We start from the raw sequence: 124,622 nt of genomic DNA, 5'->3' as shown, positions 1-124,622 counted from the left end.
AGTTTAGAGGTCCCGGGCCCTAAGGAAGTCAGACTATCCTCCACCAGGGCCAGGGCCTTCTCAGTGATGGCTCCGACCTGGTGGAATGCTCTGTCTCAGGCAGTGGCGTAGCGTGGGTTGTCAGCACCCGGGGCAAGGCAAGTAATTTGCGCCCCCTAACCCGTGGATTTGCGCCCCCTAACCCATGGATTTGCGCCCCCTAACCCCCAGATGTTGCGCCTGGTGCGGCCGGCCCCCCCTGCACCCCCCATGCTACGCCACTGGTCTCAGGAGACCAGGGCCCTGCAGGATTTAACCTCCTTCTGTCAGGCCTGTAAGACAGAGCTATTCTGTCTGGCCTTTAATTTGAATTCAGCCTGAACTTTTATTTCCCTTCTCTTCCCTCCCCCTCCCCTTTTATGAAAATTACCCGCTCTGGGACCACACAGCTAATTCTGCCCTGGTTTCCTCGCTGGCCCAAGTAGGACCAATTCAGCTAGCTAGCCCTGGGGATTATCTAATGCTTATTCTCCCTAAATTGATTTTTGAATTTTATTGTTATTCATGTTTTTATACTGTATTTTATGCTGCTTTTATAATTAATAATTAGTAATAATAATAATTTATTATTTATACCCCGCCCATCTGGCTGGGCCTCCCCAGCCACTCTGGGCGGCTTCCAAAAGAATATTAAAATACTATGATACATCAAACATTAAAAGCATCCCTAAACAGGGCTGCCTTCAGATGTCTTCTAAAAGTCTGGTAGTTGTACATCTCTTTGACATCTGGTGGGAGGGCGTTCCACAGGGAGGGCGCCACTACCGAGAAGGCCCTCTGCCTGGTTCCCTGTAATTTGGCTTCTCGCAGTGAGGGAACCGCCAGAAGGCCCTCAGAGCTGGACCTCAGTGTCCGGGTAGAACGATGGGGGTGGAGACGCTCCTTCAGATATACTGGACCAAGGCCGTTTAGGGCTTTAAAGGTCAGCACCAACACTTTGAATTGTGCTTGGAAACGTACTGGGAGCCAATGTAGGTCTTTCAAGATCGGTGTTATATGGTCTTGGCGGCCACTCCCAGTCACCAGTCTGGCTGCTGCGTTCTGGATTAGTTGTAGTTTCTGGGTCACCTTCAAAGGGACACTCATTCATGAGGGGCTATTTTAAAATGGGGAGCAGCTGTGCATTTGCCGGGTTTGTGCAACTTCCCAGCAGATTTCCCCATGTCTACAGCGAACGTATCCCCCTCACAGAGGAGCCAAGCTAAGAAGAGGACAGTCCCTTCAGCCATCTCCGGGGGGTGGGTGGGGGTGGGTGGATGTCCCAGTGCTTCACTTCCCCTCTGCAAACCGTCAGATGGGACTGGAGGCTGCTTGCTGGGAAATCGAAGCCCCTGGAGATCAGCCAGCATTTTGAATTTGAAATGTGCTGTCGCGCTTCCTTCATCCTCTGCTGTGCCTCAGTCTCTCTTTTGGTCCAGCAAAGGCTCCGGGGAGGAGGGTGGGGCAGCGCAGAGGAATGTTGGCCTCCTCTTCTGCCGCCCCCGAAACAGCTCACAGCTGTAGCAGTCGGAGCCCTTCCTTCCCCGTTTCCCTGCCTGCTCATTTCTGGGGCTTTCCAGAGGATGAGACTAAGCCTGAGATTTCCATCTCTGCAAATAGCTCTCCCTGACCCAGCCCAATGGCAGCGCTGGCTTGGGATCTGTTTTTGAGTCCCAAGATCCACCCACAGGAGCCTGGAGGATCTGGAGCCCAGTCACGCATTGTGAGGAGCAGGAACCACAGGCCTTCCAGAACACAAAAATTCACTCTGGGCTTTATCCTTTTCAGCAGTGAAATTGAGGGAGGTGGGCAACAGGGGAGGGAGGGGGGAGACTGTCATGTTATTTGAGCTTTCATCAGATGCTTCTTACGGATGTACTGCAAGCCCTCAAGTCTTGTGCTCACCCCTCCTCCGTCCCAGGATCCCCAAATCCAGCTGGGGCTCCCCTGCTTTTTTTTGGCTAATAATAATAATAATTTTTTATTCATACCCCACCCTTCCCAGTTCAAAAACCGGGCTAAGGGAGGCTAACAACAAATTTAAAACACTTAAAACCAAAGAAGTGCCATGGTCAGATCACTTCCTGGTGCAACTGGACTTCTCCGCGACCCTTCCCCTCTGCAGGGAGGTGGGACCGATTCAGATGGTCCGCCCCCGCCACTTAATGGATCCAAATGGTTTCCAGAGAGTGGTAGGGGATGCTTTATCCCACATTGATGGCCTTTCAGCTGATTCCCTGGTGGCCCGCTAGAATGCGGAGTTAACCAGGGCTATCGACTGTCTGGCTCCGAAGCGCCCTCTCCGATTGCATGGAGCCCGGACAGCCCCGTGGTTTTCCACGGATCTGAGGGCAATGAAACAATCATTGAGACGGCTAGAGTGCCGGTGGCGGATGACCCATTCTGAAGCTGACCGGACACAGGTTAGAGCTCAATGTCGAACCTACCAAGTGGTGATAGCAATGGCGAAGAAGACTTTCTTCACCGCCTCTATTGCATCTGCAGAAAACAGCAGCAGGAGACTTTTTCAGGTGGTCCGCAATTTAGCGGAACCACCTGCAACATCGGGGCCCAGTACGGGCCACATGTTCTCCTGCAATGATTTTGCAAAGTTTTTTGCGGATAAAGTCACTCAGATTCAGGAAGAGGTAGATGCCACCGTGGGAGCAGGGCCGGGGCGGGAGAGTGCTAGAGTCCTGTCTAGTCAAATTGCGTGGGATCAATTCCAATCTGTTACCTCCGAGGATGTGGACAGGCTGCTGGGACGAGTGAAACCAACCACCTGTCTCCTTGATCCTTGCCCATCCTGGCTTATAAAAGCTAGCCGGGAAGGACTGGGCGATGGGCTTCGTGGGGTGGTGAATGCTTCCCTCCGTGAGGGAGCCTTCCCAGACCTGCTGAAAGAGACGGTTATTAAACTGCTTCTTAAAAAACCATCTTTAGATGCGGCCACGATGGCCAACTATCGCCCAGTCTCAAATCTTCCATTCTTGGGCAAGGTGATTGAGAGAGTGGGTGCTGAACAACTCCAGGCACGCCTGGAAGAAGCGGACCATTTGGATCCCTTCCAGTCGGGATTCAGGCCTCATCATGGGACTGAAACTGCCTTGGTCGCACTGGTTGATGATCTCCGGCGGGCTAGGGACAAAGGTGAGAGCTGTTTCCTAGTTCTGCTGGATCTCTCAGCGGCGTTTGATACCATCGACCATAACATCCTTCTGGACCATCTTGAGGGGCTGGGAGCTGGGGGCACTGTTATACAGTGGTTCCGCTCCTTCCTCCTGGGCCGTGTTCAGAAAGTGGTGGTGGGGGATGAGTGTTCAGACCCCTGGGCTCTCACTTGTGGGGTGCCTCAGGGTTCTGTCCTCTCCCCCATGCTTTTCAACATCTACATGCAGACGCTGGGAGAGATCATCAGGGGGTTTGGGCTGGGTGTTCATCAGTATGCGGATGATACCCAGCTCTACCTCTCTTTCAAATCAGAACCAGTGAAGGCGGTGAAGGTCCTGTGTGAGTGTCTGGAGGCGGTTGGAGGATGGATGGCGGCTAACAGATTGAGATTGAATCCTGACAAGACAGAAGTACTGTTCTTGGGGGACAGGGGGTAGGCAGGTGTGGGGGACTCCCTGGTCCTGAATGGGGTAACTGTGCCCCTGAAGGACCAGGTGCGCAGCCTGGGAGTCATTTTGGACTCACAGCTGTCCATGGAGGCGCAGGTTAAATCTGTGTCCAGGGCAGCTGTTTACCAGCTCCATCTGGTAAGCAGGATGAGACCTTCCCTGCCCGCAGACTGTCTAGCCAGAGTGGTGCATGCTCTGGTTATCTCCTACATGGACTACTGCCATGTGCTCTATGTGGGGCTACCTTTGAAGGTGACCTGGAAACTACAACTAATCCAGAACGCAGCAGCTAGACTGGTGACTGGGAGTGGCCACCGAGACCATATAACACCGATCTTGAAAGACCTACATTGGCTCCCAGTACATTTCCGAGCACAATTCAAAGTGTTGGTGCTGACCTTGAAAGCCCTAAACAGCCTCAAATGCCCAGTATACCTGAAGGAGCGACTCCACCCCCATCCTCCAGTCTGGACGCTGAGGTCCAGCGCTGAGAGCCTTCTGGCGGTTCCCTCCCTGCAAGAAGCCAAGTTACAGGGAACCAGGCAGAGGGCCTTCTTGGTGGTGGTGCCCGCCCTGTGGAATGCCCTCTTGTCAGATGTCAAGGAAATAAACAACTACCTGACTTAGAAGACATCTGAAGGCAGCCCTGTTTAGGGAAGCTTTTAATGCCTGAAGTTTTATTCTGTTTTTAGTCCTCTGTTGGGAGCTGCCCAGAGTGGCTGGGGAAACCTAGCCAGGTGGGCGGGGTATAAATAATAAAAAAGGAATGATGATGATGATGATGATGATGAACATGGGTCTGCCCCAAAGGGAAGTGCCTTACCCACCGGGCGACCCTCCTCTTGCCAACTGCCCTGGTCAACCCAGGAAGGAGCGGGCAAGGACTGCCTCGAAGCACCTGGGTCATTCCCCTGAAGGCAGAGCTGGGAGCTGCTCCACTGAATGCTCCTGGGGTCTTTGGCTGCCCCCCCCCCACTGTTGCAAAGGGCCTGCAAGGAGGAGCGGCCCTGATCCGGATGCTCAGAGAGCAGGTGCCTCTGCTGGGAGACCCTTGAGCCACGCTCCGGCTGGTGCTCCCTTGTCACCAAGGTGGGCTACAGCTCAAAATGGGGAAAGCAAATTGCAGCCACACGTTGCGCCCTGAGAACACACCTCTGAGGTGCCAAAGGCCAAGGTAAGAAGGTGGGTCTTCAGCCTGCGTTGGGGGCCAGATTCACCTCTGTGAGGAGGGAAAGCCGCATTTAGGGGGCTGACCCAGAGAAGGCCACCTGAAAGGGTCTGTAGCATGGGTAAGCAAACTAAGGCCCGGGGGCTGGATCCGGCCCAATCGCCGCCTTCTTCTTAGGCATAGGAATCCGTTCATTTCCCCCAAAAAAAATATAGTCCGGCCCCCCACAAGATCTGAGGGAAAGTGGAGCGGCCCCCTGCTGAAAAAGTTTGCTGACCCCTGGTAGGGACCCAAGCAGTCTAAGTTGCTTGTGGGCACTTCAGATTGTCTTGACAGTGGGATCTGACCCCGATTGCTGTGGGGAATTCTGTGACCTACTTAATACACCTTTGGTTTCCCTCCTTGTTCCGGCATCCATGATGATCCACTTGGACCTACTTCTTACCTGGCCCGCCTCCAACTGCACTTCTGGCCTCTTGACCCCAGCAGATTCCCGGGGAGCAAGGGAATTGCCTGCCCTTGCTCTGGCATGGCACTGCAGCCCAGAAGCTGCTCACATGCAGGATGGCACCTTTGCCCAGGACAGAACCGCTGCCCTGATCCCGATGCCCCTTGCTGGGTGGCAAGGCAGCCTGGCTCTCCTGCGAAACAGGTGCAGCTGCAGCCCTGGTGCCTTAGGAAGGAGGGAGGGAAGGAGGGTGGGTGGGTCTCACCCTGCTGCCTCGCTGGGAAAGTCCTTTGCTGAAAGGACAGCTGACGCCACTCTCAATGGGGACATTCTTGCGCTTCCCGCGGGGCCTCTGCCAGGGCCAGCCTTGGTCACAAAGGGACATTCACTCTCCTTTCCTTCCTCACCATTCATGGTCAGAGGAGACCAGCCTCGGGCAAAGGCCCACCCTCTCCGGCCCCCTCCCCGGTGGCTTCGGCAGCAGCCGCTTCCAGCTTCCTGTGGACAAAGCGGCCCAAGGCCTTGGCCTGTCCCTGGGGAGAGGTGGGGGGGTCCAGGGTGCTGCCGCCCTCTTGGCCTGCTCAGGAACAGGGAGAGCAAGCTATGCGGGAGGGAGGAGGCTGCGGGGACCACTGTGGCTGGAGTAGGGGGGCAGCCCAGGGAGGCTGACATGGAGGGAGAAAACAGCTGGGGCGGGCGGGCTACTAATCATCAATAGGAACTTGTCTAATCCTCTTGAAAGCCATCCGAGTTTGTGGTTATCAGGCGCAAGTTCCATATTTTGACTATGCTAGGGTTGCCAGACTTCTGGAATTTCCCGGAAACAGCCAGGAAATGCTTGTCGGAAATAGCTTCAATGTCCAGAAAAATCTGGACGTCTGGCAACCCACGTCGGAACTGTGGATTTTGGCGATTTCCTTAAAAATACCCTCAAAAACTTCACTTTTTTCTGGGATTTTGCAAAGAGAAGCTCAGCAGCTTTGGGCAAAGCAACAACTTTTTGTGTTTGGGTTTCAACTTTTTGAAATATGGCGAGCCTGGAGTCTGCGTGGTGTGAAGCACCAGCTTCCTTTTCTCTGTCCTGATCTTCCAACGCTCAGCGTCACTGATGCCCCCAAGTTCTAGCCATGAGCAAGAGAGAAGACCTTTTCCCCATCTGCCCTTCCCAGGCCAGGCCGAGTTTCGCACAGCTCCGCCACATTTCCTCTTTCTCGCCTTTTCTCTCCGCTAACAATCCCCCAATGCTGCAACATTTCTTTGTTGCTCCTTCCCTGGACCACTTTGGCCGCCCTTTTCTGACCCCTTTCCAGCTCTGCAATAATATATCCTGTTGGAGGTGAGGCAGCCAGAGCAGAGCATGGCCAAGGGGGGTGAATGCCTTTTCCATTCCATTCCTAATGATCTGCTGCAGACAAGGTTGATGTTTTCCCCAGGCTCTCTGCCAGGACCCCGAGGTCTCTCTGCCGGTCCGTCTCCTCCAGCTCCTCCATGAGCGTGGACGTGAAATTGTTTCCCAGCTCCAACATGCATCACTTTAGAGTTGCCTACATGAGCTGCAATACCTCAAGAACCACCTCTTTCCATATGAACCTATCCGGACCCTGGGATCATGTTTGCCCCCCCTGTTTGCCACCACCTCGAGACGTCCAGAGGGGGGCAACACGAGAACAGGGCCTTCTCTGCAATGGCTCCCCATCTGTGGAATGCTCTCTTCAGGGAAGTTTGCCTGGCGCCTTCATTATACACCTTTAGGCGGAAGGCAAAAATGTTCCTTTTTAACCAGGCCTTTGGTTGATCTGATTTACATCCTATGCCCTTAAAAAAAAAATATTTGTGGGTGGGGGCTACTGGGTTGTTGTTTTAATTTTTATTAGGTGTTTTGTGGTTTTATATATTGATTTTATTCTGTGAACTGCCCTGAGACCCCCAGGTATAGGGCAATATATAGATTTAATAATAATAATAATAATAATAATAATAATAATAATAATAATAATAATAATAATAATAATAATTTTGCTGCCCATTCACCCAGTTTGAAGGGGACCTTTTGGAGCTCTTTGCAATCTCTTTTTGTTTTAACAACCCTGAACGATTTAGCATCGTCAGCAAACTTGGCCCCCTCCCTGCTCATGTCTAACTCTGGGTCTTTTGTGAGCAAGTTAAAAGTAGAGGCTTTAATACTGATCCCTGGGAGACTCCTCTTCCGATTTTCCTCCACTGGGAGGACAGTCCACTTCTTCCTCCTTTCTGTTTCCTGTTTCTTAACCAGATCTCTCCTCTTACTCCATGACTGCAAAGCTTAGTCAGGAATCTTTGGTGACATACATTGCGGAAAGCTTTTTGAAAGTGCCCCATGCCAGCCAGATCACATTGGCATGCTTCTTGAAGCTCTCAAAGAACTCTGAGGGGGGGGGCAAGCAGAGGGTCTGAATTGGCCTCCAAGGCGGTTCCTCCCAAGCCATGCTCACCAGCCCCCCAGTTTCATTACAGTGCGATCCCAGGAGGCCACGGCTGTCAGGTGGGCATCCTAGCCACCTATGAGCTCGCCCACAGCTCTGGTGGAGATGGGGCTCTTGGCCTGCTGGACCCCACACGTCCCCGTCCCCCCATCAGTGAGGCAGGATTATTTTGTCAATAAGGCCTAGAATGTTGTCTCTGGCCACCAGTTCCCTCCGTTCCTCAGACTCCATTCCTGCAGAACTTATTTTGGGCCCAGGGGTCCATCTTCCATCTTCTGCTGCAAATGCAGATGTGAAGAATTAATCCGGTTTTTCCGCAATCTCCTTCTCTTTTTGCACACCTTTGACCCCTTCGCCATCCAAGGGCCCAACTGCCCCTGGACACTCTCCTGCTACTCATGCAGTTAATATTTTTTGTTTCCCCCATTTTTTGCACCCCTCAATGTGCTTGCATTTCTTTCCCCAAAGTGTGCATGCCCTTTTTCCATTTTCCACACTTGCATTGTTTGAAGGAAGGCTTCCTGGCCTCTCCCGCGTCTTTGACTCCGCTGGTTAACCACGCTGGCATCCTCGGGGCCCTCCCGGTTCCTCTCTGGACGCGTCTCTGCATTTTATCTGCGCTTCTCACGGGGTGGTTTTGAGCGCCTCCCAAGCATTGCGGAGAGACTGGATCCCCTCGACTCTGCCTCTCGGATCCCTTTCTGAACCCAAACCCTCGTGGGGGTTCAGCTTCCTCTTCTGAAGTCCGACGTGACTGTGCTGGGGGCTCTACCCCACCTTCACGTGTATGGAAGGTGAGAGCCGGAGGCTCCCTGTTCCCACGGCTTCAGCGACAGTCTGGGGTTCCCGTTCCGACCCAACCCTGCCCGTTCGACGGCCAACCGTCCCGGGGTCCCGTCGGTTAGGGCCGATCATGGTCAGGTTCCCTCCGGGGGGCGACTGGAGCGCAGCGGCTCCCGGGCGGCCAGGTGAGCGTACGGACAGCCTCCCCGGGTCCCTCGAGGCGCAGGCGCCGCTTCCGCGGCGGGGATCCCCGTCCCGCCCCGGCGCCGGAGCAGCCCGTCGGGGGGCCGCCGCCCCGGCGCGTCCTGGCGGCTCCGGCTCCCCGTCCCTGCCGGCCTGCCTGCCTTCCAAGGCGCGGAGGCTCCCCGCTCGGCGGAGGCGGCCTCCTGGCTCGGCGCGGCCGTCCCGGCGAGGGCTCCGTCCTCCGCCTCCGCGGCGCTGGCCGGCCAGGGCGCATTCCTGAGGCCTGAGTCACGCCCGGCCCGCCTCCGTCGCCGTCGCCCGGCGGGCGGGCCGCCCTTCGCGCTCCAGGCCGGGCCGCGCCGACGCCGGCCCCCTCGCTGCATGGCCGCCCGGCCAGCGCCACTCGCTCCCCGGAGCCACGGTGAGCGGGCGCCGCGGGGATCGGGAGGGCGGGGGCTCGCCGCGGGATCGCCCTGCGCGGGCGGGCGAGCGGGCGGCTCCGGCTTGGCCCGGGGGTCCCTCGGCCCGGAGCCCCCGAAGGAGGCGGCGTCGAGAGGGAGGCCTCCCGCGGGCAGCCGGCTGGCGCGCCCCCCGAGGCCGATGCCCCCCCCCCGGACGCCCAGCCGGCTGCCCGCGGGCCAGAGCCCCTCTTGGGCTCGATCCCAAGCGGGCCAGGGTCTCCTTTAGCAAGGGGGGGCAAGCCAGCTTGTCGGGAACACCCCCCTCCGTCTAGCCAGGGGGACCTTGGCTATCCCGTTTGTTTGGGCACGTCCTGAACCCCCGAGCTGAAAGCGGGGGGCCGGGCGGGGTCTTCCCTCCCCAGCCTGCAGCTTCTGCATCCGCCGGGAGAGTTGGGAGACTTTTCCTGTAATGCGCCCCCCCCCCCGCCCCGCTCCATGGCTGGTCTGTATCCTGAGCGTTTTTGCGCGGAGTTTCTCTCCCTCGCCCGCGTGTGGTGTTTGCAGCTGTGCAGTGCCGGCGTGACTCTCGCCTGTTCCCTCCGGAGTGAGTCCATCTGGGTTTGGCTGGGCTTTTTGCTCCCCAGTTTTGGGGTGGGGGTGGGTGGGGTGGGGGCTCTTGCTGAACCCTTTCCGCCCCTGCTGCGGCTTCCTAGCTCCATCCCACCACCTCCTTGCGCGCTCGCTCCTAACATTTCCCACTTGGGTGTCTCCGGGGATGTGATTTTCCCCAGTGAAGATCTGCGCTTTGGCAGGTTGGCCTTAAAAGTCTGATTTTGTCCTCAGCGGGATGTGCAGCCCCTCCTGCTTGGGGGGGGGGTCCCCTTCAGATTCCGCTGTCCTCCAGGGCCTCATCCATGCCACCCGTGTTCCTGGATTCCTGGACTGGAGGATCACTTGGGGAATTCCTCCTCCCAGCCTGACCCTGAGCCCTTCCTCAGCCTTTCGGAGGTGTGGTTTTTCCAGACTGTCATGGGACCTGGCATCAAATGCCACATGCAAATCATGAGCTGCCCGGTCTGAAACCCCAGAAGAAGCTCCTTCCTCCTCTGAACTCTGGGGCAGGTGCAGCTGGGTGGGCATTTCTGGGCAGCCTGGTCCTGGGAGTCAGGAGCGTTCCTCCCTTGTCCCCCTTCCACGCTTTCCTGCTTCCTTCTCCTCTGGGCCTTTGGCAAACGCAGGCCGTCTTCCTGCAGGCGCTGGGGGTGCGGGGCACCCAGGCACTGGGCTCTCAGGGGTGCCAGGCTGAGAATCCGGGGCTGGAGAGTTGAGTCCGGGGAAGAGCTCACCCCTTGATCAGAGCGCTGTGGCGGGCTCTTCTGCTGTGGGTGGCTCTGTGCTGCGAGTTTGGGGGCGACCGAGCCAGCAAAGAGCTGAGGCGGCCGGCTGACTCTACCCTCCTGCGCGCCTGGGACTGGGCAACTGGGGGGGGCACGGGGCAGATCTTTGCACCCTGGTGCCGCATATGCTTAAGACAGCCCTGGGCGAAGGACAGAGTCCCCTGGTGCCTCTCCTCCAATGTTCCAGGTCTGGAGGGGCAGAAGGGACTCTGAGCGGCGTGGATTGGCACCATGTGGCAAAGCCTGCCCTGGAGCAACCTGGCTGCCAGTTTGCGTCCTCAGCAGGGCCAAAGCAAGGCAAGCGAGTCAGGCCTCTTCTGCGCAGCCCTGACCCAGGGCAGGATTTGGGCCAGGGCAGCCCAGCCGGTGGGGCAGAATTCTGCAAGGGATGACCAGTGTAAAGAGAAGAGAAAGAGGCTTTTTTGCAGGATGGGAAGAAGGAATTCTAAAGATGCGGCAGTTCTTTTTAACATATAATATAAAAGAGTACAAAATCCAAATATTGAGATTACTCTGAATCTCTTGACTCCCCCCCATCCCTTCCATGGGTCCTTTTAATTCTATTTTCAACTGCATATCAGTACGTCTTCCAAGTTTTCATCTTCCTAAATTTTCTATATGTTCTGCTACTTTACAAGTGTATTTAAAATCCTGCTAATGTTCTGACCTGTTTGCAATGATTTTGTATATACATTGTAACCATTTCCCATTCTTTTTTAAATTCCTTGTCTTCTTGATTCCTGAGCTTCCCAGTTAATTTTGCCATTTTGGCATAGGGCATCAACTTGATTTGCCATTCAAGATGTGGCAGTTCTCTCCCTGTCCCTGTTCAGACAGTCTGCATCTTCATGCCAGCGGAAGGGGGCATTGCGCTCATGCCCCTCCTTCCCATGGGCACCCGGTTGGGCACTGTGGGAAGCAGGATACTACTGGGTGAGGTGGACCCCCCCCCTTGCTCCCAGCCAGAAATCAGGCTCCCCTTCTGCCTTGCTCTTCCTTCCAGACCCAACTTTTGCCTCCTTTCCGATGTGCCGCAAAAGAAAACTGGCCGCAGCCGTTCAGATTCTGGAATTGCGTGGCCGTTTTAGGTTCTGTCGACGCACCTTTTGATGGTTTCTGCCACCAGTGGAGCCTGGCCCCCAAGTAGATCTCTTCCAGGCCAGAGCCCTTGGGTGCTCGAGAGGCGGGAGAGAGTCTGGGCGCTTGGAAGTGAGGAAGGGGCCGGGACGCTTTTGCTCACAGCCGCCCCTTCCCCCCTTCTGGAATGGCTTCCGTGGGGCTGCCAGCTTTGGTGCTGTGATGACTGGGCCAGGCCTGGAGGTGGGCACCCCAGGTGGGCTGCATGCACCAGCAGAGCTGGGGGGGGGGTCCCCTTCGCCTCGCCCTTTGTGGCTGCAGCAGAACCAGCGGGGGATGCCTCCCTCCCGAGTCGGATGGCGTGGCAAGCAGGAAGCCTGCTCCTTCCTTCCTTCCTGTTGTTGTCCTTGTATGTGTGGTCTTCCTCTGGCAGGAAAGAGTCCAGATTCTCCAGCAGGGATGCAAAATGTCCCAGGCCAGCAGTCGGAGGCTGAAACACAGCGGGTATTTTTCTTGGGTGGGTTGCGCTTGAGGTTGCGGCGTGGGGTGAGTCCTGCCCTATCTCCTGGCGTGGTGGGTGAGCTGTGGCCTGGTGGCCCTGGTGCCCCCTGCTGCCCCCTGCTGCCCCCTGGGCTGCGTGGCGAGGTGGGGAGGACGACCTTTCCCTGCCCCCCCAACTGTGACCTCAGCTGACTCTGCCTCAGTTCCCTTTCTGCAGCGGTTCTGGCATCGGGGGGGGGGGCTCTGTGGGCCTGGGGCCTGCTGGGGTCACCTGCATCCCAAGGGGTCTTACAGCGCCTTCTGAGGGGAGGCAGTGGGATGGGGGCCAGGATGAGGCCTGGCTTGACCCCCCCCCACCGGCACCTGCTAGAAATGTTACTTTGTGTGTGTATTCTTGGTGGTGGAGGCAAGTTTGGGGACTGGGGGGTGTGGTGGTCTCGGCTGTGTTTTGCCTTCCCTCTGCATCTGCACCAGAGGCCCTGCTGGACTTGGGGGGGGGGCAGGCTGGTTGTGCCATCTCCCTGCGTGGGAGGCGGGGGCAGCCGCCTCCCTCTTCCCTGCTCATGAGAATGGCCCCTTTGTGAGCAGAGAGATGCCCACTGGAAAATCTGCGTCGCCCTTTGTCTCAGGGCTTTGTGGTCATGGCGGAGCTGCCGCCTAGGGAGGAGGGGAGAGGGGGCTGGCAGGGGGGCAGGCGGTGAAGGGGGCTGGGCTGCCCCTGGCCACCTGCATCTCTGTGTGTTGGTCAACTGGAGGGGGGAGTAGAATTTGCAGCCTCTCAGGCCAGGAAGGGGAAAAGATTTGGGGTCTGGTGAATGTCTGGTGCCGTTCTTGTGACGCTCTGGCCATCCTGGAGTGTCCCCAGAGAAGAAGTCAGAAAGGCCTGTGGGAAAGATCTGAGCCCTAAACTGGCTTTTCTGGTTCCTGGAGGGAGGCGAGAGCTGAGCTGCCGGTTCTTAGGAATGTCCTCCTCTCTCTCTCTCTCTCTCTCTCTCTCTCTCTCTGGCTCTTCCCGCCCAGGGCTTGTGGGCATCTGCTCTGAGAGGAAGATGGAGGTGACTTCCCTTAAAGGTCATGGAATCATAGAGGTGGAAGGGACCCAAAGGTCATCCAGTTCAGGACTCGCAGCTAAAGCATCCCTGGCAGATGCCCCCCCCCGACCTCTCCCTAAATGCCCCTTCCCCTCTCAAGCTGCTCTCACCCCCAGAAAGGCCTTCCTAATGTTTTGTGGGAATCTCCTTTCTTGTTTCCTCATATTTCATTGAGAGTATTACAAGGAGTTAAATTGGCGGGGGGGGGAGGGGGAATAAAAAGGTTACACGCATTAAAAATAAACAGAAGCAGAGGAAAAGAGCACTAACAAAATAGCAATGGAATATAATTAAGCCTACAGAGCGATATATGCAAATGGATCTACTTATTCTTTCCCTTGAAGATACATTGATTCGTTTGTTACTGTGGTTTCGATCAATACTTTCCAAAGATCTTTACATTTGTCCATGCATGATCTTTGCCTGAAAGCTCATGGGTTGCAGGAGTTGTCATAGGAGGTTATATTTTTGTCCTTCCAACTGTTATGGAAATTACGGGGGGGGGGGGCACATCTTCAAAGTTGTTAAATGTTGCAAATGTTAAACATGAATGTATCCTTTCAACTTGACAGCTCAGGGAAGTTACCTAGCTTTAAAAATAATATAAAATCCTGTAACACAATGTATCAGCCTTAATCATTTTGCAGATGTTAAGGGGGGGGATCAGAGCCTGCAGCCACCACCCCTTTCCGGTGGGGAGGGGGCAGAGGAACAACAGGAAGCTTTCCCCCGCAGAGTTAGACCCCTTGGCTGCCATTCCTGTGTTGCAGGGGTTGGGCTGTGTGGCCCTCGGGTCCCTTTCTCATTCTGGGCGGCCCCTGGGCGTTTTGCTGGTGGGGGGCTGCGTGGGGGCCTGGGCGATGTCCGAAGAGGAAGCTTGCAGGCCTGTCTGTCTGTTGGGGGCAGCAGGAAGAGGCGGGGGGCAGGATGTGCAGTCCCTGCCTGGCTTTCCTGTGGGACCAAGGAAGCAGCTGGGGGGGGGGGACTTGGCCGCTGGCCTTTGTTGCAGAGGCGGCAGTGTGGGAACGCCAGTCCCAAGGGCAGCCTCTGGGGTCGGGGTGCCGCTGCCTGCCTCCTGCCATGGACTTGGCGGGGGGGGGTAGCAGCTGTGCTATTGGGCTGGCAGAGGCTAATGGGGGGCTGCCTCTCCCAGCCAAAGCTGACCCACAAAATTGCAACCCAGTGTGTGTGTGTGTTTGTGTGGGGAACCTCGCAAGTCGAAAGGTAGGGGCTCAGCACTAGCCTGCGCAGGATAAGCCCCGATGGGGCTCCTGGGCTCCTTCTGTTGTATGAAAATTGGAGGTTGGCTTTTACAGCTCAGCTCCCCAAGGGGCTCAAAGCCTCCCAAGTCCATTATCAGTCTGAGACGAATGAGCGGAAGCTGGAAGAAAGGGGGAATCTTCCCACTGCCATTTGCAAGGAGGCGAGGACCCCAAACAAAGGTGTGTAGCAGCTTTGAAAGACTTTTCCGACTCAACATCAGGAAGAGCTTTCTGACAATAAGAGCTGTTCAGACAGTCTCCCTTGGGAGACTGTGGTCTCTCCTTCCTGGGAGAGGCGGGGGGAGGGCCACCTGTCAGGGATGCTTGAGCTGAGATTCCTGCCTTGCAGGGGGCTGGACTAGATGACCGTAGGGTCCCTTCCGTCTCTTATGATTCTATGATTAGCCGCAGGCCTCCTGAAAGCGTAATACAAGCATCTCAGGAAGAGGCGTCTACAACAGAAATCCAAGAGTGTGGCTTCTCTCCTGTCTGTCAAGGGACCTGAAGATGCTGATTGCCTTACTTGGCCACTTCCTTAGGACTGGTACATACAGTCATACCTCGGGTTACAGATGCTTCAGGTTAAGGATGCACTGAAACCCAGAAGTACCCGAATGGGTTACTTCCAGGTTTCGGCACTTGTGCATGCGCAGAAGCGCTAAAGCGCAACCTGTGTATGCGCAGACGCAACACTGCGGGTTGTGAACACTGCGGGTTGTGAATGTCCCTCCTGCACAGATCACGTTCACAACCCGAGCGTCCACTGTCCCTTGGTTCTCAAACAGAATGCATTCCCAGAGCCCATTTGACTCCCGGAACCATTTGAAAACCAGAGTGCGGCTTCTGCCAGAGGAGCTCCCTGCAGCCAATCGGAAGCCGCACTGGATGTTTGCCCTCCGAAAATCATTTGAAAACCAGAACACTCCCTTCCGGGTTTCGATTGCTCAGAAGCCGATTTGTTCGGGAGCCAAGCTGCTCAGCTTCCCAGGTACAACCGCACCTGAGTCCTTGACTCCGTTCCCCAGACTTACACCTATTCATGCTCTTTTGACAGGCCTGCTTTGCTTTTGACAAATACTTGCCCGGCTAGTTTTGCAGAGGGGTCGCCTGTTCCTGCCAGGAAGTTCCTCTATTCACAGGGATTGGAGGATTTGCAAGTGAAAAGAAGTATTGGGAAACCCAGATGGCTTTGGGATGGTTGCTTGGCCTCAAATGAAGTGTATTATCCTCAGGGAATATTTCCTAATTTCTGAAGGGGGATGGATTGGTTTTTCTGTGTGACTGCTATCTGTGTGCGCCATAAAAAAAATAAATTTACGCTTATTTCTGCCTGGAGGGGCTTGGATGGTGGGCACCGCCAAAGGGGCTGCCAGGATGTGGCCAGTGTGTGTGTGTGGGGGGGTGTCTTCCTTGCCTTGCTGGGCTCCAGGGCCGTCTTTAGAAGATGTGGCACTGGGGTGCAAATATCTGCCCAGCACCCCCAAATTACCACAGATAGTGTTGGGGTGGCCATAGCTGCGCACTGCCAGCCATCGGGGGGGGGACTCCCCCCATGCTGCTGTGGGAGAGCGATCCCCACAGATGCCTGGGAGTGAAGTTGCCCCCCTCCCAAACCTCCTGGTGAGTAGAGCGGTCCCTGCAGAGGCTTGGGAGGGAAGCTGTGCGTCTGCCAGTCTTATGGTTGGTGGGGCACAGCTGGCGGGCATGCAGGGAAAGGGGAGGCCGCCGGCAAAGCCGCGCAGCTCCCCCCACTTGCTGGGGTGCCCCTGAGAGGCCGGCTCCCTGGCGCGACGCACCACTAAGCCCTGTGGGAAAGACGGCTCTGCTGGGCTCCCTCTGTGGAAGGGCAGCCTGGTAAGGTGGGGTTGCTCCAGATTACAGGCCGGCCTTCACCATCCTGCTTCCCTCCAGGCACAGCCAGCAGGACCAATGGGTAGGGCTGAGGTGGACCCAGCAAACGCTTGAGGACGCCTCTCCACCTGGGGGAGGAGGCTGTCAGAGATCCAGGCCTGTTGCCCTCGCTGCCTCTTCAGCGTCAGATTCCTGAATTGCAGGGGGTTGGAATGGATGATCCTAGGAGGCAAGGGCAATACAGACTTTTTGTTTTAATTCATTTTTATTAAATTTTCCACTTTGAAAATCCACTCAAAAGGACAATTGAGACTTTAAAAAAGACTGGGAACCGTTTATGGTGCATTTACCGAAACATTGTAAAGAAGTGGACTCACTAGCAGAGTTTGAGTAAACACTTACAGTCTACAAAACAAACACAGAAATGAAGATAACTGGAAAGAAACAAGTGTAAGATACAATTTGCAGAGAATGATGGTACAAAAATGACGAGTGTAACAATATTTAATTTAAAGATTGCAGTATTCAGATAGAACAGATATGCAGGAGAAGCAAATAGAGAACCAAAAGAGGAAGTTGAGGGAAGTCACGGGGGGGAGAGTGGGAATTAAAGTTTTTTCTTTTTATGTGATAATGGTGATTGTGATGAATATAAAACTGTCAAATTTAATAAAACCTTTTTTTTTTAATAAGACCCTCGGGCTCTCTTCCAAGGCTGCAATGCTGGGATTCTAGATCATGTTTGGGGGGCCGTGTGAAGCCCCCTTGGCCGGCCCTCTGGCTGCTGCCAGCCAGGCCTTTGGAGACCCCCTGCTGACCCCTCCTCTGCCCTCCCCCAGGCTTGACAGGACCATGTCGGAGGTGCGCCGGGCCAGCACCAGCAGTCTGCAGCGCAAGAAGCCCCCGGGGCTGACGCTGGACATTCCCGCCCCAGCGGTGTTGGCTGAGGAACCAGCCATGGCACAGGTAGCCATTTTTATCATCTCTTACATTTTTAAAATTTAAATTTTTATTTTTCAGATATATACATTTCACCAATTTTACGATCACTTTGACATTTTAAAACTTGACTTCCTTCCCCCTCTCTCTGCGGTTCCTTAAATTTACTTTCAATATCTTCTGCACAGCCAAATTAACTTAACTCACTCATTTACGGTATCTTCTTTGAATATATACTCTCATGTAACTGCAGGTTATTACAGTAATCCTGCCAGTGTTGTTATCTGCTTACAATTTATCTCTAAATATCCAATAAACCGTTTCCATTCTTTTATAAGAAGTTTGTTATCTTGATTTCTTCTTATTCCAGTAAGTTTTGCCATTTCTTACCTATTCCGTAAGTTTTTGTATCCATTCTTCCTTTGCTGGGACTTCTGCTTCTTTCCTTTTTGGGCCAAGAAATGTTCTTGCCGCTGTAGTCGCACACATGAATAAGTTTCTTTACAATTTATGTAGTTCTGTCCCTATAATTCTCGAGAGAAAAGCTTCTGGGCTTTTTTTACAAACATTATTTTAAACATCCTTTTCATTTCATTGTATATCATTTCCCAGCAAGCCTTAACCTTACCACAAGACCACCACATATGATAAAAAGAACCTATTTTATTACATTTTAACCTGTATTTTAAATTGGCTCCCCCCCCCCCCCAATTATGTTTTTTACTGTGATTTTATTGGTGTTAGCTACCCTGAGCCTGCCTCTGGTCAGGGAGGGCGGGGTATAAATAACATTTATTATTATTATTATTATTATTATTATTATTATTATTATTATTATTATTATTATTATTTACATACCACTATTTCCTCCCGGGAGCTCAGGGAGCGGTCCCTGCCCCCCCATTTTATCCTCACAACAACCCTGAGAGGTAGGTTAGGCTGAGAGACAGTCGCACCCTGTGAGCTTCGTGGCCGAGTGGGGGACCCCTGTGCCCCGTCTCTCTGCTCTAACCACTAGACCACGCTCCCCTGTGAGGCCGGAAGGGAGAGGGCCAGAGGATTGGGCGCCCCACCAGTGAGGGGTTGGGGGATTCCCATGCCTGCAGTCTTGCAGCCAGTGCCTCGCCCCCCCCCCCAGTTTTGCTCCAACCCCTTTTGTTTTCCCTCGGCAGCCCCCCAAGCACCGGGCCTTCCTCCGCAGCGTCAGCATGCCCACCGAACACACCCGCTTCCCCTCCCCCTTCGGCGACCTGCGGCGCCCCGTCCTCCAGCGACACACCTCCATCACCCAGACCATCCGGAGGTAAGATCGCAGAATCAGAGCGTGATGGGGGGCACCCTGAGGGTCATCCAGACCAACCCCCTGAAATGCAGGAACCCCAATGATGGCATCCATGGCAGATGGCCGCCCAACCTCTGCTCAAAACCCTCCAAGGAAGGAGAGGGAAGAAGTCTCTTCCCCTGTCGGCAGAAAGTTCTTCCTGATGTTGAGTCTCCTTTCTTGTAACTTGAAGCCATGGGTTCGAATCCTGGCCCTCCAGAGGAGGAGAAAACAATCCGCTCCATCTTCCCTGTGACGGCCCTTCAGGGACCCAAAGATGCTCTCGGGCCTCCTCTCCTCCAGCCTAAACTCTTCTGGGTTACATCCTCCTCACCAGCTCCTTCTCCTCCTCATCTGGGTCTTTTGCCTTTGCCAACTTGGTGCCCTGCAGATGTTTGGGATGCCAACTCCCATCAGCCCCCTGGGCCAGCGCATCTGTGGGGCACTGGGCTAATGGGGTCAGAGCTCTCCCTCCAAACCCCAGGAGGGCAGCAGGTTGGCAAAGGCTCTTGGAAGGAGCCAAGGTCCTTCTCTCCTGCCCCACCCCTCCAGCCTTGGAAGGGTCTTGGGTAGGAAGCCCCTGCCAGGGTCCCTGGGCACCACTAGGCCGCCTCCTCTGCCCCCCACCACCGGCGCCCCCTCAGCTCTCTCTCTTTGCAACAGGCAGGTCCGCTTTGAGATGACTCAGACTTTGCCTGTTCAGGGGCGCCAGGTGGGCAGGAGGCCCCCCAGGAGACACCAGTCTCTGCCCAAAACGGTCTTCAGGTACCTGCAGTGCTGGTGTGACCCCCCCACCCACCCCCCGCCCCAGTGCATGTGTGTGACGTGCATGTGGGTCCCCAGGAGCAATGCCTGCTCCTCCTGCCCATCCCTCTCCCCATCTCACAGCCAACAGGTGACCATTTGCTATCCCTCCCCCCACATGCACGCACCTGCCCACCCCAAACCTGGCATGGCCCCACTGCTTGCCACCCACTTGCCTTGGCGCAACTGGGCTGGCCTGGTTTCCAACTGGGTCTTGGATTGTCCGGCTTGGACCGAGTGCGAGTCCACTAACAGGCTTGGTTCTCTGACCTGCAGAGTGGTCTCTGGCCCTGTGGTGGGACCCTTGTGGCTCTCCCTTTCTCTCTGTGCCCCCCAACCCTGCAAGGATGGGCACCGGGAGAGGGAAGGCTGCCCGGGCGCAGCTCCCACAGCACTGCATTGAGCTCAGAAGTGCAGCGCTGTGGCAGCCGCCTGCAGCCAAAACTCTGCCCCTGCCTGCCGGTTGTGAATAACCTCTACTAATGTGGGGTTCCCCCCCCCAGGCCACCCTGTGACAGACACACTAATAGCAGCAGCAAAATGGCTAACCTTGGCAGCCAGCTTGCCAGCGGTTCCCCCCGGGGGGCGACTCTGCTGCTGGTCCAGCCTGAGGGAGCGCGAGGGTTCGGTCGGATCTTGCTGCAGTTGTGGGGGGACTGGCGAAAGCGTCGCAGGGGCCCGGGAGGGGCCCTTCTGTTTGGGCCCCCTGAGTTTGGCTGCTTCCTCCTCTGCTCCTTCCCCTCTCAGGGGCACGGCCGACTGGTTTGGCGTCAGCAAGGAGAGCGACGCCACGCAGAAGTGGCAGCGGAAGAGCCTTCGCCACTGCAGCCTGCGCTACGGGAAGCTGAAGCCCCAGGTCATTCGAGAGATGGACCTCCCCAGCCAGGACAACATCTCCCTGGCCAGCGCCGAGACGCCGCCTCCGCTCTATGTGCCACCCTGCCAGCTGGGCATGCAGAGGGTGAGCCGGTCCGGGGCCCTGTTGTGGGGCGAGGGGGCTGCTGGGCGTGGGGCAGGAGATGCCCTGCACCCACGGGACTCCTGGGCGCTGGGAAAAGGGTGTATTGCGCCGGGGGCATGGGGAGGGGGCAAACGAGGGAGGGGGGCTTGCCCAACCCATTTTCAGGAAACTGGGAGGCCACACCTGCACACACCTGGCCCGTTGTCCCAGGCCAGGTCAGCAAGAGGTCTCCTTTCGACTGACATAATTTCACCCCTGATGTTGCCATAAATAATGCTGTGACCTCATTTCTCTGGGGGCTTGGGGGCCACTAGCAATGCTAGTGAATTTTAATTCATTGATGTCTGTTTTTATGCATATTGTTTTTATGATGTTAGCCACCCTGAGCCCGGCCTCAGCCGGGGAGGGCAGGATACAAATAAATTATTATTATTGTTGTTATTATTATTATTATTACCTGGGACGGACTCCCTCCTTTGGGTGCCCTCTTGCATAGCAGCCGCCCGCGGTCTCCATAGCTGCAGGGCGGCCTGAGGCGAGGGCCCTCCCTAGCTAACGGGCCCCTCCCACCTTGACACCGCCAGATCATCGACCCCCTGGCGCGGGGAAGGGCCTTCCGGATGGCCGAGGACAGCGAGGGCTGCAGCATGCCCCACACGCCGGCCACGCCAGGGGCCATGTCTCTCTGCTCCTTCACCAGCTCCCGGTCAGGCTTCAACCGGTGGCCGCGGCGGAGGAAGAGGGAGTCGGTGGCCAAGATGAGCTTCCGAGCCGCAGCAGCCCTGGTGAAGGTAAGGCAGGGGGGTTGGCGGAAGGGGGGCATTCACTGAGCGAGGAAATCCTGCTCGCCTTGGTTGGTTGGGGGCCTGGCGGAACGTCCAGGGGGGCATCAAGCACCAGGCAGAGGGAGGGAGGAAGAGGGACATTTGGAGTACTGTGAGCAGTCATTTCTTTAAAAAAACTATTTTTTTGAAATCATTTTTATTTGATTTTACAAATATAATTTTGTAACAATCCAAATACATATCCCCATCTATCTATATCTATATCTATATCTATATCTATATCTATATCTATATCTATATCTATATCTATATCTATATATCTATCTGAATCTTCAAACTCCCCCCCCCATCGCCTTCATGGGTCCTATTGTTAACATTTAAAACTGCATATTATTCTGTAATCTATATTTTATATCAATCCATATTATCCATAGTGTTTGTTACATTACAAGTGAGATTAAAATCCTGCTAATGTTTTCATTTGTTTGCAGTGGTCTCCTAAATAAATTATATTTTTCCCCATTCTTTTAAAAAGTTTTAGTCCTCTTGGTTCCTGAGCTCAGGAAGCTGAAAAAATATTTTTTTATTAACCTTCAAAAAAAGATCATAAGAGATTTTTCAGAATACAGCGTTGTCAGACAGAGTCTGGTGACAATATGCCTAGTCGCTAGTTGCAGGCTTGGCCAAACTTGGCCCTCCAGATGTTTTGGGACTACAATTCCTATCATCCCTGACCACTGGTCCAGCTAGCTATGGATGATGGGAGTTGTAGTCCCAAATCATCTGGAGGGCCGAGTTTGGCCATGCCTGCAACCCCACCAGAGGTCGAACTAGGATGTCATTTCTGAACATCCCTTCCAGCATTTTGTTGATGCTGATGAATTTATGTACAAGAGTCTTCTAGGAGTCCTGGACCACTTAGGAATCAACTTTATTGACCATTGTTTATTTTTAGCAGATATATTATGAAAAGGAATTTCTGCCCCCCATTGCTATCCAAGTGTCTTCAGTTCTGTCAGGTTCTAAATCTGTTCCAGGACATCCTTGAACCTGTTTGGTGTCCGGGTTCATGTTTGAGTTAAATTTTTATAGATATTTGAAATCATGCCTTTTGAATAGCATGGAGAAATAAGAATTACATTTTCAAAATTGGAAAGCTCACATATGGCAGAGGTTTGAACAATTTCATTGTGTAGGAAAGCACTAACTTGTCGCCATGTCAACCGAGGGAAGTGGACATTTCCCAATTTCTCTTTCGATTCCATTTCTTTGATCGATTTCCTCTCTCTATAGAAATCTCCTGCTTTGTGAATTGACCTAATCCTCTTTTAAAGCCACCCAAGTTGGTGGCCATCCCTGTGGCAGGGAGTTCCACAGTTTAATTCTGTGCTGTGTGAAGGACTTTATTTTATCTGTCCCAAATCCTCCAACGCTCAGCTCTGTTGAATGCCCACGAGTTTGGATGCTGAGAGGGAGAAAAGCTTTGCGCTGTCCACTTTCTCCATGCCAGGCATAATTTTATAAGCTTCTGCCACGTCTGCTCTTTCTCTCCTTTTCTCTAAACTACAAAGTCCCAAACGCTGCCAGCTTTTCTACTGGGGGACCCCCTTCCACCCCCTTGATCATTCCAGTCACCCTTTTCCGAACCTTTTCCAACTCTGCAATGTCCTTTGTGTGGGATGTAATCCACTGGGAGCAGTCAAGTACAACATTCCTTGTTTTCCTAGAGTGGACATGCAAGGGGATGTTGGTCCAGCCAGTCAAAACTTCCTGTTTCCTCCTGGAGCATCCTTCCTTGCATGTGACTAGAGGTGGGCGTGACCTTACCTGTCCAGGTAACAAAAGGATGAGTCACGCAGCACCCTTTCCTTCTTCGTTCGACCAGATTTTTAGCTAGGAATGCTCTACTAGGTCTCAGCTAGCAGAAGCACTGGGATTATTCCACCATATGGGGTAGATCTACAAATTTGTAACTAAGTCTGCCTTCAGGAATCAAACTGTGAACTGATGTGAGTAAACTTCTTTTATTGACTTTAAATAAGATTGTTGTGTCTTCATTCTTTTAAGAGGGATTCAAGGGAATTTACCAGGAGTGTACAATTCAATCTTAGACAGACTCAATTGTATAATAGTGAGAGGCTCACACGAGCCTGCAACCAGCTATCTGCTGTGCATGTAAAAAGGGGGAATGTAAACTCTGCTACATAGCGCAAGTTAGGAAGGATATTAAAAAACAATATATCCTCTCCTGCCTCCCTGAACATTCCCACACTTTCTGAGCTGAGGTGACCAGAACTGGGCACGGTATACATTCCTAATGCTGTTTCAGCCTGGATTTGCACAACGGCTTCTGCCATCTCTCCTCCCTGGCAGGGCCGGTCCGTGCGGGACAGCAACTTGCATCAGGCTCAGCAACGCAGCTTCACGCCGGCCAGCTTCCTGGAGGAAGACACGGGGGATTTCCCAGAGGAGCTGGACACCTCCTTCTTTGCTCGGGTAAGGAAGGGCCGGCGCTGGCACTGGGGGTGGCAGAGGAGGCAGGGCCTGGCTTCTGCAGCTGAGCGCCCCCTCTCCTCCCCAGGAAGGAGTCCTGCACGAAGAGCTCTCCACGTACCCCGACGATGTCTTTGAGTCGCCCTCGGAAAGCGCCATCAAGGACACCGAAGCGAAGCTGCCGCAGCTGCAACCGCAGCCACAACCGGAACCCGGCCTCACTGGGGGGGCGCTGGACAGAACTGAGCTGGAGAGGAGTCACCTGATGCTGTGAGTCCTCTGCTTGCTGGCCACATGTCCCAGCTGCACGCTACCCAATGCTTTGTCGCTCTCTCCAGCTGGCAAGGCTGACAAGCCTCTCTGGGCCAGTGGGCGCCACAAGGCGAGGCTTCTGGCGCCTGCAGCTTTGCCCGCCTTTTGCAACACCCCGTGTGGGGCTGCCCCACAGCGAGCTTCCCTGCCTGCTGCCTCCCCTTGCTTGCACTTGAAGGGGGCTCCCTGGGACGGCTGCAGGGGACAAGCTCAGGTGCTTCGCCTCTCAAGGCAGTGGGTCTGCCTGCGAATCGGCCCCAGCAAAGGCATTTGTTTAGCTGGGCCAGGGACACGGTCTGCTGGGCTTCCAGTTGCAAAAAGGGGCTCCTCCGCTCGTTCAATCAGCCACGAAATCCTTTAAGGGTTTAATCTCTAGAATTACGTAAGAGAAGAAGAGGAACGTACGTTTAGAGAAGATTGGAAAACATTTATTGAATATATGTGGGGAAATGGTGTACACCTGAAAACGCTGGAAGCATTAAGATAAATTCAACAGTGTAAATAAGTTTAGATGGATGTAATACAGTCATACCTCATGTTACGTCCGCTTCATGTTACGTTCTTTCAGGTTATGTCCCGCGGCGACCCGGAAGTACCGGAAAGGGTTACTTCCGGGTTTCGCCGCTTGCACATGCGCATAAGCGCAAAATGACGCCACACACATGCACAGAAGTGGCGAATCGCAACCACGTGTGCGCAGATGCGCCGCTGCGGGTTGCACTCTTTTCATGTTGCGAACGGGCCTCTGGAATGGATCCGGTTCGCAACCAGAGATACCACTGTAATGGAATACTGAATGGTTTAGTTTTTGTAAAATATGCTGGGATTTATGATATGTCAAATGAAGCACAGAAAGAGAAGAAGGGAAGTCATTGCTATCTTAAGGATGTTAAAATAAGTATTTTAAATTGCTAATCAGAAAATTTAATAAAAACTTTATAAAATCATCATCTCTAGAAATAGGCCTCTTGGATGATTGCAAAGGTCACCCCCAAAGCCAAGGGCTGTCTTTTCAAAAGAGTGCCGAGCATCACCGGCTGAGCAGGAAGCCAGCTCTGCGGCAGCTTCAGTTGCCCTGCAGGGGCTGGAGGGGTTTGGGCCCTGCAAGCAGAAGACCCCTCCCTGCCCCACAGGCGATGGGGGGCGCATTCCGTGGCCGTTCCTGAGTGCCCCCCTCTCTCTCCTCCTGCAGCCCCCTGGAGCGCGGCTGGCGGAAGCAGAAGGAGGGGGCGCAGGTGGGGCAGCCCAAGGTCCGCCTGCGGCAGGAGGTGGTGAGCCTGGGCCTCCAGCGGCGGGGGCAGCGCATCCGGGTCCCCGTCCGGAAGCTCTTTGCCAAGGAGAAGCGCCCCTACGGGCTGGGCATGGTGGGCCGGCTGACCAACCGGACGTATCGCAGGCGGATTGATAGCTTCGTCAAGCAGCAGATTGAGGACATGGATGACCACCGGTAGGTGACCAAGCGGGTGGGGGCTTGGTTCTGCAGGTGGGCTGCAGCGGCTGAAGGGGCCAGAGCTCCTAGGGACTGCCCTGCTCCTCATAGAATTGTAGAGTGGGCAGGGACCCCCAGAGGCCATCTAGCCCAACCCCGGGCAATGCAATGTCCTACCTCCAAGGAGATTCCTTCCCGCAGAGGGAGCTTGTTCTGCCGTTGAGCAGCTCTTGCTCTCTGGAAGTTCTTCCTGATCTCGAGTCAGGGCCTCCCCCTGCCAACCTGACCCCTCTCCCCACTGCAGGCCGTTCTTCACCTACTGGCTCACCTTTGTCCACTCGCTCATCACCATCCTGGCCGTCTCCATCTACGGAATCGCCCCCGTGGGGTTTTCACAGCACGAGACGGTGGATTCGGTGAGTGGCAGAAAACATGGCCATTGCGGAGCCGGTGGCAGCTGCAGCCCACCCCCCATTGCCTCTGTGGCCCCTTCCCCTTCCTTGACCACAGACCCAGGAATATTCCCCCCCCCCGCAAAGAGGCACCTGCCTCCCAGGCTTCTGCTCCTTTGCCTGGTGGGGTGAAGGGGGGGTGAGCATCTGCAGGGCCCTTTTGCCCCCCCAACTCTCCCTTGCAAGGAGCCATGGCTTCCTTTTCGGCAGGTCTTGAGAAACCGCGGGGTCTACGAGAACGTGAAGTATGTGCAGCAGGAGAACTTCTGGATCGGCCCCAGTTCGGTGAGTGGCCCAGGCTGGTGTGGCTCTGAGGCCGGTGGCCTTCTCAGGGGGGGCTCCCTGGCTTGTGGGGTGCTCTCCCCAGGGGGGCTCACCTGGTGCCTTCCTTGCACCCCATCAAGTGCCAGGCAGAAGCGTTCCACCTCTCCCAGGCCTTTGCCTCTTGTTTTTAATATTTTTTTAAAATTTGATTTTACAAATATCATTTTAAAACAAAACCAATTGCATATCCATAATAATATTTTCTGCTCCTTTGGAATCTTGGTGCCTATAATTCCTAATAGAAAAGCTTCTGTGTTTTTTAACAAAGGTTATTTTAAAGTTTTTTTCATTTCGTGAGATACCCTCTCCCTGTCAATCCATCACGGCCTTTTAAAGCAGGTTGTGTGTTATTGTCTTTTCCTCCCTTTTACTCTTACTTACAGAATTTCATGGAATTGTAGAGTCAGGCGGGACCCTGAGGGTCCCCGAGTCCAGCCCTCTGCAAGGCAGAGACCTTTTGCTCAGCCGGGGGCTCAAACCCACAACGCTGAGATTCTCCCAGCCAAGTTCTATGCTGTCAGCTGCCCTGGGGTCTCTTGATGAAGGGCGGCCTGTAAGCTTGATAAGCAACGATCTGTAGTAACGATGCCGCTGCCCCCCCCCAGGAAGCCCTCATCCACCTGGGCGCAAAGTTTGCCCCTTGCATGCGTCAGGACCAGCAGGTGCACAGCTTCATCCGCGCTGCCCGCCAGAAGGAGAAGCACTCCGCCTGCTGCGTGCGCAACGACAAGTCCGGCTGCGTGCAGACGCCTGCGGAGGAGTGCTCGGTGAGACACTGCTGGCCTGGGCACCCACACTGGGTGGGGGGGCCCCCTCTCTCTGACCCACCACCCACAGCCTGGCACCTGCTCCTGGGTGCCAGGGCTCCTCCACTCCCTGCAAAGGGAGACCCTCCTCCTCCTCCTCTCACCCCCTCGCTCTCCCTTGCAGTCCACCCTGGCCGTGTGGGTGAAATGGCCGCGGCACCCCAGCGCCCCCCTGCTGGCAGGAGACAAGCGGCAGTTTGGCTCGGTCTGTCACCAAGACCCTAGGTAGGTCGGTCGATGGGTGCTGGAGGCCTAGTCTGCTGCGCTGACGGCCTGAACCTCCCCAGGAACAGCAGAGAGGAGGTGAGGGAATCGGGGTTCACCTCCTGCTCCCCCCCAGCAATGCTGATCTCTTTCCTGCGCAGGGTCTGTGAACAGCCAGCCTCCATGGACCCCCACGAGTGGCCGGATGACATCACCAAGTGGCCGGTAAGCCTGCTGACGATTTGGGGGCTACTGGGGGGGGAGGAGGGAGGGAATTGCACCTGCGACAGAGTGGGGGAGGCCAAAGCAGCGCCCTTTGTGGAGCAACTGCAGCACAACAGCCCTGTGGAACTAGCCATGGGTCTTGCTCTCTGTAAGATTGCTGGGCCCCCCTTACTTCTGCAACCCCAGAACAATTTCTTTTTTAAACTTCCTCAGCTAGGGCCCTCCTCAGCTCCACCTACAGCCTTGTGGTTTCCTTGGAGTGCAGAGGCAGCCCACTATAACAACAACAATAGTAGAAGTAGTAGTAGTAGTAATAATAATAATAATAATAATAATAATAATAATAATTTATTATTTGTACCCCGCCCATCTGGCTGGGTTTCCCCAGCTACTCTGGGTGGCTTTCAACAGAACATTCAAAATGGAATAAAACACCAAACATTCAAAACTTCCCTAAACAGGGCTGCCTTCAGATGTCTTCTAAACGTCAGGTAGTTGTTTATTTCCTTGCCATCTGGTGGGAGGGCGTTCCACAGGGCGGGCGCCACTACCGAGAAGGCCCTCTGCCTGGTTCCCTGTAACCTCGCTTCTCGCAGGGAGGGAACCGCCAGAAGGCCCTCGGAGCTGGACCTCAGTGTCTGGGCTGAGTGATGGGGGTGGAGACGCTCCTTCAGGTATACACTCTGTCTCCGAGTCTATCCTGGATGTTGGAAAAATGCACTGGTCCCCAGCAACTTTGATCCTAAACCCCCAGGAGCCTGAAGGCCCAACCTCTGGGGATCCTAAAGCCCTGGAGTTGGAAACCGCAAACATGACAGCAGCCAAACGAAGGAATTTCATTAGGAAGAAAAGGCAGGGGGAAATCAGGCAGAAGGTCAGAGCAGAATGCAAAGGAAACCCCAGCCCCGGGGCTCCACAGCGGAACGAAACCTAGCCAGGTTTTCTCACAAGGAATCTGGAAGGCTGCTCAGCTTCATCCAAGATCCCGTCTTGGATCCCTGGTGCTGGAAAGGGGATCCCCTGGTGCTGGGAGAGGAAGAAGCTGCAGGTAGCAGCTCAGCTTTTAGATCTTGTTGTCTCCCTTTAAAAACTTTTTCACGGGGACCTCCTGGCCCTTCCTGCCCTGGTCCTCAGCTGGGCATTTCAAGCGCTCATTCCAAGGACTGGAATTCCAATGACAGGTTGCCTTAGGCAGGTTAAAGCAACCAAATTTTTAAGATAATAATAATAATTCGACGACTGGGGAATGGTGGGCAGCTCTGGCCTTCCTTGGCTCTTGCTGGAAGCCCCTTAGGAGAGGGACAGACTTTCTTGCCCCTCCAACTGTGGACTCTGGCAGAGGGGGGGGGGTGTGCCTTTCCCTTCACCCATGGGACCTGCAGAGATGGGGGGCGGCAGGAGGCCCCTCCAGCCGGGACGTGCTCCGAGGAGGGAGGCCCCCACCCACTGCCCCCCTCTCCTTCCAGATCTGCACCAAGAACAGCGCTGGCAACTACACCAACCACCCGCACATGGACTGCGCCATCACGGGCCGCCCCTGCTGCATTGGCACCAAGGGAAGGTAGGGGGAGGCCTGGGGGAGGCGGGGCAGCGCTAGGTGGCAGGCTGCCCATTGGCCACTCCGGGGAGGAGGGGGGGGGAGATTGACAGCCACCCCCCAAGGGATCAGCTTGGACTGTGTGCGTTCCCCATCCCTGCCCTTCTGCTGCCCCCCTTAACTTCCCAGCTCTCTGCCCTCTTTCCTCCCAGGTGTGAGATCACATCTCGAGAATACTGCACCTTCATGCACGGCTACTTCCACGAAGAGGCCACCCTCTGCTCCCAGGTAACGCCCTCTCCCCGACTGCCAAATCTTGTGCGTTGCTTTCAGAGCAGGGTGAGGCCCTGGCAGTGCTAAGCCCAGGTGTGCTCCCTCCCCCAGGTGCACTGCATGGATGATGTCTGTGGGCTCCTGCCCTTCCTCAACCCAGAGGTCCCAGACCAGGTGTACCGCCTGTGGCTGTCGCTGTTCCTCCATGCAGGGTAAGGCTGGCACCCTGGGCCCCCACCAGGACACACCAGCAAGGTGTGTGGGGAGGGGAGGGAGGGTTGTTTTCTCTCTCCCCCCCCCCCCGGTCCAACTGGCCTCCCTCTCCCCTGCCCAGCAGGATCCTGCACTGCTTGGTGTCAGTGTGCTTCCAGATGACCATCCTGCGAGACCTGGAGAAGCTGGCTGGCTGGCACCGCATCTCCATCATCTACCTTCTGAGCGGCATCACGGGCAACCTGGCCAGTGCCATCTTCCTGCCCTACAGAGCTGAGGTGGGTGAGGGGCTGCCAGGGGCAACGGAGCCCTTTCCTTTGGGCACCTCCTGGGCAGGGACATGGCCCCAGGCAAGGCCTCTCCGGCAACAGCTTGGGGGAGCCTTCCTGCCAGAGCAGAGCAACTGCTGCTGCTCGTCTGTGCAAGCAGAACTGAGTCTGAGGGGCCCATGGCCTGACTCTGGCCAAGGCAGCTCTCCGGTCCACCCACAACCCCAGGCCGCTCCTTCTTCTTCCGGCTCCCTTTGCTGGGCGTTTGCCTCCTGGCTCCCCCCTTTTCTGGCCTGGAGGGGGGGCCCCTCCTTGCCCTACTTGTAGGGAAGCAGCTTGTCAACTGCCTCCCCTCCACGCCCCCCCCAAGGGGGGAAGGTGTTTCGCGAAAGGCAGGCCTAACGGGGACTCTGCCTGCCTGCCTCCCTCTCCTCTCAGGTGGGCCCTGCGGGCTCCCAGTTTGGCATCCTGGCCTGCCTCTTTGTGGAGCTCTTCCAGAGCTGGCAGATCCTGGCGCGTCCCTGGAGGGCCTTCTTCAAGCTGCTGGCCGTGGTCCTCTTCCTCTTCGCCTTCGGCCTCCTGCCCTGGATCGACAACTTCGCCCACGTGGGCGGCTTCGTCAGCGGCCTCTTCCTCTCCTTCGCCTTCCTGCCCTACATCAGCTTCGGCAAGTTTGACCTGTACCGCAAGCGCTGCCAGATCATCGTCTTCCAGCTGGTCTTTGCGGGGCTGCTGTCGGGCCTGGTGGTCCTCTTCTACTTCTACCCCATCCGCTGCGAGTGGTGCGAGTTCCTCACCTGCATCCCTTTCACGGACAAGTTCTGTGAGAAGTACGACCTGGACGCGCAGCTCCACTGAGCGGGGGGGGGGACCCCTCCCCAGCTCCCCAGCGCACTTAATTTAAACGCTTGCTTCTTCTTGCACCCGAGCTGCCTTAGCCCAGAGGATCGGAGACTCGTTTGCTGCAACCGGAACCTCTTGCCGTGCCTTGTTTTACGGAACTCTTTCCCCCCGCTGCCCTGTTTTTATGACGCACCCTTTCAAAATGGCCTTTTTAACGGGATTTGTTACTTGTTGCCCAGGTGGTGATTAAAACACACAGGTAGCGTTTTAGCTACATTTCCAAAAGGGCCTTGGGCATTTCGTTGGCGCTCGATGGCGGAAGGTGGGGCTGCGGGGGAGTGTGTCCTTCGTGCAGTGCCAGAAACCCAGATTCTAACACCAGAAAGGCAAGAAGCTACCCCTGGATAGGGAAGGCAAGACCCTCAAAATGAAGGAGCCCCCTGATGCTGAGAGAGGCCCTAGATGCCCTCTGCTGGGGTGAATCATTCTGTGATGGGAGGAAGAACGGGGGTTCAAGTTGGGGGCTTGGGGTCCCTTCAAACCCTACACTTCTATGATTCCATGCCCCCAAGTCACCTGGGCTGCGCTTTCTGCAAGCTCCTCCTGGGTTTGGGGACGTTACCCCATTCTGCAAGAGCCGCTTCTCCAAATCACAACACGGCCGCCTCCCATTGCTCATGCACTTTATTGAAAGTCCAGCTAAGGCCGACGCCTCCAGCGGGCGAGTGTCTTTGGCTGGGCACTGGGCACCCGCTGCTGAGGTGCTGCTGTGTGGCTGTTGCTCCCAAATCCGCCCAGTTCACAGGCAGTCCACTCTCTTCAAACCTGGACTCACAGCTGCCTTTGCCACCCTCAGAGGAAACACCTTTGCCCTCCTGGGTCCAAAACGACGCCCCCCCCCCTTCCGGCAGCAGCGGTCCCTCGGGTGACTCAGTTGTTGACCAGTCAGAAGCAGAGCAAGTCTGAAGTGCTCCTGGGTCACAGCTGTGGCGTTCAAAGAGTGGCCTCTCCCCATTTCAGAAACGCCAAGCGGAGCTCACAGAGCCTCCCCAAAGGGCACCTGTAGGGGAAGACAAGGGCCAAAGGCTCCTTTAGGCCTGAGAAGCAGCTGCTGGGCTCTCCAAATATTTGAATGCAGCTGAATGTAGCTCAGAGCTTCTGCCCTTGAGCACTGCAAAACCTCACTGCATTCAGGTCCAGAGCGAGAAAACCTACACGCCCCCCTCCTGGTGAGGGTCAGGTTGGTTATGGGGGCCAAGTATGAGCCTTGTGGCTTCAGCATCTGCTCACAGCCAAGGCTGATGGACCTAACAAAACTCCCGCCCCCACCTGACAAAGCCACTAGCACCTTTCTCCAAAAGGCAGGCACAGCTGGTGGAGGGGGCACTTTCTGCCTGCCAGCTGCGGAATAAAACGATTTCCCAAACTGACCCCCAGATGCTCAGCTTAAAAGCACAACAATTTCCCCCCAAGAGCTTTTCACCATGCTGTAAACCAGGGGTCAGCAAACTTTTCCAGCAGGGGGCCGGTCCACTGTCCCTCAGACCTTGTGGGGGGCCAGACTATATTTTTTTGGGGGGCGGGAATGAACGAGTTCCTATGCCCCACAAATAACCCAGAGATTCATTTTAAATAAAAGCACACATTCTACTCATGTGAATACACGCTGATTCCCAGACCCTCCGTGGACAGGATTTAGAAGGCGATTGGGCCGCATCCGGCCCCCGGGCCTTAGGTTGCCTACCCATGTTGTAAACGGTCACTTCTGATACTGCCTTAAGCACATTACTGAACCTAGTTCAGTTCAGCAGTGCTGGTTTCCTTCTCAGCAAAGGGAATCTGTTCCTTGCCTGTCCAGGACATTCAATGGAACCAAAGAGGGAAGACTACCTCCCCCCCCCCCCAGCTTTCTCCTGCCGACAGCAGAGCTGCTGAGAGGCAGCCAAGCACGAGACGTGGGGCAGCAGTGGGGAACAGAAGACCCAGCAAAGAGGTCAGGGGTATTTTGGGACTTGCCTGGCAGCTCATTTCCGGAGCTTTTTCACGAAGCTGACTTCATCTCGGTTTCGGATGCCGTACCTAAAAATAGCGTCGCTCACGTTACACGTCTGCCAAAACACACACATTGCCGTCGTGACAGACCCACCCACCCTTCTCCCCAAGGGCCGAGGAACATCAGGGGAGCAGCTGGACCAAGCCACCGTCCCGTCTAGTCTAGCATCCTGCTCCCCACAGGAGCTCAGCACCCACCTACACACACACACACCCGCTTCCCACTGCTCACCCCAGGGACCACAGCCTTTGTCCACAGGGCCAACAGTCTTTCTTTATTTATTTATTTCAACCCCCCCCCAAAAAAATTTACAAACATCAAATTCAAAATCCATATTCATTTTCTAACATAAGCCTATTACCTAGATTACCTAAATTAAAATATATCTAATTGCTCTAGGCTTCCCTTTGCTATATGTAAATACAACACAATTAACAAATTACCGGTATATTATAAATGATATTATAGGTTCCCATATACCCCCCACTCCCCTTCACCCATGTGTAATCTCAATATTTTACTTCCATCTTGTGTTGTTATAATTTAATAATTATTCAATTGATTCTATTATTATTTTCTTGCTTACCCCTGCACGTTTTACACATTCTCTATTAACATTTCAATTCCGCAACCATATTCTTTCATGTATTGCTTCACTCCATCCCACCCTATAATTATTCTCCGATTTGAGTGGCCTCTAATAATTGCCAACAATTTTGCTATTTCTACAAACTCACAGAGTTTGTTTTGCCATTGTAACAGTGATGGGATTTTCTCCCCCGTCCACTAGTCTTATCTGCCAAGAACTTGCCCCCTCTCCTCTTGAAGACACCCGAGTGGGTGGCCAGCCCTGTGTTGCTGAATTCAACAACTGAGTTCTGCGCTGAATATTGAATATTGCTGCACCCCCAGCCTGCTCCTTTCTCCACCCTGAGCCTGTCCAGAGTCACAGCTTTTCAAACGCAATGTTTTATTTCTGGAGAAGAGAACAGCAGCCACACCCCCTTTTTTTGGGCTCTCCCAAGTCCCAGGGCAGCTGGTTTCCTGCCCTCGCCTGACTGCTGGGGCTCCTCTCCTTTCCCCGCACAAATCTGTAATGAACTCCAGCTGTGTTCCCCCCACCTTCCCTGGGACTCGGCCCCCAAATGAGGCAAGCTGGATGAGCCCCACCAAGGCCGGCCGGAGCCTCCCGTGACTCACTCTCTCAGCTTCTTCCTGTCGTCTGTCAGCTTCTCTGCGCCAAACGTTAAGCAGTATGTTCGCCACACGTACTTCCTGCAAGGGGAGGTTTGCTTATTTATAAAAATACTTTCTATGCCGCTTTCTCATAGTAATACAGCACAGCGGCTCACAGCAATATAAAACCACGCAGTAAAATTGTTAGGGAAAAATCTAGGTGTGAGGCTGCTCAGTCCCCCAGCTGGTCGGGCAGAGCCCGCGGGTCCCTGCGGAATAAAGGAAGGAGTCCAGCCAACCGGAGCAAATAGCTGTAGACCAAAGTTTATTGCGCAACAGGTTCAAAGAGGAATTTTGAACCCTGAGGATGGGGTGACAAGGACTTTTAAAACTTTCCCACCATATCCCAGAATACAGTGCATACAGCATCATTGCTACATCAGAAAAGGGGAGGGTTATACATGATTAACATAGGAGGAATGTGTTGGGGCAACAGGCGGATACAGGATATGTATTGGGAAGAACATTCTAAGAACCTACTATAAAGGGACAATAGAACTTGGGTTTGCATAGTCTGCCACCTGGGCAAGTCCGGAGGAGAGCTTTTGCCCAGCGATTGACAGCTATGAGTACAGCTATGAGTACAGCTATGAGTACGTCTATAGCAGGGACCAAGTGGCTTCCAAGTCCTTGGCCAATGAAGCAAATTGGCGGTGGAATGAAGGAAACTGGCAAAGGAGTTGATTTTATATGATTTTTAAAGCTAGGCAACCTGAGCCGTCAATTCGGAAGGATACCTTTATGCATAATATTTGTAACATTTAACAACTTTAAAGATGTGCCCCCCGCCGTAATTTCCGTAACAGAAATCATTTAACTTTTTAATGATTTTACTGTATGGTTTTATATTGCTGCACACTGTGGTGATTTACTTTTGTGATCCGGCGGTATATAAATATATTTAACAAGCAAGTTAAAAGGAAAAGAATTAAAAACAGGCGCCAGCAGACCATTGTGGTGGGGTGTACTTGTAGCCGCCTGCAGAGGCCTGGCGGAACAAAGCTTTTCGGCAGGCGTTTAAAGGTTGGCACAGAAGGTGCCTGTTAGCAGTGTGAGGGCGGAGGGCCAGTAGGTGGGAGCAGCCGATCCCAGGAGACTAAAGGCTAGCCCACCCGCCTGGGAGGGTCACACAGGAGGACCCCCCACCCGTCCTGGGCAGGAGGAAGGGCTCAACTCACCAGCTGATGTGCTGGACGCCCCCTGCCCGCTCCTGCTTCAGCTGCACAAACCGCTGGATGGCTTTCTTCAGGTCCAGGACGCTGGCATTCTGCACCACCACCACGGCTGCGGAGAAGAAGAAAGCGTCTCCGTCATCACCCCCCCAGGCTGCATCTTGCGCATCCCGCCAGGACCCAGGAGGTGCTCAGGACACTCTCTCTTCCAACCCCCCCCCCCGGGAACACCTTCAGCACCACCTGAGGGAGGGGCTTTGCAGGGCAAGGAAAGAGGCCTGGGGCGGTGAAGGGGGGGTGTCTCTCCCGAAGTGGGCTCTGTGGGGGGAAAAGGGCTGGAAGGGCAACCAGGGCCTTGCTGGCTTGCATTCTTGTATTTTAATATTTTGCTGGAAGCCACCCAGAGGGGCTGGGGAAACCCAGCCAGATGGGCGGGGTAACAACAACAACAATAATATTTTTTTAATATAATAATATTTATTAAAGTTTAATAAACAAATTTTAAACATAAAAAGGTAAAGGTAAAGGTACCCTGCCCATATGGGCCAGTCTTGCCAGACTCTAGGGTTGTGCGCTCATCTCACTCTAGAGGCCGGGAGCCAGCGCTGTCTGCAGACACTTCCGGGTCACGTGGCCAGCGTGACAAGCTGCATCTGGCGAGCCAGCGCAGCACACGGAAACGCTGTTTACCTTCCCGCTGGTAAGCGGTCCCTATTTATCTACTTGCACCCGGGGGTGCTTTCGAACTGCCAGGTTGGCAGGCGCTGGGACCGAACGACAGGAGCGCACCCCGCCGCAGGGATTCGAACCGCCGACCTTTCGATCGGCAAGCCCTAGGCGCTGAGGCTTTTACCCACAGTGCCACCCGCGTCCCTAATTTTAAACATAGAATACATAATACAAGAAAAGTTACAAAAATAAAAAAAATACACAACAAAACACATATTCAATAAAAACAGTTAACAAAATAGTTAATTAAATAATTAAATAAATAATAATATTTATACCTCACCAGCCACTCTGGGCAGCTTCCAACCAAATATCAAAAACAATACGGCGTCAGACATCAAAAACTTCCCTAAACTGGGCCCTAAACAGGTATAAAAAATAAAATAAATAAATAAATAAACAAATAAATAAAGCCACGGGGAGGGGAGGCTGGGGGCTCAGCCTAGAGTGGGAAGGGCCCTCGGGGGTCATCCATCCCACCCCCCGCGAGGCCGGACTGTGGGCGGGGCCAGGTCCGAGGGGCGGGGCGACGCCGACTCACGCATGGGGGCCTCGGGGGCGTCGGCTCTGCGCACGCGCACCGTCATGGCCTGGCCGTACTCGAGCGCCACCTGCGAGCCGATCTCCTCGGGGGTCACCTGACAAGGGAGAGGGGGCGGAGTCAGCGCCGCGGAGCGACGGGCGAGGCCGGCCCCGCCCCCTCCGGGCGGCCTACCTGCGCGGGGAGGTCGCAGAGCAGCGGGTCCCTGACGAGGCGCGCCAGGCCGGCCTGCCACAGCTGCAGCACCTCGGCGTGGGCCGCGTCCACCGCGCCCTCCTCGCCCGCCGCCTCCTCCTCCTTCGCCGCCTCAGGCGCCGCCATCTTGGGAGGGGCGTGGCCTCCGGGACCGGGCGGAAGCGGAAGTGCCTGGGCGTGGCTTCTGGGCGCGGGCGCCATGCTGCTCTTCTGCCCGGCCTGCGGGAACGTCCTGGTGGCCGAGGAGGGCGCGCGCTGCCACCGCTTCGCCTGCACCACCTGCCCCTACGTGCGCAACGTCACGCGCAAGGTAGGGAGGGGGTTCCCCCGAGGGAGGGGGGAAGGATGGGGGGTCTCCCCGCTCCCCCCCCCGCCCACGACCCCCCTTCTCTTTTTTCTTAACGGAGAAATCTGAGGGCTCCCTTGGACAAAAAGACAAGAGCGCCAGCCAGGAATCCCAGAGCAAAAGAGCAGCCAGGAGGCTTGGTCTGGATTGAAGACTGTGGCGACAGGACTCCCACCTGCCACCAGGTCGAACAAGATGGAAGAGAACCCAAACTTTTATTAGCTGCTCATCCCCATGTTACACCCCCCCAAAAAACTACATCACTCATACATCACGGTTACATCATGATTGGGGAGGTCTGGTGGCAGTGATGTGAGCATCCTGGACCCTGCCCCATGGTTCCCCTTGCCCTCCACCAAACACCCATCAAGTGGAACAAAAGAGATATTTACATTTCCCTGTTTCCCAGCCAAGTTCATCACACCCTTTTGTCTTCATCTGGGTTTGTGATTTCTGGAATGGCTACCGGTCTGGCACTCAGGTCTCAGGATGCCAGGAATTATCACTCAGGCAGAGGGGCTGCGGAGGAGCTGAGCTCACATGTCTATAGGAATTTCTGAAGTTTTCCCAGTGAGCCAGTACAGAGATACATTGATCAGTGAATTGTTACGTTTCGTATTCTGCAGCAGAGGCCCCCTGAATAGATAGGAAGAAACTGATGAAGTGTTTTGTGGGGAAAAGTTACAAAAGCGATTGTGCTGATTTTGGTAGTGGGCTGCATGTGCATGATACCTGGTGGGGGGGCAACCCCCCCAACCTATACATAAATTCCTGCAACACTTTCAGGTGACCAGCCGGCGCTACCCGAAGCTCAAGGAGGTGGACGACGTGCTCGGTGGGGCCGCAGCCTGGGAGAACGTGGACTCCACCGCAGGTGTGTGGGAAAGGGGGCCAGGGTCTCCCGGAGGGGAGTCGGGAGGGAACCCCAGGGGTCATCCAGGCCAACCCCCTCGCAGGCAGCGCAGGGATCGAGCTCTCCTCCTGGGTTTGACCTACTCTCCCCCCGCCTTACCTGGAGATGCTGCCGGCGGGGATGGAACCTGGGAGCCCCCTTTGGAAGGTGAAACCCATAATAATAATAATTTATTATTTATACCCCACCCATCTGGCTGGGTTTCCCCAGCCACTCTGGGCAGCTCCCAAAAGAATATTAAAAACATCAAACATTGATAACCTTCAGATGTTTTCTAAAAGTCAGAGAGTTGTTTATTTCCTTGCCATCTGATGGGAGGGCATTTCACAGGGCGGGTGCCACCACCGAGAAGGCCCTCTGCCTGGTTCCCTGTAGCTTTGCTTCTCGCACTGAGAAGGTTCTGGCTCTTGTGACTCTAATTTAAGAGGGAGCTCAGGAAGCTGCCTTCCGCCGAGTCAGACCCACCTGGCTCAGCGTGGTCAGCACTGGCTGGCAGCCACAGATCTGGAGGGTTCCAGGCAGGGGATCTTTCTCCCAGGCCCTCAGGGAGATGCAAAACAAGCGCCCCACTTGTCAGGTTGAGGGTCCTCATCATCTCCGGCCTTGGCCAGCCTGGGTGCTTGAGGCTGCAGGAGCTGCCCTCTGGCCCGGAGGGGGAGATGCTCCACCACCCACCAGGTCCTGACACCCTCTTCTTTGTCTCTCCACCCCCCCCCCAGAGCCGTGCCCCAAGTGTGAGCACCCACGGGCCTACTTCATGCAGCTGCAGACGCGCTCGGCCGACGAGCCCATGACCACCTTCTACAAGTGCTGCAGCGCCCAGTGCGGACACCGCTGGAGGGACTGAGGCCGCAGTGGAGCTGACTGGGCAACTGGGGTGCGGGCGTCTGCTACTTTGTACATAATAAACAGTATATATGAGAAAGAGCTGCAAACATGTTCTCTCATTCTCTATGCGCAAGGAGGGCAGTGAGGGTTGCATCCTACATATTTCGGAGCCAAAATGCACATCTGCTCAAAGGGACAAGAGGAATGGTTGGAGAGCTTGGTGTTTAGGGGAGCACCCTAATTTTTTGCAGTCATTTCTGCTACATTTTAGCAGGCTTGACCTGAGGTTCCACAGATGAAAGTAGCTTCTCCCACCTGAGAGGAGCCACTGCCTTGCCCACAGTAGGAGCCGTTCAGGTGTTTCACCTGCCTTCCCTGTGCTGCCACAGCACCAGTCTCTGCCACCGTCATCAGTATCCTCCCAGTTGTGTGTTATAGGGTCAAGCAAGAAGCTGAGAGTCAGGAGGAGGTACAGAAACGATCTCTTTATTAACAAAAGCACGCAACGACATTCACTGTCCTACTGTACAAAAGAGGCCTCATCACAAGGGAGCCATCTGCACCCACTTGTTCCAGTTCAGTTCATAGGGAAAGACTCTGCCCATTTTCAGGGTGCAATCAACAGTGGGCTCATAGAAGACGGCTGGCGTGCTGCTCAGTTTAGGGCTGCTGACCACCTCCTCAAGGGTCGGCTTCGAGAAGAGCGAGGCTGGTCTCTGCTGCTTCAAGTGGAATTTCCTGATGCAGCCAAGAGATTCAAGGCCCTGTAAAGCAAAGAGGGAAAATTAACACACACACAGAGTTACTGAACGCTAACCTTTTTTTAAAGTGTTGGGCGTAGGCTGTATTGAAAGCAGTGGTTTCATTGCGGGGGGCAAGTTGGACCCTCCAGATGTTGCTGGAATCCCAATTGGCCGTGCTGCCTGAAGCTATTGAGAGATGTACAAGCAGTTACGTCCGCCACTGGCCATTTAGCATTTTCAACATTTTAAGAAAATAGCGGCTGCTGATGGGCACATGTTAAGGTGGAGTGTGCCTCCTAAATGCCTTCCATATGCAGGAAGAGAACCGTGGCCTTTCCTGAGGTGGCTCCTTCCTTGCCCTGTGCCACCACAGCCAGGCTCTGCTCCCTAACAATGGTAGGAGTTTGGGTGGGCAGGTCCTGCTCTGCATCCATCAAGGGTGCAGAAAACCAGCGCTATTGTGCAGCTCCGTCTCCAAATCTCCTGAACAGGAGTTGCCAGAAAATGCCTAAGTGCTTTACTCTGGGCCTTGGAAGTAGGGTGGGAAACAAATGTGGCTAAATATATAAACTTCTATTTTAAGACAGAGGCTGGGACTAGCTGACTTCCAGCCTCTGCCCTGGGCCTGCGCAGATATGGCCATTCCCTTCTTTGCCACCAACTGTCACTGTTCTTGCATGCTGAGCCCTGGGAAAGGACACAGGCAGCAACATGCAGGTAAGCTGGAAACACCTGGGCAGAAGGGATCCGCTTTGACCCCAGGAGACCAAACATACCTGCAGAATTTCCAGAAGAGCCACCGGCTGCAGGACGCCCAAATAGTGGTGGCACAGAGCTGCTTCCGTTATGCCAGGCTTGGTCATGATGTGGCAGAGAACCCCCTCCATGATGCCCTTGCAGACTGGCTTGTTCAGGCTGCCGTCCACGATGCGCCACGGACGGCCGACAAAGCTGATGTTCCCACCAGCGCTGTTTTGAGAGCAGAGGTGCAAGGAGAGAGAGTGAGAGGAGCAGAACCACTGCTGGTATTGGCAAAGGGGACAGCCTCTCCCCCCATGAAGCAACCTGGCTCCTGCGACCATCATCTTATTTGTGTGCCTCTTGTGTGGGAAATTCAAAAGGCAGTAACATGAGAATGGGCCTTTTTGGGGTGGCTTCCTGCTTGACTGGCACATTCCTGATCTTTAGGCACCAGTCAAAAACTTCCCTCTATAATCAGGCCTTTGATTATCTGTGGCCTTTTAGAAGTGGGTGGGATGTTTCTAATTTATTTCTCTTCTTGGTTCTAATTATATGGGCTTTTGGGTTGGCTGGTTGGTTGTAAGTTGCTTTGGGCAAGGTAAAACGACAAACAAATAATAATGCACAGGCAAGGGCCAGGCCCCGCTGAAGGCTGCAGCACAGTGAGTGAGCAGATCCCAGCAGCTTTGGGTGGTCTGTCCCAGCCAGGCCTACTCGCGTCTCAACTTAAGAGCCAGAGGCATCTGTAAGACTGGTGCCAACCTCCTGGAGAACAACCCCCAGGGGGCAGGCTGGGTCTCCAAAGCAGAATACAGCTGACTAGAGGTCCCAGAAGTACTGGAATCAGCAGGAAGTCCCTCTCTGAAAACCCCTCACATCCACCGGCACAAGTCCTGCCCTGGCCACAAACGGAGCCTCGTTCCCTTTTGAGATCCTGCCACAGCAGCAGGAACATCTCAAGGGGTTTGTTGGGGAAAACCTGAATACCTGTTGTTTGCTTCTGAATACCAGTTTCCGCTTCTTGCTGGAAACGGCGGGGGGAGGGGGGGTAGTGCCCTTGGGCTCCAATCCTGCTTGCAGGTTTTCACAGGATCACAGAGCTGTAGAGTTGGGAGGGAACACGCAGCTGTCCCATACAGGGACGGAGGCTGCAACCTTGGTGTGGTCAGCATCAGGCTCTGATATTCCATTACAGTATCTGGTGAGAACAGGATGCTGCAGAAGGGCCATAGGCCGGATCCAGCAAGATTTTCTTAAACTAACCAATGGGGGAGTTGGGAGTCCCTAAAACTTTCTGAGGTGGGTGCACGTCCTGGGAATCAAGTGAATGTGGCCGCTAATGTCTTAACTGCCTCTGACTACAAAGTGGGTGTGTTGAAGCAACACCGAAGCCGCTCTAATCTAAGTTATGTTGTGACTCTTTGGACGCAGCTCTTCTCTGGCAAAGAGAATTCTCTCGTTTCATCTGATCTGCACACTCACCTTTCGTATTCTGCCTGCCACACTTTCCCCGCAGAACATCCTAGGGAAAAGAGCAGAAAGCACAACTGGCATCAGGAGCACAACAAGAGGGGTCCAGCCCACCTCCTCAAATTGCTGGGCTGCGGGACAACTGCATGGATAGTTTGGATGAGCAGCACAACCAGGAACAGGAAGCCCCCATGCAGGTGGAAGGGGCTTGGGGAACAAAAAGCAGCCACCAGGAAGGAGCAAATATTTTTAACCAATTTTTTTTTAAATGGAACCCCTAATATGGGATTTTGTATATAAATTTTCCCTCGGCTCTTTATGCTGGCCCATGTAGAACCAGCATGGATAGTTGGCCCCGGGGCATATTTGATGTTTTCTCCCCTTAAGGCCTTGATCTATAGGCTACCACTAAAACGAGGCTGTGTTTTAAACTGTATTCTAACCTATATTTTAATCAACTGTTGTTTTTAAAAATGTTTTTACTGTATTTTATGCTTGGTGTTAGCCGCCCTGAGACCGGTCTTGGCTGGGGAGGGCAGGGTATAAATAAAATATTATTATTATTATCGTAGAGAGAGCAACAGAGAGAGAGAAAATACTGACAAGGTAACAAGAAGATGGCAGGCCCTGTGGACTGGCTGGTGGTCTTGCCCCTCCATGGCTCTGCAGGAGCCCCATGACGTCAGGCACGCCAAAGGCACTGCATGGACGGGGACAGCCCTGCCTTGCAGGCCTTTCCCCACCTGGTCTGGGAGGGGGAGGCCCTGACTGACATGACTGACGGACTACAAAAGCTGTGGGGGTTTTGGGGTGCGGGGGAAGATGTCTTGTTGGTGTTGGTGCTGTTAAGTCTTTGTACCTTTATTTTGGATCTCATGGATCACGTGGAAATTGTGCAATTCGGTTGTGTACTTTTTAATGTCCAATGTATTTTTATGACTACTTTTCTAATGTTTGCAATTATTCAATTATTTAAATGCTGCAAGCCCTTCCTTCCCTCCCCCTCCCCTTTTTATGAAGATTACCCACTCTGGGATCCCACAGCTAATTCTCCCCTGGTCTCCTTGCTGGCCCAAATAGGACTAATTTAGCCAGCTAGCCCTGGTGATCCTCCAATGTTTATTGGATGGATTTCCTCCCTAAATTGATTTTTGGATTCTGAATTTATTGTTATTCACGTTTTATACTGTATTTTATGCTGTTTTTTGTTGCATCAATTAAGTGTTTTAAATTTGTTGTTAGCCGCCCTGAGCCCGGTTTTCTGAACCGGGAAGGACGGGGCATAAATACAATTTTTTTATTTATTATTATTAGAGCCTGGTTAAAACTGTGGAAAGGTGGAACGAGTGATTGATACAAATAAAATGGCTGATGGATTGCCTCTGCACAAAGGGCCTCCCTATTACTCCAACCCCAGTTGCTGGAGGGATGGGGGGGTCGTGCTTGGGGGCTTCACCGTGCGTTGCCTGGCTGGCCGCTAGGAGAAGAGGATGTGGGCCTGGATGGGGCTCCCTTTGGCCTGATCCTGCTGCAGGCTCCCACCAACCCATTCCTGGAGTTTCTCCTGCCTGCCAAGTGTGGAGAAGGAGCTCAGTGGGGCTCCTCACACGTACCGCTGGAGTCGCCAGGGGCTGCTTCCGGCTGCGAGACGGGATCCTTGCGTGGCTCCCTGCTGGTGTGACCACCACAGTCTTTGGCTTCCTGGCTGCTCAGGCCAGAGGCCTCTTTCCCACTGCCCTTCCCCACAGCGTCCATCCTGCAGCCTCGTATGGAGCCTGGCTCTGGTGCGGCAGTCCCTTCTTGCATCTCTGGAGTCCTTGCGCCACCAGGGCTGGCATTCAGGGCCGCAGGGCTGCTGGCTCCTTCTCCCGGCATGCTCTGGGTGCCTTGGGCAGCAGCTTCTCCATCCAGACTCTCCTCCTCCGTCTTCTGCCTTTTCCTCGCTGGTTCTTCCTCTGACAGAGCAGAAGGAGAAGCCCTGCTGAGCTCCGTCTCCCCTGACTCAGCCGGGTCCTTCGGGAGAGCAGAGTCTTTGCCTTGCAGGACTTCGGGGCCATCCTCCTTGAGGCGTACAGAGTGCAGGAGCCAGGGGTCGGCGAATCTCCTTGCCGCCAGCCGGGTGGTGTGGCCGCCGACTTCTAAGACATGCTCCAGGTCAATGAGGTCCTAAGGGGGAGAAGGAGACCAGGGCCACCCTCAAAGAGAATCAGAGCAAAAGCCTACAGAACTAGATCTCTTAAGGTCCATGAATAACCATAGTTTAGAGGTCCCGGGCCCTAAGGAAGTCAGATTATCCTCCCCCAGGGCCAGGGCCTTCTCAGTGATGGCTCCGACCTGGTGCAATGCTCTGTCCCATGAGACTAGGGCCCTGCAGAATTTAACCTCCTTCCGCAGGGCCTGTAAGACAGAGCTATTCCGCCTGGCCTTTAATTTGAATCCAACCTGATCTTTTATTTCCCTTCCCTCCCCCCCCCTTTTATGAAGATCACCCGCTCTGAGACCCCACAGCTAATTCTCCCCTGGCCTCCTCGCTGGACCAGTAGGACCAGTTCAGCCAGCTAGCCCTGGGGATTATCTAATGCTTATTAGATGGATTTCCCCTAAATTGATTTCTGAACTTTGAATTTTATTTTTATTCATCTTTTTACACTGTATTTTATGCTGCTTTTACAATTAAGTGTTTTAAATTTGTTGCTAGCCGCCCTGAGCCCAGTTTTTGAACCGGAAAGGGTGGGGTATTATTATTATTATTATTATTATTATTATTATTATTATTATTATTATTAATCTCTCTCCCCCATCACGTGGGGATCTCTGCAGTCCAAATGACAATTTGTGCTTGCCACATATGAAGGGGTTAAGACCCACAAAGTTGCAGAATTCCCAGACAGGACAATCTTTGAGGTCATATCCCCTACATACTGTGGTGGGGAAAGGAGTCAAAAGATCTTAATATTGCCTCCTTCCTGCTTGGCTCAGTCTCTTTCTTCTTGCCAAACCTTTGATGGAGCAGGATGTCTGTCCATTCTCCTCTGAGAGAAGATTCCATCTGGATTTTTAGAATGCAACTTAAAAAGTAGATTTGCCTGCCTTGTATTTGTTGCTGTTACTGCTGAAATCAAGGACAAGGCTATCTAAAGCACGTAAACATTGTTTTTACAGTTACCATAGTTTATTGCCTGATTCTTTATTGAGAAGGAAGGAAAATTCCAGCCTGCTTTCACAGTCTGGACAAAACAAAATTAAACTAATTTAACCTTAGTCTCTAGTTTCTGTTTTAAATGTCGCAAAGGGATAGTGACTTTTTAACTCTGCTAACCCAGCGTTTTAAATCCTACGTGCACGCAAGACAGGAAGGAGAACTGTCGTTAATAAGCCTTTCCTACCTGACGAAATCCACCCGACACATCGCACCCACCTGGAGGTACTGGGGCAAGAGCCGCTTGCGCTCCCCGCCGGCCACTTCGTAGTGCTGGAACTGCCTGGCAAGGTCCACCGTGGCCACCCCAAAGTGGGAAGCCTCACCAATGGCTCTGTAGACTTCCAGGGCGGCGGCAGCATCTGCAGGGCTGTAAGAGAGGTGCTCCAGGGACTGAAGAAGGTGGCCTGCCTGGCAGTCTTCTTCCTGGACACCAAGGAGTCTGGTGAAGGCGATGGGGAGGCAGGAGGCTCCGACGGGGAGGTTCTCCAGATCTGGTGGACCTACAAGCACAAAATGGGGCGGGTCAGGACAGAGGGAGCCCGGCAGGCCACCCTAGCTAGCCGCTCTGCCACATATGTGGGGGTCTGGTGGGATTGCTATGAGGAATGATGAAAAATGCAGCACACCACTGTGTCAGCGATGAAAGCCTTGCTTTGACTTGCGTCATTTGGCATGATTTCTGATTGAATCCCACAAGCCTCTGCACCTCTGCCCAATTTTCTTTCTCTACACCTGACAGGCACATATAAGCATTCTAAAACAGACTGGTTGCTTCACCAGGCATCCTCAGTACATAAAGATAGAAGGTCGCTTTGATGTAGCTTTTCTTAGTTTTGTTAATCTTTAGATACATCTTAAGGGCCAGGAACAGAGTTCACAAAGAGATGGTAAATACTCTTTCCTTGCCTGTCCTTCCTTTCCTGCCTGTTTATGACCTCCGGGGTTTGCTAAATGCATTCCTCCTTGATTCCTGTTTCATTTCCAGTGGTGCCTCGCAAGACGAAATTAATCCGTTCCGCGAGTCTCTTCGTCTTGCGGTTTTTTCGTTTTGCGAAGCACGGCTATTAGCGGCTATTAACGGCTTAAAGAAAAAGGAAACAAACTCGCAAGAACTCGCAAGACGTTTCGTCTTGCGAAGCAAGCCCATAGGGAAATTCGTCTTGCGGAGCGACTCAAAAAACGGAAAACTCTTTCGTCTTGCGCGTTTTTTGTCTTGCGAGGCATTCGTCTTGCGAGGTACCACTGTACTCTGAAACATGTATGCATGCTCCAAGTAGTCTTTGTAGTTAAAAGGATTTCTCTGATCTAACTTTGTCCCACATGGGGATGTTTTTGAAATGCTCAGAGGAAATCTGATTGGTTCTTACAAGCGCTGTGTTAAGAGTTTTTTTTGTTAATAAAAGGGACCTGGGCCAGGGTGTGGCGGATTATTATTGGCACTTCCTCCCAGAGTCTTGCTGTATTTTATTAATCAGGGTCCAAATCCTTCCTTGCTTTCAGAACGCAACACACACACAGGCAGCCCACGTCCTTCGCTGGCAGACGAAGCCGTCGCCTTGCCAGGGGGAAGGTGAGGAAGAGCTCCTCTGCCTACAGACTGACCTTGAGCCCAGAGGCTGTCCTGGGCAGGGGTCTTCCTCATCTTCACCTTCACTTGGCAGGAATTGACGACGATGTTGTCGGTGGGGCTCAGGTTGCGAGTGCTGACGATGCCGGGGGCATAGTAGCCTCTCATGAGGAGGTAGTTTGTGTGCGATGCCTGGTGGGCCTTCACCTCAATCTGCCGCTTGCTGGTCGCGTTCTCCTCCAAGTCCTCATCGTCGTCGTCCTCCTCCTCGTCCTCCTCCAGCCCCTCTTTCCCCAGGCTGCAAGGAGCAGACAGGATCCCCCCCACCCATTTCAAGGTCTGCTACATCAAAGGAGCAGCTGCTGCCACCGCCAGTCCAACCAACCCCCCTCGCCAGCAGCGTTTCCTGCGGGCTGCCCTCCTGTGTGGCCACGGGCCAGACACTATCTCTCAGCCTAACCTGCCCAGGTAGTTGTGCAACTCATATGGGAGGAAAGAAGAGCCACGTATTCCTCCTGGACTGATGTGTAAGATCTATTCATCCCCACCAATCTAAAGCCAAAAGCGGCTCTGGCACATTTGATTCGGGGTGGTATTCAATTTGCCATTTGTAGGTGTTCTTCGGGTGGCTGATTCTGCTGTGGAATCTACAGCTGCTCTGCCAAGGTCCCCTGCTGCCAGTTCCCCCAGCGGAGCCTCTGGCCAGCAAGCCGCCTGCAGCAGAGGTCGGCTCTCCACCCGGAGGACATTGTTTAAACAGTCCTGTGAACATCTTTCTGTGGGGTGGGTAGGACTTGTCTAAAACGTTCACCCAATGACATAATGGCCTTTTGCAATAAACACTGTTATACATTTTCTGTTTCGGTTGTTTCCATCTGTTCTAGTTTATCTACTTAATAATAATAATTTATTTATTTATTTATTTATTTATTTATTTATTTATACATTCATTCATTCATTCATTCATACCCCGCCCATCTGGCTGGGTTTCCCCAGCTACTCTGGGCGGCTCCCAATAGATTATTACTATTATTACTATTATTATTATTATTGTTATTATTATTATTATTGTTATTATTATTAATTATTATTATTATTATTATTATTAAAAAGAGATAAAACCTCAAACATTAAAAACTTCCCTAAACAAAGATGTCTTGAGATGTCTTCTAAAAGTCAGATAGTTGTTTATTTCCTTGCCATCTGATGGGAGGGTGTTCCAAAAGGCAGGCACCACTACTGAGAAGGCCCTCTGCCTGGTTCCCTGTAACCTCACTTCTTGCAGAGAGGGAACCGCCAGAAGGCCCTCGGAGCTGGACCTTGGTGTCTGGGCTGAACAATGGGGGTGGAGACGCTCCTTCAGGTGCACTGGGCCAAGGCCAAGGCCAATGAGTTGTTTTTGATCTTTTTGCAAACTGCAACCAACAAACATCACAACAACAACACGAGACAAAGGCAGCTCACTGATCTCGCTGCTGCTGCCTGAAGTGTGGAAGAGCAGCTATGAGCCTCTCCTTGCTCTTCTCTCTCCACATGTTCCCCATGTGTACCAAACCCCAGTCAATGGCCTCAGCAGGATTTCAAAGCCACCAGAAAAACCTCTGCCCCCTAGCTTAGCAGCTCATGCAGAGGCGTCAGGGAAAGGGGTTGAGGAAGAGCCCCAGGGCTGCCGCTGCTGTGCACCCCAAATGGGTAGGCGGGCTTCAGTCAACCTCCCCCCACTGCCACCCCCTTCCAAACCAAGTGCCAAGGCAGCCCCACCTTTTAATGACTTCGTTCTCCACCAGGGTGCTGTCCACCACCACAATCTGCTCTGGGATCATCACGTCCACAGACGCCAAGCCCAGGGAGAAGAGGGCCAGGATGGCGGCACAGTAGCCCCCAGGGCCGTCCAGAGGAAAGGTGACCATCTCCTCGGAGGCAAAGGAGTCGTCTTGGTCCTTGAAAGAGAAGCGAGTGGCTTGGTCCTGAGCTCCGGCCTCCTGGAGCTTCGAGAGGAACTGGTACGACTCGCTGCAGAGCATGGTGGGAAACCGCCACGTGAACACCCTGGAGAGAGAATCCGAGAACTCTTGAGTTGGAGGGGGACCCCAGGGGTCCTGCAATGCTGGAATCGCAGATAAATAATCTCCAGCAGAGGTTTCCAGCTGACGTCACGATTTATGGCGGTCAATCTCCACTGCCCTCCAGGGAATTTAACAATTATGCCCTCCCCCCTCGACTGAAGTTAAATGAACTTCATTTAAAATTATCTCTGGACTGGACCAGGAGTGGAAGGGAGCAATTCCGAATGAGAAGAGGAACAGCTACTAATTAAATCTGTCAAGAGGCTGCATTTGTGAAAAAGGATCTGTTTTTAGTTGTGTGCCGAGAAAGAACCCCAGAGTGGAATTTTAATGGCGGAGAGTGGACACATTATCTGGGAGTTATTTATAGCCGCCGCCTTTATGCAAGTTGAAGGACGGAGGAAGGAATGGAATGTACAAAGAAAGATAGACTCTCCCAGCAGACGAGGTCTGAGAACAATGCTTATGAAGGACTATACACATGAAATGGACCCTGGATTTATGAGAAACAAGAAAGGTGCTGTATGTAAGGAAGCAATAAAGGTCAGCTGTGAGAATGGACTAACACATGGGTAGGCAAACTAAGGCCCGGGGGCCGGATCTGCCCCAATCGCCTTCTCACTCCGGCCCGCGGACGGTCCGGGAATCAGCATGTTTTTACATGAGTAGAATGTGTCCTTTTATTTAAAATGCATCTCTGGGTTATTTGTGGGGCATAGGAATTTGCTCATTTCCCCCCCCAAAATATAGTCCAGCCCCCCCCCCAAGGTCTGAGGGACAGTGGACCGGCCCCCTGCTGGAAAAGTTTGCTGGCCCCTGGACTAACATCAAGAGAAGAATTAAAGAGGAAATGAAAGAAGGATGAAGTGGCTACATGAGGAAGTAATGGACGTATGTTTGCAATAGGAGGGAGAACTTACTGTACTATATCAAAGTAATTTGAACTAATTTGTAATAATCTGGAAAACCAAGAAAAAGAGGAAGAGGAAGAAGAATCATCATCATCCCTGGCAGATGGCTGTCCAAAGAATTTCCAAGGAAGGAGAGTCCACAAGGTCTCTTGGGAGTCCGTTCCTCTGTCGAACAGCTCTTACCGTCAGAAAGTTCTTCCTACTGTTCAGTTGGAATGCCCTTTCTTGCCACTGGTCTCCCTTGGGTGGGGTCCTGCCCTCTGAAGCAGCAGGAAGCACGAGCTTCCTCCATGTGACGGCCCTTTCTAGATACCTGAAGACGTCTCTCATAAAGGGCAGTCGCATGGAAGATGGCACAAGAGCTAAGCTACCTTGTGTTCCCCTGGCTGGACAAAGGGGTGGGCTCCCCTGTGCTCCACATGCCAGGCAGAAAGGGCCCAGGGAAGCCCCCAGGAAGGGCCGTCTGGGCTCCCCTTGGAGGGTGTGTCCCCCCCAACACAGCCTTGGTTCTCCTGGCTGCCCCCCCATCCCCCAGCCTCTGCTTTGCACTGGCCGCCTCAGGCAGGGCACTGACCTGTAGTAGCTCTGAGAGAGCTGGTAAGACATGGGCACAAAGGGCAGTGCCCGGCTCTTCTTGGGGCCCAGGCTGTGGTTGCCCCTCCGGCGGTTCACGAGGCTCCTCTTCTGGCAGTCCAAGAAAGCCTTGACCAGGAGGTCGTCCCCGTACTCCCGGTAGAGGCGGAAGGTCTGCGGACACCAACACACGCAGGGCAGCGAAGAGCTGGGAACGTCAGCTCTCCATTATAACATCTCTCAATGTCTGGTTGCTTTGGGGGAGGGTAGCATTTCCGTGGTATTTTCAAGCATCTTTTCCGGCCACGTTTGCCATTTCCAACATGCACAAATCATTTCGCCAGCATTTTGAAGTGCCTCCTAGACCTTTTCCTCGCCACGCTTACAACCTCCCTCCCTTTCCTGTTTACTGCCAGTTTATGACCTCGGGGGTTTGCTAAATGCATCCCTCTTTGATTCCTGTTTTATTTAGCCTAAAACATGTATGCATGCTCAAAGTAGTTCTTTGCAGTTAAACGGATTCCTCTGATCTGACTTTGACTTGTCCCACGTGGGGATTTTTTGAAACGCTCAGAGGAAATCTGATTAGTTCTTACAAACGCTGTGTAAGAGTTCTTTTGTTAATAAAAGGGACCTGGGCCAGGGTGGTGGCAGATTATTATCTGCACTTCCTCCCAGAGTCTTGCTGGCCAAGCCTTGTGTGTATTTTATTAATCAGGGTCCTGTCCTTCCTTTACCTTCAGAATGCAGCAGACTAGAGGGGCCACTGGCCTCATCCAGAAGTCTCTTTACAAGTTCTCAGGCGCCTAGACCAGCTGTCTTCCCACCTACTCCCCCAAGCATCAGTGTCCTCAGCAGATGCTCAAGCCCCAGTATGTTTCCTTGAGCCCCCAAGATAGGAGAGGGGACGCCCACACCTCCGCAGACCAAGGTTCTCTCTACCTGAAATGACTGGCAGGACTTCATCTGGTTGTCGGAGAGGGCCAGCGTGCTCTGGATCAAGTTCTGCAGCACCAGAAAGTGGATGTCGGCGATGCTGGAAGGAAAGAGCCTGTGTCAATCTGAAATCGGCCTTCGCGGCACAGATCCTTCTTTCTTAAAGATAAAGCCCGACTTCGGGGATGAATAAACCGCTCCACATCTTAGCAATGTGGTCCCAGCTTGGGAAGCTGGAATGGGGGGTGGGGTGGGGGGTGTCTTGGCACTTGGGGATACTGGATGCTTCTCCCCAGCCCACTTTGCCTCACCTGCTGAGCACATCCTCTTTCTTGCTTTGGGTCGCTTCATCTCCGATGGCCAGAACTCGGAACCTGGAAAAGGGCAAGGAAGGAGCCGCAGGGAGATCTCACCAAGGTGCATCTCCCTTTATCCCAGGGGTAGCGGACACCCACCCCAGGACGCAGGTGGCCCAAAAGGACCCCTGGGCCCCAACCCCAGAAAGCCCCTGCCAGGCTGAGTTAGCTGAAGGCAGTTTCCTACAGACCCGCCAGGGACTGGGGCAGATTCTGATGGGCAAGAGCCAGGTCTGCAATTCCCCCGGGCACACAGCAGGCTGGTTTCTCGGCAGACGGGCAGCTCAGCTCCCGCAGGGCCACCCTCTCAGACATCCAGCGGGGTTTGGCCAAGGAGATACCTGCGGAAAAGCTCCTCCAGGGTGTCTGGAATGGCAGGTCTGGGATTCCCCAGCGTGGAGCTGAACTTCTCCTTCAGCCTCTCCACAAATTCCTTGAACTCTTCTGCGCAAACCTTTGAGAAGAGGAGGGAGGGAGGTCAGTCAGATCTGAACAAAGCCTGGCCCTGGGAAACAGCAAGGCGGGGACCACACCCGGTTCCGTCTCTCAGGGTCGCCTGCATGAATGGCACCTGCACACTCGTCTGTTTCAAGGGTTCCTGTGGCAGGGCAGGGGCGGAAGGAGGGGCTGGGAGGAGGCTTGAGGTCTCCTGCCCCCCCCCAAAGGCCAAGAGGGGAAGGCGGCAGAAGAAGAACCAGTGGCTCTGGCATCAGCCCACTCCTTGCTGAGGGGCTGGCAAGGGTTGCCCATTTGCTACGGGGCCATGTTCAGGGTGTCACTGTTTGTATATGAAGCCCTTAACTACTTTGGACCAGATTCCCCATGAGATCGCCTTTCCCCATTCCACCGCGTCCCTCAGTGGAACTGGCCCTGTTACAGGTGACACAGAATTCCCATTCCACACCTGTAATAACTGGATCGTTCAGTGTGGCATCTACACTTTGGAACTCCCTGCCTACTGATATCACTGTACTCATTCTGGCATCTGCTCAAAGCATTCTTGGTTAGGCATGCCTACCCAGAGGCTTAGAAGCTGAGATATTCTTACTCTATTTTAACTTTTGCACGTTTTAAAGCAGGGTTGTGGTTTTTTCTTGAGTTTATTGTTTTATCTTCTTGTAAATCTGACTCGCCTGCTGCCTTCATTGCATATCCTTAGATGTCAGGCAAAAAAGTTCCTCTACTCCCAGGCCTTTTAAACTGGGTGTGTGTCTTGTTTTTGTTTGTTATTATGGTATGTCTTGTTGTGTTTTATATTGTAAACTGCCCTGTGATCTTTGGAAGAAGGGTGGTATAGAAATTAATGATGATGATGATAAACTGCTTTGAAGTTTTTTACAATCGAGTGTTATATGCAACTAAAGAAAACAATTCAAGGTTGAAGGGGAATGGAGAAACCCTCCCTGGAGCTGTGCTCAGCATCTCTGCCCATGCAGGGCAGGGCCACTTCAGGCCCATCCTGGGGTGTATGGACCCAGAGCCCCACACCTGCCCCTGCTCACCTTGGGGTCCTGGTAGTTGCTCTTCCTGTTCATGAAGTCGTCAATCAGAGTCCGGTCTTGGTAGACTTCAGCCAGGCAAACCCTGAGGAAGACACCCCCCAGTTTAGCCCTGAAGCTGAGCCTCCCTCCGAGAAGGCTGGCTTCTGTAGAGCCACAGAGGCAACCAAAAGGGGGCATCCCCTGGCACCAGCCTCTGCTCCCCAAGGAGGGATGGCTGGCTCTGTTCGATGGTGATAGGGAAAATGTTGGTTCTCAGAACATCGCCTCACGGGAAGAGCCCTTGGCCACAGCATCCCTGTGTTCTTAGCACATTCACATTCCCCGCTCATAGCTGGGGAAGAGGAACCCCAGGAGGGAGGGAGCCCTGAAGGACGCCCTGAGAGCAGGGGAGGCAGCGAAGGACAGAACACGCCCCGCCCCCCGACACTGGGACACGGAGAGGGCCTTCTTGGTGGTGGCTGCTCCCAGGCAACTTGGGAACTCCCTGCCCTGAGAGGCCAGACTGGCTCCCTCCTTGCTCTCCATCCGTTGGCAGGTGAATCCCTTTTTGTTCCCACAGACATTCGGAAACTGACCAAGGGGCTGGTGCTGTGATCTTTTCATTGCAAAGATCTGTACATTTTAATAAGCCAGTACATATCTATATGTATCCTGCATAGATGTTTTGATGTTTTATTGTTTTCTTATATCTGTTGGAAGCTGCCCAGAGTAGCTGGGGCAACCAAGTCAGAGGGAAAGGGTACAAATATTAAAATTACTATTATTATTAGGTTTTTATTATTATTAGGTTATTATTATTATTAGTAGTAGTAGTAGTAGTAATAGTAATAGTTTTTAAATGATTGCTTCCCCACCCCCTGGTGATTTTAGCTGTTTCTATTTTAGCTACGAGTTACCTTGAGTCCCTTTATCAAGGAAAAAGGTGGGATAGATATAGATAGATAGATATAGATATATAATAATAATTTCAAAGCCGCAGCAGCCTCAAAAGCTCAGAAAGAGCACTTATTAAACGCTTACCTCACCACCAGAGGGTGATAAGAGGATTAACAATGAAAGGTGGGTGTGACTCCATTTGGTCTCGGTCTATATCGTTTATTAACAATAAATGGCACAGACATCTGCCCTCTGTCTCAGCTGCAGCAGCCACCGTGGAGAAATCCCCTTACTGCTTTAGACTGAAGTACACCCCGAGGACAGCTGCTGAATTTGTAATGTAAAAAGGTTTTCCAAGTTTGTGGACGACTGCATGCAAGACTTAATTTCTGCACGTTATTTGTCTTGGGAGACAACGCTCTGCATTTGGTAACTGCTTTCAAAATTTCCAATAGAGCTTATGAAATGAGGAAAGCGCCTCACTTGTAGTTGAGGTAAGTCTGGGGGTTCTTGACGATGTAGCGTGCCCTCCGCCCCACCGAGTGGCACGTCTTGTCCAGCGACTCCTCGAAGTTGCTGTGCATGATGTCTCGCACCACCTGCCAGGGGACAAAGGGCCCCTTCACCTGCATAGGAGAAGAGAAAGGAGCCCCCGCTCAGTCAAGGCCAGGATCCCTGGACCCTTTGCACACAAGCCCAAAGCCCAAAGCCGCCCCCCCCCCCGTTCTCCCCACTTGCTGGCTGCCAAGTCGCCCCCTCCCAGCCTCGCTGCTGAGATCAGCTTCCCCGCCCACCTTGGCATTGAGGACGTTGCTGGCGATCCGGCACAGCATGAGCAGGCTGTCCTCCTGCACGGTCCACGTCACGCGCAGGCGGGTCATCCTCTGCAAGGCGCTCTGGTCCGCTTCGTCGTGGTAGCGCGGCTTTTTTCTCTTCACGCCGGTGCCCCCCTCTTAGAAAGGAAGGAGGTAACTTGTGGTGAGCGAGCAGCTCGTGGCTCTGCCTCTCCCATGTGTGTGCGTGGGGGGGCAGGTGGGCATCCCAGGCCCACTGCTGTGGAAGACCAGGGCACAGCCACTCTGGCCCCCCTGTGCCCAGCAGACCCCAAAGGCAGACAGGAGGATTTGCCCCAAGTCATTAGGAGGACACTGAGCTCTCAAAGGAAGAGGAAAATCCAGCCTACAACTCCCATGATCCCTAGCTAGCAGGACCAGTGGTCAGGGATGATGGGAACTGTAGTCTCAAAAATATCTGGAGGGCCGAGGTTGGGGAAGCCTGATCCAGATCAAAATGGCGCTCAGAGCCCTAAGTGGTTTTCGGCCAGCGAGTGCCATGCCCAGCCTGCTCCCCCAGCCCCCCAGTGAGGTAGGCCACCTCTTTTCTTCCTCCTTTTCCTTGTCTTCTTCACCGGCTCCTTCTTAAGCCGCTTCCTCTTCTGGCTCTTTCCGCCCCTCACTCTCTGGCTTCTGTTCAGCGTGGTTTCACTTTCGACCTCCAGGTCCTCCTTCTGGACCGCAGGATCCGCACCCAGCAGCCCATCTCCCCAAAGAGAGCTGCCACCGCCGCCACCTGGAAACCAACAAGGAAATCCTGCACCAGCAAGGAATGCACAGCAAACACACACGCAGGCACCGCCTGTCTGGCCAGCAGCAAATTGGGGAGCAGCAGGGAGAGAGGGAGGGGCTTTTGCGGGCCCCAAAAGCATGGAAGAGGGAGGCAGCAATTGGAAATGTCAACTGCCGGTCTAAAGAGACTCTCCCAGGCGCATGCACGAGAATTGTGACCCTGTCTTGCACGCACGCACACACACACACAGCTGTTAAAAAGTCTTAGCTTTTGAGCTGTTGCGCTATTTGAGCTACTACTATTTACTTATTTATGTATTACCTGCCCTTCACTCGAAGGTCCCAGGGCAGGTTACAACATTAAAACAAGTGTTAAAAACACTTTACAACAACTTGCGATCACCAAAGTAAGGTGGGTGCCAAAAATATGCGCCTCAGGTGTAAAAAGCCAGGGTAAAGAGATGCGTCCTCAATATCCCCCGGAAGCTGTACAGTGAAGGTGCCAGGCGCACCTCCGTGGGGAGGGAGTTTGCCATCTCAGGGGCCACCACAGAGAAGGCCCTGGGCCACCACCCGCTGAGTCCCTGAGGAACTACCGAGAGCCCTCTCTGCCAATCTCAGCACCCGGGGAGGTCTGTAGGGAAGGAAGTGGCCTACGGGTATTTGGGGCCTGAGTTGTTTAGGGCTTAATTTGATCTGGCTTCTCCTGAGAGGGGCAGTGGCAAACCACAGAAATTGCTGAGTGGCTCAGAATCACCCACTGGAGATCTTCAAAAGGAGCACCAGGTGCCGCCAAAATGTCTCGGTGCAATTTAGGAAGAAGGTCAACCTGCATCTAAGTCTCCACTTCCCAGCTCCGCAAAGTGTTTTTCCGCAGGAAGGGCTGCCCAGGACAACCACCTCTTTGGACCTGTACCAGCTTCACAGCTCCCACAATGGCCACACGAAAGCTGGGTCGTCCCCCCGATTCCCCTGGAGGAGTAGGATCAATGCACAACCATCTCTGTGCCCCCCACCCCGGACACACACAGGGGAGCTCCCAGTCCCATTACCTCTTGTGCTCAGCGGCAGAGAGCGTTTGGTCAGGAAGGTCTGCAGTCTGACCGTGTGCCCAGCTTCAGCAGCAGCAGCAGCAGCGTTCTCCTAGCGGCAAAGTACACAGGTTACCAGCTATGCAAAGGCCGCAGGTGGTTCAAGCTCATACTAGAGAGAGGATTTTGCTTCCTAGCCAAGCTCGGCTGCATCTGGCAGTCACCTGCAAAGCCTGAGCGCCACACCTGCGTCCAACGGACCAAAAAGGAGCCATTCCTGACAACCGCGGAAAAGCCCTGGGAGCAGGGTTGATTAAAATAAATGGTTTTTAAAAATCGGATTTTTAAAATTTTAAATTGTATTTTTAAAATAGAATGGTTTTGAAGGAAAAATCTTTCTAAAGATAGTTTTCTGTTTAAGCTACCTTATAGTCCAAAGGCTATTCATCAGGAAATAAGGATTTGTTTTCCATTTTCATGTGTGCTAAAACTCAGTCTAAGTTTTTTTAAAACAAATAAACCTGTTTAACCACATCAGTTAACAAACATGGATACATATGCTATAATGTTACTGCTTTAGTTAAATAAATTGTTTAAATTGTTATTATGGAAATGATTATTTTTCTCCTTCTAATAAAGTACAGCAGAAATGTTGTCTAAATATAAACAATAATTTCATAATTATCTGTCTATGTATTTCTAATAGTATAACCGTATCAGTAAGTTTTGATATAACTGTAAAAACTACTCTGAAAATTTATTATTCCAAAAATGAAACCTTCATCAGGTTGTAAATATTAAGATTACACCAGCAAGAATGAGTCTTTCTGTAAAAAAAAAAAAGATTTAAATCAAGTCTTACTGACTAGTGACTTGACTTAAATTGTGATTTAAATCGATTTGATTTAAATCAAATCCACCTGGGAGTGAACAGGAGGGACGAATCCAGGTGGCAGCACCGGAGGAAATGTGTGGATTTGGCGTTGCATGTGGCTGCAGAGTGAACTGAGGGCTTCCTACACAAAGCAGGTTCTTAAGACAAGCTTTTGCCCATCAAGGACACAACAGTCTCCATGCTGGGAAAGCGCATGGCTGCTCTTGCCTCTGTGCTCATGCTACTGCGGAGTCACGAGAGGGGGGTAACGCTGTGCCCACCTGTCCAAAACAGGCTGGGGGATGCAGAATGTCCTTTCGACTTCGCAGGGGTGGCAGGTAGTTTAGTCTTCGAAAGCCACACATAACATTCAGAATCCTTTTATTTCAGTGCTTAGCGGACAACGGCACCATTCAGAAATAAATTTCAGTTATAGCCACTGAAAATACAGGCAGCTGAAAAGGTGATTTCTGGGAGCAGTCTCTCTCTCCCTCTCAAAAATAAAATGCACGTCAAAGCAAAATTTAGCACAGAGCGGCTTGTGCTAAAAAATCCAGTTTATTTCTTCAACCGTCTGCATTGTTTAAAAAGATATCTATTTTGGGGTGGGGTGAGGGGGAGGAGGCAGTTTTTAAAAAGAATTGTTTGGGAAGGAAAACTCACCCTCCTGGTCTTGTTCATAATGTAGCTGGTCCAAATCCAATTGCGCTTCAAATGGCCGTAAAAGCTGGAATCCAAGCCCCCAGCACCGAGCCCGTCACCAGGAATGGTGCCGTTATCCTCCACCTCTCGGCGTCCTCTGAAAGGGGGGGGGGGGAAGGCACGGTGAAGGGAACAGCTTAGCCCAGGAATCCTCAAAGGCCAGCTCTGCTCTGCTTAGGACCAGGGTGTGTGGGGGGGGGGAGGCTTGGTCCTGCCATGCAACTATTCCAATGACTTCTGACTAAACCTTATGAAGATCTTTCTCAGAAGGTGTTCAACTCTCCTTCCTTGGAGGTTTTTAAGCAGAGGTTGGATGGCCACCTGCCATGGCTGCTTTAGCTGAGAGTCCTGCATTGCAGGGTTGGGCCAAATGTCCCTTGGCGGTCCCTTCCAACTCCACAGTTCTATGACTCCAAGTGACTTCCTACTCCTCTCACTTCCTGATGCTGCTAACCCAACTTCAGGAAAGGGTGCCTGATTCTTCCAGACAGCAGTAGCTGTAGTACAGCTTAGCTTTTGTGCTGGGCCTTTTCTGTATTAACATTGAAAAGGCAAATAAAGAAATGCCTTTAAAAGGAGAGGGGTAGGAAACCCCAAGGGGCCTTCCAGACTCTTTTACATCGTTTTTGATCCTATCTGCTGCACTCCTATTACAGTCATACCTCGGATTACGAACTCTGTGGGTTGCATGTTTTCGGGTTGCGGACCGCGCCGAACCCTGAAGTACCGGAACGGGTTACTTCTGTGTTTCGGTGCTCACACATGTACAGAAGCACAAAATGACATCACGCGCATGCACAGAAGCGCCGATTCACATCACACACATGCGCAGATGCAGCGCCTCAGAACGCTGCAGGTCGCGAACATGCCTCCCGCACGGATCACGTTAGCAACCCGAGATATGACTGTACAAGGAGCGTGAATCCGCACAGAAAGGGCTCAATGGCGCTTCTCTTCTAGAACACACAGACGTCCATTTCAGCGCAACCAAGGAGCATTTAAGCCCCTGCATCTCAGATCTGATCATCTAAGACCTGGAGAAAGACTAGGGGGCTCCTCTTTTCCTCCCTGCTGGAGCCCTTTACCAGCCCTGCCTCCGCTGGCGGATGGGAGTCACCCTCCACCCCTGGGTGCGTTCTGCCCTGCCAAAGCAACACCCCAACTCTGCAACACGCCCCGTTCCACAGAGGAAAAGAGACGTACGTGGTGTATTCCAGCATGGCGCACTTGCGCTCAAGGTTGTGCCTGTGGGCTGCTGACTCTTGCTCCAGCGCCACGTCCAGGGTAGTGCCAGCCTCGCTGGCTTGCGCTCCACCCCTCCTGGCACGGGGGTGGCGGACAATTCCTGAAAGGAGGAAGAGGAGGAGCTGGTCAGCAACAGCAGCAGCAGCAACTCTGCCATGGGCCAGAGAATGCAGAGGCAGGTGGCCAGAGGCTAGGAGCTGAGAGCTGCAGGATATGGCAAGAGAGGGTGGAATGAGAGGAGGCAGGAAGGGGCCATAAGCGCAGGAAGGCAGCGGCTAGTGAGTCTGGCTCTGTACCTAGTGGCGTATTGAGGCAGACGCACTGCAGATCAAACCAGAAGTTCTCCACGTCTTGCAAAGTGTTCAGAACATACAAGCGCCTGTCAAAGGGGCGGCTGCTCTGAGCCAGGTTGTAGTGGGGCTCGCAGACGGTGGTGTCCACAATCACAGCGTTCTTCTTCAGGTAGACAAAGACCTGCAAGACAACCACAAAAGCTCAGGGGCAAAGCAACCGAGCAAGGGCGGACTCGAGGGATTTAGGGAGTTAAGTCAAAACTAGGGTACCCCTTCCTTGCGTGCTTGGATAGCAGCCAAGTGCTCTCCTTTGACACACGCACAAAAACACTGCTGAAGAAGCAGGGGCATCTTCACAAGCCTCGTGAAGCCATCCTGCGAAGAGAGTTGCTGGGGTGGGCCACCCTGGGCCAGGCTCAGTTGTTCGGCCAGCAACATAATGCAGCCACTCAAGGCCATTCCAGCTGCAACCCAGTGTTTTGGGAAAGAGCAATCCCAGCTCCGGAGACAGAAGGGCCTGCCCAGCAACTGCCTGGACCCATAGAGGGGCAGCTTGGCTCAAGATGGGCATCACAGCTTTGCAACCACTTCCCTTTTCTAAAAGTGGCAAATCGATTGTCGCAAAGTCTGCACTAGAGGAGCAAACTGGGATATTCACATGCCGCGATTACTTTTATAGGCTGTTCTGCCTCCTTGAGGTGTTAACTGCTTAGCAATGTCAGGGCACTTTGGCTGCCGTCAAATGTTGCTGTTGCAAATAGGCACTCTGCTTCTTTTGCAAACCTCTAAGCGGCCACAGACGGCATTCCTTGCAATTCATTCCTATCTGGCCTCAAGGGTTGGCATTTTTCTCCCTCTCCACCCAGGGCAAAGCAGACTCCAGTCCACAAATCTTTCTGCAACAATAGGTCGCTCTTTAGAGTGCTTCCTTCTTTTGCTGCCGCAGACTAAAACACTTTTCTTCTGGAAAGGGTTTCTCTTGTTAATCAACAAGGACAAATGTTTAACAGAAGACTAGATGAGAAACACAGGGAGGCAGGCACAGCTCCTGTGAACTGGCCAATGCAGGGAAGGGATGGGGCTGGAACCTCTTCTACCTGCCCAGGTGCACCTGGTGACCCTGCAAGTCTGGAGGGACAGGAGGCAGGCAGAACACACACCTGGGGGTCTCCTTCCCCACTGGGGACAGGGGATGTTTCCCTCATTACTCCTGTAGGCATTGTGTGTGTTTTAAAAGTAAGCTGCTTTGACCATCAAGCGGCAGAGGTGTAGATACGCAGCAGTAACCTTACCTGATCTTTTTCTTGAAATTTTTCTGTGGGTCCAAACTGAACCAGCCCCATGTAACACAGCCGCTGAAGGCTTTCCACTACTGAGAAGATGTATCTCCTGTAGCAAAGAGATTAAGGACTTGAGACTCATCAACTTATTTCTGTCAGTTAGCTTCCAAGCACTCCACCAGTCACCTCCCCTCTCCTCCCACAAAAAAAAGAAGAGAAAGACCGGGCAGGTTTTCCAATATGCATAATTCTCTGACATATCCCATATTCAAACAGTTTGAACCATCCTGTGGAATATTTATAGCCCTCCCTGGGTCCCAATTCAAGACATTCTGACCTAGGCCCAAGGAGGGGGGTGGGGAGTGTCTACAGGCCACCAGTTTTAGTTCAGAGCTGATTCAAACAGACCACCAAGGCAACCTCTGAAAGTCAGCGACATCCCCCTGCCCACAAGATGATGTTCTAGGTCAATAGGGGCTAAAGCAGTGAATCCCTTCCCTCTCCTTTCTCTAAGGAAGGCTTTGGCGCACCGGTGGATGGCTGTTTAGTGAACAGACTATATTGCAAGCTGAGGTTTTTTATGCTACTGACTTGAACTCTGTGATCACGAAGCCCTATGTAATGGAGGGGGGGGGGTGGCAGAAGAGGAGAAGAGAAAGAGGCAGGACCAACATAACCTGCTGAATGTTTTACACGAGACACAAAGTGAGATGTTCTTTCACAATGCCTGACATTTGTGCCTTTAACTCCCTGATCCTTTCTGAACCCTTCATCTTACTGCACCTCTTTCTTAGTAGTTTTCTCTCTGCTCTCAGTTGCATTCATAAATTTTACCTTATGCAGAGGATGAGAGTGGTGTTGGTTTGACATGGACAGCTCTTATAAACTTACACGGCCGTTCTACCTTTTTAGAGAATGATTCGCACTGCTCTAATATTGCCCAGGTTTGGATTCCGAGCTCGTGGAGCCGGACCTTTGAGAAGTCTGGTATTCTCCGCAACTCTGAAATCGCACCCTTTGCCCAAATCTACACCTGCTGAAGATGCTTACCTCTTGTAAAGGAGCTTCTGCCGGATCGACCTTGGAAGGTATCGGATCAACGTGTGTTTCTTCAGGGGATCGTTTAAATAATCTTCCAGGTTATCTACCTAAAAATTATGAATTAAATTTCAATGTAACTTAAGTCTGGCTAACTTTCTGCTTTTCCTAAGCGAAGCCCAGGGATATTTTCTTAAAAAACAGAACGACTGCAAGGAAGGCTGTGGCAGCAGCTTTTCCTAAGCGAAGCCCAGGGATATTTTCTTAAAAAACAGAACGACTGCAAGGAAGGCTGTGGCAGCAGCAGGGAAGCTGAAAAGGCCCCCACAGGAGGCTGGCCAGGACCTCCGCCCGTGGCCTTGGCTAGCGGTGCCCCTGGGTGTGGCAAGCAGCTTTTGCCCCACCACCAAAGGATTTAGCTGCCACCCCTCCAAAGGATCGGGCGGCAACTTGTAGCCACAGCAGAACTGACGGGAAATTGGGAGCAGAAGCCCCGAGGGGCGGCTGCCTTTCGGCCGAGAGAAATCCCTGAAGTGAAGCCCAGCACCTTGTAGCTGACTTGCACTATCTGGGTAAAGATGGACAGTGGCAGGCAGAGGAGGATGTCGCTGACGAGAGCCCACCCATGGCCAAACTCCCGGTGGAGCGGGAGAGGAGGGACGTGCCGCTTCCACGAGGCGTCGTCCACGTACACTGCAAGGGAAAGAGAGAAAACGGTTCTCACGGCTGCAACAGACCCATCTCCTTTCACGGCGGGGTCAAGGGAGATTCACACCAACACATGGATCTCTGGTGTGGAATACTGTGGGGAGCTCTGGGTGCCTCACCTGCAGGAGGATACTGCAGAGCTGGGGAGAAATTGGAAAAGAGCCACCAAAAGGATGAAAGGGGTGGAGTGACTCCCCCAGGAGGAAAGATGAGGAAGAAGGAACAATAAAGATGTACTGTACTTTTCCGTGTATGAGGTTTCTTTACTCTAAAATAATTTTTTTAAACAGGGGTCGTCTTATACATGAATAGTGCACGGGGGGGGGGAGGTAACTGGGTGGGTGGGTGATTGGTTGCTGTGGCAAGGTCTCCTGTTGACTGGCTGCCGCTGGAGCAATTAGACGTGTGATTGCTGGTGAGCGGGCAGATGCCCATCAGCTTCTGCAATGTGAGCATTAGTCATCCGGGTTAGTGATTTTCAGCACACACACCCCAAAGCTCAAAACCTTGGGCAATCCTCCCCCCAAAAATGCTCAACAACTTTGGGCCACCTCCCCCCATTTTCTAAAAATTGTCCCCAAAAATAGGGGGCGTCTTATACATAGGGGCGTGTTATACATGGAAAAATACGGTATAAAGTTATGCGAAGTGTGAAGAAAGTGGACAGAGAAAAGTTTTTCTCCCTCTAACTTTACAACGTGGCCACTGTGCAAACAGGATGGGGAAAGAAATGGACCACCGGGTTGTTCTTATGTTCGTGAACAACTTGTGCTCACCACCATTCATGCTGAAATGCATATAACTCAGGTCAGGTCTCCTTTATTTTGCACAGTGTGCTACCGTGACACAGGAATGTCAGGATTTACTCCAGCTCCTAGGTGACTCTAACTGAGAAGGGCCCTTGTTTAGTTAAGGTGTGTGGGGGGGGGTTTGAACCCTCCGACTTGTGGCTGGTGCTAGAGAGAGGAGGCGGGAAAAGAAGACAGCAAGCTCCACGAGGGCTTCCTGAATCCTTCCCCCGCCCCTCAAGATCTCACAACCCAGCCTGGCTCCACAGCTGGGCAGAGGTCACAGGTGGCTCCCCGAGGCTGATCCCAACCGAGGCACTGGGGCTGCCCAGAGTCCACAGTGGTGTTGTTGCTGCTGCTGCTGCTGCATCACTTGGAGGCCTCCCTGACTGAACCAAGCCCAGCCGTCAGGAACTCAGAGGATGCTTCCCAGGAGCATGCCCACAACACTCAGCCCCTCATGCGTGCATCTTCCCATGGAAGCACATAGCAGTGGCAAGCACTGTGAAAGCCCTATGCTGCTCCTGCAGAGCCCTTAGATGCCCTGGGACTGTTTTCCTGGTGGTCCTGCACCCTCCTGGGCACCGCAGGGCAGTGACCTCAAAACGGGCCCTCCCCGCCATTACCCCTGTGCTGTGGAAATGATGCCCATTCCGTTGCCCTATCAGCTATTTCAGGCATCCTTTAAACAGGAACCTTTTTGCCCAGGCGTCCCCCGACTGATTGCTGAGCTCCTGTTTGTAGCATGCTGTTATTAGTATTTACACCAGAGGTCGTCAAACTAAGGCCCGCGGGCTCTTTAATTCGGCCCGCGCAGAGGCCTTGCCAGGCGGAGACTGACTTCCGCGATGCAGCACACCTTCTGATTGGCTGCAGGATCAACAGCCGCGGATGCCTCCGAGTGCCGCCCCTTCCTTCCCGCTGAGGCGGCCGAGCAGGAATGAAGCGGGAGCAGCGCGGAGGCCGTCTCCACCGCCCAGGCCAGCGGCATGGGCTCTGTGCCCTGCCGAGAGAGAGGACGCCGACGCTCCAGAAGACGAGGCAGTGTCAGCGGCTGCAGCACGAGTGGCATAGGCGGGGGGGGGGGGCTTCAGGAGGGGGGGTGCTTTCAGGAGGTGGTGGGTCCGGCCCCCCACAAGGTCTGAGGGACAGTGGACCGGCCCCCTCCTGAAAAAGCTTGCTGATCCCTGATTTGCACTCTCTTTTTATTATACAGTTTCATTGCTTTTATTCAAAATACTTTCAAATATGAACCAATGGAGAAATGCTTTCAGACCAAGCATCGAGCCGTCCTCTGGACTCCCTGCTTGCTCCCGATTTCTCACCTGCCTGGTCCTCAAGCGCCTCGCAGCCTTCCTGGCTCCCGGCTGCTGCTCTCGGGTCCTTCTCTTCTGTCCTGCCAGGCAGGCTGGAGTCAAGGCCTTGCAGGCCGTCCGCTGCCTCCTGGCTGCAGCTCCATCTCCTCTGCTGGGCGCTGAGAGGATGCCCATAAACCAAGTACCAGAGGAAGAGGTGGGCCACCTTTAAGCGAGGCATTTTGGGGAGGAAGCCCAGGGAGCGCCCAAGGCCTGGCACTGAAGAGAAGAAGAGGGTTTGCGTTGGAGAGACACAGGCAAGAGCTACTGCTCACCACTCCTTACACAGAACCACCCCCACCCCCCAATTCAGGAAGCCAGAAACAGCAGAAGCAGGAAAGGCCTCTACCTGTGACTGGGTGGTAGCTTAACTTGGCAGCGCGCGCCTTTCTGCCAGCCGCCTCCGCTTTGCAAGGAGAGAAGCAGCCCTCCATCTCCCTCAGGGCAGCCCCAAGTCCAGACTCCTGGCTTCCTTCGTCCAGACTCTCCTGAGACATTGGCGTCTGTGGGACTTTAATCCTGCAGTTATGAAGGGAAAGTGAAGCTAGGCACCAGTGTTAGGAAACTGCAAAGAAGGCTCCAATGCTCAGTACCCAGAAACACCACAATATTCACTGAACAACTAGCTAGGAACATGGCTCTTCTGCAGCCATCTGCCTACTGCCGTTTCCTCGAGCCACAAGCAGGACAACGGGTGTCTGTAGAAGACTGGAAAGCGTTTCAGAAACCCCACGAGTGTGGGGCTCCCCCCACCAGGAAGTAGGCAGGAGGAAAGCACCTCCTCTAGATATGTGTCATGGGAATGGATGCCAGAGGGAAGAGAAACCAAGCCTTTCGTGTCATTGGCCCAGTCCTGTGGAACACCCTGCCACTAGATTCAGTGGGCACCTTCTGTTCTACTTTTCTGTTCCGCCAGGCCTAGGCAGGCCATTCAGAGCACACACACACACACACCCCAATGGTCTACTGCTGTTTGTTTTTCATTCTTTTGATTTCAACTTCTTATGATTTTACTACATGGTTTTATGATTTTATATTATTGTGAACCACTGTGATGTACTTCTATGACACAGCAGTACATACATGACATATAAAATAAATAAGAGATCTCAGTCCACCAGCCCAAATCACCAGGGGGTGGAGGAGGGAGAGAGGGAGCTGCCCAGTTCTGAACGCCCTCCTGTTGCTTGGAAATCTTGCCAGTCAGAGCCTGCCCAGCTCATGCTGGCAGCCCCTGCCACCCTCTTTCCCTCCCGCCACCTACCTGTTCACGGTGCTTGAGTTGGAGATTCGGAAGCGAACTTGCTCAATCGCGCTCTTCACCAGTGGGTCGCTGGGATTCACCGAGGGGTCGACTACAAACTCCACCTGCCAAGCAGAGGCAGAGAGAGAGACAGAAGCAGGCTTGGTGAGGAGAGACTGAGCAAAGGAGGCACGGTACTGAGGGCAGCCCTTTCCCCTTCCTGTCTGTGAAGCTCCTTGGGAGACACCTTGCTTCTGCCCAAGGCCCCAGGCAGCCTTCTGAGCAGGGGACAAGCTCCAGCCCAAGGCCACTTAGGAGGAACAGCCACTCTGGGTGGGAGGCGCTGGCTGGTGGCAATGCCAGGACTGAGAGCAGAGAGGGAGGAGTCGTGGGCCGAGTCTTCAGAGAGGAGGCTGTCAGGAGTTCAGCCTACACTCGAGCAAGACCCTGGCAAAGACACATGCCCGACTGGCATGTTCCCTCCCTCCTGGTCGGTCGTTCAGGAGCTTCATAAGCTTTCTTCAGCCCCAACATCACAGCGACCGATGCCAACAGACACCGGCACACTTAGGGATCCGCAGAGTTTGCACATCATGCACGTGACAAGACCTCAGCAACTCAGCATTTTGGCTAATCTACTTTATCTACATCTAAACACACAGGGAGCACTGCAACATGGCTCCCTCTCTCTCCAGCATCAGACAGCAAAGAGAAAAAGAACAAAGGACAATAGTTCCACTTCACGGAACACAGGAACACAAGCATCCTGTCTCCGTCACTTCCCACTCGGTGGAGTCAAAACATATACTGTCATGTGAAAGAGAACACTCCTATGACTGCAATCATAGAGCAGGAATTCTAACAGGCGGGTGGCAATGCCAGTACTGAGAGCAGAGAGGGAGCAGAGAGGAGGCTGAATCAAACCATTGGAGGACAAGATGCCAAGGACTTTCCCCAGGTGAGGATGAGGACACACACATGGCCCACAGTCAAGCCAGAGGTGTAGCTGGGGGGGGGCACTGAGCACACCGCGGGGGGCGGCACTTACCATGCCCAAGCCACATGCCTCTCCTGGGAGTAACGCGGTGACTTGGGCACCTGCAGGCTCTGCGCTGCCCAAAAAAAGCGACATGGACCTGCATGACTTCGGAGCAGAACGGGGCACCACAGGCACCTTGCCCCCCCCCCCCCGGGCACCCAAGCAGCTAGCTAAGCCGCTGAGACAAGCAGAGCAGACTGGCCCCTCAGAGAAGGTAAGATTCCTTGTCCATCTAGGATTGCCCGTTGGGTTCAAGTTACAAGAAAGGGGACCCCGACTTAACATCAGGAAGAACTTTCTGGCCATGGAAGTGTTCAACAGCGGAACAGGCTCCCACAGAAGGTGGTGGACTCCCATTCACCGGAAGTTTTTAAACAAGAGGTTAGAAGTGTGGGAGATTAGCAGTCAAACCTAGCGTGCATATTCTGACCAGTTAGAATAAGAAGGGGCTAAATTTCACACAGCTGTATTGCCAATAGACGGATACTCAGACCATAGACATACAGTTGGCAGAGCAGGCTCTGTGTGATGTCATTTCCCCTCCTCTCCTGGAGAGAAAGGAGCACCTAGTACTTCCTGTTCCTCTTCCTTTGACCAGCGTCGGGTGCTCCAACTTTAGGCACGTGCCTGACGCTGGTTATACAGTACATAAAAGTATTTTGCCTGCGTTGGTTTCACTGCTGCTATTATTGTGAACCAATGCACGATTATAAAGTAAGGAAATCTTTTGTTTAAACTTACAAGTTGTTGAATGGGCAAGAAAGGGAGAGCCACCTTACTTTGTAGCTGGACTTGCCCAGAATAAGGTTTTACAGCCCAATTCCTATGCTTTTAATTTTTCTGCCAAGAATGGGAGTTTAGAACTCTGCTCAACCCACACGTGTGGGAGCTGGGAGGGAGAAACTGCAAGTAAACCCATCCCACAGGATGGCCATCCATCAGGGATGCTTTAGCTGCGATTCCTGCATTGCAGGGGGTTGGACTAGATGGCCCTCGGGGTCCCTTGTGACTCCACAATTTCATGATTCTATGAGCGGAAGTGGCTCCCTGGCAGAGGACTCAGGCTGCTCTCTCTTTCTTATCGCTGGGTACCTTGAGACCCTTTAGGACAGCGGTTCTCAACTTATAGGTCCCCAGATGTTGTTGGACTACAACTCCCATCATCCCTGAGCTCTGGCTTTGCTAAATAGGGGTGATGGGAGTTGTAGTTCAACAACATCTGGAGACCCACAGGTTGAGAACCACTGCTTTAGGAGGACTGAACTTCAACCCATCTCCCTCACCCTTCCCCAAATTCACTAGCTGGAAAAGATTTGCACCTCCAAGATCACCCGAATGGGTAACGCTAACATGCCAGGGGGAGCCCTGGCAGGCAGTGTACCTTTCTGCTGATGCCATCCTGGATGACCGTGGTGCGGAAGAGGCGCAGGAGGCCTTCCTGGGAGAGCTTCTGCACTAGGCGGACAATGGACTTCTTGCAGCACCTGGTGGAAACCCCTTCCTGCTTCTCCTGGTCCATTATCATCTTCTGAAGGCTGCAACAAGACATACACACACTTATTTATGATTGCATCCAATCCCACATTTTCCTCCAAGGAGCCCGACTCACTCCCTGTGGCATGTGCCCTGGTGGAGCAGGGAGTAGGCTGCCCGGCAGGCAAGGGGGAAAAGCTGGCGCTTGCTTCTGAACCCCCGACTTACGCAAACAAGCTTTCGATCAAGCGGAGGTTGCGCACGGCCTCGATGATGAGGTTGCGGCGCTTCAGCAGGCGGTAGGTCTCGTGGGACCGCTCCACGCCCGAGGCTCGCCAGCCCTTCTCTTTCTTCTTGACATCACAGCTTTTCTGGCACAGGGGCAGAAAACCACAGTTTATAGAGGCCAGGTGAAATCCTGCCGCCCAAACGATCATTATGCCACACTCGGGACAAGGAAACCAAGAGAAGCCCCCGGCAGTGAGAGAGAAAGGGGGAGTTGGACAAACTGGCCGCCACCCCACCCTCCTCTGCGCACCCACTTCCTTTCCACACACAGCAACCTACACCAAGGTTCTCGTCCAGGTACCTGCACAAAGCTGCAATCGCAGAAGTAAACCACGCATAAGTTGTGGGTCCCCTGTAACTGAAGCTGGGTGGAACTTGTAGAGGCTGAAGGAAGAGCTGCCAAGTTTGATTGTTACAGCTGGGGCTCAGCAGCTGCTTGGCCGATTGGCAGCCCCGGCAGCCCTAAAAGCAGACTTGCTAGTGGGCTAAGTCTGTGGCATCAACCCCAAAGGGAATCCACCATTTGGGACTGTGGCTTTGGGGCTGGACTGAAATTTGTGAGTTTGGGAAGAAGTGCACAGGGTCTTGACCATGCACGAGACTTTCAGTGCACCCAGACTGAGAGAGCGTTGGGGCCCTAGGAGTTAGCGCCCCCTGCGTATGAGACAGGTGAGACGTGGTGTGCAAGGCCTGCGATGCACTCCTGGCTCTTTGTGGTTGGAACCTTTGGTGTGTGAAACAAGTGCCCTGCTGCTGAAGCAGAGGTTCAGGACAGAATGATACACTTCCTGGACCAGCGCAGAAGCACTGCCACCTTCTTTTTTTGTCTTTTGTCTTTTATTTATTTTGACAAAGTAATAATTATAAAGAAATAAGAATAAAAATGTGCACCCCACCCCCGAGACCATTCCATTGTAACTATCCAACTTCCCAACATTTCAACACCTCTTGCAGTGTTTAGACCCCTTTCCATTTCAACAGTACAAATTCTACAAACACCCTCCATAACTTCTCAAATTAATATTTGAGGATATATTCCCCATCTTACCTTAATGGCACATGTTAATTTATCTTTAATAGCTACATCCCAAACCTCTTTATACCATTCTTCCATTTTAGAATCTGCTTGCCCCTTCCACTTCCTAGCTATCAGAATTCGTGCAGCCGTCAATAAATTTGTGTGCAAGTCCTTCATCCGCCCCTGTTGTCTCCTTTCCCCACACCTCTTTTAATTATCTTTTTGATCCTCCATTTCTACTTTTATAAATTTCGCCGGCTTCCCCTTTTATAAATGTATTGCTGTGCCACCTTCTGATGCCCACTGGGTTGTGGAAATGCCAGCTCAAACCCCCCCAGGAACATCCCCTCTCACTCCCTGAGGCTGAGTTGCCTGACATTGGCTCCTCCATCAGCCAACCCACAGCAAAAAGGCCCTCCGAGGCATATCCAAGCTGCCCATAGCAGGCTTGGCAAGGGAGGTGACCCCCCCTCCAGTGACTCTGGTTCCCCCCGTCCCAGCTCACACCTTGTGAAAGACTCTCCACCCCAAGTGTGCCAAAACATGCACACTAACAGCAAATGTTCAGGCTTTAAGGCCTCTTACTTTGGGAGTCTCCAGCTTGACTTCTTCAACCACAGCCATATCACCAGCATGATCTATAAAATGGGCACAATTTGAGAGGCCACTTTCCTGCTTTAGTGTGTCCAAAGTGGAATCATCATTGGCCATGTGTTCAGGAAGCTCTTCTGGGTATTCAGAAGGGCGCAACGGAGACAGCTTCCTCCCCAGGGTCCTTGGAGCTAGCAATTTCTTGGCTAGTTTTAAGAAAAGACAGAGAGGGAGAGGAAACACATAGCTGGTCAGCAACACAACCAAGCAACTGTTGCAAGCTTTGCTGCACCACAGGCAATGGGTCAGATGCTGACAGAGATCATGGATTTCTGGCGATCTTGAGCAATCCTAACCCCCCCAATTAAGCACAACCGGTTGTGAGGGGAGCCCACCCACCTGCCCCCTTTATACAGATAAAGATCTCAGCACTGAGACCTTATTAAAAACTTTGTTCCAGAGTCATGCAATTTCTGCAACATCACAAACCACTTTGCTGTTCTTAAGGCTGCAAGCAGACAGACAGACACAGAGGAAGGAAGTGGGCCTCTTGGCCAAAGCTCACCCCTTGTACCTTTCACTGGCGTCGACTGGCACGGGCTGCCTCCTCCTCGGAAACTGGGCCTGAGCAGTGACGCTGAGCTGGCGTTCCTCGGCTTCCCGCCTTCTCTCGCCTCCTCCTCGTTCTCCGATTCAGAGAGCAGAGGCATCTCCTCCTCCTCCTCGGCTGCAGAGAGCTGCTCCTCCCCAGGCAAGGAGTCGTCGGGGGCCACCACCACGCTGGCCATGGCCAGCTGCTCACTCCGGGCCTTCTCCCGCTCAAACTGCCGGCTGAGGTCGCTCTCTTCCGCAAACGTGCAGGTGATGTATTTGGTCGTCCGCTGCCTGCCTTCGTCTTCCATGAATCCCTAAGCAAGGATCAAGACCGTTCTCAGCCTTTACCTGGCATTTCCTGCATGTTGGGGAAGGGGGCCGTGCGCAAGGCCAGCAGGGGAGGCCGGGACAAGCGTTACCTTGATCACTTTGTATCTCTCCAAGAGGCGGCAGAGCATCCTGGCTTCCAGCTTCCCCACATTCATGGCGGCTCGGAGTTCAGCTTGAGAAATGCCTTTGGTCCCCCAGCTTTCAACTGCAGAGGGGGGGGGGGGAGAGGGGAAAGCGTAACACTAGGTCCATATAGTTCAAGCTATGGTTTTCCCAGTAGTGATGTATGGAAGTGAGAGCTGGACCATAAGGAAGGCTGATCGCCAAAGAATGGATGCTTTTGAATTCTGGTGCTGGAGGAGACTCTTGAGAGTCCCATGGACTGCAAGAAGATCAAACCTATCCATTCTTAAGGAAATCAGCCCTGAGTGCTCACTAGAAGGACAGATCCTGAAGCTGAGGCTCCAAGACTTTGGCCACCTCATGAGAAGAGAAGACTCCCTGGAAAAGACCCTGATGTTGGGAAAGATGGAGGGCACAAGGAGAAGGGGACGACAGAGGACGAGATGGTGGGACAGTGTTCTTGAAGCGACCAGCATGAGTTTCACCAAACTGCGGGAGGCAGTGGAAGACAGGAGGGCCTGGCGTGCTCTGGTCCAGGGGGTCACGAAGAGTCGGACATGACTAAACGACTAAACAACAACAGGTCCCCCCAAAGATGCTGAATGGTAGGAGAGTTCAGATGGGCAGAAGGGTAAGGCAGATCCTAAAAATATACACCTTAAGTGTCAAAGGCCAGGGTAAAGAGGTGTGCCTTCAGCATTCGCTGAAAGCTGTCTAATGAAGGTGGCAGGCACACCTCTGTGGGGAGTTCCACAGATCAGGGGCCACCACAGGTAGGGCTCTCTCTCGGGCCACCGCCCCCAAACTTCTGAGGGTGAAGGAACTGCCAAGATTCCCCCCTACTGATCCCAGCCCCTGAGATGTTTGGGGCCTGAGCCATTTACCTACTTAGCTCATACGCTTGAGTCAGCATATCCTTCTCGTAGACAATGTCCACAGGCTGCACGGCTTTGGTGATCATTTCTTCGTCGTCGTCGTCATGGTAATCATCCACCTTCTTCCGAAACTCCTTCACTAGCTTCAGACAGCGAACCATTACGTCAGTTCCTGGGAGCGAATGAACAAGCATACCCCCCCAGTATGTCAAAACACAAAAGGAGACTTAGTAAGGCAGAAAACTGGCAGCTCCAGGCAAGCACAAACAAATCAAACACAACTAGCATGAAATGCAGATGCAGCTGTCAGGATACACAACTGTTTTCAAGTATTTTATTTTATTTTTAATTGTATCCCTTTGCTAATCTTACTTTCTTTTACTGATTACCTTTCTTTCCCCCCAATTTTTTCTCCTTTGGGAGGAAAAATGAGATAGAAATTAAGCAAATAAATAAAATTAACAAATAAACAGTAAATAGAAGAATCTCAAGAAATTGTGCATCTGGGGGTGATATGCCTAAAAAAGGCCCCCCATTCCACCCCCGGTTTTAACACGGAGTGTTCAGCCCCCTGCATACAGAGCAGGGACAGAAAACATCTGTTCTTGGACTACAACTCCCATATCCATTGGCCCTGCTGGCTGGGGCTGATGGGAGATGGAGTCCAGCAATATCTGGAGGGTTGAAAGTTCCCCATCCCTGATCTAGAGAGAAGTATTGTGGGGGCAAGAGCTTCCACAGGGCCCTCCCCCTTCACTTGGAAGTAGGAGAACAACAACAGCAGCAATAAATAAATAAAAAATGTTAATTGCTTTATCCTGCCCAAGGCAACCCAAAGCGACTTACAAGGCTACTCTTCTGCGCAAGGATGGCAGTGCCAAGGAAGCCTGACCCCCTTCCAGAAGCTGTGAAGTGCCCTCTTACCCTTCTTGGTCTTGAAGGGACCTCCATCAGGGTGAACGTCTTGCAACGGCACGGTCACAATCTTTCCAAAGCCAGCATTCAGCATATACTGATAGAGACGCTTAAATGTTTTCTCACAGAGACCCTGTCGTTGTGCAATGAGAGAGAATCAGTTTCAGGGCTGACCACAACTGACTTCAGGACAGAATGGCAGGCAAGCTTGTTTCCCCCGTAAGCCTCATGCCAAGCCCCAAACTCTCCTCGGAGGCTCAAGAAGCGAGAGAAAACAAGGGCTGCTCCAAAGACCCACAGAGAGAATAGACACGTTTCTGCTTGGGTCTCGCTGGAGGAGAAACACAGCAGGGCGGATGGGGCCTTCATGGGTCGGCACTCCCAAATGCCCCTGTGGCCCTGGGGAAGAAACACCACCTGGGAAGATCCTCTCCGTCAGAACAAGCACCACCTGCTCGGATGCACACAGACGGGTTTCAAGCGCATGGAAGAACAGCCAGGTGCTCACCAATTCCTCCCTTATGCTCGCCAGCGTCTCCATATGACCAGGTCGCTTGCTCAGCATAGCGGACAGCTTCTCCATGAGGATATCGTATTTGCTCCTCCTAAAACCCCAAGAGAGGCAACCGTAAGCAGACAGCACCAATGCCTCCTCACACATAGGCTCACACCTGTAGCCAGAGGACGCCCGCCCCTTGGGTGGGGCGCCAGCTGTGAGCGGCACAAGGAAAGCTCTGGCCACCCCTAGGAAGAAGCAGACCAGGGTGGGTAAAAATCAATGGTTAAAAAAAATATATATTGGATTTTTGGATGGGTAAGTGGTGCTCTGATGGGACCTGGGCAAGACTAGGGGGCAGGCAGGAGGAAGGGCAGGTTGGGGGCAGAAATCTTGCTTGACATATGGAAGAGCATAGAGCAGGGTGGGTTTTTTTTAATTTAAATCGTATTTTTAAAATAAAATGCTTTTGGAGGAAAATCTTTCTAAAGATAGTTTTCTGTTTAAGTTACATTATAGACCAAAGGCTATTCATCAGGAAATAAGGATTTGTTTTCCGTTTTTCATTTGTGCTAAAACTCAGTCTAAGTTTTTTTAAAAAACAAACAAACCCATTTAACCAGTTAACAAACATGGATACATATGCTATAATGTTATTGTTTTAGTTAAATTAATTGTTTACATTATTATTAAGGAAATGATTATTTTTCTCCTTCCAATAAAGTACAGCAGAAAAGTTGTCCAAATATAAACAGTTAACTTATAAAACCTCACAATAATTTCATATTTATCTGTCTGTGTTTCTAATAGTATAACCAAATCAGTAATTTTTGATATAAATGTAAAAACTACTCTGAAAATTTATTATTCCAAAAATGAAACCTTTATTTGGTTGTAACTATTAAGATTATACCAGCAAGAATGAGTCTTTCTATAAAAAAAAGATTTAAATCAAGTCTTACTGACGTGATTTAAATAGATTTGCTTTAAACCAAATCCACCCTGAAGAAGACAGAGTCACCATTGCTGCCGCCCTGACAGGATGAAAGAGGCTTCATCCTGTGGGCTCAGCTAGATTGGATACCAAGGCGAGACTCTCTCCTTCCTCTGGCCTACAACAAAACTGCCCCAGTCAGAGAGGAGACAAGCTCCAGTACTCGCTGGAAGATGTTTATTTTGCTCTATGCATTTCAGAGTCAAATCTCTTTGACAGGAACTGTGAACACTTGCAATTTTGGGGGGAAATGCAAAACGGCTTCAGAGAAAGTATCACGTTTTTCTTTCTGTGCCTCCGCAATGAATAATATTCTCCAGGTGATACCAAAAACAAGCAAAGTGGCCTATGACTGGGGTGCCTGAGGGTGTCTTGGTGCCACACCGGGGACTGTCAGATATAGGTTATCACATGCTGTTATTTAAATCTAGATGGGATATTCTGCTGGTATCCTGGCTAGAATGTTATTGGGGTGGATTTTAATTGGTTAACTGGTTTTGCTGTTGGATTTTATGGGTTTATATTTGCACATGGCTATAAATGGCTTTAGGAGGCCACTCTGTCCCAAAAATAGTCTAAAAACTTTTAAAATAAAGAATAATTTGATCAGGAGAGCAGCAATGAAGGGTGTTCAGTCATTTCCTCCCACGCTATTTCCCCCACCTAAGTCACTCCCCCAAGTTGTGATTAGCCAGGATGGTGGTGGGGACTCAGGTACTGATTTGTCTTTCCTGTGAAGGTGAAGGGGTGCATATAGATCAGGGGAAGAGCGCAGGAGGAAGCAATTAAAATACCCCCCGCCCAGCACTACTTCCTTGACCTCCCTGCAACACACACACACCTGTCAACATGAAAGTGGGTCAGGAGCAGGAGAATGGAGTGCTGCTGGGCCCCCGTTGGCAGCCGGATCACGTGGGACTGCATGGTGATGAGCCCATTTCTGTCCAGGACTCGTCGGTGGTAATGAAGCTTCCCAGAATCCACCCTAGGATGAGGACAGATTTTATGAAAATTAAGCACGCCACAGAAGTTGAAAGGAGACAAACTCTAACCCTGTAGACCAGGCAAAGGCAAACTCCGGCCCTCCAGTTGTAGTTTGGGACTACAATTCCCATCATCCCTGACCACTGGTCCTGTTAGCTAGGGATGATGGGAATTGTAGTCCCAAACTTCTGGCGGGCTGGAGTTTGCTGTAGAATGTAGACCAACAATAACAGGGCCAGAACCTGCATCTTCCAGGGAACCATGCAAGTGCCTTACACTACGTTAAGCCTGCTTAAAATTTAAGTTGGGATAAGATGGGCTAAAGACTGCCTCCCCCAAGCAATCAGCTAGCATTTGCCAGGCCTGTGATGCTTTGAAAGGGCGGGCTCTGGATACAGCTCAGGGCTGTGGCGTGTCCACAGTGATTTGGGGGTGAGGCTTGTCTATCATCATAGCAGCTCCACAAGAGACAGGCTCTAGCCTAACTTAGACATTCCAGAATACCGCTGCAAAACAAACCAAGGCAATCCTATCCTCTTACGCCAGCCCATGGGACAAGGGATCTTCTCCAAATCAGAGGCGGATGGCTGCCCACATGCTATCACTTCTGCCAGTGCAGCACCACAGCTGGAGCCAGAACGAGACCACAACCCGCGCACTTACTTAAAAGCTGCACTGAGGTCTCTTTGCAGCTCTCCCTGCCATCGGGCACGCCCCAAGCGCTCCAAAATGCAGTAGGAGAAGTCAGGAAGTTTTAAGTCTGGATCCCCTTCCCATCCTATTAGCGTTCTGTGGCGCAGCATCTGAGAGGCAACGATCACCAGCTTCTCTCCCCACCTGCAAAGCAGTAAGACGTGGCAAGGAAGGTAATTTCCCCCATTCCCCAATGAATCACCCACTTTCAGTGCCACAGCAGCATTGCCACCTGCTATGCAGGATTTCCGCTCTTGGGATCATTTTGTGTCTAGTAGAGGCTGCTCAGACTGCATACGTAGGGCTGGAATACGCAAAGCAACATGGGCACATTTCAACTCATGACCCCACCCAGACAATAGGCTTTCTTGTCCAGGTCCTCCCTATTTCCGAAAAGACACTGCAAAGCTGACCAAAGCTCCCATGAATCTGGAGTGCAGGTTAAAGAGCCACTTTAAGCAAGCACCACGCAGCAAACCCAATCACCTCTCAGAAGCAAGAGGCTGAAGGAACTCCCACTTACACCTTCACTAATTACTTCCAAGCAAGCAGAGGAAAAGCTGACAATTACTAGATTCCCACATTTCCTTCCTCCCAAGATGCGTATCACAGTTAGTAACAGAACCACAGAAGTGACAGGCGGGCAAAGGTGTTTCTTCTCTTGCAGCCTTTTTTTAACAGGATAAACTTGGAAGGAGCAGGCTTGTTGGTTATTAGCCCAAAGCACAGACGGCTAACCTGTGCCCCTGCTGCGATGTTGCTGGACTGGAATGACGATTCCTGACCATGATGACTGGGGCTGACAGACGTTGGAGACCAACAGCATCTGGAAGGCCACAGGTTAACCACCTCATTTGGTGGCCCTTGTTTTAGCACATTCCCACAAAGGCTCCCTTCGTCCCATCTCCACTTAGCTATCCTGTGTAAATTTAGGTGCAGACATGTGGCACTCCACCCTTCTTTTGTCCTCCAGGAATAAGCTTTCACACTGATGTGTCAATTGAGAATGACACCTGCCCACCCACATCCACCAAGTCTTAATGACAGTGACATTGTCACACTCCTTCATCTTGTTCCAGGTGTGCTTTTCACTGGCATTCAAAGTTTTACTGAAAAATACACTTTTCTTTCTACCTTATGACAAAGCTATACAATTCTCCTTTTGACTCTGTGGACAGTTCTGCAACGGAATAAATTCAACAGTCCTGCTCCACTTGCCCACTCTGCAGACATCTTCCCCACCAATAGAGAGCCTGGCGCAAAAGCAACTAGCAAACGCTTACTCACTTCTCATAAGCTTCTGTATATGTGCAAAGGGGCCGTAGGTCTTTTGTTCTGACCAGGTCAGTAATATCCAGCCTCTCTTTAAAATACTGGCACGAACCCTGAATGCCTTCAGGGTGATCCAAAATCATGTGCACAGGATAAATGTCATCTAAAGGAACAGGATCTCTCTTTGTCTCCAGTATTCCTGTTTCAAGATCAATTTCTTCATACCTAAAATGAGAAGAAGAGAATTAGTTCTTCTCAACCCCAGCCTGCCTGCCTGCCCAAGATTTGCAGCGGGTTAGTTTTTTGGTTTTTTTTAAAGAAGCTCCCCTCATTTCCTCTAAACAAACCTTTCCTCATAGGGGAGCCGCTCCATCATGTCCTTGTCTCATTTTCATTACCCTTTTCTGAAGTTCCTATAATATCCTTTTCGAGGAGAGGCAACCAGAACTGTACACAGCACATCCCAAAACATGATGACAGGGCTGGATTTAGGTTTGATGTGGCCCGAAGCTCCTGAAGGTAATGGGGCCCTTGATTATGTCCAGCTGTACTTTGTCAACAACAAATGGTCACTGTTTTTTGTGTTGAAGATATGCTATATAGTAATTGATGGACCTAATATCTAAAGCCATTTGCACACGCAGAATGTAGGCACCCTATATATAGAAATTAGCAAACCAGTGATCTTTTAGGGAGCAGGCTAGCAGGTGGGGCCCATGACTTATATCATAGGAACCTACACAACACAAAACACTGTTGCCGTAGGTAGGTTTTATTTTACTGTTTTTTAATTTATATTTTGGAAATGTACATCCAGTTTTTTTCTTTACATTTTTTTTGGGGGGGGGCCAAGAGTGGGGCCCTAAGCTATAGCTTGTTTAGCTTATATGTAAATCTGGCACTGCATGATGGCAACACAGATCTGTAGAGTGGAACTCTGTGGCTTCTTTCCTGGGGGTACTCAAAGGTATACAGTCCTAACACCTTTTTTTCCTTAGAGAACTGGAGCATTGGGGGCACTAGGATACCGCCAATCTTATCCCAAACTCCTTTTTCCGCACCTTGGCGGAACCAGGCCAGGGCCTCCCCAGGACTAGAAAGGTGAATGACACCCGAGCCCTTGGGAAGAGCTTCCTGACCGGGGGGGGGGGGAGAGATATCCGCTCGGCTTTCCTTCCCGAGAGGCTCGGGGGTCGCCCCCCCCCGCTCCTGCAAGGGGGCTGGCCTAGATGACCCCTCCCGGCTCACCGGTCGTAGAGGTGCAGCGGCGGCCTGGGCTGAGGGAGCAGGTAGAAGCGGAGCTGCGCGTGCGCGGCGAGCGAGGCCCAGAGGAGCTGCCGGACGTCGCGCTCGAGGGGCAGCGGGAAGGGCGGCACGCGGCCGGCCAGGCGCTCCCAGAGGGCCCCGGGGGTCGCGCCGTCCAGGCCCTCCAGCGCCACCTCGCCCAGCGCGGCCCACAGCGCCTCCATGGCGCCTCGCCCGCCCTCCTTCCGGCGCGCCGGAAGTGACGCGCCCCTCCGAGCGCCGCTTCCCGCGGGGTCTCCATGGCAACGGCCCAACAGCGGCGCCTGGCAGCCGGGCGAGGAAGAGGAAGACGAAGAGGAGGAGGAGGAAGAGGAGGATGGAGTGAGCCCCGCCGCGCCTGCCAGGGCCGCGGCGCCCCCGGGAGGGTCCGGCGAGTGCGGGGCGACGGGGTAGGGGGCGAGGGGGAAAGGGCGCGGGGGGAGGAGCGGGGGGGGGGCGGGCGGCTCCACAGGCCTCCGGGCGCCCCGGACTCCCCTCCCCACCGGCAGCCCCACCGCTGACACCACTGGCCGTGCTGGCCGCAGGGACTGGTCGTAATTAATCATCATCATCATCATAACAATCATGATGATAATTTATGTATACTCTGGGCGGCCCCCAACAGAATATTAAAAACACGATAAAAAAATATTAAAAACACGATAAAAAAGATTTGCAAGATGAAATTACTACCTATTCAGGATGAGTAATGTAATAACTTTAGGTAATGATATAACATGAATAGGAAAGAGAGTGAAATGCAGTGATGCAAAATTTAAGTTTGTAAACTGTTAGGCAGGGGAGAGGGAAGTCCTCAATAATAAGATTTAATAAGAGGATATGATGTTACGCAATGTGATTATATGTAAAACTAATTAAAATTATTATTTAAAAAACCCACTATAAAACATCAGACATTAAAAACTTCCCTAAACAGGGCTGCCTTCAGATGTCTTCTAAAAGTCTGATAGTTGTTTATTTCCTTGTCATCTGTGGGATGTCATTCCACTCGCTTCTCACAGTAAGGGAACCACCACAAGGCCCTTGGATCGGGACCTCAGGGTCCAGACTGAACAATGGGGGGTGGAGATGCTCTTTTAGTTATATGATTATCGTTATCATTATTATTTTGACTTATTAGTTCAACCTCACCCGCAATGGTGCACTCCCCTTTTGTCTCCTGAGACAGACAGATGCCAAACCAAACTATTGTCTATATATACCATATTTTGTGCCCCATAGGACGCTCCGGCCCATAGGACGCACCTAGGTTTTTTTTGGGGGGGGGAATAAAGGGGAAAAAAATTATTTCCCCCCCAGGTGTGGGGCTGGAAGAACCAGGTCGGGGAACAGTGGGAAGGCACGCTCTGCCTCCCCGCTGTCCCCCGAGCTTGTGGGGCTGGCGATGGGGAGAAGTGCGCAGTCCTGGCACGGCAGGCAGCTCTGCGCCGCCATTCCGAGCGGGGCGGGACTTAGCGCCCCGCTCGGGATGCCTGCGCAGATCTGCCTGCAGTCCCCGCACGACAGGCAGCTCTGCGCCACCATCCCCAGCGGGGCGGGACTTAGCGCCCCGCTCCCGATGGCCGCGCAGAGCTGTGCTGAGCCGGGGACTGCAGGCAGCTCTGCGCAACCCTCAGAGCAGGTCTCCCGAGGGTTGCGCAGAGCTTCCTGAAGCCTGGAGAGCGAGAGGGGTCGGTGCGCACCGACCCCTCTCGCTCTCCAGGCTTCAGCTAAAGCCTGCATTCGCCCCATAGGACGCACCCAGATTTCCCCTTCATTTTTGGAGGGGAAAAAGTGCGTCCTATAGGGCGAAAAATACGGTGTGTGTATATATATATATATATATATATATATATTTGCTTTCGTAGATTTTCACGGGTACAGGAATGCAGGTTTTGGTGTTTTCGGGTATCTTCCCGTGTAAGAGTTGGGGTGTCTAGGCGACGTTTCGACGTTTCGACGAAAGCACCAGCCTGAAGATGACGAGTGAGACCTCGTCGAAACGTCGCCTAGACACCCCAACTCTTACACGGGAAGATACCCGAAAACACCAAAACCTGCATATATATATATATATATATATATATATATATATATATATGTAGGTAGGTTTTGGTGTCTTCGGGTGTCTTCCCGTGTAAGAGTTGGGGTGTCTAGGCGACGTTTCGACGAGGTCTCACTCGTCATCTTCAGGCTGGTGCTTTCGGCTTCTTGTTACTAGAACAGAGCAGGATCTCAGTGTTTGAGTTCCTATAAATACTGTTGAGGGGGTGTGGTGTATAGCCTCCAACGTTCTGGGCAGAGAGGAAGTTCCTAGGTTAATGTGCCTTTTCTTCTTTTGTTCATTAATTACTTGAGGGATATCTTGAGTGATTACTTGAGTGATATTCTGAGTACCACTTAGGAGGGTCATTAGGTGTGGATTAGTTGCTAAAGCTTTCGTGTCTTGACCTCTTGACCTTGTAAAGAGTTTTTCTGAGAAGATGGCTGTACTGCACTTAGTTGTGCTCTGGCTTGGCTTCGTGTATAGGGGCGAGCTGTGGTTTTGTGCCCTGTGCCAGCCAGATCTGTGTAGGGATTGCAGGGGGGTGCAGCATCCGGAGGTGCCACTATGGTTTGGCTACTGGATGGTGTCTGTAATTTATCTATGGCTGACAAAGACCACTTGACAACTGAGTTACAGAATCTCTCAAATGTGTTAATCGCCAACGGATACCAGCAAAACAGGGTTACGAAGCTAATCCAAAAAGAAACACCCCCCAAAAACCAAGACACAGAAGAAAACAATGGCATGGCCCTCCTTCCTTATATCAAGGGCACTACAGATAAAATTAGCAAAATCCTCCATAAACACAATATCAAAACAGCCTTTTGCACCAACCAAAAAATAGCCAATATCCTCAGAAACCCAAAAGATAAAATCCAGTTAGAAAACCAAGGGGTCTATGAAATACCCTGCAAAGTCTGCCCAGCCACGTACATTGGACAAACAAACAGACGAATAAATGCACGTATCGCAGAACACAAGAATGCCGTCAAAAAAGAAGAAAAAACTTCCTCTCTTTACCAACACATGAAAGAAACAGGACACGAAATTAATTTTGCAGATTCCAAATTGCTCTTTAACATGGAACATCACCACAAGAGAATAATCATGGAAGCCATCGAGATAGAGAAACACCCTCACAACATGAACAAGCGTGACGACACGTCCCGCCTGCCAGACATCTGGAAATTAGCCCTCCCCACAAAAACCGACACCAGAACCAGAGGCACACAGAACGCCATCTCCAATCAACCACACCAGACCCAAACCCAGACCCTCTCCACAGATAAATTACAGACACCACCCAGTAGCCAAACCACAGTGGCACCTCCGGATGCTGCACCCCCCTGCAATCCCTACACAGATCTGGCTGGCACAGGGCACAAAACCACAGCTCGCCCCTATACACGAAGCCAAGCCAGAGCACAACTAAGTGCAGTACAGCCATCTTCTCAGAAAAAACTCTTTACAAGGTCAAGAGGTCAAGACACGAAAGCTTTAGCAACTAATCCACACCTAATGACCCTCCTAAGTGGTACTCAGAATATCACTCAAGTAATCACTCAAGATATCCCTCAAGTAATTAATGAACAAAAGAAGAAAAGGCACATTAACCTAGGAACTTCCTCTCTGCCCAGAACGTTGGAGGCTATACACCACACCCCCTCAACAGTATTTATAGGAACTCAAACACTGAGATCCTGCTCTGTTCTAGTAACAAGAAGCCGAAAGCACCAGCCTGAAGATGACGAGTGAGACCTCGTCGAAACGTCGCCTAGACACCCCAACTCTTACACGGGAAGACACCCGAAGACACCAAAACCTACATTCCTGTACCCGTGAAAATCTACGAAAGCAAATATATATATATATATATATATATATATATATATATATATATATATATATATATATATATATATATGTTCTAGTAACAAGAAGCCGAAAGCACCAGCCTGAAGATGACGAGTGAGACCTCGTCGAAACGTCGCCTAGACACCCCAACTCTTACACGGGAAGACACCCGAAGACACCAAAACCTACATTCCTGTACCCGTGAAAATCTACGAAAGCAAATATATATATATATATATATATATATGCACACACACACACACCCTGCTTTTTTTCTCAAGGTGGTTTACACATAAATTAACAGCTACAAACGTAGAAGAAGCCCTTCCTCGATGGGCTAGGATGACCTTTGTGGTTCCTCCCAACTCTACAATTCTATGATTCTTTGAAGAAAAACTCCCTCTCAAAAGCCATCAAGCATTAATAGAATTAAAACCATGCAAATAATTACCATGACAACAGCATGGCACCAGCCCTTTCCTTGAAAACAGTCTGTTCCCAAAAGCCTGTTTGAAAAAGAAGGCCTTTGCCTGTCTGCGGAAGGACAGCAAGGAGGGAGCAGCCTGGCTCCTCTAGGCAGGGAGTTCCAAAGGCTGATGGGAGTTGGAGTCCAGCAGCATCTGGAGGGCAGCACCAGGATGGGGAATGATGGCCTGGCCCCCCAAGAGGCAGCGCCACAGCTGCACCCACTCAGCTTGCGCAAGGGTTCTGTTAGGAGAGGTGCCACTTTGGGCACGATAAATTCACCGGTAGGCTGAAGGAGCACCACCATGGGCACCCCCAAAGCCAGGCACCCCCCCTGCAGCAGACTCCCTGCTCCCCCCCCCCAAACAAGAACACAACCAGCATGTGGGCACCAACTACTTAGGCAGCTGAGGCAGAATGTCAGGCATTGGATTTGCAGGGCGACATGTGCCAGCCGATGAAGCTGAATGTTGGGCGATTATTCAGGACAGTTGGAAGGAATTGCTTTATCCGGAGCCAAATTAAACTGGAATTTACTCCAAAGGGGATAGAGTGGCGGCCTCCAATGTGGACAGCTTTATAAACCCCGCCCAGGGCACCTGCATAATGTTGCTTTGTTTCTGTGTTTCAGGCTTAACCAAAGGACATGGTGACTGACTTTGATGAGAAACATGATCAACATATAGTATTTCTTCAGCATAGAAACAGGTAGGCTGAAGGATGACCGGCAGGCCAGGAGAACAGATTTTGGGGGCCCTGGCTAGGTCTGCAGCCTGCTGCCTCTTCAGATATGGCAGGAGGCTGGGCAAGGGCCAGTGAATCCTGGCAGGTCAGAGGCTTTGTGGGTGATGGGCCCGTTGCCTGCTCTGAATGGGCTCGCGCTTGAGCCATCGTTGCTGCTAGAGGCTTGGGGCCTCTCTGGCTTTTAGCAGCTTTGATGTGACAGCCGTGGTGATTCCTGGACGAAGACATCCTAGTCATGCTGTTCTAGCTATTGACTCCAAGAGAATTTGCACTAATGGCCAGTATGCTACCAGCCCAAACTTAAGGTGGTACTGCGAGGGTATGAAGCCCTAAACAACATGGGAGCAGCCTGTCTGAAGACCTTCTTTCTTCATATATTCACACCTATTCTTTGAGATCTGCTGCAGAAGCATTGCTTGACTGCCTCTTGTGAATGGGACATTCATTCATTCATTCAATTCGTATATAACCCTTTATCCAAAGATCCCAGGGTAGTGTGCAACATTAAAAGCATACGTAACATGGCATAATGAAAAACAAGAAAACAAAAACCATAGTAATAGTCTCCACACTTTTAAAAGGCTGTAGATTGTTTAATGGCCAAAGGCTTGGGTAGAAAGCAGCACCTTAAGCAGGCAACCTCTGAGTCAGATTCTTTCCTGACAGGATTTATTTATTCATTAATACATTTCTATACTACTTGTCTTAAGCTGACATCAAGAATGTTTGAATAAATAAATCCTGCCAGGAAAGAATCTGGCTCAGACCTGCTTAGATCTTCCTGCAAGAATCCTCTACACGAACAGACTGCAGACAAGGACGTGAACTTGGAGGTGGCTCTTGGATAGCATTTTTTAAGGCAGAAAACCAGCTTATTGATTTAAAATATCAATAAACAACAGGTTTGTAGAAAAGCAAGCAGTAGCTTAGTAAACTCAACAGTCCATCTTGGGGATTCCTAGGAACTCCTCCTTCCAGGGCTAGATGATTCTATATTGTCCTTAAATCTAGCAGACCCTGGACTCTGAGCAGAGGCAGGTTTCAGCAGACTACTTCTCTCACTCGGTGCTCCCCCACATTTGGATGGTATTCCTCAGCTATTTGTAGGAGGATCTCCATCATGGCTTTGTGGAGACTTCTGCCTCACCACAGAAGTCGTCACGGTAGCATTTTCTGTAGAGAGAACGTGATCCTTGGAGAACCCTCAAATCAGAAAATTGGTGTGCTGCATATTTTAGGATATTGAAAGAGCTCAGAAGAAAGGACCCTATGCAGATTAAGCTGGAGCAGCTGGAGCAAGGGTTTATTCTGTATGTGAACGGAGCGAACTCAGAACTAACCAACCACCGCAAGAAAGTCAACCCTCAGAACTTTTTCAGAAGTGGCACACGAACAGCAAGGGGAAACTGTGAGTTCCTTCATGACATAACTATATTGAAACACCATTGCACCAGGAGTAGGCAGGAAGTAAGCTGGTGGTCATTTTCCAGTGTGCCACCTCGTATCTGCTGGCCTTGAGAATCCTTAAATGACGAAAACTTTGGGCAAGAGTGAAGGGTCTTTAGCAAGAGTGAAGGCTCAACACAGAAGTCACCCCCCAGCTCTTAAGAGGTTCTCCTGATCACACCACCTTATTTGTGAATTTGGCACACATTGGTGGACTTTAGGGAATCTCTAGCTTTTTAGTAAATCACCCAGTAAAAAGCGGACTCCATCTGCCTTGCATCGTGCCACTGAAGGGTCGATTTCTCTGTTTGAGCACACAGGCTTTCTGCCATGTGCAGAGCCTAGAATAGAAACCGGCTCAGGAAAGGCATTTTGTTCTAGTTGACCCCACCCTCCCATTTCATCTACAATAACTCTCTTCAGGTGACTTTAACGCCTCCAAGATGCTACAGCATCATCTCTGCCCATTTTAGTCCCCATTCTCAGGTCCTTATACTGCTAATGAAAGCTGTGACATAAGCTGCCAGGCTCACTGCCTGGTGTCCTATACCTGCCGTTACCAGCGCTGCTCCCTAGTCAGCCGACACAGAAGGCATTTTGGGAGAGGAAGGAAGCACCCAAAGCACTGCTGCTGCATGCAACGTGGGCAGCCCTTGCCTGGTGTGCCCCTCCCCCCTACAGTTTCTCAATTCTAGGAGCCTTCAGTGCAGCCGAGGATACACCTGCCCTGCAGCTCAAGAGCTGACAGAGCAGCTAGTCCCGGTAACCTCATGGTGTGAGGCTTTCCCACATTTGGAACTGTGTTCCTCTCTGTCCTTAGGGCACATGATAATCTGTAGGAGAGTTTGTGTGTTGAAAGCCTTGCCTCAGGGCAAGGAATGGCACTTGACGGCCTTTGAACCCTCCTTGTTCCAAGACTCAGCTCCAAATTTCCTTTCAGGTTCTAGTTTGAGAGCCCTGTTGCAAGACGACGACGACAACCTACAAGGGAGGAGCACGCAAAGTGCACCAAGTAAAATCCAGCGCCGAGGGTGGCTCCAGGTAGGGAGGAGGAAGGTGCACACACGTTGCTCCTTGATGGCCCCAGATTCTGGTTGGGGAAAGTGGCAGAGCAGCTTTTAAACTGATCACTGGGGTGAGGGGGAAAGCCAGCAGGAGCCAAGGAGTGTCCCATTTGGAACAAATGTCCCTGGAGGATGAAGATGAAAAATGATAGTTTAACTTGGGAAGTGTAGAGCTGGGCACTGAGTTTGTAGCCTAGTCCAAGACTGACGCTCAACCTAACCATTGCACCATATTAGCCCTACATTGCAGGTTCACATTGAGAGCCAGTGTGGTGTAGTGGTTAAGAGCGGTGGACTCGTAATCTGGTGAACCGGGTTCACGTCTCCACTCCTCCACATGCGGCTGCTGGGTGACCTTGGGCCAGTCACACTTCTCTGAAGTCTCTCAGCCTCACTCACCTCACAGAGTGTTTGTTGTGGGGGAGGAAGGGAAAGGAGAATATTAGCCGCTTTGAGACTCCTTAGGGTAGTGATAAAGCGGGATATCAAATCCTCCTCTTCTTCTTCTACACATCAAGCCTTCTAGCCTGTTGGTTCGATCCCGCTTAGGGGATTCAGCTTGTTAATGTAGGGCCGAAAGCGTGCAAGAGAAAGTGTGAAAGCAATGGTGGCCATTAGACTGGATTAAGGCCATTCCAGAGCCCAGAGGATGCGAGGGCAGGCACAGAACATCAGCCAAATAATAGCTGGTGGGATTACAATGGATACTTGCCAGTGTGAAGGCAGTAGCAGATTCCTGTTTATTCCTCAAAAGAGTCAAACTTAACACACACAATGGGGTTTTCCATTTTCTAGAAAGCAGTTCAGATCAAAACAGAAAGTGGATCCAGACTCCGTGTCTCTCCTCCTTCAGAGTACTCTGAGGATTTTGAACCTTATGAAAGCCTAAGCTCGCATTCAAGTGATGGTGAACAGGATGACGCTCGCCAGGTATGTGCCTCCACCATTTTGCGAAAAGCATCTTTTATTATCGAAGGTGAAACCCTAGCACTAACACCAGGAAACAATTCTCCCTTCCAAGAGGGGTCTTACATTGATTTTTGTGCCTTGTTTCTTCTTAAGTTCATGACACACACACACAAACACACACATTTGCACATGTGTGTACATATGCACAGACTCAAACTAGCCACCCAGCCAAGGAATTTTAGCGTTTCCAAATATTTCTTCTTGGGTCTTTCACAGGAAGGTGATGTCTCCAGCAAAACTTCTGAATCCATTGTGGGTCTAGAATTCATGAGCAGCAACACCAGCTGTTGCACTGCTTTACCTTTGTGCTGATTTGTTTTTAATTTGTGCTAAACTGTGGTCTGCAACTTTAAACAATATTTAAGGTAACTGTAAAAAAATCCATATTAGGGCAGTAGCTGCGTTAGGCTCACCAGAATGCCAAATTGCGTGCAAGCTTAAAAGTTCTCCTCTTTGTCAGATTTGATGGCAAACAAAGCAAGAGTGGTGGAGGAGGAAAAAAGCTGGATGATCAGTGTCTCTAGGTGGAATGTGGAAAGAAGCAGGAGACATTCCAAGGAGGCCTGCCAGATGCTGTACAGGTTTCAGGTTGCAGCCAAGGAAGAAGGAACATGTCGCAGGGAACCTGTATCATTTGCTGGTGCTCTGTGAAGAACACCAAGCTTGCACAAGATGTTGCACCTCTAACTTCCTCCCCTCTCATCAGTTTTTGCAAGTGTGGTGTTTTTTCTCCCTGACAGAAACTGCCTCCAAGATGATTACCTTGCCCTGCAGAGTGTCGGAAATGAAGTCTGGTGGATGTTGGCAGCATCCCCAGGGTTTGCTCTTGGCAATTTGCCTCTCCTAAGCAGAGAAGCATCAGGAAGTTTATTTACTGCTACTTCTCTGTCTGTTTCCAGAGTCTCAAATCTCCAGAAAGCACAATCCCCAGTGGCTACATCCTCTCTGTTCCAGGGGCAAAACAAAGAATGAGCAATTATGCTGAAAGGGAAGAGTTGCTTCTCAGCATGGAGGACATGAAGGTAGCCTTGGGTTTGCCTGGTGGGCAGCATCTCCAGAACCCTGACGAGATGAATCAAAAGCTCTCCTGGACTTGGGCAGGAGCTCTTCATAGGTGCCCCCCCCCCCGACAATGACAGCCCATCCTCGATCCCCTGTTGGGAAAGAGAGAGGGGTCTTTCTCCCTCAATAGCCTTTGGTTTTTCTCGTACTGCACAACCCTAGGTCTGTTTACTGCAAGTGTTCCATCAGGCTTATGGCTTGGTAAACGTGTTTAGGGTTGCACTCACGGTCTCCCTCATCTGCATGCTGTCCTATTTATTGACAGCCTTTTTACCTGTGTCATTCTCCCAAGGATGCCCTCAATGGCTGTGGCAGGGAGGGGTCCCATCCAAGTACTCTCCAACCAGGACAGGATTGCTCATGCAGCACAGTCCGTTCAAACCAAGGCAAAGTGCAGAGCATCAGTCTAGGTCCAGACCTGATCCGGAGTCAAGGTCCAGAAAGAGTCCCAGGTCAATAATACCCCAGGGAGGCCAGGCAAGGCACAGCAAGGCAGACTAGACTCGAGCTGTAAGCAACAAGGGGTCAGCACTCTGCATTGTTTCCCAAAACTGGAAGACTTAAGAGGAAGGCCTTATGTACCTTGACCTCCTAGACCACACACTGAGCGCTGCTGCTGGTTGTGAAGGAATATCGGGGATTGCTTAATCATGAGTAGACACCCACCTCACAAGGAGACCAGTGACCCTGTGTCCATAGGCACAGACATGCCAGGGCTCTTTGAACTGGACCTGAAGCTTTTGGCCCTGATGCGCTCGAGGCCTGTGGGGTGGCTCCACCTCCTCTGGTGGTTCTAGGGTTTTTTTGTTAGATGTCAATCTGAAGGACCTCTCAGGGCGATCCTCAGGTCCAGGGGGCCCTGCCTGCTGCTCAGGGTCCTCGACCTGTAGGGTGCTTGGATCGTCCTCTGAGGACTCTGTGTCGGGTCACAGGCCAGGGCTCGGCAAGACTCATCCCTCTTGTTCAGTCAAAAAGTCTCCCAGAGTGACTTTGCAATGATCACCGGTAAGACAGTCCTCTAAGGCTGAGTCTAAACAACAAAATACACAAGGAAAAAGGGATGAGGAAGAAATAAACAAGCTCTGGTAGAACAAGGGGTGCAGAGAACTGAGGATTTGAGCTTCATTCTGCAAGCTGTGCTTTCTTTTGGCTGGGTGACTCACCTGAGTTCTCCTAGCTGTGATTCTGGGTGTTCCTGGGACCTGCATAGAGCTAACAGCTCCCAGCAACAGCCGCTGCCCCCTGCTGGCCAGACTTTGATTCACCCTGCACCTCTTCATTGTCGCAGCATGTTGGATACGGAAGGGGATTTATAGCAGAATCTTACATACGTCAACCCAGAGCAGAGTCACATTGAGTTTACTGAGGTTTTCTGCAAGGTAAATGGATACCAGGTAGCAGCCTTGATTTGGATCCTTTTTTTATTGTGAGATTTTCAACATGGCTCTCTGGAATTTTGTGGCAGGAACTCCGCCAGACCTTGGAGTTCAGCGTGAATCAGAAGAGGATGGAGGAAGATTGCTCGGAAGGGGAGACCTCTGACTCTGTGGAGGAGGACGTGCCTGCAGGGGCCTCGGAGGCAGAGGAGCCCCTTGAGTCTTCTGAAGAAGGCACTGGGCTTCTCCTCAGCAACGCAGGAGACTCCCCAGCAGCAGCTGCGCCCTCCTCTCTCCTTGTGCTGGAATTCAAGCCCAACTGCCAAAGTAAGTCCAGAGGGGGCTAACTGCCTGCCTTGGACCAGAGAGGAAAGAGAGAGTTTATTTTGTGTTGCTTGTAGAGAATTCTGCCAATCCCCCTTTCCCTTTTTGTGTCTTGTCTTGTTTGACTGTGGATGTGCTGGTGGAAGGTGATGGGCTTAGCCTTGTTTTCCACCACTCCCACTCTCTCATGGTACCAAAATAGGCAGCGTCTGAGAAACAGTGGCCTCCTGTGTACCTGGGGGAGTTCCTGATTGCCTTTGCCTCTTCCACTCCCCATGAGCGCCTCAAGGAAGGCATCACTTCTGTTTGTCTTTCCGTAGACATGAAGAAGGAGCGGAGCCTCTCTGCAAAAAGGAAGGGCAGCGCTGAGACCTACGTCCCCACCAAGCCTGGTAGCCAAGTGGGTCGGCCGCTCTCCGCTGGGTGCCTGCACCAGGAGGATCAGGAACAGACGCCCTCCAGTAAGGGAGATGGTGGTTGTTTCATTGCAACGCCTAAAAGATTGAGGAGAGACAGAGGCTGCAGGAGGGGCCTGCCTGCCGTGAGGATAGAAAGGGACCACAGGCAGGTCCTGTTGCCTCGCAAGGGCCCAGCTGGCTGTGCTGCTTGCTTGCATTCATGCTCTCGTTGTCATGTATCACCATCTCGCGGGGGAGCCCCTTGGGATCTCATTAGTGAGGCACACAAAGCCTTCCTTGCAGAGAGAAGAGAGGAAAGGGCGTGTGACTTGGGCATGCCTCTTGGCAGGCGACTGACGTCTTTCTCTTGTGGCATAGCATTTTCAAGCATTGCACGGCACGGATGTAGAACCCCCAAGAGCACGCCAGTGTTTGGGAAGACTGGCTTGCAAAGCAGCCACCAGCCCTCAGAAGTCGCCGTCTTGCTCAAATCTGACTTCAGATTGTTCTCCAGAAACAGCCCTTCACAGGTTTCTCCGGCTCTTTCTGCCTTGCTCTTTCTCAAAGAGCTCAGCTTTCACATATGCCCCAGCAGCCCTGTCAGCAGAGAAATGCCTCTTGACTCCACCCCTCTCTACAGCTTGCAAACTCCTCAAAAGGCTACTCTGTTTACCTTCTTCCCTCTTTGCTGTGTCCCCCCTTTTCAGCTGAATCCTTACCTTCTCAAGCGGCTGCCCTGCCTTCCTCCTCCTCCTCCTCCTCCTCTGCTTCCCCTGAGCTGCTGTCTCTTCCTTCATGCCTTCTCTGCCTCTTCCTTGGCAGGTTTCCCTCCCCATTTGGCGGAAATGGCACAGGGCCCTGACTGTCCTCTTCTCCCTCTGCTGCTCAGACCTGAGTGGAGCCACCTCAGCTCTTTGCTCTATGTCTGGAGTCACATCCTTGCACCCAGCAGATTGTTAGTTTAGGGGAAATGGCAGGAGGTGGGCGGCAGCTGTTTTGACCTCTCTGACATCCTTGTGGGGCTGGAGGCTTGTGCCAGGGAGAAGGTTCCATATCCTGCCCTGGGGGGTACATAGGAGAGCCCTGGGTTTACTTGCTGTGCATCACATACAAGACATGCTCCCTCTTCCTCCTCTGGGCATTTCCTATCCTGTGGCATAGGAGCCCTTTCAGCCTTAGCTTGGGGCGGAACTCACTTGCGCTTTGAGAAAATGGTCAGAAAGTCTTTTCTGCTTCTTTTGGGCACCAGGGCCAATCAGCCGATCCGAAAGGCCTCTCTCAGCCACCCGGAAGAACGTGTGTGAGAAAAAAGACCCTGTGCTCTCGGCTTCTGTGGTCCTGAAGGCGGTGCAGGCAGAAAACGAGACCCTCCAGAAGGAGCTGCTCTGCAGGCAGCTGCTGGCTGGGCCCCTGAGGGCTGAGCTGGAGCCAGCCGCTTCTGCTGAGGTCAGTAGCAGAAGCCGTCTCTCTCCCCACCAAGCGAGTTGGCGCTCCCTGTGTACACCCACCCCACCCTCGCCCTGCCCATTGCAAGCTTTCTCTGCTGACAGATAAACTGCCAGTGCCACGCTGAGGACTGCAAACCCCTTCCCAGCTGCTGAGGGCAGCCCTGGAAGAGTTTGTATGACTGGCGGTTTCATGGCAATGGAGAGCGAGCTCCTCCCACTGCCTGATCCCGAATGTAGTCAGCTGGTGTGACTTAGCAAAAGGAAGGGGTTGTTTGGAAAACGAGAGGGGCAGTTCCTTGGGCTGGTTGACAGGAGAGGCAAAATATTTTATCAAAAGTGAAAGTTTGAACAGTCAAAGGTGGCTTCATCCACTGCATGGGAATAGGAGGATGCAGAGGTAAATTTAGGGCAATGCCCCTGGGCATGAAATGCATTTGCTTCTACCAGCAGATGTGCTAAAGTGGCAGTGATTTGGGACAGCAGCTGGGGAGAGAAGCCTCCTGCTTCATTGCACTGTCTCTGCCTGCCTGTTGCCAGCCACTGCCACGGAGTCACACTTGATTTCAAATGAGGAAACTCTCCCGAAACGAGGAGGCTGCTAAAAAGGCAGAGTCAAGAGGGACAAATCACTGGAATTGCTCAGGAGTTGTATAAAAGCTCAACTGGAGAGTGTAGTGCAGATCAGGAAAGGCAGCTCTAGGGCCAAGAGGACGCCAGCATGGTTAACAGGCAGAGGCAAAGAAGCCCTCAGACGGAAGTCTTGTCCAAATGAGAAGAACCAAAAGGAACACAAACTTTGCTCCCCCCCAAAAGTGCAAGCAGAGAGGGCGGGATCATAGAATCGTAGAATTGTAGAGTAGGAAAAGACCCCAAGGGTCTAACTCCCTGCAATGCGGGAATCTTAACTAAAGCATCCCTGACAAATGGCCATCCAACCTCTGCTTAGAAGCCTCCAAGGAAGGAGAGGCCACCACCTCCCAAGGGAGACTGTTCCACAGTCAAACAGCTCTTACTGTCCGAAAGTTTTTCTGATGTTTAGTCAGAATCTCCTTTCTTGCAACTTGAATCCATGGGTTCGAGTCCTACCCTCCAGAGCAGCAGAAAACAAGTTTGCTCCATATTACAGCCCTTGAGATATTTGAAGATTGCAATCATATCTCCTCTCAGCCTCCTCTTTTCCAGGCTAAACCTACACAGCTCCTTCAACTGTTCCTCATCAGGCTTGGTTTCCAGACCCTTGGTCATTTTAGTTGCCCTCCTCTGCACACCTTCCAGCTTGTCAACTTCCTTCTTAAATGATGGTGCCCAAAATTGGACACAGTATTCCAGGTGTGGTCTGACCAAGGCAGAATAGAGTGGGACTATTCCTTCCCTTGATCTGGACACCAGCCTTCTACCGATGCAGCCTAGAATTGCATTAGCTTCTTTTGCTGCTGCATCGCACTGCTGACTCATGTTAAGCTTTTGATCCACCAAGACCCCTAGATCCTTTTCACATGTACTGCTAGTAAGCCAGGTGTCCCCCATCTTTTATTTGTGCATCTGGTTCTTGTGTACACTCCTTGTTTGTGATTTCCCCTTTCTTCCATTTCTTATACATTCCCTTCTTACCTCTCAACTCATCTGTAAAACGTGCCTCTCACTTTTCTTTGTTGCTGTGATTGTCTGCCTTTGTGCCTTCAGTATTTCATCTTTAAGAAACTCCCATCCATCTTGGACTCTCTTCTCTTTGAGTATTTCTTCTTCTTTCTCTTTTTTAAAAAAAGGTTCCAGTAGTAGATAGGTAGCCGTGTTGGTCTGCCATAGTCAAAATAAAAAAAATTTTTCCAGTAGCACCTTAAAGACCAACTAAGTTAGTTCTTGGTATGAGCTTTCGTGTGTATCTGAAGAAGTGTGCATGCACACGAAAGCTCATACCAAGAACTAACTTAGTTGGTCTTTAAGGTGCTACTGGAAAAAAAATTTTTATTTTTAAAAAAGGTTTTATTAAAGTTTTTTCATAATACAATAAGATAAAATAAACCAAATAAAAACAAAAACAGAGAAAGAGAAAAGGAAACAAAAAAAATTGAAAAAAGGGAGCAGAAAAAAGAAGAAAAATAAATGTCCAGGAAAATCTGGACGTATGGCAACCCTAGTGTAGAGACAACTGAAATCAAGATATAGGGCAGATCCCATGGTGGTGGAGGAGGAACAACCTGGCAGCCAGGTGTCCTTTAACCACCTGGAGTTCTCTACAGGGCCAGCCCCACCAGCAGGTGCAGTGAAGCAGTTGCCTGAGGTTGCAGTTGCTGGGTGGCAGAGAGCAGCGTTGCAGGAGGGCGCTTGCCCTTCTATCCTTGAGCTAGTCTCTGCCCTCCAGTGTGGTGGAGAGTTGCTGTCCTGTTGCCATTGTTGAGGAAGGGTTCAGCGCCCATCCCGCTGGCTCCTGTCGGCTATCTTGGGAGGGAGGGCCACATTGCCCTTAACCTCAGGCAGCCCACAAGAGGGAGGAAGCACGACATTTCGACTGCCAGGCTCCTGGGTGATCCGTACATGAAGGGAGTGTCCCCCTGAGCCCTCTAAAGATGAACAGTGGTGCACATGTGACTGGCAAGTGACTCCCTTACCTTTGGTTACCAAAGTGCCCCCCTGCAAATGCATGGCCAGGTTGTCGTCCTAGATGCTTCAGCCTAAGCTTGTTCTGGAGCTCCCAGAGGGGGTGTTGGCAACCCCGTGACCTGTTGTGTTTGCGTTTTCCCCTCTCGCAGCTGCCGTCGCCTTTGCCACCTGCGTCTGCAACAAATGAGCCTCCTCAAAAGCGGCAGGAGGGAAGCGTCGTCTCCACGGCCATGGAGAGGATTGGGCACCTAGGAAACAGGTGGCTGTGTGGGTTTATTTTGAATCCTTTTCCAGGGGGAATTCTGAGCCAAGCGGGAGGAGGGGTCTGGTATGTGCAAGCAAGCACCCAGGTCCAGATGGATCCCCATGCCTTCCCCTGTCTCTGCTGGGTCCCCTTGTCTTCCTGTCCATGTTGAAGAAGCGCCGGCTCACGGGGTGATGGCATTGGTGCCATCCAGGATGTGTAGACGGGGGGCAGAGGTTGCGGTCCATTGTGGGGCCGATTCTCAGGTTGGAGATGAGCTGCCGGGGCCATTGGCTCTCCTCCCCTAATGCCTGGCAAGAGAGGGGTGTCTGGGGACTGGGCTCAGCACATGGAAGTGTCCAGGCCCAGAATGCCTGCAAGCGGGGAACACGGTGTCATACCCGAGGGGGACACATTCCTAGCTGCTCCTAAACAAAAATTATCCTGGAACAGACCTTGAGTTTCAGGCCAGTTTGCTAACTCTTGAGAGCATGTCCAATCTTCGGCAAGGTAGCCCAGATCTTGCCCATCCTCAGCCGAGTCAGCAGAGCTGCACCTCATTCTCCAGGTGGTCCAGGTCTTTGCCTGAAGGGTCAGGCTGTGCAGCAATCAGGGCAATAGCCGAGTTGGGCCTTCAGTTGTCCATCTTGGGACTTCCTCCAGAGTCTGACCTGTGAATGTTCTGCTCCCTATTTCAGGCAACAGAAGAAACTTCTGAAAGTGCTGCAAGAGATTGAGAGCCAGTCTTCCTGCCGCAGCTCACCAGTGCTGGTAGGGAAGGAGGCTTTTGTGAGTGGCAGAAGCCACAGCTGTGCCATCGAGTCATCCTCTTCCCCAGGCCCCATAGAAATCAGTAGTGGAAGTGAAATGACCCCAGGTGGGATGAAGGCCCCAGGAGCTCTAGGCAGACGGGCCGCGCCAGGGTTGGGATGGCAGGCTCAGTAACGGATCCCTCTGCATGGCTGCGCGATTTGCTCTGTGCGTGGCATAGGGCAGAGGAGCCATGTGGCAAGGCCCTTTCCCCTCGCCTTCCTGCTGCTCCCCTTGGGGCATCAGCGTCTGTAATGGCAGCCTCTCAGTTTTCACCCTCCTAGGGCCAGCTGGAATTAGAGAGGGAGGTCCGGGATGCCATCTACATCACTGTGGAGATCCTCTCCAACTGGGGCAACGCCACCAGGGTGGGCCTGACGGAAGTGGAATTCTTTGATCTGCACCACGCCAAAGTGTTTGTGTCTCCTCACGACGTGGACATCCGGCACGCCGACATGCCAGGAGAGCTGGGCTGCCTGGTCAACAGGAACTCCAAGGTAGGCTCTGCCTCCAGGATCCAGGGCTCACCTGTCTTTCCAGGGCGGTCCATTGCCCCTCTTCCATTTCAGCAAATGCCCTGTGGCGGGTTTCAAACAGCACCTTCCTCCGGGGGTTCTCCTGGTTCAATTCCTCAGGACAGAGAGTGTGTCATGCAGCGTATCTCAGCCCCCTCCTCAGAAACACCAGACTTCTTCCGATCTCATGCACAGCTTCCTTGCTTTTTGCCCCTGGGTGGACTGTGATCCACGCAGCGGTCATCTTCTTACGGGGTCTTCGCCACAGGATCACATTCACCCGGTTCTATACCAGCTGCACTGGCTCCCAGTGGAGTACAGGGTCAGGTTTAAGGTGCTGGTTATAACCTTTAAAGCCCTATGCAGCCTAGGACCCTTGTACATGCGGGACTGCCTCATCTGGTATGTCTCACAGAGGACCTTATGGTCTTCAAATAAAAACATCTTGGAGATCCTGGCCCACAGGGAGGTTAGGCTGGCCTCGGCCAGAGCCAGGGCTTTTTCGGCCGTGGCCCCAATCTGGTGGAACGCTCTGTCCCAAGAGACTAGGGCCCTGCGGGACTTGACATCTTTCTGCAGGGCCTGCAAGACAGAGCTGTTCCACAAGGCCTTTGGCCAAGGCACAGTCTGACCCCCTCTCTCCTTCTGTAATCCTCATAGAACTCTACCCCAATGGTTGCCATGAATTTGATTCTGAATTGATTTTAGAATGTATTTTAATTAATTGACTGTGTGATTTTATGTACACTGTGCTATTTTTACTTGTTAGCCGCTCTGAGCCCAGCTTTGGTTGGGGAGGGCGGGATACAAATATTTTATTATTATTATTATTATTATTATTATTATTATTATTATTATTATTAGCAGTAGCATTTGTTTCTCTCTGCTCAGCTTGTTGCAAGGAGTGGCTAGGATGAGCCTCCATAGGGGAGGCTGCGGCTGCTCTTGGGGGGGGGGTTAGCTTTGAGGCCTGGCCTGGGGGGGGGGGGGCGAGTAGCACCAGCTTTGCTGCATTCCATGCCAGGGCCCTCTTACCCCTGAAGGTCAAAGTGTGCAGGTGGGGGGAGCAGGATCAAAAGGAGCTGGCAGGCAAGGAGAAGCAAGCTGAAGAGGCCTCTGTTTGTTTGAGAAACAGGCAAGCGTCTTTCATCACTTGAAGCATGGATATTTCTTTAAGGCTTTAAAAACATTTAACTCTGTACTGTTCTGTGCCTGTCAACTCAGGCTGCTTGAGAAAAGTTTGCCTTCCAGAAGGGAGGTGGCCAGAAATGCCTGTCGCTCTTGAAGGTCCAGCCTGCTAATCTGCAAGTCGGTGTCCTGTTGGGATCCTGGCAAGCTGCAAAGCTGATTTACTTTGATTAGAACAAGCCCCCTCCCCCCCCCTGCAGGTTTGACCCAGGCAGCGGCTCTCTGGAGCTGCAGGGAGGCTGCCGCTGGCTCTCCCCAAGGCAAGCCTGGCTTCCCCCAGGAGCAGGTGGGCATGCAGCCCTTGCCCTCCTCTGGCCTCCCCTTCTGCTCTCCAAGCTGCAGCAGCAGCAGCCGGGCTCCTTCCTTCCCAGCCATCTGCTGCGAGGGTTTGCTTCCGTGTCTCCTAGGTCAGCAAAGAGCGCTTCCCCTGGACGTGCCTCTTCCAGCCTCCAGTGCAGCTGTACTTCGTGGTCCGAAATCCCAGCTTGTCTGATGACTTTGGTCTGTCCCGGATCAGGATTTGGAATTACAGCACCCCTGTGCCTAGTGTAAGTGATGACTTTGGTCGTGGGCACCTCGGGGGTGCGGCATGTGCTGTTCTCAGCTGTTATTCCGTTAGCCTTGGAGAGAGGGGAGGGGAGGAGGTGTTTTTGGCACTGCTTCCATTCTAAGCTGCAGAAATGCTTGGATGACGCCTTCAAAACAAGACTTGCCCTTGAGGCTGCATCGTGAGAATTTCCAAACAACAAAAAGAGCCTGCAGAGTTTTGGACAGTCCTTTTCCATTTTGAATTGGCTTTTGGGCATGATCAGAAGGAGAGAAGTTACTAGGATATCATGCAGTAGAAAAAAAACCCCTTGGGAGCTGCTGCTGTTGCTGCTGCTGCTGCTGCTGCTGCTGCTGCCACCAAGTGGGGCCTGCAACAGACAGTTGCAGTATGAAGTGCTCCTGGTCAGGGTTCTAGCCTGCCTCCCCTTCCTCCTCTCAGGACACTCCATTTCTTAGGCGCATGGTTTTCCTTTCCCTCCCCCAATAGGCAGACAGGCTGAGTCCTCAAGGCGCCACTTTTTCAGCCTTTTTGCCCCATTCAGTTTCTTCTCGTACTCAATATTTTTTTCCTAAACCTTGACGATCCAGCTGGTCTTTGGTTGTACACTAAGCCTCCGTTCGCAAGGCTGCTGGCAAATGTGGTGCACAGCCAAAGCCACCCCCCCCCCAGCAGATGGCAACCGCTTCATGGTTCTGGAAATTCGCTGTGAGAATTGCTCAGAGAGCCTGCTGGGATGATTTGTTCAGAATGGCTCCAGGTACTGAGCGAAAGAGGATTTTCTATTCTGGATTATAGATGAGCTAAGCCTTATCCTCCATGACTCATTCTCATCTGTGCTGTCAGAGAGGCAGTACTCACATGGCAGCACAAATAGAAGGGAAATGGGGAAGCCGAGAGCAAAGAGGGAGGCCTCATACAGCTTTCAAAGCAGATCAGAAGCAACCCCCCTTTCACCTGAGAAATAGGTGGCAGGAGGGCAGTTTGCTTGCTGGTCTTCTTGGGGGTCAGGTGCTTGCCTGGTGTAATTCCAGGGGCTTGAGAACAGGTCCTTAAGTCCAGGCTCTGAAGGGAGGAAAAATTGTCCAAGCCAAAATGGAGCAATTGTGAGGGTTAGCAGGGATGGCTCACCTGTGGTCCTCCAGGTGTTCATGGACCCGACTCCCATCATTCTTGACCATTGGCTTCACTGGCTGGGAATGATGGGAGCTAAGACTCCAACAACATCTGAGCAGTCACAGGTTGGCCATCCCTGGTTTAAGGAAATGGAGAGAAGCACAGAAGCTTCAGAAAACCAGCCTCAAGGCATGAGTAGGTATTGGTCTTATCCCAGGGTAACACTAAACTGCATGCAGGGGATCTGTGGCCCTCCAGATGTTGTTGACCTGCAACCTCCATCACCCTTGATGGGCCTTTGACCGTATAAATAAATCTGACCTTACCATAGTCCTCCTCTGTCGGCCACGCCAGCTGGGGCTGATGACATTTGGAATGCAGCAACATCAAGAGGGCATCGGGTGCCCCCTCATCCCTGCACCGAATTGTGTTTTAGCATCACAACTTTGTGCTCTCATTCTCCCTCTGCACTTCTGACGTGGCACATGGAGGAGTTCAGAGCTTTTGCTTGCCTTTTACATTAACAGCCGTTTAGTGTGTTATCTGAACCCAGACACTGGGGCTGACTTTGATTTATTAAAGCAAACCAACTTCAATCCATAAGCTTTAGCTTAACCACAGTTTATGGCTTGGGCAACACGCTAAACTGCAGCTAATCTAAAGTGGAAGAGGAACTCCCTCTTCCTTCCCCACAGCCCCACCTGGTGGCCGGTGGGAGCACATGACTCTGAGGCTGGCACAGGCTCGCTCTTGTAACACTAAACCAGGGGTCAGCAAACTTTTTCAGCAGGGGGCTGCTCCACTGTCCCTCAGACCTTGGGGGGGTGGACTATGTTTGGGGGGTGGGGAATGAACGAATTCCTATGCCCCACAAATAACCCAGAGATGCATTTTAAATTAAAGGACACATTCTACTCATGTAAAAACATGCTGATTCCCGGACCGTCTGTGGGCCAGATTTAGAAGGCAATTGGGCTGGATCCGGCCCCCGGGCCTTTGTTTGCCTATCCATGCACTAAACCATGGTTTAGTGTTATGCCTGAACACAACCAATTCCTCAACGCCTGCAGGTTTAATTGTGAGGAAGATACTGGCACCCCTTCACATGTGTCAGAGCTGAAGTGCTTCGCATATGTTTTTAGCTTGCTGCTGACTGTCTCTCTTCACATCTTATGAATTGGGCTCCTTTGGGAAGGCATGAAATGAAAACCACTGACTTTTGCTTGGCTCCCAGACCCAGGTCCTCCTTTTGTTTTTCTGTGTGTTTTCAGGATCTTGACATTGGAGCAAGAAACATCATTGTCTATGTGGATGGAAACCTTGTATTTGCTGGTGAACTTCAAAAGGGCTGTGGAAACGAGGGTGCCGATGGCAGCAGCTGCACCACCATTGAGCTCCCAGAAAGTTGCTCCGTTCCTGGGAAGGGGAGGGAAGGAAGGGGCTGGGGCGCGGCAGACTGGAGCCAGGAGCCAGGCAGGGGGCTGTTGAATCTGAAGCCTCCCTTGGGGGGAAATTGCTCCGAGGAAAAGGACAGCTCTCTTGGCCTGGTTAAGTTGAAGCAAGATCTCCAAGAAGCACCTGGCTCACTTTCCAGGGGAAATGTCCATAGCCCCCTCTCGCCAGAGACCATGGAGCCCGCTCATTCCGACGACGATCTTTCTCTGAGTGAACAAATGGAAAAGCTCTCTGGAAGGAAACTGTCTCAGCTTCCTGGCGTAGAACCCCCCTGCATCCTGCCCGCTCCCGAGGCCAAAGAAAAGAGCCGGGTCTGCTCACCTAAGCAAAACCCATTCCCCTGGCTTGAATCACAGCGAGCCCAGCTGCCCGCCGAGACCATCGGGAGGGGCTGCCTAGGAACAAGCGACAGGAGCCCCCACCCCTGCCCAGATGATCTAGAGAGACCCCACCTTGAGTCTGGGGAGGGGAAGCTGCTGGCAGGCGCCAGGAAAGAGTCGGCCACCGGCTTGGACTTCCTGAGTCCCCTGCCCAGCAAGTGCAACTATGCGGCCGACCTGCTGCTTCCTGGGCGAAGCCTGGGAGGCCACGGAAGGGAAGAGTTTGGCCATGCCATCTTCAAGGAGGAAGCGCCTCCGGACACAGGTAAGAACTGATCCCCAGCCAGCTTCCCTTAGGTGTCCAGTCGGGCCATCTGCTTTTCTGGGGGCCCTTCTTAGACAGCGAGCACTTGCCTGCTGGCCCCAAAGGGGAAGTGTGGGGTGGTGCCCCCATCCACAACTTCTTCCTTGGGCACAGCTGACCCACACAGTCTCCTTGGCGAGCTCTTGAAGGAGAGGCTGTTTATAATCACCCAGCGAGCAGTGGAGGTGGCAGTGGCAGTTGTGGGAAGTGACTCCCTTGGCAGTTTCCCCACCCTTCAGCTGCACTCGCTAACTGCTGGGCCTAGGGAGCCCGCACATTGTTTTCCTGGTGGAGTTGGGGACTATTCAGACCCTTTCAGCTTGGCAGCTGCGGTGGATGGAGAAGTTGCCGCAGGAGTGCTGCTTCTCGGCGGTGCTCTGCCAGGCATGGAATGCCGCCATGGATCCTGGGGCTGGGGGTGGGTGGGCCTCCCTCCCTCCCTCCCTCCCTCGCCTGGGGGGTTCTGGGCTCTGGCTGGCCATGCTGTGGTGCTCTTGCTCCCCCCCCCCCTCAAAGCTTGAAGCTCTGTCTACTCTTGCAGTCGGGTTCTCAGTGGGCAGCCCCCCCTGGCTGCTCTGGGCTGCCCTTAGGGGGGTCTCATTGGGAGCTGGTGCCTTTGTTGCTAGACTAAATAGCACTTCTTTGAGGGGGGGCAAGGGGGCGGTAGAAAGATGCTCAGCCACTAAAGCTGCAGTATATACTGTACACGCTTACTTGGGAGTAAGTTCTCCTGAGCATGGAGGGGGGACTTGCCTCTGAGAAAACATATATGCAGTTGTTCATTGCTGGAGCTCTGGAGTCGCGCAGAAGAAAAGAGCTCAGGGGCAGAGAGAGATTCATCTCTTCACGGCCTGTGTTTTTTCAGGGCCAGGTTGGTTTCCCCAGGCCAGGTGCTCAAAGTGCCTGCCTTCTTCAGGAGTTCGTCTCCTGCCGTGGGCTGTCCTTTCGCCTTCTAAGAAGCAGCCCTTTCTATATCCTGCTGGGGGCTGTGCTGGGGAGCTTGCAGGTTGGGGCTCAGCTCTGAGTCACATGGAGCTGTAGCATTTCTCAGGAGGGAGCAGCAGTCTGGGAAGTACGTAAGAGCAATTTGTACCCGGAGGTCTTAAACCCGGCCCCAACGCTTCATTTTCTCTGCTTAAATCCTAATTGTTTTGTCCAGGGATGTATTTTATCTGAAACAGATCTTTTAATAAGATTCTGTTCTCTTGTAAGGAATTGAGACCCTCAGGTCCTGGGCACATCCCGTCAGCAGATGTGGGGATGTGGCCATACGAGAACAAATTGACGTCTCTGCCTGGCTTGTATCAGTGGCATGTAAAGCTTACATTATTGGATTTCCTGCCTTTTTGCTACATCTCTTAAAACCTCCTTTCACAACAAAGCCGTGTGCCAACTGTGTCATGCGTCAGGGACGTCTTGGCTTGAGCCGAGTCACGCGCCGACTCTTCTTCCCAGGGATGGTGTGGGTCCAGCGCTCAGAAATGTGGTAAAAAGGGACACCTCTGAGCATCCTCTAAACTGGGATAGAGAGCCTGCAGCCCTCCAGATGTGACTGGAGCCCAGCTCCCAGCAGCCAGCATGCAGAGTGGTCAGGGAGGGATTGTAGCTGGTGAAAGAACACGCACTTCATGTGCAGAAACACTCCAGCAGCACCTTGAGGCCAGAATGGGAGAAGACTCCCGCCTGACATTCTGCAGAGCCCCAGCCAGTTCTCAGCTGGATGGGCCTGGCTCAGCGTAAGGCAGGTTCCTGCCTTCCAGCTCCATCTAGAGGACGAGAGGTTCCCCTGATTTAAACTGTGCAGCTTACATGCCATGAAGCTCAAGCTTGAGAACCGTTACTCCATTTTGATATCTGGTTTCCAAACACTTTGGAGAGTCTTAGTTGTAGGAGTCCAGCTCCGTCTGGCTCAGAGCCACCCTCCTTTGAGGCTCCCTTGGGGTCCCCTCATCTAAGGGTGTGTGAGCTCCCTTGGTCCACAGAGGAAGATCTTTCCACGGCCTCTTCTTAGCAGAGCAGCAGGGCTGTGCTGCTAGACCCTCCTGCCCCGGGTTGAGCTGGGCTTGCAGCCTTTGGGGGCCGGAGCACCCCCCTCGCGGCCTCTGCAGGAGGGTTCAGCCAAGCAGGCACCAGAGGCGCTCTCTGTTTCTCCCTCCTTCCAGGTGAGGCTCTGCTGGCGAAGGGCAACGCCACACGGCCTTCCCGGGCAAAGTGGGGCAGTTCCCAGGAGCAAGTTCTGCAGGAGTCCTGGAACTCTCTCCTGAAGTTCAACCACTTGCACCATGGCCGAATCTCCAACATGGACTTCCAAGGGGACATTTTTGATGAGTTTCTCCACCAGCAGAAAATCAGCCGGCAAGGAGACCAGAAGCTGCGGGCGAAGGAGAGCGGGCAGGGGCTGCCCAGGCGCCAGGAAGGGGAGGGCTGGTTGGACCTGGAGGACGGGGGCGACTTCCAAATCCCAGTCCTGCCTTTTGGGCAGCGCTTGAGAATCGACATCCGCTCCACCTGGGGGGACAGGCACTACGTGGGCCTTAACGGGCTGGAGCTCTTCAGCTCCAAAGGGGAGCCCATCCAGATTGCCAAAATCACAGCCAACCCCCCCGACATCAACATCTTGCCCTCCTACGGCCAAGATCCGCGAGTGGCCAGCAATTTGCTGGACGGGGTGAACCGGACTCAGGACGACATGCACCTCTGGCTGGCTCCCTTCACCCCTGGGAAATCCCACTGCCTCTTCCTGGACTTCGCCAAGGCGTGCGAGGTGGCCATGATCCGCATCTGGAATTACAACAAGTCCCGCATCCACTCCTTCCGGGGCGCAAAGGACGTCACCATGCTGCTGGACGAGCAGTGCATCTTCCGAGGGGAGATTGCCAAGGCTTCTGGGACCCTGGCTGGAGGTGCGGGGGGGGGGGAGGAGGAGGAGGCTTTTAAGTTTCTGCTTCTAATTATGCCTTGCAGAGAAAGCAAGAGGAGCTGGCTCCCAGTCCTGCTCACCCGCCCAGCCCCTTCCCTCAGCTGTTACTCCTCTTGGACCAGGAAGTGCTTAGTTCTTGGAAGAGATGCGCTGGGAGCAGAGAGGGCCAGGGGAAGGGGAGGCCAGGCTGCATGCCCTTCTCCCGAACGCAGGGCTTGGCCTTAGCTGCAAGGCAAAGGAGAGATGGGGGGGAAGGCCAGAGTTTCCCCTGCCCCACCCCCCTTCTTGAAACTGATTTATTTTGGTTTTATTTTAACTTTATGTTGTGCTTTTATCCTGAATTATATGTTGTGAACCACGCTGAGATCTTTGGATGAAGGGGCAGTATATAAATCTAATAAATAATAGTAATAGCTTGAAAGCAGGCTGTTCATGCCTGTGCCTGCAGCCCTTCTGGAGAGGTGCCCCAGCAAGATCTCACCTCTCATATCCTTTTGTCCCTTTGCTTTTGTTTCTTGCTGATGGCTTAAGCAGCCCCAAGCCCATCACCAACCTCAGAAGCAGTGCTTCTCCTCAGGGGGTGCCCCAGGGTGCGCAGGACCCAGTATGAAGCGCCCCTACAGCCTCGCCTGGGCTGCCTTCCTGGTCTGGATGTTGTGGGGCTGGAGGGGCGGGGAGCAGTGTCTGTGACCTTCCTCTTGGCTTGCAGAAGGGCGGGGGAGGAGGAGGGGGGCGGTTTTAGCGCTTGGGCTGCTGACTTGAGTTGTGTCGTCACCATAGAGTTGACAATGTTTCAGCTCCAGAGCAGTTTGGAGACACCATCCTGTTCACCACGGACGACGACATCCTGGAGGCCATCTTCTGTTATGACGAGTCCTACGATGAGGAGGCAGAAGGCGCCTGCAGCCTGAGGTATGAGGAAGAGCTGAAGAGACCGAGAACTGCGGATGGGGAGGGGGACGAGAGACCCTTCACACAGGCGGGCTCACGGACGGAAGACAGACAGGTAAAGTTGCCTGTCGTGAAAGGGCTGGCTGGGGGAAAGGTGGTGTAGAGGCTCGGTCTAGAAGATGAAATTCAGGCGATAAACTGAATGCGTCAGAAACTGATCTCTAACCCAAGCAGGGAACTTTGGCTGGGAAGGAGCTTTCTGCTATGGTTCTTGGCACCCCTCATGGGGAGGGGGCTGGAAAAACTGGCCTCCTGTGCTGCAGAGAAAGAGGGGACATGAGCCAGGATGTGGTGGGTCTGTGCCCTGCAAGTTCCTCCCCAAAGAGCTCCTGCCATAGGGGAAGAGGCGGCCTTTGCTTCTGTTGAACACTAGAGAACAATAAACGTTGCTGTCACCTGTTTCCGTTTTAGGGCTGGATGCAGACGGCTGTGCCAGATTCTGTCCCTGAGATGGTGACCAAGGAACCAGGTGTCTATACTGGGAAGTGTAAGTCTGACTCTGCACACACGGCTCCTGCTACCTTCTCTCAACGGTTCCACCGTGTTTGCTGCCCTGCTCCGCAGAGCGGTGCCCCCTTGCCCCCAGCCTCGCCTCTGGCTTCTCCCCCTCCTCGCTCTGGGGGGGATTTTAGTGCCCTCTGTCTTCAGCTTTCCTTCTTCCAGGAGGCACCTCAGGCAGACCATCGATGCCTCTGGACCCTTTATTTAGGGCTGTGCATATGTGGCCTTGGCAGTTGCTGTAGCTGCAGCAGCTCCAACTCTGGGCCTCTTCTTTATAGACCTTTCTCCTGGTGGCTCACTGCCTCTCTGCCTTTGTTTAGGCCTTCTGCTGAATTTCACCGCTTCTTGGGGAGACGCTCACTACCTTGGTCTGACAGGGCTGGAAGTGGTAGGAAAGGAGGGCCAAGCCATCCCCCTTTCTCTGGATCAGCTCTCTGCCTCTCCACAGGACCTGAACGAACTTGCAGAGTACACAGATGACTGCAGGACCTTAGATAAGTGAGTATCTCTGCAGGCTTCCAGGGCAGGAGAGAAAAGTGTGTGTGTGTCGCTGTCTCTTCTTCCCCAGAGTGCTTCCGGAGGGGCTCCTGGGGTCCAAGAGAACTGCCATGGACACATGGCTTTCCCTAAGGAAGCCTCTCTGGCAAGGCTGGAAGCAGGGAGCATGCTGCAGAAGACTGCCCTGTGCCTTGGGCACATTTATTTAAAACATTCCTTTCCTGGCCCATCTAATTGTCACACAAATGGTTGAGGCTGAGCAACAGAACTGGTGGGTCTTGAGAACAGGGCAGGGCCTGCAAAGTGTAACCATGGAAGGGACTCCCCAAGTAAATTCTGGGTTGATGGTGAGGGGCTGGTTCTGATCTTTGTGCGGTAAGGAAGGCCTTTTTGTGGCGGCGGCTGGACACTTGTGGTCTTCCTGGAGACAGGAGAGATGCCGTGGGCCTCCTCTGTGGCCCAGGAATAGCAAACACTCTTTTCAAAGGCCGAAAAGCTCAGCCAACTCTTGTGAGTTTGCAAATTGGGAAAAACAAACCACCACAAGGGAGGAGGGGGTGTGGTGTGTTTTCAATTGTAATTATAGCATGCTTAGGAGCCAACAGATGGCAAGTGAAGCTGGCCAAATTGAAATTGAAATTTGGGCAAAAATCAGACTCGAGAGATTTGCCAAAAATAAGAACCCTCTGGAGCGAGCTTCTCTCTGCCATTGCCATTTTGGGTTCCTCCCCCCCCCCCCTTAACATTTTTATGCAGAGCAGTCCTCTGTCTTCCTCGTAAATGAAGTAAGAAAAGTGATGACTTCTTCTTATATTATTAGTATTAGTATTATTTGTACCCTGCCCATCTAACTGGGTTGTCCCAGCCACTCTCAGCGACTTGACACTTACTCAAAATATTGTACCTCTTTCTCTCAACTTCCCCCCCTTCTCCCAGATTAATTGATGGGATTAACATTACTATGGAAGATGAGCACATGTGGCTCATTCCGTTCAGCCCCGGAGAAGCTCACGTGGTCACCATCCATTTCACGCGGGCGGAGAGCGTTGCTGGGCTTCGCATCTGGAACTATAATAAATCTCCCGAGGACACCTACAGAGGGGTGAGCGGAAGTCCTGGGCAAGCTCCCAGAATGCACCACGCTTCCCCTGGATGTGGCCACATGCAGCAGAAGGAGGTGCTCTGTGGGCCAGTGGTCACCCTGGGCACCTTGAGAGCATCCTGTGGGCAAAGGGGGGCCGTCCCACCCCCCTCCTGGCACTCCTTGCCCTGGCCAGGCAGCCTCCTCCGCAGGAGCCAGGAAGGCCGGGGCCCCCAGCTCCTGACGGCTTTCCCGGCTTTTTCTTTTCCGCAGGCAAAGGTGGTCCACGTCTCCCTGGACGGCGGCTGCATCTCCCCTCCTGGAGGCTTCCTTGTTCGCAAAGGACCCGGCAACTGCCACTTTGACTTTGCTCAAGAAATCCTCTTTGTGGACTACCTGAAGGGTCCCCCGGTCATGCCAGCCTGCGAACGGTGAGAGAGGGGTGCCCTCTGGGGCTCTGCACCTACTGGCCTGTGCATTTAGGAAGTCTGGTGCCCTCCGGTCCCTGACTTATGTGCTTATCTCTGGGCAGAACGGAAGCGGTGAAGGCAGAACAAGCCAGCATGGACTACGAGGCTCCCCTGATGCCCTGCGGCTGTATCCTTCTCTGTCCGGCCTGCGTGGCCCCAGGCCCTTCCTGGCCCTCTGCCTCCAGGCCCTGTGAACTGGTTCGACTGGTGTGGGAGGGGGAGGAGGACCCTGGCACGGCATAAACGGCCTTGGGATTTCTTTTGAAACGAAAGCAGGCGTGTTTGCATTCCTTTAATCATCATCACCATCTGTACTGTTTTGTGGTGTATCGTTTTGTATTTTGCCGTTGGAACTATGTTCTGTGTTTTCTTTGTCCCCTGCTGTGGGAGGCCAAGGCCCAAGAGATGGGATGAAACATTTACAATATTTCCTCAACGTCCTCCGTCAGTCATTTTCCAGTTCCAGCTTCTTACAAGTTGGGGTGATCCGTATTACATCGGTTTGAATGGGCTGGAGCTGTATAATGAACGCGGAGAGAAGATTTTCCTCAGTGAGAACAGTATCCTTTTCAAGGAACAGCTGGAATCTGGAAAAAGCTGCACTCTAGAGGAGTCCCCACAAATGAAACACCTTCTTGGGGGGGGGGATGGAGGCGGGAATTCAGCTGGAATTAGAGTCATGAGGAGCTGAGCATGTGCAAATGGGAGTTTTGTGCAAGCAGCACTCCCCCTACTCCCCTGCCTGATCTGCCCCACTTCTTCAACTCAGGACCAGAACGGGGCCTCCACCAATATTGGCCAGAGGTGCAATATGTCCTAATTTAATTCCAGTTGAGGCTGGGCGGGGGGGGGGGGGAGTTTCTCAAATGACCAGTGATGGCCCTCTGGGCAGGATTTGTCTGACCTCCTTCTGGGTGGCAGCAGCTGGCAGTCCCCATTTTGGCCACTAGCTTTTTGCCACGTTTGCTCCCTTGTGGAAAGAAGCTTTCCTGAGGTAGCAGCCTGGCATTAAATCTCCCTTGCACTGGGTGGGGCTCTCATCCAAGGGAGCAAGGTTAAGACCTGGTGGGCAGCCTGTGCCTTTTCCTGGGGAGGCCGGCTTGTAACACGTTTGCGCAGCAGACAGCTCGGATGTTGTGCTTGACAAAGCTCCCTTCAGACATTGCGGCTTTCCCAGACAGCGTCAACATATTGGAAGGCGTCTGTGGAGACGTCCGAACGCCAGACAAGCTCATCGATGGCGTGAACGACACGACCGACGGGAGGCACACGTGGCTTGCGCCCATTCTCCCTGGCTTGGTAGGCCTCCTTTGCATATTCTGCCTGGGCTCCTTTCGCATCAGTGCCGTGTGATGCCTCGTGCAGCCGGACACATACCTGTGCAATTCCTTTCTAAAGTAATCAGCAGCCGTCTTCGTAGCTCTAGGCATGTCAAAGCCCTGGAGTGGGAGCTCAGCCTCAGGCTGTCCCCTGCCTCCTGAGTTTAGCAGCAAAGGATCTCTGTCGCTGCCTGCAAAGCTGATTCACCAGAAGTCAGCATAGGGGATCAGCCTTCCCACCTGTGCCAAGAAGCAGGCAGGGGTGCCAGGAAAGAGCCTGCAGAGAGAGACCCGCTAAAGGACCCCACCCTCCGAAGAGGAGGAGCCGGCCAGGGAGTTGCTGTTGTGATTAGGGCTGGGTGATTTCTGGTTTTCAACATTGTGAAAACCAGCTAAACATTGCGATTATACTGATATATCACAGAATGTCTGAAAAATAAGGAGGGAGCTATGTAGAGGCCTTGGCTGTCTTCAAAGTTTTCCCTGCATTGTGGTTTTTGGCAGCACCTGCTCTTGGGATTGGCTGCCCCCTGAAGGAGGAGGCTAGAGCAAAGTTAAGAGGGGCTGCAGGACTCAAGGGAAGCCTGGGCTGGCTTCACAGTTTCCCCTACATGGTGATTTTTGCATAGTACACACACACATGCCAAGATTCACAATATATTGCCAGGTAAAAAATTATGAAACCGATATCATGATATGGACTTAAAACCAGTTTTGGGTGATCTGTTGCCCAGCCCTGGTTGGGATGGAGCCGCGAGCCTTGGGCTTGGCAACTCTTTCTGTCTCATAACATGATGCTAAGAAGAGGTTATGCAGGCGTCTCACAACGCCTTTTATTCTTTACAAATTATCCGGAATTTGGTTTCCAGGATGAGCAAGAAATATATTGGCTCTGTGTCTTTCTCCATGTTGGTTACATGAAATCTGTCTAATTTGCGCCTCTGTATTGTTGCTTCCTATGGTGGCAGGTGAATCGCGTCTATGTCATCTTTGACTCGCCTACGACAGTCTCCATGATTAAGCTGTGGAATTATGCAAAAACTCCCCAGAGAGGAGTCAAAGAATTTGGAGTAAGTGATGGCGCCCCAGAGCAGCTTATGAACCCTCTTCTTGTCTCTTTGAGGGCCTTGTGTCCCATTACCACCATGTATTTACGGGACCTCCTCTCCTGGGCTGCCCCGCAGAGGACCTTGAGGTCCATGAATACCCATAGTTTAGAGGTCCCGGGCCCTAAGGAAGTCAGACTATCCTCCACCAGGGCCAGGGCCTTCTCAGTGATGGCTCCGACCTGGTGCAATGCTCTGTCCCATGAGACTAGGGCCCTGCAGGATTGAACTTCCTTCCGCAGGGCCTGTAAGACAGAGCTATTCCGCCTGGCCTTTAATTTGAATTCAGCCTGATCTTTTATTTCCCTTCCCTTCTCTTCCCACCCCCTCCCCTTTTTATGAAGATCACCCACTCTGAGACCCCACAGCTAATTCCCCCCTGGCCTCCTCGCTAGACCAGTAGGACCAGTTCAGCCAGCTAGCCCTGGGGATTATCTAATGCTTATTGGATGGGTTTCCCCTAAATTGATTTTTGAACTTTGAATTTTATTGTTTTTCATGTTTTTATACTGTATTTTATGCTGCTTCTATATTGTATTACAATTAAGTGTTTTAAATTTGTTGTTAGCTGCCCTGAGCCTGGTTTTCTGAACCGGGAAGTGCAGGGTGTGAATAAAAATTTATTATTTATTATGTCCCCCAACTGGTTCAAACTGAGCCTCTCAGGCCAGGCTTGGCATTGCTGGGCAGAAGGGTCTCCCATGGCAGAACCGCCTTGCAGAATGAGCCTTAGAACCTTCTAAAGCTGCTTCTGTTTTTACTCTGTTTTCATTTATCTTATGAGATTATGGCTTGTCGTTTTTTAACAAGTTGTTGGATGGATGGGACATAATTAATGTGTTTATTTTGGGGGAGGGGAAGCTCTCCTCCTTCTGCAGAGATTCAGACTTTTGGTCTTGCCGCTCACAGACACGGACTGCTGCAGCCCATCCCCAACTTGGTGCCCTCCCACAGTTCGTAGACTCATAGATTTGTAGGGTTGGGAGGGAGCCTGAGGGTCACCTAGCCCCACCCCCTGCAATGCAGGGATCACACCTAAAGCCCTCATGACAGGTGCTTCTTAAGAGCACCCGAGGAAGGAGAGTCCTGGACTGCAGCTCCTTTCCCCTCTGCTGGTGGGGAAGATGGGAGTTGAAGCCCCACAGCTTTGGGAGAATTTAGCAAGTGGAGGAAGCCTGGTCCTGGTCTCCTGTGCTTCACCACAGCTCTTCAGGACCCTCAGGCAGGTGAGGGTCTCTCTCCTCACCAGAGAGGCTGCCAGGGACTGAACTCCAGGCCTGTCTGCCCAGGGGCTCCTGAGCAAAAAGCTCGGCCTTCTCTGAGACTAGGATTACTTGGAAACTGCCCTGTAAGAGGCAGCAGAGACCATGAGAGTGCAGCGTGGAGCTGGCTTTGAGGCTCAGCCTGTTGCTGGCTGGCAGGCAGGCCAGGCCTTGGGGCTGGGTGCTCAGCTACCTGCTCATCTCCCTGCCCTGGAAGCCCCTCCTTCAGGCCACCTGGGACCTTGACCCTCAGGTGGTGATGTGGGAGCAGATAGGGGGGACTCTTCAGTCTTTCCCACTTGTCAGACTGGGCTCTTTCCTTCTCCTGCTCCTCCTCTTTCTGCCCAGCTCCTTGTTGATGACCTGCTTGTCTATAACGGGATTCTGGACATGGTGAGCCACCTGGTCCACGGCATCCTCCCAACCTGCGACCCCGTCGTCCCCCATCACACCGTTCTCTTCACGGACAACGAGAAGATCTGTCGCCAGGAGAAGAACTCCATCGTCAGGTAGGCCAGCCTGCCTGCGTAGCACCTGGCATGGAAAGCTCTTGGCCAGCTTTGTGCCCAAGTCAGGCACCTTCACTTGGGCACCTTGAAACAGCTCCCCTTTGGGTCTGAGGGCACCTTCCTCGGGGGCAGCAGCAGCCCCATCTCTCTTCACAGGTCCCACACATGGACCCCTGAGAAAGGACCCGTCTCTCCATCTTTGAGCCACAGCTGTCATCGCCTTTGTTTTCAACTAGTTCCACACCCCAAAGGCTTGTTCTTTCCTCCAGTGAAAGGATCCGCAGTCAGTGGCTTCTTGCCTGTAAAAGAGTCGACGCTTTGTGTCCGGGGAACTGTCCCATCTCCCCTGCCGCCTTTGCCACCCTCTGGTTAATTCACTGTTCTGATCCACTTCCTTCCTGCCTGTGGCCAGCCTAAAAGCTCAGCAGGGCTGCAGTCGAGGGATTTCTCTCTGGGCGGATATAATAAGAAAGCAAAACCCTCTGACATAAAGGCCAGATGAAAGCAAACAACAAGGAATAATCTAATTTGACAAGCATGTTCTGGAGAGGGTTTCTTCCTGAGCATCTCTGGGGCCAGATAATCCTCTGATGCAGGAGCGGAAAGGCTGTCGAAAGCCATGGCCAACGGCAGCGAGAGGGGGGGGACGGGGCCCCAAAGCCATCTGTCTCTGGAAGCAGGCTTGTGCCCGACCACAGCGGCGCCGCTTCCACCAGCCCCAAATCAGGCTCCGGTTCCTCGTTCAGAATTACCCAAGGCCGGTGTCTGTGCACGTGCGGAGGCACAAGAGGAGAAGGGGGGGGCTGCTGGCAAACAGAGGGGCAGCTCTGCATGTGATCTCTGGGGTAGGGCAGGGGGCACCTGGGGGGCTAAGAGCAAAGCCCGCACATCATCCCTCCCAGAACTGGCTGGGGGGGGGGTGGGAAAGAGAGGTCTTGCCTTCCCTTGCTTGCACCTTCCACTCTTTCCCTTTCTCCACCCCCACCAGCTTTGCGCTTCCTGGGATGATCGGGGTGGGGTGGGGTAGGGAGGGCAGAGAAGGGCCTCTCCTCTTCTCTGGCCAACAGCGGCAAAAGAGAGATCAGGAAGCTCCCCACAAACTTCTTAGAACAGGGGCCAAATGAGGCGTGTGCTCGCTTTTTCTTTACTACATAGCAAGTTGCTGGGGTCTCTCTCTCTCTCTCTCTCTCTCTCTCTCTCTCTCTCTCTCTCTCTCTCTCTCCCACTCTGGTTCCTTCTGCAGCTACTCTTTAGTAAAGAAGAAGGCCCACCCCCTGATCCACGGCTGAAAGGTGGCCAACGGGCAGATTCACTCCACCTGCCCCCCACTCAGCTGCTGGACTTCTAGGGGAGCCCCTTGAACTTCAGAAGAGCCTGCTAGATCAGGCCGGGGGGGGGGCACAGCTAGTCCAGCACCCCATTCCGTCTCCCTGTGCCAACTAGAAGCCCACCGGCACAAGAGCACTTTCTGGGAGCTGGCCTTCAGAAGCCTTGCTCCCCAGGGCCCTTGCAAGCCCTCTCCTCTCCTTCTCCTCCTCCTTTTTCTCTTGGTCCGACAGCAATTACATAGAAGACCAGGACGTGCGGATGATGAATGAAAACCAGATCATTTCCTATTCGAAGAAGAAGCAGGTGCCTGCAGACCCAGGTGGGCTCCTCTTCGGGGGTTCCTCGGACGAGGGAGGGCAACTCTCGGGGGTCTTTCCAGGGAGCCAGAGGCCACGCTCTCCAGGCGCTCCCCTGGCCTCGGCTGCCCTCCCTTCGTGGTGGGTGGGAGCTGCTCTGCTGTGGCTGCTCATGCCTTTTAGGGGAGGGCTGAGATTGCTGCTCCCCTTGACCGGATCCCTGCGCAGGGAGAGGGCCCTCTGCCTGCTCTCAGCCCGGATCTCTGAGGAAAGGCAGCTGCTGCTTCTCGATGGGTGGGCTCTTAAGCCCCCCCCCCCATGCAGCACCAGCAGCAGCACATGGGCCCCAGCAAAGGGCTGTTTCTGCAGAAAAAGGTTGCTGGCTGGCTGGCCCCCTCTGGTCCAGATTGGTCGGCCTTTGGGGCTGAGGCCCTGGAGGTCTCCTTGCCGGCAGAGGCAGCGTCAGCATCTGAAAGCCCTCTCTCTCCCCTTCTCCCTCTCCCAGCACTTCGCCCGAAAACCTGCATCCAGGACAAAGGATTGCTGCGGAGGATGAGGCAGTGACGCGAGGAAGACACGGAGCTGGACTTTGGCTACTCCCCCCACCGCCCCACAGAGAGGGGGCACCGCCTCGCCTCCTCAGGGCCAGGCCCGAAACCCCCAGGACTGCTTTTCTCAGCTGCAGCTGCATTAAACCTATTCCCTGAAGCCCCTGTATGCTTCAGCCCGGAGAGGCTTTGGCAGGGCGACTGCTGCAGAGAGAGGCCTGGCCAAGGCTCCCGGTGGCTCCCAGGCAGAGGAGCTGCCACAGGCCCCAATTCAGGTGCGGGGGGGGGGAGTGAATGGCCAATGTGAAGAGGTGCAGTTAGGAGGAGGGGGCAGCTGGCAGCCAAGGGGACCCCTCTCCCCCCACCCAGATCCTCTGCGCTGCTTCTGACACTTGCAGTCCATCCTGCCCTGCGCTGAGTGTGCCACAGGTAGGACACAAGGGGGCAAAGTGCTCAGAGCAATGCCTTCTGCCCCCCACTCCCAGGCTTCCCAAGCTCTCTGGAAAAGGAGATGGGGCCACAGCCCCCCAAATAGGGCCCGGAAGGAGAGAGTGCCAATCCATAGCGGCAAGAAGCTCAAGAGGTCAAGAAGCTGCTATGCAGCCCCCCCCCCCGTCTCTAACGCAGGGCTGGCCAGGAGCTGCAGCCACCTTGGCCCCCTCCCCAGCCAGATGGGAGGGGGTGGGTGTCCCTGGAGCTGAAGGGGGGCTCAGTGGCACAATTCACCATGTCCACAGATCAGGTTGCCTCCATCTGTTCCTCTTTGGGGCCACGGATCCTCTCCCCTCCCCTCGCTCCCCTTCCTGCGATGCTCTTTTGTTATTACACGGTTGCCTTATGAGCCTGGCTTTCTGGTGGAGTCTGTGGGGTTGTTCTTAGCAAGCTGGGCGGTGGGCTTGGATGGTCGAAGGGGGCAGAGGTGGGGGGCTGGCTCTGTCCACTCACACAGCCACAAACACAAGCTGCTCCCCCTCCTGTGCTGTGAGGACAGGTCCTGGGGGGGTGTTATGGGGTGGGGAGAGACTGGGGGGGAGCTGGAAAGCAAAGATAACTGGGCAGCCTCCTGAGGGCACCCAACCCTCCATCGTGAGGCCATGGCAACTTTTTGCAGCCGGTTTTTCAAGTAGCTCCCTCTGCCTCCTGCAGTGCCAGTGGGAGGGGGCCCAGAGCCTGGCCAAGGTGGGAGGGCAGCCTTCCTGGAGGAAGGAGGAGTCTTTAAAGGGCTCAGCTGCCCTGGTGGCCATTTTTGCCCAGGGGGGGGTCTAGGCGAGATGAAAAGGAGCCTCGTTTCCTAGTAAGTCTTCTTTGTGGGAATCTGCCCCACTTGCCATCCCCACAAGGGGAAGAAAAGCAGGGCTGCCTTCCCCTCATCTCGGGGGGGGGGGGGAGCACAAGACCCCTCTCATCAGCAGAGGCAAGCATGGAGCAGTGCTGGCCCCCCCGCCTTCCCCCCCCCCGCCCCCTGCAGGCAGCATTGGGGGAAATGAATCAGGCTGACATTTCTATTAGCAACCAGCGAGGAGGATGCGTGGAGGAGGAGGCTGGCTCTGGCCAGGATTATTTATCCCAGTTAGGGCTGTCAGGAAAGCGAAATGGTAGTCAGTCAGCCATGGCCAGAGGACGGGCATTGCCCCCCCCCCCCAAGCACTGGCTCTCACACACATCCTCCCCCCCCCCCAAGTTGGTGGCCTTTGCGGCAGAAGAAGTAGAGGTTCTCTTGGTGCTTTGAGCCATCCCACCTTTCCCGAGGGCACACAAACCCAGCCCGGTCATGTTTGGCTGCCCCTTAATCCCCTCCCCAAGTGCCTCTTGTGTAAGACTTGGAGGCCGAGTTGGTGGCGCAGGCAGTGATCTGTAAGTGCCGACAGCCAGCTATGGCAGGGAAGACCAGAGAGAGAGAAGGGGGCCAGATACATGGCGGTCAAGGCCATGGCCCCCTCTTACGGCCCACCACAGGAGAGACTTGCCCCAAAGAAGGGGTCAACATCTGCCAAAGCTTCCCACACAGCAGGACACGCCATCGCCTGGAAGCAGCAGCACAAAGGATGGAATCCCTAAGACTGCGACACAAAAACCTTGACCAAATATCAGCGGCACAGAAAGCAGGAGGCAACTTTTTAAAAAAACAAAACCAGCAATATTTAATACATCTCTGTCGTCTTCTTTTTTAAAAAAGCTATGAATGAATATATGCTGTGTTCTGCAGACTCAGGGTTCTCCCAAGCCAGTCCCCCTGCTTCTCCCCAGGCCTCTAGCGGTGGCAGGGACCGGGGGTGGGAAAGGGCCGAGGATGGGGCCAGAGTCACCCCCCCCGGCCTGCTGTCCCCAGGGGGCTTGGGCCTTCCTACACGCCCAGCTGCGTCCTCTCCCGCAGGGCCTGGCTGCTCATCCCGGGGAAGATGCTCTGCAGGATGTCGCAGTAGACCGTGTAGAGCTCCGGGTCCATTTGGGGTCTGGGGAGGGTCCTGGAGTTGCAGGCCTGGTCGGCCGCCGCCAAATGCTGCAGCAGGTAGACGTCGCTGAAGAGCAGCGCCAGGATCTTGTGGGCGGCCTTGCAGGGGTCCTTTTCGGACTGGACCAGGGCCTTCAGCTCCGTCAGGGTGTAGCCGTTGTAGCGCTTGCTCTCCTCCGCCAGCGGCTGCACCGTCTCCCCGATGTGCCGGACCTTCCAGCGCAGGCACTTCAGCTCTTCCCGGACCTCCTGCAGCTCTTGCTCCACCGCCAGCAGCTCCTGACGGGTCACCAGGCCTCTGCTGGGAAGAGAGAAGGGAGGGGTGGGCGTCATGCGCTGAGCAGCCCCTCCCTCTGCCAGCACTGCTTGCGCCCCTTTCGTGCCACCTGCTGGGAGAGGGATGGGAAGTGCCTTTGTGCTGGCCACAGAGGCGGTGCGCACGGCAAGAAAACATTCCTTGCACACCATGGGCATTTCATGCGCCACACATCCCAGGGGAGGGGGCACCCCATTCAACTCTCTTTTAGGTCTGCAGGACAACAGCGTCACAGACACACAACACTTCCCCTTGCCACATTTTTCTAAAGCGGTGCCTGGGACCATATGGAGAGCCTCTTGCCATTGCCATGGCTGAACTCTGACACTGCAGCCCAGTAGGAAGAGGCAGGTGTTGGCACCCGCAAAGCACCCAGCAAGAGCCCCAAGATGGCACCTCGGCCGCTTCCTGGATGAATGAGGCGGAACAGCTCCCTCCTTGGCACTACCATGGGACTCTCCTACAGAGCTGAGCAGAGAGGCTCTCGCAATCCCCGGTGCAGAATGAGGCCGCCTTTTGGCAGCAGGCCCCTCACACAACCCACAAACCTCTTCAAGTCCTCCTCTTCCTGGGCTGCTCTCACGTCCTCTTCTGCCAGCTTCACATGCCCAAGAGGCTGGGCACGCATCTGCCTTGCCAGCTGGTTTCCTGATGCCGCGGCCAGGAACTCTCGGCTCACAGGAGGATTGCCCTGGCGAGGCAGCCGGGCTCTGCGCATCATGTTCTCTGGCACCAGGTTGGGCCTCGGGGGGGCTGGGTGGGACGCCAGCCTTGAGGGGGGGCCAGGGGCCAGGGCCCCCGCTGCCGACACCCCCGCCTGTGCACTTGGATTCAGGCGGCCGTGCTCAACAGTCCCTCGAGCGGCGGCTGGGGCCGCATCCAGATGCCTGGCTTCAGGAGAGGCGAGGCGGCTGCTGGGCTCCGACGAAAGCGGGGAAGAATTGGTGGTGCTGGTGGGAGAGCTGGACGGGGCCTGCGAGACGATCCTCTGCCCATCGTGGCTCCTGGCGTTTCGCTGCGGCTTCACAGCTGAGTGTTGTGCAGCCCTGCAAGAGACCGAGAGTGTTCACTCCCCTCCTGGCTGGCACATTTCAGGTCCCGTGAGCAAAGGCCGCAGCTGCTCCAAATGCATGCATCTCTCCCCACTCAAAGACAATTGGGGGGGGGGGAGTTTGCAATAAGAATTTTGGGGGCAGGTGGAGGCAAAGGGCTTGCATGCCTTTTCTCCTTCTCACCAAAAAAGGGGGTCTGTGGGGGTCTTTTGCACAGCAGTTCCCTCCTGAACCTGCCAGGGGCTGAATCCCCAGAACTGGAAGGGCACCAGAGGGTGCTTGTAGTGGGAGGCAGAAATCCCCCCTGGGATCCTGGCCACAGTAAGCAGGCCAACCACAACAGACTTGGGTGCCCACAGGCTTGGGGGGGGGCTCCTGCTGTCTGCTTCCTCCATGACCATTGGGCAAAGGGCTCAAGCTGGCAGGATGGCATTGCCCATCCCACCTGCTGTGACTCAGCCAAGGGCTGCTGGCTGCCCCGGGTGCAAGTTCTGCTTAGGGGCTCCTTCGGGGAGCAGGGAGCCCAGCTGGCCTGGGCAGACTCTGCAGGGAGCCAGCCCCTCTTCCAGTTGCGCCTTCAGCAGGTGTGCCCTTCTGCCCAAAACGCAGCCAGCCTCCCTTGCAGCCAGAGATTCCTTCAAGCCAGGCGTGCGCCTCCTCCCATCTTGTGCCCCCAAGGCGACTCAGAGAAGCACTGCGGCAATCAAAGCGTCCATGCACAAGCAGAGGTAGAAAAGGAGGATCCAGTCTACACTGGGGGGGAAGGATGGCAGGGCTGCAGCAAACGGCCTCAATTGCCCAGAGGAAGCGGCCTGTGCCTGGGCAACCTAGCTCATTGTGGTCCACACTGACAGGCAGCAGCAACCCAGGGTTTCAGGCAGGGCTCTGCCCCAGGTGTGATGAGATGCTGCGAGGGATCAGGGCTGGGACTTCCTGGGTGTACAGCAGCTGCTGTCCCCCCTGGGCTACTGCCCTGGCCGAGGCAAAGCCCAGATGCAACAGGAGGTGGGAGGGGGGGCTCCTGGAAAACCAGCAACATTCGGCTCCTCTCCTCGAAATCTCTCCGTTCCAGCTGGTCCTTTACAAAAGCTCTGTTGCCAAGAAGCAGCACACAGGTTTCCTTTCCCCCTCCTCCCTCCCAACCCCTTTTCCTCTGCTGTTGTGCCTTTTAGACTGTGAGCTCAATCGCAGGGACTGCCTTATCACTGGCCTTTGAAAGAGGCTCTGGGAAAGCGAGATAAAGATGCTTTAAATGAACAAGGAACAAGTCCCTGTCACACAGACATGGTAAATGTGGCAGAAAGGACCGTCTTGGCTGGATCCCTTTTGTCCGGGACGTTTATAGGAAGGCAGCTTGATTCCAGGTGAGTCAGGCATGCACAGCCCCCCCCCCAACACACAGCTCAAAGAGTGCCAGGTGCCCTTTGAGTGCCAGGTGCCCTCGGGGAACGGAAGAGGCACCAGGGAGAGTTATGGATTTAGACAGCCCTTTGGCCCAAGAGGCTCTTCTAACACCCACAAAACGTTACTCTGAAGCGCAACTCGCACCCCTTTACTAAATCACCCAGCAAGACACACGGCGGCAGGCCAAACGGGATTTCCACAGCCCACGAAGTCGACACAGAAGCATCAAGCAATCAGGCGCCTCTGCCACTGGTTCAGAAATGAGCCCAGCCCATTTTGCTACTGGTAGGAGTCCAACTGGGGAGGCGAGAGGGGCAGGCCTGGTTGGAAGCCCTCCAGTCGTCCCTCTCAGGCCCCTCTCAGGATTAATGCAAGGGCAAAGGGGTGCAGGGAGGGGTGTCAATGGCATGAGGAGAGTCGCCTGGTCGAAAAACAGGAGTGGCCACCGGTGCAACCCTTTCGGCCATGAGAACCACCTTCCACCATCCAAAATTGCTCACCATTCGGAAGGCGAGCTATTGGTGGACTGAGCCAAAGAAGCTTTGCAAAACCTGAGCCGTGAGATCCTTTGCAAATTAAGACGCACTTTGCTAAACCTCAGCTGTGTGAGAGAGCCATGCTGGGCAATTCCTTGTTCCCCATGCAAGCTAAGCAGGTGGAGCCCGAACGACAAATGCAGCAGCACAAGACAGATGCAGCTACTGGAACGCAGCCCCCCCCCCACTTTGGCTTTCAGTGACACGAAGACAAACACAGATGGTTTCCCCACCACACACACAACAGTGAGGTTTGGGCCACTTTGCTTGCCCCTTGAAGCAAGGCTGACATCACAGAAGGCGAGGCTTCAATGCCCAGAGAGACAGGGTGGAGTCAGGAATTGGGGGTGGGGCGCCCCTCCAAAAGAGCCAAGAGGAAGGGGGTTGTGTAGCCTCGGACACTGAGGCCCTCGGCAGTCTGTGCCACCCCACATCCTGCCCCCCTGCGCCAGGCCTGCTGCCCCGGAGAGCCGCCATGCAAGACAGACAGAGTCAGAGACAGGCGGCACTTACTATTGGAGGAGTAGCCATGGAGGCATGCTAGCCTCACGTCCCCAGTCTCACCTCTTTCCTCCTCCAGCCTGGAAAAGAGAACATACAAGTCGCACCTTGAGCAGGAGCAGACTCCCCCGCTGGATCGGGGCCCGGGAGGAGCCCAGTCACCTCCACAGCCAAAGCCGCAGGAAACACAGCTACACAGTCAGGCCCTTGGGTCCATCTGGCCCAGCAGTGCCCACACTGACCGGCAGCAGCGCCTCTCCAGGGTTGCAGAGCTACAGCCAGATGCCTCTTTCTCCTTCCTCACACACAAAGCAAAGGCTGGGGGGGGGTCAGGAAAAGGGGGGCACTGTTTCCACCTCTCTGTCTTCAAAAGGGTGTGGCCTGGGGGTGCAGCCATTCCAGAACTGAACCCCCACAGCAACCCCCGCCCTGCCCTGCCCACGGCTGCAGGATCCCAGAAGATCAGATGAGATCACCTTACCCATATCCCCCCCCCCAATGCGGAATTGACCCTGCTACAAGGGACACACAACCCTTTGCTCTGCTTTTGTAAGAACTCGGACCACACTCTGCCTAGTGAGGTCCAGCAGGATGCCTGTAGGACACTGCTGCAAGAGGAAGAGTCCAAGAAGGACTTTTGCAGGGAAATGTCACCAGGATTGGGGATGCTCCCCTGCAATTCCTTTCCGGCTTCATTCCCAGGGACAAGCCCCGATCCTCTGCACCCCACCAGCTCACGCTGGTCAACCAGGAAGAGCCACAAAAAAGGCCTCTTTCAACACTGGCCATGGTTCCCTTAATCACCTTCGTTTTGTTATGAGAATTCTAAGGTCTCCACTAGAGAACAAATGCTCATAAATGTACAAGGCAAATGTACATACAGAAGTATATACTCCACGTGTCTGAAATAGTACTGGAGAACAATCCTGAAGCCATTTTGACTCTCCCAAATTGACCTCAGATATTCCTCTGCAAGGAGGAAGAAAATGGGGAAAGCTTTCCAATGGTCTTTGGACTGTAGGGGCTGCTTACACCTCCCTGTAAATACAGTCTGGCAAGTATCTGTTAAGCTGAGCAAACTATATGTGCAAGAGATTCAAGAACTAAAGTATTGACCATCTCCAAGGAATGGCCAGGAATGGCCAGGCTACCCAGAACATGCAATCATTATCAGGTATCCTGGCAGACTGGAGAGAAGCAACACTCTCAAATTTCTACTGGATGTATGTATGATATTTGGAGGGTGGTCTTGGGCTACAGGGTGGGCAATTTCAAAAGTCTTTATAGAGGCTGGAGCACCATTGTTCTGGGTCTCTCTCGCCTCCTTGCAAGGAGGGAGGGAACTCTATTGCAACAGAAAAATAAAGACCTGCCTTGCTTTCACTGCCTCCTGCCTCCATCCATCCATCCATCTCATCTCAGTCCCTTGGGGAGCTGGGCAGCAAAAGCCAACCACCCCTAATTTCCTATATCTGTTTGCAAGCCCCATCCATCCTCAGAAGGCAGGCCAAGCCCTTGAGTTACCAGCAAGAAAGGGAGGGGGAGAGCAGGGAAATATCCCATTGTGCAACCAGCTGTCACTGTTGCAAAGCCCCTGCGCTTGACCATCAACATGCCCAGAACAAGGCGGGAGAAGGAAAGGTGCTCTCTTCCCAACATTAGCATTGCTGTCACTTAAATGGGGGGAAAAACAGAACTGCATGGCTTTTGGACAGCAAACATTAAAATACAGGACTCTTCCCTTCCTGTCGTTGCTTCCTGGCTGGGGTGTAGGTCAGTGGGGGAAATATTCTGCTCAGAGAGATTTGAGAAGCTGGAATCTGCCAGGCGACCCCAAGGCTCTCCCAGCCGGAGGAACCCCAGGCAACGCTTTGCCCACCTTCTTCCAGGCACAGAAGCTGCCTCTTGACTGCTCCCTGCCCCAGGCAAAAGGGGGGAAGCCCCAGGGCCCAGGTGGGGGAGAGTGGCACCTTCAGGAGGTTCATGATCACTCCGACTTGGTGCATCAGGGATGGTTTTGATGGCTGCTGCCTCCTCACCCCCCTGCTGCCTCCTGCTGCCACCTAAGCCAACACAAGCCGGGCCTTTCCAAGGCAAGCAGGAAAGAGTCACCGCAGTGGCCCCTCTTCTCTCCCCACCTCCCTTTGCAAGCTTCGAATCACAGCGTCACAGAGCTAAGTTCGTTCCCAACAGATCTTGCACCAAACTCCTTCCGTTCCAGCCAGCCATTACCTTCAGATGAGCTTCAGACAGCCAAATTCATTCATTCCACCCAAATTTCTGGGTCACTTTCAGTAACCCAGATCATATTCTCCAGATAGATTACAAACCCAGAAATTATTGGGGGGCCCGGGTAAAGATTTGGGGGCCCCCACTGCGCTGGCCAACCAATGGCAACGTCCTTGTGGGTGAAGGTGAGGAAGAGTCAAGCCTTTCGAGGAGTCAAGAAAGAGACAGAGAGCGCCCTAATCTGCAGCTTGCCGTCTGATTGGATTTGATCCTGATCTCATTTTAGGAAGTATTTCAATTGATTGCCTGATTTTATGTTGATGTGTTATACATTTGATGTTAGCTGCTCTGAGCCCGGTTTTGGCCAGGGTTGTTGTTGTTGTTGTTGTTGTTGGCATTTCCTCTCCCATCGAAAGGAAGCTGCGCCTTGCTCAGAGGAAAGGAGGAGCCCCCTGGTCGGGGCACCACCCACCCAGAGGGATCCTTGCCCTCTGCATGCCCACCCTGCCTCCCCAAGGAGGAGCAGGCATGATGCTGGCTGGGCTCCTCCCCCCTGCCCCACAGCCCCCTTCCCACCCTGCCCTCCCAGGCCAGCCCCACTGACCTTCCGTGGAAGTAGGTGATGGGCTCGTGGTCCGCGTAGGCGGCCTCTTCGGGGAAGCCCTGCTCAAAGACTTTGCGCTTGTGGCGGAACTCAATGACGGTCTTGGTGTAGGAGTTCAAGGTGGTGACGGAGGCCGCCATGCAACAGGTGAAGGAGCCCCAGGCCAGGCTGCAGAGAGAGGGGGGAGAAGGGAGAAAGGGGGCTGGGTGGCAGACCCAGGACCAGGACCCCCCCCCCCGCCCCCAGCAAGGCCTCTCTCTGGTAGAAGAGGAGGAGTTTGGATTTGATATCCCGCCTTTCACTCCCCTTTAGGAGTCTCAAAGCGGCTAACATTCTCCTTTCCCTTCCTCCCCCACAACAAACACTCTTGTGAGGTGAGTGGGGCTGAGAGACTTCAGAGAAGTGTGACTGGCCCAAGGTCACCCAGCAGCTGCAGGTGGAGGAGCGGAGACGCGAACCCGGTTACCCAGATTACATGACTACCGCTCTTAACCACTAAACCACACTGGCACTGGGTCCCAAGGCGGCGCAGGGCCCACCCTGGACATTCACTCATTCATATTTATATATTTATGTCAGGTTCCTACTGGAAGACCAGACAAACACTAGAACATTAGCAGTGACGAAGTTTTTATCGGTGGCTGCAAGAACCAATGATCTCTATCTTTAAGTCTGAACGAAATGCTTGTTTAACCTGGAGGTAGGCTGTCTGAATTGTACATTGCGTTGTAACAATTTGTTGGGTCTATGAACCGTAATAAAGATAGATAGATAGATAGATAGATAGATAGATAGATAGATAGATTTAATTTGCATTTCACGTTTCCACCAAACGGTGCTCAAGGTGGCTCATAGCAATCAAACAAATATAATAAGGGGTCAATCGAGTCAAAGGTATTAAAAGGAAGGGGATTGTTTTGAAATATATCTATTCAAACAACGGTGTCCGGGGGTGTGTGTGTGTGGAATTAAGAGGTGCTGAAAATAAACTTCACAAAAAGAGAGAAATTAGTCAGGGAAGAACTATTCTTTTTAACGACAATAAATAAAGTGGAAAACAACTCGGTATGGAGAAAAGGAAGCATGAAGAAGCCGTAAGGAGGTGTGGGGTGTGTGCGTGTGTGAAGTCGAGAAAAAGAAATTTATGGTGGGAAATGTTTTGTTGGTGACTGGTACAGTATTTTGAAAAGCAAAATGCAATGTATGTAAGAATGAATATAGTATATATAACTAATGGGAATGGAAGAAGATATTTGCTTATGTATATGTAATTGTGAAAATGCAATAGTTATTATTATTACAGTTAAAACAGCCATAGGACATCAAGGAAAGAATATTAAAACAGGAAAGTAAAATCTTAATTAAATGACCTTTGGGGGCACAGCCCCCCCCCAGCTCAAGGCGAGGCGCAACAAAGCACCGCCCAGGCACATTTCCCCCTCCCGGCAGCAGGTGTCCAGGACTGAGCTCCTTCCTTAGACCCAGACCCTTGGCTCAGGAGAGGCACCTCATGCCTTGTTCTGCGCCAGAAGCAGCCTCTCTTCTTCACGCTTGCCCTGTCCTTCCACCCTGGGGGATGCAAAAGAGGAAGGGATGCCCACGGACCCCTCCCCTGCAATTCCAGAGGTGCCAGGAGGCCTGCGGGACAGGAGCCCAGACAAGGCAGCCTGATCCTTTGCCATGGCTGAATAATGGAGTTGGGGTGGGGGAGAGAAAGGTCTCTGCCTGCAGAAGCCTCCTGTGCTTTGCTCTCCTGATAACCCATCACTGGGCCAGCAGAGTCCTCTGTTTCCAAGAGGGGCCCCCATGAGGGTCCCCCCTGCAAGCCACGCAGAGTCTTCAGCCGCTCAGTCTCACCAGAAGGACCAGCCGTAGTCCCACG

General features: G+C 52.9%; 6 protein-coding genes and 1 long non-coding RNA gene across 21 annotated transcripts in view; 4 read left to right on the top strand and 3 right to left on the bottom strand.

The window, feature by feature from the left end:
• The first annotated feature begins 9,028 nt into the window (after positions 1–9,028).
• On the top strand, positions 9,029–30,737 carry RHBDF1 (rhomboid 5 homolog 1). 5 transcript variants are annotated; one of them, XR_014002145.1, is made up of 19 exons: positions 9,029–9,103; positions 16,956–17,228; positions 18,374–18,504; positions 19,186–19,287; positions 20,074–20,287; positions 20,872–21,078; positions 23,446–23,568; positions 23,654–23,835; positions 25,070–25,324; positions 25,611–25,722; positions 25,969–26,043; positions 26,688–26,849; positions 27,013–27,113; positions 27,254–27,317; positions 28,784–28,875; positions 29,068–29,142; positions 29,239–29,339; positions 29,462–29,618; positions 30,048–30,186. XR_014002145.1 is itself a non-coding variant. In XM_081170748.1 (19 exons), exons 2-19 carry the CDS (start codon positions 17,001–17,003, stop codon positions 30,465–30,467), a joined length of 2,805 nt encoding a protein of 934 aa, XP_081026874.1. In that variant the 5' UTR covers positions 9,033–9,103; positions 16,956–17,000; the 3' UTR covers positions 30,468–30,737. The 5 variants fall into 5 exon arrangements, 3 of the variants coding, with proteins under 3 accessions (XP_081026874.1, XP_081026875.1, XP_081026876.1); XR_014002146.1 differs by having other exon boundaries at positions 9,030–9,103; positions 29,465–29,618; XM_081170748.1 differs by having other exon boundaries at positions 9,033–9,103; positions 28,784–28,878; positions 29,067–29,142; positions 30,048–30,737.
• Positions 30,738–31,118: 381 nt separating this feature from the next.
• On the bottom strand, positions 31,119–36,579 carry SNRNP25 (small nuclear ribonucleoprotein U11/U12 subunit 25; the record flags this gene model as incomplete). The annotated part of the gene is made up of 6 exons (XM_081170784.1): positions 31,119–31,512; positions 32,469–32,531; positions 33,706–33,780; positions 34,920–35,025; positions 36,184–36,280; positions 36,358–36,579. The coding sequence occupies 5 exons, from the start codon at positions 36,577–36,579 to the stop codon at positions 32,477–32,479; spliced, it is 555 nt and encodes a 184-aa protein (XP_081026910.1). The 3' UTR covers positions 31,119–31,512; positions 32,469–32,476.
• On the top strand, positions 36,561–38,572 carry POLR3K (RNA polymerase III subunit K). The gene is made up of 3 exons (XM_081170788.1): positions 36,561–36,688; positions 37,511–37,598; positions 38,357–38,572. The coding sequence occupies exons 1-3, from the start codon at positions 36,578–36,580 to the stop codon at positions 38,482–38,484; spliced, it is 327 nt and encodes a 108-aa protein (XP_081026914.1). The 5' UTR covers positions 36,561–36,577; the 3' UTR covers positions 38,485–38,572.
• A 363-nt stretch (positions 38,573–38,935) lies between these two features.
• Positions 38,936–78,699, bottom strand: GTF3C1 (general transcription factor IIIC subunit 1). Of its 4 annotated transcripts, none has more exons than XM_081170728.1 (37): positions 78,464–78,699; positions 77,231–77,440; positions 75,914–76,087; positions 75,108–75,251; positions 73,285–73,381; positions 72,786–72,909; positions 71,875–72,033; positions 70,953–71,068; positions 70,505–70,847; positions 69,934–70,145; positions 68,271–68,413; positions 67,951–68,104; positions 65,552–65,655; positions 64,637–64,806; positions 64,258–64,506; positions 61,984–62,129; positions 61,449–61,546; positions 60,411–60,507; positions 59,122–59,299; positions 58,784–58,925; positions 57,542–57,677; positions 56,026–56,116; positions 54,783–54,977; positions 54,203–54,360; positions 53,892–54,034; positions 52,533–52,614; positions 51,372–51,484; positions 50,986–51,048; positions 50,681–50,774; positions 49,740–49,912; positions 47,950–48,237; positions 46,224–46,486; positions 44,838–45,121; positions 43,033–43,585; positions 41,432–41,471; positions 39,985–40,177; positions 38,936–39,229 (listed from the first exon to the last, which is right to left on the bottom strand). In XM_081170728.1, the coding sequence occupies exons 1-37, from the start codon at positions 78,682–78,684 to the stop codon at positions 39,008–39,010; spliced, it is 6,372 nt and encodes a 2,123-aa protein (XP_081026854.1). In that variant the 5' UTR covers positions 78,685–78,699; the 3' UTR covers positions 38,936–39,007. The 4 variants fall into 4 exon arrangements, with proteins under 4 accessions (XP_081026854.1, XP_081026855.1, XP_081026856.1 ...); XM_081170729.1 differs by having other exon boundaries at positions 70,514–70,847; XM_081170730.1 differs by lacking the exon at positions 78,464–78,699 and adding an exon at positions 76,682–76,769 and having other exon boundaries at positions 77,231–77,374.
• On the top strand, positions 39,246–42,718 carry LOC308573647. The gene is made up of 2 exons (XR_014002151.1): positions 39,246–39,925; positions 41,992–42,718. It is a non-coding gene; the product is annotated as an uncharacterized lncRNA (long non-coding RNA).
• Positions 78,700–78,757: 58 nt separating the features above from the next.
• On the top strand, positions 78,758–114,487 carry KATNIP (katanin interacting protein). Of its 7 annotated transcripts, none has more exons than XM_081170738.1 (27): positions 78,758–78,885; positions 83,497–83,573; positions 84,848–85,017; positions 85,996–86,096; positions 86,915–87,049; positions 87,988–88,110; positions 89,616–89,853; positions 90,171–90,311; positions 91,498–91,727; positions 94,447–94,556; positions 95,240–95,312; positions 95,636–95,848; positions 97,462–97,602; positions 99,989–100,817; positions 103,019–103,759; positions 104,574–104,782; positions 105,139–105,214; positions 105,549–105,726; positions 106,663–106,828; positions 107,081–107,238; positions 107,340–107,404; positions 107,727–107,837; positions 108,437–108,576; positions 109,565–109,666; positions 111,313–111,473; positions 113,033–113,121; positions 113,604–114,487. In XM_081170738.1, the coding sequence occupies exons 2-27, from the start codon at positions 83,512–83,514 to the stop codon at positions 113,660–113,662; spliced, it is 4,821 nt and encodes a 1,606-aa protein (XP_081026864.1). In that variant the 5' UTR covers positions 78,758–78,885; positions 83,497–83,511; the 3' UTR covers positions 113,663–114,487. The 7 variants fall into 7 exon arrangements, with proteins under 7 accessions (XP_081026864.1, XP_081026863.1, XP_081026867.1 ...); XM_081170737.1 differs by having other exon boundaries at positions 78,762–78,890; XM_081170741.1 differs by having other exon boundaries at positions 78,762–78,909; positions 91,498–91,694.
• Positions 114,488–115,760: 1,273 nt separating this feature from the next.
• Positions 115,761–124,622, bottom strand: part of LOC308573630 (uncharacterized protein) — a 23,308-nt gene continuing 14,446 nt past the window's right edge. The window contains exons 4-7 of one of the 2 annotated variants that reach the window (XM_081170757.1): positions 124,598–124,622; positions 122,741–122,908; positions 116,963–117,460; positions 115,761–116,399 (exon numbers count right to left, since the gene is read on the bottom strand). The exon at positions 124,598–124,622 is cut by the window's right edge and continues 87 nt beyond it. In XM_081170757.1, the coding sequence (XP_081026883.1) occupies positions 115,991–116,399; positions 116,963–117,460; positions 122,741–122,908; positions 124,598–124,622 (1,100 nt within the window). In that variant the 3' untranslated portion in view covers positions 115,761–115,990. The remainder of the gene's footprint in view (positions 116,400–116,962; positions 117,461–122,740; positions 122,909–124,597) is intronic. The other variant, XM_081170758.1, reaches the window with a different exon arrangement.

Source organism: Podarcis bocagei (assembly GCF_964188305.1).
Source record: "Podarcis bocagei genome assembly, chromosome: 14".
NCBI lineage: Eukaryota > Metazoa > Chordata > Lepidosauria > Squamata > Lacertidae > Podarcis > Podarcis bocagei.
The sequence above is the reverse complement of the archived record's forward strand: the minus strand, read 5'-3'. Positions and strand labels throughout refer to the sequence as shown.

Excerpts from the sequence above, each read along its gene's own strand:
- KATNIP (XM_081170738.1), top strand. The coding sequence starts at position 83,512 with ATGGTGACTGACTTTGATGAGAAACATGATCAACATATAGTATTTCTT. Across the intron at positions 103,760-104,573 it reads TTCTGGGACCCTGGCTGGAG|CTCCAGAGCAGTTTGGAGAC; the intron begins GTGCGGGGGGGG and ends ACAATGTTTCAG. Across the intron at positions 107,405-107,726 it reads TCCCCTGATGCCCTGCGGCT|TCATTTTCCAGTTCCAGCTT; the intron begins GTATCCTTCTCT and ends GTCCTCCGTCAG.
- RHBDF1 (XM_081170748.1), top strand. The coding sequence starts at position 17,001 with ATGTTTGGGGGGCCGTGTGAAGCCCCCTTGGCCGGCCCTCTGGCTGCT. Across the intron at positions 17,229-18,373 it reads AGGAACCAGCCATGGCACAG|CCCCCCAAGCACCGGGCCTT; the intron begins GTAGCCATTTTT and ends TTCCCTCGGCAG. Across the intron at positions 21,079-23,445 it reads CCGCAGCAGCCCTGGTGAAG|GGCCGGTCCGTGCGGGACAG; the intron begins GTAAGGCAGGGG and ends CCTCCCTGGCAG.
- GTF3C1 (XM_081170728.1), bottom strand. The coding sequence starts at position 78,684 with ATGGAGGCGCTGTGGGCCGCGCTGGGCGAGGTGGCGCTGGAGGGCCTG. Across the intron at positions 71,069-71,874 it reads GACTCAAGCGTATGAGCTAA|TTGAAAGCTGGGGGACCAAA; the intron begins GTAGGTAAATGG and ends CCCCCTCTGCAG. Across the intron at positions 70,146-70,504 it reads GCCAGTGAAAGGTACAAGGG|CCAAGAAATTGCTAGCTCCA; the intron begins GTGAGCTTTGGC and ends TCTTAAAACTAG.
- POLR3K (XM_081170788.1), top strand. The coding sequence starts at position 36,578 with ATGCTGCTCTTCTGCCCGGCCTGCGGGAACGTCCTGGTGGCCGAGGAG. Across the intron at positions 36,689-37,510 it reads TGCGCAACGTCACGCGCAAG|GTGACCAGCCGGCGCTACCC; the intron begins GTAGGGAGGGGG and ends CAACACTTTCAG. Across the intron at positions 37,599-38,356 it reads GAACGTGGACTCCACCGCAG|AGCCGTGCCCCAAGTGTGAG; the intron begins GTGTGTGGGAAA and ends CCCCCCCCCCAG.